The sequence below is a fragment of the Galleria mellonella genome, unplaced genomic scaffold, assembly GCF_026898425.1.
Source record: "Galleria mellonella isolate WM207_F2 unplaced genomic scaffold, CSIRO_AGI_GalMel_v1 utg377, whole genome shotgun sequence".
In the NCBI taxonomy this organism is placed as follows: domain Eukaryota; kingdom Metazoa; phylum Arthropoda; class Insecta; order Lepidoptera; family Pyralidae; genus Galleria; species Galleria mellonella.
In genome coordinates this window covers 1017655-1130000 of record NW_026442089.1, presented here as the reverse complement: position 1 = coordinate 1130000, position 112346 = coordinate 1017655, and the positions used below count along the sequence as shown (strand labels likewise).

General features: G+C 36.0%; 2 protein-coding genes across 13 annotated transcripts; one reads left to right on the top strand and one right to left on the bottom strand.

Moving 5' to 3' along the window:
* Positions 1–3482: 3482 nt before the first annotated feature.
* On the bottom strand, positions 3483–95180 carry LOC113521059 (muscle calcium channel subunit alpha-1). 12 transcript variants are annotated; one of them, XM_052897620.1, is made up of 47 exons: positions 94576–95180; positions 58753–59037; positions 41611–41903; positions 35600–35705; positions 33860–33999; positions 32981–33087; positions 32153–32305; positions 31312–31508; positions 30721–30824; positions 29678–29856; positions 29135–29238; positions 28403–28518; positions 27909–28011; positions 27275–27426; positions 26622–26832; positions 25929–26049; positions 25633–25718; positions 25445–25548; positions 25189–25364; positions 24765–24915; positions 23109–23244; positions 22519–22685; positions 21904–21991; positions 21645–21752; positions 19800–19852; positions 19574–19711; positions 19094–19208; positions 18279–18409; positions 17314–17539; positions 16698–16796; positions 16368–16400; positions 15314–15499; positions 14848–14950; positions 13676–13833; positions 13301–13398; positions 13120–13208; positions 12383–12523; positions 11698–11863; positions 10244–10412; positions 9707–9806; positions 9518–9593; positions 9347–9430; positions 9155–9192; positions 7126–7229; positions 6343–6449; positions 6139–6205; positions 3483–4981 (listed from the first exon to the last, which is right to left on the bottom strand). In XM_052897620.1, the coding sequence occupies exons 3-47, from the start codon at positions 41895–41897 to the stop codon at positions 4775–4777; spliced, it is 5784 nt and encodes a 1927-aa protein (XP_052753580.1). In that variant the 5' UTR covers positions 41898–41903; positions 58753–59037; positions 94576–95180; the 3' UTR covers positions 3483–4774. The 12 variants fall into 12 exon arrangements, 11 of the variants coding, with proteins under 11 accessions (XP_052753580.1, XP_052753579.1, XP_052753571.1 ...); XM_052897619.1 differs by having other exon boundaries at positions 3483–4959; XM_052897611.1 differs by lacking the exon at positions 9155–9192 and adding an exon at positions 8479–8954.
* A 13547-nt stretch (positions 95181–108727) lies between these two features.
* Positions 108728–111010, top strand: LOC128201240 (uncharacterized). Its single transcript, XM_052897621.1, has 2 exons — positions 108728–108862; positions 109061–111010. The coding sequence occupies exon 2, from the start codon at positions 109544–109546 to the stop codon at positions 110783–110785; it is 1242 nt and encodes a 413-aa protein (XP_052753581.1). The 5' UTR covers positions 108728–108862; positions 109061–109543; the 3' UTR covers positions 110786–111010.
* Positions 111011–112346: the final 1336 nt, after the last annotated feature.

Below are 112346 nucleotides of genomic sequence, written 5' to 3'. Positions count from 1 at the left end.
CAACTTCCAGGCTGGAAGACTCGGCGTCCTGGCGCCTCTGCTCCGCACGCCGCTCATAGACCGACGCACAGGCATTGGTCTCCAACTCCTAGGGCGGCAAGCCCGCCCATCGTACACGCCGCCTCCGTGGAGATAGTGCGGTATCCGCGTATAATGCGGATCGCCATGGCCCTATGTGGCCTGTTTAAACAGGCCACATTCTACCTACTCAGAGACCGCAGGGTTCCCTGCTTGAGCCGCTATTGATTGCTATTTTTATAAATTACTAGCTGACCCTGCAGACGTTGTTTTGCCATATACATTATTTTTAGAAAATATTTTTTTTTATTTCAATCAAAAATAGATATAATCGATTATAATTATATCCTAACACTATAGGTGTGTTAGGATGTAATTATAATCGAAAGAGGAATGAAGTGTTGTAGGCAATTAAATTATTTTATTTATGTTAATAAAACTATTCATAATACATAATAAACAAATACATATTAAATTTCAATATTTATAGATTGACAACACCGATAATTTATTATTTTTTTGTATATTTGAAAAATCAACAAAGATTAATCTCTCAGCGAATGGAGACTACAATATTTTTGGTCAGTTCTTTTTAGCCAATACAAATAATCTGAAAGGTTTCCCCACGCGAGAACATGCTACATGTAGTTGTGGGAAAAGCATGGTGTACCCAAATCTAAGTCACAAACAGACAACGTTTGGCCTGGTGTGCCTTGAGACTTATTGATCGTCATTGCGAATGCCAATCTAATTGGGAATTAAATGCATTTGAATTTAATTGGCATATCTGTAGTAATTATAGGGATTGTATTGTAAAAATCTTTATTGTACATAACTCAGATTAAATACTAGTAAATGATTTAATATACAATATATATTCGCAATTCGTGGTAGCAATATATATTCGCTTCTGAATTTCGATAACGTTTTTCATTATCAGCTTTTTTTTTTTTTTTATTATGTATGCAATGAGCCCACTTTGTGATAAACTTAGTCTTTGATTTTGAACGTAGAATTAAATATGCCTTGTTCAAAGTACCAATGATCACTTAATAGCAACTTAAAAAAAAAAAAAAAAAAAAAAAAAAAAAAAAAAAAAAAAAAAAAAAAAAAAAATAATAAATTCACTATGAGAATAAAATTAACATGAAAGTTGCACTGAAAAGTTAAAATGATATGATGACGTATTACAGTCACTGCTATGACAGTGACAGAAAAAAAAAAAAAAAAAAAAAAAAAAAAAAAAAAAAAAAAAAAAAAAAAATAAGGTGTAGGTCACCCTTATCATTGAGGGGTATGAAAAATAGATGTTGGCCGATTCTCAGACCTACCTAATATGCATACAAAATTTCATAGAAAACGGTAAAGCCGTTTCGGAGGAGTTTGGTAACAAACACCGCGACACGAGAATTTTATATATTAGATGTAATGAGAAAGTAGTTGTTTTATTACGACATTTATTAGTAGTTAAGGTAGCACTGTACACGCTGCGTTCATATGTTCCACTATTAACTCGTATTATATATTTTGTTTGTTTGTTTGTTTGTAACTTTGCATGTACAGATCATGCTATACTGTGGCGATGTGTTGTCAGTTGTGAACACATCGGCTCGTCTCTGCAGCCGCCTGGTCCTACCAATTATACATAAAATATATCTAAACGAGGAAATAAAACGACAATATTTTCGCACGTTTTTAATTATATGAAAACAATTTTACAATATTTCTTTTGAAACAATAAATATAGATAATTAGTAATTTATCTCAATGTAATAAGATTGACGGAATAAATACATGTGTCACAATGTTCAATATATTTACATATAATTATATACAGTGACAGTCCGTTGCAGCCACCCGCCGCGCTGTTACATTGTAAAAAAAAAAAAAAAAAAAAAAAAAAAAAAAAAAAAAACAACTTAACCTTTGAGTTGCGAACAATAATAATGCTATTATTATGAGTTTTGAATTCATTTGTACAATATTTACAAATACGATTTTCTTTTTAAATTTAAGAAGTCATAAAATACACACATCACCGTACTGTATTAAAAATTTTGACTATATATATATATATATATATATATATATATATATAATTTATTATTATTCAAATATAATTTTCACCCTTGTCTAGCAATTTACAATATCATTTAAAATAGAAATTATAACAATAAATCAGAACATTAATAGAATATTTCTTTCATTGGGAAAATATAAATAAGTACCTAAGTACCTAATAGAATTACGAATACTATTCCAAGAGGAGTTGTTTTGTAATCCAGTCAGTATGAAAACAAAAAAAAAAAAAAAAAAAAAAAGTTATTTAATTGTTGATTTTGAAAATAAATGCAGAAAGCGACGCACCGCCTTTGCAAATACTTGTAGAAAAAAATTGAGAATACGGCGTTAAACGCCATCCATTAATTTCTTAAAAATTGAAACAGTACAAAATAAAGTAAAAATATATCCAGGTCCAGTACAGTCTCCAGCAACATTAGTGGACAAAAACAAAAATTGAATGAAGTAGTTCACTAAAAAAAAAAAAAAACCACTCGCGATTATTGTTTATTAAGGTACTATAAAATTGATACAAGGTTATAAATTGGCACTTCAAAGAGAGGTTCGTCGGAAGAATGTTCATAGTAAAGCTATTTGACCCCGATTAATTTATAAGAATACTTACTTAAAGAGGCCACAGACAAATAGAAAAAAAAAGTTCTCTTAATTCTAGAGGAATGTGGTACATGGGTAAACGGAGTACATGGTACGGCCGGGACTAGGTCGCGTCGCAACGTCCTGGCGTCCTGATGCCGCGCCGTCGTTTGCAACATTTAAAAGGGCACTTACTTGAAAGTGGTACCTACCTACACGACTACCGACACGTAAATCTTGCAATATAATAATTCTTCATAATTATAATAATACTGCACGTTTGATTCCGATTAACGTTATACAAAAATTTCAATTCTATATCTGTGCTAACGGTAATTAAATAAATTTTAATACGTTACGCTTTCAAATGTAGAAAAATTCATAATAAAAATCCATCGGCGAACAACAAAAGGACAATAATATCCACGTCATTATATTTATTTATACGCAGCAAACAAATGTACTTTTGACATATATTTACACAATTAGGTACCTGCTGTTGACTTTGCGATATAATGGGATGGTACGTCCGGATCTCGTTATTTCTCATGCAGATAGTGACGCAAAAGTATCTACTGATGGATTGGTTTAAAGCTTGCCTGAACGGGCATTCTTTTGGGCAGACAGAGAAAGAAAAAAAAAAGTGACAATAGTACTCGTATATTACTTGGAAACATTACAATGTTGAGTGTGAGATTTCATGTTTCACCTTCTGGTACTTTGGTAGTTCTTAATAATTAAAAATTGCATCCCACAATAAAAAACCGTTCACTTCAATTGCGACAAAATTAGCCATTTTGATTAAAAAAAAAATAAAAAAAAAATCACTGAATTGATTTTAATAAAATTTCTACGAGAACAATCTATAAGTATATTCTTATAGATGAAAAAAAAAGTAGAATTTTTCAAATACATTTAAAACTGACAAAATTAAGAAGTAACAAAAGTAAAAAAAAAAAAAAAAAAAAAATTGAGAAACTCTTTCTTATTTTGAAGTCGGTTAAAAATAGAGGCTATGAAATGTACTCGTATATAAAGGCTCTTAATGTTTACACACTGTACGTATTAGTCCCATAATTTACTTGAAAATCTCCTTATGTTAATGTGTCGGCGAAATGAGTGCGCGCTGTGTGCTGCGAGTACGTAGTACACGTAGTGCCTGATGATGCATTCTACAATAATTAGTAAAGTTACATATGTCTATTGGAGGGCTACACACAATCAGTACGATAGGTCTTCCTATCTGGTATTGTCATGGCGTCGCGATGCTGGAAAGTGTGGTCCACGTACACCTACACGTATGTATGTACGGGTACCTGCACCTATGGTATCTCCTGTGACTACTCGTATTATAATTTAACTTTGACAAATTGCACATTTACAATTTGATAGAAAAACTATGACGGTTATAAAATTGGATGTGTTGAAAATAATTCAAATAAATTGTAATTACGTAGTAGTAATGTGAACTGTGTAAACTTATTGTGACGGGATGCCCACTTGTAATGAGTGGGAAAACTTTTCACAATATACAATAGCAAGTTGTATGAGTATGCTTTAATGAAAGTAATCGATATCGGTCCCCCGTACAGGTATTTATTATATACATATATGCGGAGATAGGGCCAGCTAAAGCTAGAATGACTCACGCAACCACATGTTACTTATTATTAGAATTACCTCTAAATATTATTGTTTTCGAGATAAATACTTTCTCTCTCAGAATTCGAAAAATTACATTAAATTATAAAGAGCCAAAATTATCGAAGTTTCACATGAAAACTCCGCATGAGATCCAAACAGAGCTCCGAGTCGTTTACGCGTGAAATATACGTTATGTAATTACAGTTCAGTTGATACATCACGTAACTTAATTTAATTGGGATTTAATTAATAAATTCTCTTACTCATGTATAAATCTCACTGTACCGTGAACGACGGCTAGTAGTAATTACTTAAGTGGCTAATGTTGTTCCTGGTCGAGTAGATCGTATCGATACGCCGAGCGTCACCGGGCCAGCCCACGAGCACACCAGCTCAGTGTGCGACGTGTCACACGATCAAATATTGCATCCACTGTGTGAACTGTGAACGCGAGCGTCTACACGAGCACAGGCTTCCGTTTCCGCGTCGGCTTGTCGGCGTGGTGTCGGTGGCGGTGGCGGTGGCGATGGCGGTGGCGGTGGCCCTCTGGTTCTGCTGCTGCTATAACCGCTTGTAAGGCGGCGGGGGCATCGTCGCGGGCTGGTGGAACGGGTGGTATTGCCGCCCTACCACTATCTCGCCCTACAACACCACAAACGTTACACTATACATACATTATACACTGCACGGACATACTGTCTCACTGTAGGTCATGCCACCATCGAGTGGCATGGGTCCAACATGCGACTCGAACGACCTGCGAGCGACCTGTGCAGGTCCCGACTTCAGTCATGTATTCCTCGCTAGATGCTGGAATAAAACCACTAGGTACATAGAGAATGTGAATCAAGTTGAATATTCCTTTAATAACACTAATATCTAGAATAATTATTAAGTTAATTATATGATTTATTTTTATTTTATCAGCCGACTTTATAAAGAAGGAAGTTTTCTATTTGGTTGTATTTTTTTATGTTTGTTACCTTATAACTCTGTCAGTTATAAACCGATTTGGAAAGTTCTTTTTTATTTGAAAGTATATACTTACAGGCTGGTCCCATTGAAATTTTATCAAAATCGGTTCAGTACTTTAGTTGTTAGATCAAAATAACTGGATATCTCACAATTAAAGTCGGGTTTTTTTTTCGTAGGACACAATCTTTTATTATGAGTGTTACTATAACTGTCGCGTGGTCTATGTTACACGTTATTCTACATATATAATAAATATTATGTGATATAACATCTATGTTGTAATAACAAACAAGCTGACAGCTCTCCTGACCAAATGTGATAATGCATAACGTCATGCATTGCTCCTGAGGAGTAAGATGCTATAGCTTTGCATCCAGTAATTTCATTGTCATAAAGTTTCAACTCTTTAAAATTGGCACACAGGAAGACAAAAAAAGCCACACCTGGGGATGTGATTAAGGGCGATTAAAAGTATAAAAATATGAGTGACAAAAAAAAGCATTTCCCGCATTAGACGCCACATGCTAGGATTTCTGTCCAATAGGTACAAAATAAAGCTTTTTGGCAGTAAAACAAATAGAAGGGCTAGAGGTATATATGAAGATGATTATATATAGTTTATGGGTAAATATGAGTTTTTAGGAAATTATATCAATTGAAACGGTTAAATATTGAGCCATGAACTGGTAAAGCCGCCAAAGTTTCTTTTAGTTTATGATAAAACACATTCTGAATTTACTTAAGTGTGTTAAATTCTAGCAGTGTATTATAGTGTGAAAACTGCACAGTTGATGTGTGTACCTATAACTTTGTTACCGTCAGCGGCATGTTCTATCAAATACTTACAACTTGCGTTTGTTGGTTTTGAGCTTGTTTGATATTCTTCTCTTGTACCATCAACTGATGCGCCGCCCTGCAACAACCAACAAGAGTACACTCAGTGAATCTCTTACAGCTATCCACAACAAGTGTGTGCAGTTACAGTGCCTAAACACCTCTTGATGGAGCGTGTCCGGGTACTCAAATATTAACTGTCATGATATAACTCACCTATCCATTTGTTCTTGGGTCATTTCAAGCGCCTCCTGCATCTCCCGGGAAGTGTTCTTAACGAACTCCGGGTCGCAGTACGCCCCCAAGCCTTGCTCGGCCAGTACCTACAACAGTATAAGCTCATTTAACATGATACCACTTCATTCATGTCATCATCATCATGATTTCAGCCATCATCTGTCCACTGCTGGACATAGGCCCCCTCCATAGGCTGCATAAAAAACAGTCCTGAGCCACCTGCATCCACTGACTACCTGCAAAGTATTTCAGGTCGTCACTCTATCTAATGGAGGGGGGGGGGGAGTCGTCCTACAATGTGTTTACCCGTACTTCATTCATCTGAATTAATTTGGCACGCACATAAATAAGGTATTATAATAATAATAAAATTAATTATTATTTATTTTTGCATAATAATGAGAATTTATGAGTTTTGTCAACAACGGACCTAATGTAGCTGTGATAATGCTACGAGAAAATAATGACAATTATATAAATAAATACTTATTCATAGTATCTAGTAACTACTAACATATTATTATATATATTAGTAGTGATGTACCCTCGATAGGTGCGGCACCAATCATAAGCTAAATATAAAGTTCAATACAAATAAATTATCACAAATGCATAAAATATTTCTATGAATTTGTGATTCAAAATCAAACATAACAAAGGTCTTTAGTTGCAGGAGTAGCACCGCAAGAACAGTTCCTCATCGCTGGCTACTGATATGTTTGGCGTTAGGTAGTGCATGGCAGTAGAGTGCAAGCGTCGTACCCTGGTGACGAGGCTCTCCGCGGAGCCTACCACGGGTAGCGAGGAGCTGTTGCCGCGCGGGCTGCCCGGCAGCGAGACCACGCTGCGGGTCGAGCTATCGCCGCCTGCAACGCGTGCCCATACACTTGCTTGTTTGTTATCATACATTGCACATTTTACATGCTATCGTCAAAAGTCACAGCCGGCCGAAAGTTATTTAGTTTCCAAAAAAAAAAAAGAAGTTAAGAGATTTGACTGTGACATATAAAATTATTGAGTTTGCATCACTCCACTATACCTAGGTACGAGTACTGTTAAATACAAATTATTAAAATAAAAGTTACCCGACTTGATTTTAAATAGTTTTGCTAATCTATTTAAAGCTGCTACGATATGTAATATTTTAAAAAGCTTATATGATTATAAATTATAAAAGCAATCACTTCTTAAAAAATTTTTGGAATTTCTTATATCTAATAAAGAAAAAAATATAGTTCTCGTGATTTTTTTTTAATTTTCGTGCAAGTTTTAAAAAAAAATTATTTCAAATTAAATAAATGCCCAAAATCTTTCTCTATATAAGCCACTAAATCCTATACTAATGCAAGTCTAGAACTTCTCAATGCGTGTTAAAATTCATGCTATTATTCGATTAGTCGTACAGTGGTCTGTGGTAGCACTGGGCTTTATTAGTTGCAAGTTAGTTTCGCTATAACATGATAAACGTGAATTGAAGCTATATTTAAATAAAATATAGTTAAGTGCACAATTGCGTGTAGTCGTGTCAATACTCTGTATTCGTGTAAAATATTGCATGGAATAGCAGAAGCGATGTGTGAACGTGACAACGTGTGTCCGACTCGTACCGTCCGTCGGCCGCTGCCCTGTGAACGTGTTCCCTGCAAAGTCCGTTACATTACTAGTGATAGGCGGTCGTTTCTCACTACTTCGCAGCTTCCTTCCTTACAGTTTGGAAAATGGGAAATATGCCCGTGAATCGTAATTTAGGATTGAACAAACTATTTTATGGGATCCGACACGATCAGCTGCACTTATCAATTTTATAAAATCGATAATTGCAATTGATCGTTTACTTAATCGATCGAAGCCATCGAGGAACGTAAGTATGGCTTTAAAAGCGCTCGATAACGATTTTAATCGTTATCGAGCATACCGATGTATCGCATAAAATCTCTTGGGTCGCTTGTACTGCGAATCGACGTATAGATTGGAAATTGTATCAGTCGCGCTTCAAGTACAATTGTAACGTCAATAATCGTAATGGATCGCTCGGAAACCGTTTAGGACGCGGAGGGCGCGGAGGGCGCGGAGGGCGCGGAGGAGGCGGAAGGAAGCCGGAAGGGCGGCGCGGACCTGGCTCGAGCGGGCGTTCTACAAGCCGGGCGGCGGGCGCATGCGACGCCGCCGCCCCCGACGAGGCGCTGCGCACCATCCGACCTGAGCCCGGCGGCCGCGCGGCCCGCAGGCTGCGCCGCTCGCCGCCGCCCGCGCGCCGCGCGTGCGAGAACGCGAACGGCAGCCGCGCGGCCGCGTTGTAGCCGTACAGCGTCATGGTGCGCGCCTCGGTGGTGGGCGTGCACGCGTGCGCCAGCAGCGGCGAGATCTTGGGCTGGATGGCGTCGGCGGCGCCGGGCGACGGGCTCTTGTCCTCGGGCGACGCCTTGCGCGGCACGGCCAGCTTCTCGCGCGACGCCGCCGCCTCCTCGGGGTGCACGCGCTGCTTGCTCGCGGCCGCGCGCCCCGCCTCGCTCGGCGTCGTCAGGTAGTTGACGCAGCCGAACGCGAGCCCTATCTGCCCGAGCATCTCCGGGTAGTTCGACTTCTGGTTGCTGTTAGCGGGATACGTTACCGAGATCCACACGTGAGCGGTGAAATAGAACACGGTGTCAGTGTCAGTAGAAGTAGAACGAGTTAGAGATGCGCATGTAGGTTAGTCTACAGTTAGTAACGGGTGCTGGGGTCGCCGAGTTAGTTAGAAAACTACAGACTGTCTAAATTGTAAATTCACTACAAAACCACACTGGACTACCTTCGTAAATAGCGTTCTTTAGATCGTTTGTGGTTTTTCTGTAATATAATAAGCATATTGTATATACATATACAAAATATCTAGGATATTACAAAGTTAACCGACTTTCTGATTATTCGGTTACTTCACTGAGTACTTAGAGTGCGACATTAGTTACTGTGAATAAAGTTGTAAAGATTCAGTTGTACTCACTCGAGAACCTGATATATTTTTTCCGATTCACCGTTGAATATGAGTGGTCTCAGTGGAATTTGTTCCTTCGGTTGACCGTTTGCTCTACAATAAGAAGTTTTTGTTTTATTTGTTAAATATGTAAGGTTCGTGTATAAGATATTATATTAACTATTATTATAAACAACTCACAAATTTGGTGCTAAAGGTATTGGCCCCACTCCGTACTCACGCTGCATCATTGAACTCAAATGATTACCGACTCCATCTGAAAGGAACACGTTTGCGTGTACAGGACATAGGATACACTTGTAGTCAGGTGGCACTGCATACTATACGTATGAAGCGCACTGTCAGTGAGTGTGTGGCTACGACGGTTACCTCCCGGTGCGTCTCCGTGCTTGCGATGCTTATTGAAGTGCCTGTTGGGGCCGTGCCTTCGTATACTTGACCAAACGCCTCCAAACAGCGAGTGATTTCTCTGTTTGAACAAATTGTATTATGATAGTTTTTATCTCATAAAAAAATATATTTCGATGTTTTAAAGTCTTATTGTAATTATTTGCAACAATAAAACACTAAACCGTAACTTTGTATAACGAATAAATGTTGTGTTTATTTTAAATAATTACTGAATATGTACTCGTATTTTTATTAAAAAGACAGTTTTGCATACTCTGTGAGCCGTCTTGTTGTTACCATCTAGAAATACGTGAACTCTATTTAAAAATACAGGGAAAGTAAATTTAATCTTATTTTAAACTTTCACGTTTGTTACAGATATTTTTCAATATCTGTAGGGAAAAAAAATCACAGTAAGTTAAGATGAATGCGTGCAAGAGAAGTGATAATGCCAACTGTTATTACTGAAAGATGAAATCAATTGTTGAAATGAGAGTCAATATGTATTATTGTTACCCTGTGCATTGGCACGTCGCACTCAGTCGATATATCGTCTAAGTTCCCGGATATAGCCCTCTTCAGCTCTGGGCCCGCTTCATGTAACGTTCGCAGTCCCGCCTGCAGCGTCATCTGGTGGGTCTGTTCGTCATTCTGCCGCATTTCTTGCTCTTTTCGCTTTTTGAACCTTAAGTTCCAGATAATCCAATATAAAATCTATTGACATATATATTTGAACCAGTTATTCAAATATTGTGAACTATAATTGTAGTGCAACTATTATAAATCTACGTAATATATCTAAGATATGAATGTAATTCGAAATTCTATAACAGAAGCGCATTTATTATTAAAAATATTGCTTGTATAGTGTCTAAGAAATTAATTTTCAGTTGCAACATACGTGTCATTCGATCGTAAACTACTTCCAATCATTTAAAATGTAAAGCTATTAAAACAATCCTAATTATTATGGAAATTGATTTAATTCTAGTTATATAGTATATAATCGGTTTTATTAAAATTTTACTTGTTCGCTTTAAATTGAACTAATTCTAAAAATATTTCGAGGCAAAAATGTAAAAAAAAACACAATATTAGAAATGTCACAAAGGAAAAAAACTGCTTGTAATAGGAAACAATAAATATATTTTGAGATTAAAATCCAAAACTTTGCATGCTTACTGTAAGCAAATTCAAATGTGAAAGGGTAAAACTTCGTCAAACGCACTAGGTATTACAACACAGAGAGTATAGTTGATTTAGTGTTTCGACAGGGAGGGCCATGCAGGGCGACACGGTTCAACAGCATCCGTCATATACAACTCCGAGACGTGGCTGTAAATACTTCACTATATGTCCACCAAGTTCTATACTTTATAGGGCCACGGTAGCAATTATGAACAGTACTATATAGAGGGTACATTCTGATTCCTAAACAACATACGTCTCCTTGCGTTACTTACGCGTGATTCCTATGAAACAAAAATAAATGTGTCAGTGGGAACCGAACTTGAGAGAGAAACAATTAACGAGACACAAAACAGGAGGGCCAAATGATGATGTCATGTACTGACTTCTAAATAAATATCATTTGTATTCTGTAACATGTAGTCCATTTAAATTAGTACAACTCAAAAAAAGGTATATTTTAAAAATGAAATGGAAGTCTTAATATTTTGTTTTGGTGTCATAATTAAGAAAAATTTAAGATTTTTCTAGATACGAGTATGTCCTGATAAAATATATACATGTATATTTTTAACTTCTTGTAGTAGTTTGTTGTCAACAACGATTTGTTGAGGTCACGTTACAGCCAATCTTACAAAACATCCAATCAGAGAACGTTTTCAAAATATAAATTTTGAAATATAAAAAGAAGCTTCGATAAAGTAAACATTATGCAAAATACTGATAAAAAGTAGCAACATTTAATAAAAATAATGGAATAATAAATGAAGACAAGATGATACCTTCTGAAGTAGTCCTGTATGAGGAAGGTGGCGTAGAACTTGCCGACGGTGATCTCGTTGGGGTCGCCCGGGGGTGGGACTACCTGGTCCAGCAGCTTGGGTGAGGTGCGCTTCCAAATCTTCTTTATAACTGCTCGCAGCTCTGTGTTGCAGTCGTCGATATTACCTGCGACGGGAGTGGGAATGCCCAATATTATCCCATTAATACTACAATACCAGTGTTATTAGTATTTATAATCTTGGTATGTGTTCGTCGAAAAAGTTTATGCAAAATATACAAGTTGCTAGAATAAAAAGGTTCATGTGTTGACACTCAACGTTGTGTTACATATAATTTGTTTGTTTTATATATCAATAAAAAGTTACGACAGGATTATTATAATAAATGAGACAATTTCCTATGATTTCAATGAAGTAGAGGACATTGATATTGTGAGAAATGTACTTAAATTCTTCCACATATTGAATAGAATAGGAGAGGTTTCGAAGATTTCTTCGATTCGTTTATTAACTGACTTTAAAAGAGATTTTCTTTTTTATATTTTACGCAATTTCTGTCATGTTTCTATTTTAATAGAAAGGATAAAAATACGACGTTAATTTTGTCAAGATTGTAATTCATTTTCAACACGTATTATGTTGTATATACACAATTGTTCTAATGAGATATGTAAGCGCAGCGTACCCTCTGTCTTGATCTTGAGCGAGGTGCGGACGACGGCGAACAGCGTGGCGTTGAAGAGCACGGTGCCGTCCGAGTTGAGCGGCATATTCATGGACACGAGCCTCTTGCACGCCACGCGGTGCGGGCACAGCTTGCCGAAACCTAGCGTAAAAGTATATTCAGCACTTTCTTACCAAACCAAATTAAAAAAAATATATAAAAAAAATACAATATGTAGGATCAGGTGCTCTAAGATGAAAGAGCATTCAGCCAAAGTGTGTTACGTACTCGTATTTAGAGCCTACTGAAAATCAATGTCGTAGCTTCAGATATGAAACTGCGACATATGCTAAGTTAAGTTCTTTGCACAAACACTGCTATAAATTGTGCGCTAATTCCTAAGGTTTGAAATTTCTAATCTTTACTATATACATTTTGATTGTATACAACAATAAATTATGAAAAAAAAAACTTTTGATTTTTGGCCACAACAGAATATCAGTGTTTTGCTCTTTTGAGGGCAAAGCAATAAAGTTGTAACCATTTTGTGTTACTGTGGCGCATTCACGAGAAATTGTGTAACCTCTTTTATGTACTTTCTTTTTGTTTTTTTTTTTTTTACATATATATTTTGTTTTATTTCTTTTTTTTTAAGTATGCATCAATATCTAATGTTATTTGTGTGCTGTAAGTGATGCAAATAAATTATATATCTATCTATTTAAAAAACAATGGTTAACAGATTTATTAGTACTTACCTAAAGGTGGACTAATTTTTCTTAGCAAAGTAACTACATCTAAATGTTTTATTCTACCCTTGGCGTCGGGATCGTATTCGCTCCATAACCTGCATACAGTAATCGTAACATTGCAACTTACAATCGCACACTCAATGGAATAGTTTGCTAAATAGAAGTCTAAGCGAATACTAGAGCTTACCTTATGAATTCATCTAAGTGGTGTGGTCCCAGTATTGACCAGTCTCTAGTTAAATAGTCGAAATTATCCATAATGACCGCGACAAACAAATTGATTATCTGAAAACAAACGAAATGCCCTTTTAAACGTAACGTAGAAATATTTCTATGTACACAAAATATGTAATTTCAATGTATTTTCTAGTATGTATTGTAACAACCTACATATAAGCAATTTACACTACTTTTAGCTATAAGCTCAAGAGCTTCGTAGGGATCATGACGCTTCGTAAACTGTAGTTATGAGAATGATTTATTACGACTCATTCAAGACATACGTTATGGTGGTCTACTTCCAATATTAAAAAAAAAAAAAACGTCAGAATGATTGTTATACCAGAAATGAGCAGAGAACGTAAAAAGAGATGAAGTAGGGGAAGGCGAGCACGCTGCCGCAGGAGCCGCCCGCCTCCTCGCCCTCCTCGTCGTAGTTGCGGTCGCACTTCACGTCCGGCTCCGGGGACACACCCATCATTATGTCCTGCCACGCTTCACCTGCACCACAGTTTTACGTATATAATCGATACAGTTGGGTGCTGACCGTACTCATGAGGTGGGTGCTGCGGTCCGTTCCCGCAAACACGCTTCGTTTTCAAGTGTACAGAAAGTTCACTACCTTTACCCTGTTCTATATAGACTCTCGTCTGCTCTACACCAGAGGGAGACTTTGTACAAAAGTCGATTGCTTGGGCACCTCTGTCCCATTCGTGTTTCAACCGTGAAGCAGTTGTGTTTACATGGCTGTGTTTCGGTCTGAAGGGTGGGATATGGCGTGAATTTACTGGGTACAGAGGAATAACACCTGAGTCCTCAGGAATGGTAACGCATGGGGGGTATCATGGGCGAAACAGTATACTCTGTTATGTCCATGGTACTGCTCATGTCTATAGGCGACGGTTACCACTTTCCATCAGGTGGGCCGTCAGCTTGTTTGCCATTCTAAGTTGTATTAAAAAAAAAACAATATCAAACGTACAACTGCACTGCAAGCAACTGTATGGATGATAATGAGCCAGTTCTAAAACGCTACTTCATTAAACGCACACTTCATCAAACATTGTCATACTTTTATTGCTACTTTACGGATGACGTTATTTAACAAAACATTCGTTGCGTCTCTAATTGAGAAACTTTTGATCTACAGTTGAGGTGACATTCATAATGATCGTATCAGCCCTAAACTGTCCACTGCTGAACATAAGCCTTCTCCATTAGGGAAGTTTTGCCAGTAGTTGCCACGCTTGGCAGGTGAGTCGGCAACTGCAGTTAAGCATTGGTGATATTTTAAGAGGGACGCTGCTACTCATCCCTTTACCATTAAGCTTCCATAGTCGCCTCTTACGACACCCACAGGAAAGGAAGAGGTGGCTTATTCTATGCCGGGACCACACGGCCCGTTTGTTTTGCTTTTTATTGCTTAGTAATAATAGAGTAGTTATATATATTATTATTTTTACTCAGTCATTGATATACTTGTAGCAAGTTTCATTGGCACAGTGTTCCCGTTACCTGTTGCCGAGCGAAACAACACGAGTATCGCCTGAGGGAACGTCTGGAAGTGGTTGTTCCTCGTTATGTGCGTGTCGTCGTCTATCGCTATCTTGCCGAACACCTGCGGCCGGACAACAACAATACATTCGTGATGATGCGTAACGGTTATTGTTAGGAAAACTTCAAGTACAATGGATATCACTTATTTTGATATTTATTTGTTATTATGATACTTATATGTGTCTATCACACCACAGCCACAGATCTATCACAACAGTTACCATATTAAGTTACAAAAAATAACAACTTCAATTTTAACCAAATAATTGTGACCATGAACGCAATTCTTTTTAAAGTCGTTTGAAATTACACTATAGATAAACAATAAGAAGAAACTGAACATAAGCTGTAGTTGATATGGCTTAGAACTCGACAATTTATTCAATAGAAACGTAAGTTCAGAGTAATAAATCTAGTATGGTACCTGCATGCCTACAACAGCGTAGATGAAGAAAAGCATCAGGATGAGCAGTGCGACGTAAGGCAGCGCCTGGAATGACTTAATGAAGGTCCAAAGCAGGGTCCTTATGCCTTCCCCCCTGGACAGCAGCTTCACCAACCGCATCACGCGGAACAGTCGGAAGAAGTTAATCGACGGGATTGAGCTTTCCTGCAAACGTTCGTTTTATGTTAGCAAAGTACTTGCATACTCTTATTTCTACAATAGAATTCGTATTTATAATAATTTTTATAAATTGAAATTATTTAGAAATTTGAATAAATCAGAGTCTAAATAATTATCATTTGAATGAATCGCTTCTCGTAGATTATAATTTAAAGTTTGTTATTAATCATACAAAAATCTTCTTATTGTTTTAACTTTGTTGAATGTTAATTATTAATATCTAGAGAGAGTTTTAGTGTTGAATTTCATGTCATATTTTAATGAAACTTTACACGATAATATAATGTCGTGTCCGAGGTAGTTGTCTATCTACAGATAGCGTAAAGTAGAGAAAGAAAAACAAGTAGGTAGACCCTGGCTACTGCCAGCTTATTAACTGGAACTAAAAAATACGTAGAGAAAGAAATATAATAAATACACAATTTACTAATCACAGTCTAAATTCATAAACCTTAATAAATGTCGACAATTAGAATTTCTAGAGTTTCAAAGTAATAATATTGTCCTACATTACATTGATGATTTTTACAGATTGCAGATTTAGGTGCGCAATGTTTAATGGGTGCAATGTGCCTTATAAGTTTCGGCTTCCGGCTAAGTTTTATTATAATTTGCACTATTGCATGGTGTTACTGTCCCATAAAGATGCCTATTATATATACATCAAAAGCTAAGGTATTAATAACATTATTAGAAATATAAAATACAACAAAGAAAGCCGCCAGAATCCTGCTAATTAGGTATTTTTTTAAAATTATAATATATACTTTAATGCGTTTCAATTATGAAGCGAAGTATTATGTTTTGTGGGTATTCTATGTTTTGTATATGTAGCGTGAAAGCTCAGACTTACCTTGACGACATGCGCTCTTGGCATTCCACTGCCCTGAAATCAGCATTAGGTCCTTCAAATGAAATTGTATCTAGAAACAGATCTAAAGTGAGATAGCTTTAGCATTTGCTGTTATTACAACATCAATTTTGTCCATGCCCGGGACAGTAACTAGTCTGTTATCATGACGAAATAGCCAAACTACGAACGCATCACAATCATCTATAAAAAGTTAGAGTGCTTCAGTCGTGTTCGAAGCTTGGCTGTTCCCAAATGAGACAGTATCCAAGTGAAGGTGTGTCTCTAACCTGTGTGTTGTATACAAGTGCACCTTATTGTTGGTTACCTTACCTGGTTCTTAAGTTCGTTTACTTGCGACACCACGATGTCTATGATGCTCCCCAACACGATGATGAAGTCGAACGTGTTCCACGCGTCCCCGAAATAATTCTGAACAAGACATTTACTATTATTGAACTACATATGTCTAATAAGAGAAAGTAATACGTAGTAAAATTTTTATTACTTAATTAAATTTAAGAAAGATCAAGCTCTCTTTGAACTAATACATAACTTTACACTGTACAAACAAGATAATCCTTATAGATTTTGTATCTTCAATTTTTATTGTAATATTGGATTGAATTATGTAAATTTTTTTCGAGAATGCTCTATTAGTATCGGGATCCTTACTCGTGAGGTTATATTACAAAAATTACATTAATTTGCTTAAAAAAATGTTTTTTAGAATTTTTTGCATACCTATTAAAACTAGTATTCTAGATGAGTAAATATGTAGTCGACATATGTATGTATAGGGATTACAAACACATGAGCATGTTTTTTTTTTTTTATTTAGAAACTAAGGTACAGATGTAATACATACATATGTAAATAAAACGTGCTCGTGTGTGCTGCACGCTATGCAGAACACTAGCCTAAGCGAGGTCATTCTTTATCAGCTCACCTTAAACCTAAATGCAGCCAGTTTAAATATAAATTCCAGTGCGAAAATGGCTGTGAATATCATGTTGAGCATATCTAAGGCCTTGCTGTACTCGGCGGGCTGGTTGTGGTACTTCATGGCGAGGGTGATCGTGTTGATCATGATGAGCACGAAGATGGCGTACTCGAACGGCTGCGAGGTCACGAACCACCACACCTTGTATTGGATGCGGTGTTTCGGTATATACCTGCGCAAACAATAATTCCCCTTTAAATAACGCAAATACAAAATATGATTACGTGAAGTTTTCACAAGTTGTTGCAACGTAAATAAATATTTGCAAAGTAGTATGTAGGGTATTGGTGTTGTTACAGTTTAAAATTTTAGAAAAATAGATTCCTACATTTGATTTTTTAGTGAGACTTTTTATACCATTGAGGTGGGAATCAAGCATATGGTCCACCTGATGGTGAGTGGTTACCGTAGCCTATGAACGCTTGCAATACCAGAGGTAATACGCGCGCGTTGCCGGCCCTGAAGAAACTTCTTTACCCCCCTTTTGAAGAATCCCATGCTGTGGTTTCTTGGGAAAACCTTGGTAGGGAGCTCATTCCATAACCTGAGTGTTTGTCTCTGAAACCGCATTGTACGCGACCATTTAGGCTGTAGGATAGTGAGTTTTAAAATATCAAACAAGCCAGCGGCCTAGTTGATAGAAAATGATGTCTGTCGCACTATAGTGTAGTGTAGATATTAATATATAAACACATATATAAATCACAGAATACTCTGAGCACTATGGTGTTATGTCTCCGGATCCTGTAATATGACTGCCCTTCATACCGAAACACAACCTTGCTATTAGATATACTACAATCATTTCACAGATTTAATTATCTACTTTTAACGCAATTTTAGTATATTTTCTTGTTCCTTTTTATACTCTGTACTCGTGTAATGTTGCTGTCAGCGATACTAATGATTACCTTCTGATCGGTTTCGCTTTCAACGCAAATTCTATACAATTCCTTTGGTTTTTGTCTAATTCACAATTCTTGTACTCTTGCTCGCCCTCGTTTTGGAATGTCACTATGACGAAACCGACGAATATATTTACCTAAAACATGTTTATAATGAACCAACCAACTAGAAACAATAAATTAGTAGAAACACGTTCAGTTTAATATTCTTAATAAAATGTAGTCAATCATCTTCATTATAATAAAAAATATATTATTAAAGTCCCACTGCTGGACCCATATTCCCCTAAAACACAATATTAACTTAATGAGTATCATAACTATGCTGATCAGGTGGCGGTCTCATGAATGAGTTATATTTTGACTTATTCTTCTCTTGGACTAACGTACTTGATTTTTTTTATACAGTTCTGAATGGCGAACAAGCTGACGGTCTCTCTTATGAAAAGTGGTAATCTCTATCAATATTATAAATAAATGAAATAAATGCGAAAACGAGTTTGTTAGTCTTACGACTTAACCAATCATCATGAAATTTAGTATACGCATAGGGTGAAGAAGAATATAGGATACTTTTAAGCCAGTAAGTAAACATATGCTGGTCACACGTACCAAGTCGCGGGTTAAAGCTGGATTGAAATAGTTTTAGTATCATAACCCTTAAATTCAAAACCCAGCCATATAAAAGCGTAGCTTCATAGTCGCAGAAACTTCAGTGGATTAACGGCAGATTTTGTGCAATTTTCTTTCGGAAAATATTCTAGTTTAATAATGATAATAAATAATATCTCTTAAACTTAAGTGTAAAAAAGAAGACGTACCATAAAGAAGGCAATAATAATAATATAAATAATGTAATAGGCTGCAACAATTGGACGGAAGTTAGTGATAGGACCGCGGTCCTCTGCATTCGAATCTATAGACACATACAACAACCTGAAACAGATATACGTTTTACGTTTAAAGATGTTCCTGAAAGTAAAAATGGTTTTATCCACAAATCAAATTCACCATCAAATTATTGAGTGCGTTCACAAAACAGACGATTCGACTTCATTATTTCGCTCTTATGCTTGGTGAATAATTTTGACTTTTATTTCTTATGACCATTTAAACATATTATTAAATACAAAGAACTAGTTTCAATTATTTGAAAACTTGTTAATTGCGATTACATAAAGTTTTATACAATAAAAATAAATTAGTGTATTTGACATGTCGGTTAAAATAGATTTTTGTGACTCAGGTATTAGGTTATCAGGTGAATGTACTTCGTAATAAGACCAACATCATCCACTCACCCTGGCCATCCTTCAAACGTAGACACCGTAAAAAGAGTGAGCATTCCCTTCATGACGTTGTCAAAGTGGAAGTCATATCTCTTCCACTCTCTATCTTTTACCACGTAATTACGATTCTCAAATACTAAATAAGTCCCTCTGCAATTATAACGAGTATATCGTAAAGCTACACAAAGTATTTTACTCATGAATAAGTTACACATTAAAAGTTTTAAAATTTACTTACTGACATTCTTCTTTTGTCATTTTCGAAATATCATTACAACTAAAAAATTTACCCTGAAAAAAATTGTATCTCTTGATTATTGTAAGAATATTATTGATGTAAACTGTTAGATGAAAATTAACAAACATGCAACATTTACGCAATGCGAGCAGACGATGAAAACTAAATGTGGTACGATAAATACAAAGTGTCACATCAAAGATCTTCGTGTTATGAACTCATTTCTCATGATGGAAGTTTTCATAACAAGCCTTGCACAGAGACTAAAATGCAGCTCTTCACTTTATTAGAGGATTCCATAAAAATTAAACTTTGTAATAATGATACAACATTTTCGATCACAATATCGCATGCGGCATGTTTTAAGGCAGAAGTACGACAAATATAAATACATTGAAATTAATCGCATTATGTTAACAGCTACAAAATCATGCCAATAAAGACCTTCTAAAATCTTTAATAATAAATCCTATGGTTTCCTAGAGCTACAAACAATAAGCGTCGCTTATAGCATTGGATAATACTGATCAGATGGTTGAACCATAGCATATATTAATAAAACCGAGGCCCGCAAATACATAGAGCAGAGTGGCAGAGAAGGCTCGGCTAGAAGGTCTCGAGTTGCAACAACAGAAGCTCACCTTAAATAACTGTACACCGACGACAGCGAACATAAATTGTAATAAATAAGTAACTAGCATTATATTTCCTATTGTCTTAATCGCTACTATCACACATTTAACCACATACTGCGTTATGGAAGTGCGTTAGTCACGGGTGATACATTACCGGGCAAGGACAGTCCATGATTGTCCGGTGGCACGCAGCGGCGGAACATGAGGGGACAAGCAAACCATTTTAATCACATGGGACTAGTTTACATAGGACGCATTGGGGACAAGATCTACGTTATTAGTGACGTTTGGACAGGGCGAAGATAACCTGTTAGATAACCTAGTGAGAATGTTTAAGTAAACGCCAAGGTAGGGGGATGGTTATACGCATAGGTTTATTTAAGGTTTGCATGTTTACTACACCTTTGGGTTCAACGATCGAGTTAAACATTACATGCTTAACCTAATTTTAACAACATCTAATATAACTTTGGATTAGGAGTGTAACTAGAGGTAGTCTAAACGTAGTAAACCTACATCTACTTGTTTACGATGTATGACATGCCAACAGCGTTTAATGTCTAATGAACGGTGGACAATTACTATTATACAGTCTAACACTTATATATAGACTTTAATGAGATATTATTACAAACTGATGGCTAATTACAACAATCAACAACTGTTATATACGAGTATGGTGGCGACCTATCCTAGCGATGAGCATACTACATTTTTTGTTCAACACGAGTGCGGCTGAGTCGTGAGTGCTTAACTGACTAAAATATTGTTCGATAATAATGGCGAAGCTTTCTAAGTAAATAGTATTATATTATATAACGAAAGCTGAGCATATATAGAGATAAAGATTAGCACAAGTGTTAGTTAAGCTAAACGAATCATAATTGCGAAAGCTTACTTTAAAGACTTTTAAATATATAAATATATAAGGAATAATTTGCAAAATAAATCATGAGAAATGAGTGTAGAGGAGGAAGAAAATAAAATTATTTAGAAGAAGTAAAAAGAAATATAATTATGTATACCCAAAGGTGTAATTAGAACTTTCTGTAATAGATTTATATAGCTGTGATTTGAAAGAGATAGTTTTATAATCACTCCAAGTCGTGTTGTCACACGTGATAGGCCTCGTTGGCTCTCGGCCGAGTAATGTCAAGACTCAACAAGCTTTCGATAAATCTTAGTATGTATTGTAGAAAGCGCCCCCTACCTTGAACATTTGTACTCCCATGACAGCGAACATGAATTGCAGTAAGGACGTTACCAACAAAATGTTGCCGATCGTTTTGATTGCAACGATCACGCACTGAACAACGTGCTACAATCATGGAAAACAGTTGATGTTTTAAACATTAATAAAATAGTCGGCTCATTGAAATAAACCTGACCTATAATTTCATCAGAGAATATTACCTAATTTAATGTAAATAAATTTATTTCAAAGTCAAAAATACAGAAACTTTACGAACCTTAAGGCCCTTGGCCCTATTAATGGCCCTAAGAGGCCTCAGCACCCTGAATACTCGCAAAATTTTCACCACTGATATACTACCAGACCTGAAACAACCAGTTTCAATAGCAAATATTTAGTCAAATATATTGTAAATTTTGTAATGGATTTAAAAATAGTAGGATTCTGTGATTTCAGTGCATGTTATATATAATTATATATATATTCGCTAATTGCAAATCGATTTTGAAGACTCTTAACTGGTAAGTTTTATTTCCATATTGACCCCATCTCGTAATATTTTTGTCAATGTTAAAATTGGTATACTTTTTTAAATCTTTAATCAATTGAAGAAGTATTGCAGATAAAGAAACCTAAGATTAATTAGTAACGAGTAACAGACAATAGGTGGATCTGAGGCCAAAGAACTATATGAGCAAGTCGAATTCAGGCACCTTCATCGCACTGATTACGAGCAAATTAGAGATATTGTAAAGAAAAACTAAATTAGAAACACTTGAATCCAATGAATTTTGTATGAATTCAAAGGAATGTCAAGATTAAAGTAAATAGCGATCTTTGAGTTTTGCCTACTTAAAGGTATAAATGTGTGAGCTAGTATAGGTTTACTCACTTAAAACTCATAGAGATGAGTGAGACGCAAACGACGAGCATATCGAGCACGTTGAATGCGGAGCGCAGGAAGGCACCCTGGTGGAGGATCAGGCCGTACGTCACCAGCTTCAGGAACAGCTCCAGGGTAAATATACCCGTGAAGAATACGTCAAATTGACTCAACAACTGCGAACAAATAACTATTGTTAAAGTATAATGAATGAATCCTTTAGACGCAATACAAAAGTTATTTGCATTAAAAAATTCTTCACTGCTGAACATAGGCCACCTACTTGGGGTACTTCGCATGTAGTTGCCATGCTTGGCAAACGTCTTGGCAACCACAGATAATACCATACCAAACCATAGTAAATTGTAATACTCAGGTATCAGGTGCTTCATAAACTTTTTAAATTATATATGCATATTACAATTAAAATTTCCAATCGAAAGTACTTTTAACAAATTAAGTTTTAGACTTAGAAAGTTTGTCGTGCTCGAAATAGATTCAAATAGTCTTGATATGATTCTCTATAAGGTTTCTATTTGTCTTTGCTTGCTGATACTAATCAGCACTGACAGCAAACTAGTGAACATGCTAATACGAACCCAATTTCGAAACCCCTTTTGTGCTGCATCTAGAGGATCCTCTGCGGCCAACATGGCCGAGGAGAGCATGATGCACACCAGGATAATATTCCCGAACGGCGAGGATGCTGACAACTTGTAGCAAAACACCCGAAACCTGTGGTAGGAAACATTGCTTACGATCTGTTTGTGGGAGTACTTCTTGTTCGTTTAATGTATATATTCATATATTTAATATAAAATATTGTGTTAAATTTAATTTATAGTATATATTAATATTACCACAAAATATTCACGTGCATAAATAAGTATAACAGCAGAAGTATCAATTATAGTGTACTTTTGTATTAATATTTAATTTAAAATATGATTACAATTAATTAAATATAAATATTAAATTTTTAGCCAGTTTCTTTATCAACAAACCAATACAAATATTACCCACACTTACATAAATAAATATATAGAGTATAAGGAGTAATTTAACAATAAAATATCAATTTAGAAACTGGATATAAATTACAGCATATACACAATAAGGCCATGCAAAATGTATAAAGGCAAAAATAATAATTACAATTTCATGCAACATGCTGACCTTGTTAAAATCTATAAAAATGTAAAATAAAATTCACTAACAGCTTCTATGTGGCTTCTATGTACCTATGACTAAAGGATTTCAGGTTTTCATGCTTTAGAGCTAACAAAAACTGAGGTCTAAACAAACCTATCCTCTAGATGGGAAACAATATTCGGTACCCAGTATTCTCATTGCTACAGGTTTCGTATCGTTCACTCCAAACACAGATGTGTTACATTTACAACACACGTGCATATTCAATTCGAACGATGGAAAATGTATACATGTTGATGACAATAATGACGTTGGATAAACAAAACATGGTCAAGATGATGTACGGAATGACAAGCCAATCTGTAAGGCTGTATTGGACAACACACTGCCAATTGTTTTACAATGAGACACGGGTACCACGTGGAGAGATCACCATTCACCAATCACCTGTTCGTTGGTGAGAATATGAAGAAACTACTAGCGTTCGGTATTGGCGGCGTCTGATTTGGCATGTTCAGTTCTGAAACACGCCGTGGTCTGGCTGTTACCAGTGTTCCCTCCTCTTCTGACTGACCGCCATCTTTGTGAGATAGAAACATATGACGATAGACGATTTGTTTACAATGTTGAATTTGCTTGAAAGGCATATAAAATTAATCTACCTAGGCAGTACATAATTATAATTCTACCTATCTAATAGCAACATGCCGAAAACCAGTTGAATGAATGAAAAGAACCTACTCGTATACTTCTGCGTGACCTATCCTATACTACTTCAATACTAATTTTCAACCCTTGTATAATAAATGAGTAATGCAAACATAAGTATAGTGAGATTTGCTAGTAATTGTGTAAAAACAATAAATCATATTAATAAGATAAAAGTAATCTGATGAAAATATTAAATTTGAGAAAGACGAGTGGCGTAAAATATTTACGAGATCTGTTCTTGATTGCTTGATTGATAACATTAATGTCCTTGAGCTCACAAAAACAGATCATTAGTTTATTATAATAAATAAACAAATAAAGAATTATGTAAATAAACATCTAAACAATTCAGTGGAAGCTCAAATATCATCTGCCGCTGCCTATACCCTAACCTGTTGGTTTTGGAAAATATGAAGAATGACGAAGCATCAGGGATGGGTTTCTTTGTGTCGTGTATATCGACCTCCGAGAGGCGGCGCGGCCGAGCTGACGATGTGGTCGGTTTGCGTTTCAGACGAGGCTCCTCATCCAACTCTGTATTCACTGTTTGAGTTGGTTAGCTATCGTGGTCAAACACTCCACTAGGATCATCAGTATAAACGGGATTCATCTAACTAAAGACCTCAATATAGAATTTAAATGGTAAATTAAGTACTATCAAATACACCGAAAATAATAATATACTATAATTATTACCTTTTTTATTGTGATTTTTTAAACAGTTTGTAATTTCAATGTATTTGATTAATATTTCAATCCAAATCGAGTTTAAATTTATGTACTATATAATTAACTTTTCTGAAAGTATATTCATACCAATGTGATTTCTCTGATGCCCCTCCATCATTTCATGGTTTTCTTCTCTTTCCTGTTCTTCTTCAACTCTTTCTCTTCCACCATCTTCTTCTGTACCTTCACCTTCCTCTCCTTCGCCTTCTATTTCTTCATGCTGTTCGCCTTCGGATCCCGTCTCTTCATATTCTCTTTCAGAGCTAAAATTTGTAAGAAATTGCTTATTATTAAAAATACATATTTAAAAATATTGCAGTTCTATGTTAAGGATGATATTTACTTGTCCGTAGTGTATGCATCGTCATCATGGATATATTCATCATCAGTGTCTACGTGTCCGCCTTCAGTTGCTATTATACTACCTCCATCTTTTTCTTCCGCAGCCTAGAAATGAATTCACAGATCTTAATAACTGGCTCTCCTACTACTAGGTACTTGATATTTTACTCTTGTCGTTGATAAACGTACCCCTTCTTCTTTTTCAATATTAGTTAAGGATTCTGCATCTGCTAAATTATCCACAGCAATAGCCAAGAACACATTTAGTAGTATATCTGTATAGATTTGTTAAGAAAAATATAACATATTCAGTCAACTACTTGTTTAAATTGGTAATTATTATAAATGTTAAAGTTAGTCTGTTGGTTTGTTACATATTTAATTTATTATAAAAATATCGAACCTTCATCTTAATGAGAAATTATAATAAATGACCAAAAAGAATTTCAATGTAACAAAGTAAATGATAATCATGAAAAGGATACAGTTGCCACAAATGAAAAGTATGATGAAGTAGATGCATGCAAGTATTCCAAAAGAACCCACTCCACCGTAAGCTTTAATGCCTTCGTACATTACTGCATTCCAGTCTTCGCCCGTCAGTATCTACAACAAAATATTATAAATAAAAAATAAATACCTTAACGTTTATTTATAATAAGAGTATATATAGAGTTCCACTTATAATAGTATTCATTCATTCACCAAAATATAGACTGCACTCAATGTTACATTTCCGATTATTATCAAACACCAAATTAAGCAACCAGATGGTTTACCATGAAATGAAATTCCGAATTTTCGGACACAATTTCGTATTTTTGTACGTACCGAAATCGACCCAGTAAATGGAGCTTCACATTGTGTTCATCATAAATCCTATCCTAATAGTCCAGAGGAACGGTATTTTAATATTTTTAATAATTTAAAACGGCATGTATTATGTAATTTTAAAATCATATCTTTGTTTCGTTCGTCCCCGAAATTTCGGAAAATGTTTCATGATAAGCCCTCAGGTTATGTGTGTAGGTAGTATATAAAAGAAATACGTACGGGTTCTGATTACTACTTTAATGAATTACTATGTAACTGTGGCAAATACTTAATAAATAATAACATTAATATTATCTACTCGAGAAGTATTATTTCTAAAATTAAATCAATGGTATTGTACTTACCTGAAACACGGTCAGGAGCGCTTGCCAAAAACAGTCGAAATTGTGCCTGTCCTTTTCCTCAACAGGGTCGTAGTTGAATTTCCCACCGAACACCTGCATGCCGAGCAGCGCGAAGATCATGATGAAGAGGAACAGAAGTAGCAACAGCGACGCGATCGACTGGATCGAATTAAGCAGCGATGCCACCAGGTTCGACAGGGAACGCCAATATCTGATGTAGATAAAAAATCAATGTTTATAGTACCAGTTTAAGTTATTATTGGATATGTTTATAATGATAACAATAACTAATAAAAAAGTAGGTAATTAAAATTTCATACTGTCATAGTCACAAAATGTAGATCGACACGGTGATTGCGAGACCATACGTGCTTCGTAATTTTAGAGCCAGCGTATTCTGCAGCTCGGTCAATTATTAGTTGCAAGTAGAACTTATGGTTTCAAATTCTGTACTTAGAAATGACTTTTAAAATATAAGAATGTAAGTTCTTTGGCGATAATATTGAGTGAGATATAATAGTGGGGAGTCTTCAGGAATGGCAACAATGTTGAAAGTGATTTTTATCAATTGATTTTTTTGTGTAATTTTTTTTCCATTCAATATCCAATACTCATTTAACAGCAAAATGTTGCTATTCAGTATAATTACTCACTTGGTGACCTTGAACACTCGAAGCAACCGGACGCAGCGCAGCACAGAGATGCCAAGGGGGGGCATCACCTCAGTTTTGGTGAGGACCATCTCGCTGATGGAGCCCACCACGACGAAGCAATCGAACCGATTGAACAGAGATACAAAGTAACCCTGAAACATACAACACCATCACTAAAATCAATATAAAAATATTAAATCAACTTAGTTAAAATTTTGTAAAAGCTGATGAAGAACACATTGAAGAAGAGGCCAGGTACGACGGCTGATCGAGAACTGTGGAAGAGGAACTCACAGTAATGGAATAAATAGATAAAGTTAATAATGAACGACACTTTGCTTACTCTGTAATACTTAATTTACAAATGAAACAGCAATATTATCATTACATTTAACCAATATTATTAAGTACGTGAAGAAAATACCTTAGAATTTACATATTTGTATTTTATATATATAATTTTGTATATAATTAATGTATATGATTAATTAACTATATTATCTTACTAATATACTTTGTAAAATTGATAATTTCTCTTAGAATTTAATAAAAAGCGTCTATTTATTAGAATTCTGTCAGGACGTGAATTAATATCCATATGATATATATGTCGTTACTGACATATATTGCTCACCTGTAAACCCAAGCTGTACATCTTCACTAACATTTCTAAAGTAAATAATGCTACAAAAAATGCATTTCCGTACTCTTGAAAGTGGTCCAGCCACGTCGGCTGCCTGAAACAAAATGTATTACGAGATTATCACGACAAGTTTGAATTACTAAACAAATAGTTTGTTCAAATAGTAGTTTTCACTGTTTACGAAGTAATATTTAGTTTTTCAGCAGTTCTAGAAAAGAAATTAAGAGGGATAAGAGGAGTGTATATTTTTATATGTAATAAAAAATATTTTTTGTATGTAATTAAATTATAAAAGTGAAATAAAGCAATAATAAAGCAATAAACTGTAGAATAAATAAATAAAATATTTCTTAACTAAAAATAGGGGCATACAATACAAAGTGGATTTCAAAATGTTGAAAACGTTGGAGTAGTAAGAATTTTATGAAGTGGTCTCGGAAGAGGAGGACCGTGTGTGGAATAAGTGAACGAGAAGAGACCCTTACTGATAATGTTCGCTGGCGAGCACGACCGTGTTGAGGAACACCAGCACGATGATGAGCCAGTAGAACGTCTGCGACTTGACCGCGCGCCGGCAAGCGCGCTTCATGCGACGGTTCACCTGCAAAAATATAGTAAGATAAAATAACCCCATCACTAGTAATATACCTTATCAGGTTGACCTCCACGCGGTTGCCTCTAGAAATCATCATGGTTAATTCTTCTTTGTTGAGTTCATCCGAATGAACTAACCTATTTGCTTTTCATCCTCGCCTAGCATCTCTCACTGATGCCCCGCTAATGTTTACCGATAACGCAGGCGAGGTTATTATTTCATTATCACCTATTTAAAATGTTCGACTGTATTAATAAGTGGCAAATGAATCTATTTAAAGAAACATTTGTGCTGTCGAATGCATAAGAACAAAGAAGAAGTCCTTGGTTGCTGTCTCTACTATTTAGTTCTCTTCTATTCTGTTCTCTTCTATATACATATTAGTATTGCATATATATTTAGAGGACGTTTAGTACTTGTTTAGAGGAGTCAGGTGGCAGAACTTTTACGGGTTAATTAAGTATTAACGCCCGATGCCAATTAACGGCAGATAATTTGGTCTTGTTGTTAATTTTAACTCGACGAGTTGGGGAGGCGATGTCGGGTATATGTATATGTATCGTCAGTTCATGACATTTTTCTCGGAGGTTTATTCTAAAAATGTTATTAAAATATATCTTACTTTATCAAAATCTTTCTTCCATAATTTCCCGATGGATATCTTCTGTTGTTCATTGTTTTCTATGCCTAAATGATCAGTGGAGTCGTGTTCGTTCGGCGTTGGACCTGTTGAAACATTACAATCATTTAATTAGTTATAAACTGGTAACAATTACCCGAATGCCTTGATGTCACTCATATTTCTGCCACCAAATAGTTGTAATTATACGGTTGTATCAGTTTAAAAAATAATATATCTTTCTAAGCTTTCTTCTATTCTAAGGTGGAACTAGATACGAAGACATGGAAAGATATTGTTTTCCTAGTTCTCAGGTATAAAAATATCTAAAGATACGGGCATCACAGTGTAACCTGTGATGTTCACATACTGTTCATGTTCATAGACGATGGATACACTACTCCACTTTCCATCAATCGTGTCGTCCACTTGTGATTGCCAGTCGTTGAAAAATAATTTTAATAGAAATAAGCTACTCGTACAAGGACTTTACCATACACTTGTAGTGTTGTGTGACTATGAAATTAAGAAACAAATAATACTGACCAATCCCATAGTCCCTTTTCTGGTCGACAGCGTCGTGCTGGTCAGCCAGGGGCTCCAAGTACTCGGCCTGTGTGATCCAGTCGAGATAACCTTTCAGGTCTTCCTCCAGCTGCTGCTTCTCCCGTAGCTTCTGGAAGTCGCCACGGTTCTTCGCTTTTTCTCTCTCTTTGGAGAACTCTCTAGATATATTGGAAACAGTCAGTAGTTCACCAATGTTGAGTATTATCCGCGGCGGTACGAACGTCGTATGTGCGGTACTATGTAGCTATTACATAACATGTTACTTTTTATCATTTCCTCAAAAAGAAAATAGTAGGAAAGCGTAGTTGTAATGTAATTTCAGGATTTAAATATAAATATCAATTTATATTATTTATATCTGTATTTTCTTGTATGAATTTTATAATAGTTTAACTATTTCTATTATTAATCTAAAAGATACTAAAACAATTGAATAGTTTAGTCATGTAGGCGATATTTATGGACAAAAATGAAATTAATTTATTTGAACTTGTTGTTACTACTTATGCACGAAATATAAATTTATTTTAATAGAACTTGAATGAGGATAAGGTAACCAAATTCTGTTGAAATTAACACAAGAACACACTCCAAAAGGCATTAGTAACAAACGGAAACATTCAATCTAATAATTATTTAGTATTTGAATTACTATTGGACATCAGCAGACTATCCCGTAGTTGGGTCAATTATTATTCATTAATTTTTATTAAAATGTTTAATATATACCTGCAGATGCATTTACGAGTACATTGTACAAACATTATTTATTAAAACAATGTTGCAAAATATGTAATTCTATAATACTAATTAAGATCTATTTCAACCATATTTCTGTAAATAAATTATTATTATTATTTACAATGATAATTAAAAAGCTAAACAACAGGACGGCGGTTTCCGTTGATGTCATGTGTTCAATAAAATAAAATGGTACGGTGTCGCATGCACGTTTAATTATAATCCACGGAACTCTTCGGATGGGTATACATCGAGTTTTACGTTTATAGCACCGTACTCACCCAGATAACACACCGAGAATAAGGTTCATAACGAAAAACGCTCCCAAGATGACCATCGACACGAAATATATCCACTCCCAGCTGTTACCCATCGCGTCTTGTATCTGAAATGAAAACGGACACTATGCTATAGTTAAATAATGTATTAGAATGTGGAAAAGAAAGAAGAAGCATCTGGGAAACATATTAACAGTCCGATCATTTTAAGAGTTTAACTTGGTCATTTATATCAACTGCAAATTAAGAACTTTTAGTTTCTATTGAAACTTTGTAGATTTCATCTCGCATCTTACGGATAGATAAACAAAAATGACAGTTATTACGAATTAGCTTTTTAGCTGTGGAATTCTACGGCTGTGGTGCTTCTTCATTGAATATTCTTGAATTATATTCTATACAAACAAAGCCAATTTTTAAATTTTTAAAGGAATCTACTAATTGAATTACTAAATGAACTAAGTGAATTTATGAATAGTTTATTCACTTTTGTGTTAAAAAGGTCTACATATGTTCCCAAAAATTGACAGAAGGAGAGAAGTTATTATTATAACGAATATAATGATAACAATAATTAAGAAGAACGATACTAACATTATACATGACGTCGGTCCAGCCCTCGAGAGTGATGCACTGGAACACCGTGAGCATGGACAGGCCGAAGTTGTCGAAGTTGGTGATGCCAAAATTGGGGCCGATCCAACCTTCTCTGCATTCCATCTCCTCGCCGATACTCGAGCAGTTGAACCCGTTGTCCAGGTCGCACGGGTGTGGCGAGTCCATGATCTCGTCTATAGATAACAGATTTCTTATAGGTGTTTTATTTGTAGTGAGCCGATTTTATTAATTGTGATTCTTCATGTGGTGATGGAGTAAGAGTAGAACATATCATCAATCATTTTTATTATTCGGATGTTATAGGAGCCGACTAGGAAAAATAAAATATAATACACCTGTGTAAGAGAGAAGGAAAACTCGAAATAATAATCATAAGTGATCACAGTTACACCAGTCACCTGGGCCTCCATCTATAATTGCTTGTGTCATAGGAAATCTGGCAGCGAAAATTCAGAGGCACATTGTAGAACATCCAGACCAGAGTCAACTGTGAAAAGTTCATTGCCTAAATTGGCCCGATCGAAAATCGAACCCAGGAACTTCATTTGTGTAAAGCAATATGCCAAAATGAAAAAAAAAACCAACCAGTTCATGAAGACACTTTGATTTAATAAGTTATTTATTATCGTGACATTGTAATTCCAAACAAACAAGTGGATATGTAATAAATGTAATAGTTTTTATTTTGCTGCTGAGTACTCAACTAAAGAAAGCATTCAACGCAATCACTTACTCGATATATACTATTACAGTTTAAAGTATTTTACGACACATATGTCTATGTACAGTCACAGTTTTTAAAATTCTTTCCACGTACTCGTGAACTTATTGTAGCAACTCTTGTGCATCTTCCCGGAGAAGAGCTCGAGGCCGATGATCGCGTAGATGATGATGACGAATATGACGAGCAGCGCTATGTGCAGCAGCGGTACCATCGCCTTCAGTATTGAGTTCAACACGATCTGTAGACCTGTCAAATAATTGTGCTGTTAAAACATACTTACGAGTACATTACAAGCTTTTATTCTACAGAGTAGTTACGAAAGCATACGATTTAAGTTTAGTTTTTAATTATAGAAAGAGACTTGGCTATTTATGGTAGAGACAATAACTTTGCAACTGTAAATAAACTATAATACTATTTAGCTGTCTAGTATTTCACTCTTGTATTTGTATTATACCATAACATGTCCTCTCTTATTTTAAAATATGTTAATAGCAAATTACACGTAAGTTAAACCGGTATTTATTATATCAAAATCGTAGATTTTATGGAGAGAGCATCAAGTTTTAAAAATGGGTCAACTTTTTGTCAGCTAATTACCAAATAAGTTGACTCGTTTTTATAATCAATGTTCTATATACTTATGCATAAAATGTAGCTTGACACAGCTTGCTTGTATTATTTAATAAAGAAAATTAGTGTTTACGCACTAAAAAGATGCAGAAATTATAAGATAAAATAAATATAGAAGTTATAAAGGAATCACTCATAACTACTTATCACGCAAAATTGTATGACAAATTTGACCCATTTTTCTCTAAGCATTTCTATGGAGATATTCTATCTATATAATTTAAGATTAAAATATGATACATATACAAAACAAATACTTACAAAACTTTTAATAAAAAAATTACTTACTAGGTACACCAGAGACGAGCCGCAAGGGGCGCAGCACCCTAAAGGCGCGCAGCGCTTTCACGTCGAAAGCGTCTTTAAATATACTAGACAGCACCGTGCTCACCATGCTGGAAAGTAGACAAAATAGATTTATAATGCCACTAACAATGGACAAGTAAACTAAGAAAAAGTAACAACTTTCAGTTAAAGGCATAAGTTTCACTTGGGTTGCAGGCTGAACCCTTTGAAACTAAAAGGTCATTAAAACTCATTACCATCCTCGTCTACATGTTAAGTACGGTATGCATAATATCTACGCCAAGTTTATAAGATAACTATAAAGTTAAGAAGAGATGCCATGAAACGGAGCGGAAAATCGCCAGTTTGTAAGTGTAATCGGCAAGATAAGAACGGCTCGCTTCAGTGATCAGGAATGCGAACCGATATACGGGGCGATGATGAAATAATGGTGACTAGAAATAACAGTTTGGCATATCACAGTTATCAGAACCTAAACTAATATGCTTTGGGCTCCGTTTGTATAAGTGACATCTGCTAGGGTTGCAGCGCTATGTTTCGATTTGAAAAGTATCAGTAACATTATTTTAGTAGATAAAAGCAGAATATCTTAAACCTCAGAAATGGTATACGTGTTTTGGATCTGGACCTGCATTTAAACTTTAAGTAAGAAAAAAATAGGAATCAAAAATAACAGCTTATTTAAAAAAAAATCATCATTTTTCATTATCTTCTTCAAATTTCCTTATTTCGTACGTCAAGCTAAGATAAGATTTGGCACACGATTGTAGGGATGATGCCAATTAGAAGAGACTTGTCGATTGACCCTATCAATATGCCATTTCATTTCAGACTCATTTGTAGATCATGTAATCATATTACCCAATGACGACGATGGTGAAGTCGAGCAGATTCCACCCGTTCCTCAGGTAGGAGCCGGCGTGCATGATGAAGCCGTAAGCTATGATCTTCATTACACACTCTCCAGTGAAGATTACCAGGAACACGTACTCGATCTTCTCCTGTGAACACACAATAATTGCGATTTTGATATTGTGAAAATCAGAGTTAATCAAACGATGCCCAAAAATGGGGGTTTGCTACAAAATTGAAATGTATTGTGACCAGTTGTGGTACCAGTATCTGGATTAGCTGCTACCGGCACCCTACATACAGTATCTAGAATAATTGTGGAGGATTGTCAGATGAATGTTTCATGAGGATTTCAGATGTTGTTAATTTTACAAAGATGCAATTACAGAAAAAACGCATTTCTGTCAAATGAATTGGCATTTATTAAGAGATATAACATTTGTTAATATTAAAGAAATACATGAAACTATTTAATAGAATGACTAAAAGCACTTACATGGATTTCTTTTTACAAACAACTTGAAAGAAACATTACTAAAAAACATGACTAAAAAGTATATGAGTAGAGTAGATCTTATTTAGGAATTTATGCAATACACACGTTTGGTACAAGACAATAAGCTAGTACTACACGACAGTGTGGATGGCATTCAGTTCGTCGCAGCGCAGGTGTGCTTCGCGCCGTACTCATTCCCTGTGAGAGCTTTTCGTTCTCTTACATTTTGTGTAAGGAAACTTTTGAGTGATAAATATAATAGAATTGCCAACGCTCTCCTGGCCCACACTCAAGTTGATCGTGAATCATAATTTCAGTAAAGTTTCAAGACATTAATTGCATTCAAGTCTTGTTTCGTTAAAGTATGTTTATTGTTTCAAAAACATACAAGAAGAGCTCTCTATATTTTTATAATACATAGTACTATATTATATTTGTATAACTGCCTCCCTATAGTATGTGTACTACTATAATGTTGTTACTCTAAGTTTAATTTAGTTGATGTTAAGTTAATTACCAATGTCATGTGAATTAGTTAAATATTGATTTTATTTGTGAAAATCTGTAATTGGCTTTTTGTCTTTACTGATTTTTTTACGAGATGTAATTTTCTATCTGTTAGTTTTTCTTTAATAAAAAATAAAATATTTTCATTTAATGTATCTACCCATATTCGTGCAACAAATGATTAGAATTTGTAAATAACTACTTACTAAGCAGTCATTACTCAGTCACGAATTATATAAAGTGGCAAACAAGCATGCGGTCTGCCATGTGGTAAATGGTGATTGTAGCCTATGAACGTCAGCCACATCAGAGGCGAAATTACATAATTATCACAGTATCCAGTACTAGTACTACTTTATCTCATCCTTCACATCTGATCACAGCATGCAAACAAGCGTGGCGACTGAAATAAGATTATTGAAATGTATAAAAGAACTTGCACTTGAAGAAAGTAGTTGAGGATACCTTAACCCAACATTGGAACACTTGTACTGTGGATCATGTCAGCCGTTAGCTGTTCACAGCTGAATATAGGTCTCTCTCCTAAGGAGTGTTTTGCCAGTAGTTGGCAGGTGGTTTGCCAAACACAGTTAAGTTTCAGCGATGGTTTAGAAGGGATGCTGTTGTCCATTTCTCGACCATTCGATTCTTTTAGTCGCCTCTTACGACACCCACGGGCAAAGAAGAGGTGGCCCAATCTATGTCGGGACCAGACGGCTATAAATAATAATGATTAAATAACTTACCAATACTGAATTGGTGTAGTTGGAGTCGCTGGCTGGGTAGGGCGTGTACACCGCCAGCGCTATGCAGTTCGCGAATATCGTCGTCAGGATCATCCACTCGAAAGGTCTGATTTGGACTGTTTTAAGGAAATACTCGATACCTTGCACAACATTAAATCTTATATACAAATAGATTTTCCTTAGTAAAAAACAGCTTCTTTATCGACGTAAAGACTTTATTAAATAATACTGTTGCTAAACTAATTAATTTCGTTAAAGAATTTACGACGACCTTAGGTTTGTTAAGAAAGTATTAAATATGGCGTTAGTTTGTACCAAAAAAATGCCTGAATACGCAAAGACATGAGACATAATTCCTTAGAAATAGATAAAGTTAATAATAGTTTATCGATTCGCACACAAACGCATAGTATCTATTTCACTGACCAAAATTATTCTTGTTAGATATATAAATTTATCTATTTTGTAATATATTTATAAAAAAATCCAGATATTTGAATTCTGTGGCAAATATCTTATTTTTAGTCTGGATGTAGATGTACCATGACGCTGTGATCACATCTACACATAAATTAATGCACTAACAGTTATTTACTATTTCTTATACTAACAGTTATGCAAAGAATTCGGATTATAAAAATATAAGATTTAATATAATTCCTCATTATATTGAATTTACAAATGTCTTTCAATTCTATTGCGTAACTCTATTTTTTTTATGCAACTTAGAATGGCAAACAAGCTGACCGACTACCTAATGGAAAGTGTTTTCAGGTCATGATGATTTTCACATGACCTTTTCAAGGATAAGCATTTATATCTTAGATTTTGAGTTAGTCAGGAAGTTACGAGAATAGAATTAAATTGACAAACTAGTGACCACACAAACAAAAATAGAGTCGTGGGAAGAGTGGTTTAGTAGTAAAGTTGTTAGAAATACTACTCGTAGTAGCTTCTTAGGAATATAGGCTGTTAGGACTCTGTGTGGCGCTCTTCACTGTCTATATAACTTCGATATAAATAGTACAGATATGTTCGCAGCGCGTTTAAACATAACTCTACATTTTAATTTCATATTTACATTCCGTTCTGTTTTATATACATTTTATAGCCCGCTGTATTTGTGATACAGTAGTGGTGGAATGACCTGGTTTAAACAGCTGAACTGATTGGAATATTTGGTACACAGGTGGATCACATTCTAGAAATACTTTTATTTATAATTGGTGTGAGTAAAGCTGCGGCTTACAACTAGTGAATAGGCAATGTACTGTGCATCTGTAGTGTTGGTTGTGTGTGGATGCGAGTGCGGGCGGCGGCCACTTGGCAACGCATCAGCCAACATCGTATAACGCACTGCTTATGTACAGATGTCAAGTAGGTATGTATTTAGTACAGAAATATCACACTACCTACGCGTTGTAATGCTAATCTATTTATAAATATTACAAAGGCGGACGATCCAAGTTGGTGACACGAGCGCGCCGCTGCCAGTGAAAGTTGGAAAGTTAATTCTTTCTAATTATATATGCACGTTTCATTTATTGTTTTTGTATGCACTAGCGAGCCGCCCCGGCTGCACACCGCACAGTTATAAAGTCCGAAATGATCATATTTTTCAAGCTAGAAATAATTATGAACATTCACAAAATTGCCATGCATTGTCAGGCGGATCGGCAACAGAAGTTAGGCTTTTGGTGATCTTTTAAAAAGGACGCTGCTGTTCATCCCTCGACTAATTAGTTCCCTTAGTCGCCTCTTATGAGACCCACGGGAAAGGAATGTATATGACCAAAGTAGCACATAATTGTTATATATGAAAAAATAAAATTCGTTCAAAAAATAGAAATGGTTTTGAAGTAAGTTTTAGCTTTTTTATCAGCTTAGTATAGGAAACAGTACTAATATGTGTAAAATTAATTGAGAATAAACTATGAAATAAATATGTAATATCAAATGGGGTAGACAGAGACATTTGTCGCTGTTGGCGTTGTAGTGAGGGTAACGTTTGGAGTCCCCTGAAGTCCTACCATCATCATCATCATTTCAGCCATTATCTACTGGATATAAGCCTCCCCCATAGACTACCATAAAAGACGTCCTGAGCCGCCTGCATCCACTGACTCCCTGCAATGCATTTCTTAAGTCCTATACCTTATTTTATTAAAAAAAAAAAAACTATATGTATAAGAATCCGAAAATTCCTACAGGTAACATAATTAAAAGAAAAAGTGATGAATGTGACGCGATTAAACTTCATTAACGTTTAATTTAAAGTGTTTATAAAGCTCGTTTTATAGCACCTGTAAGATATTATAAATCTCTATGATAACAGACACATGAGTTATTTTAAACACGCCACTTTCATCGGATAAAACGCGTGTAGCGTGTCGTGTACGTAATTATGGTGATAAATGAACTCGCGCGACAACCTGCGACTCATTCTAATAGATTGCGTTCAAAAATTTCACAGTTATGATGAGGTGCTGTTAGGTTAAATATGAAGGCAATAACCAAATATTTTATTGCAACATTTGTCTAATGTCTAATGTTATATACTCGTATATAGGTTTTGTATTTGCAGTTGTCGCAATGCATTGCAACTGAGGCACTATCTTTTTGACATATCCCGGTTGTACTTGAAACGAACTGTTTTTTATTAAATTATTAGGATGACCCTAACATGACATAACACTATACTCTGTTACGTCCATGGTGCTGCTTATGTCTACAGGCGACGGTTACCACTTTCAATCAGGTGGGCTGTCAGCTTGTTTGCCATTCTAAGTTGTATAAAAAAAAACTTTGTTCTTTTTAATATAATTATAATTGTAATTTATAGAAAACGGAATTTACATCACAGAGTTCACGATAAATGTCCAAGAGCTCGCTCGATCTCGACTGTGAACATATTTTTTTGGATATTGTACTTTTGGGTTTTAGGTGGCGTACTGGCGCAAGTAATTTTTTTGTCTTGTCTTAAATATGAAGTTATATTTAAAAAAAAAAAACTGTTTATTAAATAAGTAATATATGTCAGTAATATATACGAGTCTCGGTCTCCGGATACTATCGTTTCGGAACGTCTAAATATCTCGATCTTAAAGAATGTCATAAAGATTTATGTTAAAGAAGATATTGCCAAAAACTGGTATCCGAGAAACGTCATACATTAATTCTCGTCAGAGTCAAAGCATTTCATTAAATTACCGCTTATGTTATGGCACAATGTCATTACCAGCGAAGAATTTCCGCGATCACGCGGCCGTCATTCATTCATAGCGGCCCGCGTGCCTGCTGGCAAGCGACCAAGTTTTTTCTCCATTGTTTACCTACAATTAAATCATTATATACTGTTCGGGCATTGTACCAGAGTACCTTTATAACGGAGTGTAAGCTTTTCAGTCAGTTCTCGACCTAGAAAGTGCGTAATTGTATTTTTATTTATTTTTTCCAATCGACAGGGTTTGCTAATGTATTGGTTAAACAATAATTGTATCAATGAAATTGTCTAAAACTAAACATATGTTTAGAGAAGAGCTAAAAATGTTTTTAATTATTAAACAAAAATTTGGCATACCTAATAGGTATCTAGCGGAAATATTTACCGCTTGATTGCTTGAATGTGACAAAAAGTGACCTCTGACTATCCCTCCTCCAATGCTGTTATTTATTTATTTAATTTTAGAATAAATATTAAATGGTGGCGAATGTAATGAACACATACAATGTATTTTATTTATATTTATTTTTTTATATTGTTTTTAAAAAGAACTAGCTTTTACCCATAACAGATTATTAGGGTTTATCTCTTTTGAGGGCAAAATAACAAACCGACTTATAACCAATTGTGTTACTATGGCAGACGCATGAAAGAAAAAATGTTACGAGCTTTTTATATTTTGCTTTTTTTTATATATGCATACTTTTATCTCTTTTTACTGTGTATATCTGTTGTTATTTGTGTAACTTGCTGTAAGTAATGCAAATAAATTATATATCTATCTTTATGATAATTGCAGGTTTTATTATGGAGCAGTCTTCAATTATGGTTTAACGATTGTCACTTTTTATATTGTACGCTGGCTAAAGAGATTTTTTGCTGAACTGCACGAGAGGGGGTTCTGTTGGAATAGACACGTAAAACAAAGACCTTCTAACTATATCGGGTAAGAAACGTTAAAAGGAAGGTAGACCTCACCATCATATGGAAGTAACTAACACACACACAGTCTCGCACGCACACACAGTGCATGTATTAAAAGAAATGTTTCCAAATACATTAACGGTTGTTAATTTTATTGCAGCCCCAATAGTAACTGCCGGTCCACTTGCTCGTGGTTACCGCAGAATCGGCAGCAGCGCCCCGCCGCGGTACACTTGGCCGCGCGCCAACATGCGTCGCTCGCGATGAGGAACCGCTCGAATTTAAAACACAATATATCCTTCATCGTAATTTATTTATATCGAATGATTTTTATGTCCATAAACTGTTTGCTACATACAAAATATTATTATTAATATGTATCGAGCTAGCTATAAATCGTATTACTCTCGCTCGATTTGTTTGCGTTCTAGCATCGTGGATAGAATTCTGTTAAATATTTTTATTTATTCACCAAATAAACTGGAAGAACAAAATTTGTTGTAAAATTTTTTACTCTTGTATTATACTCATATCTTACGTATTTATTTAACAGATATATACTTTTTTTTAAATGGGTGATAATGGAATGGTAACCCCGCCTGCGCTATCGGTATATACCGGCGGGGCACCAGTGAATGATGAAAGCAGGTCAGTTAACCCATCGTGCCGAATTCCACTAGAATTAACCACGATGGTTTCTAGGGAGAACCACGTGGAGATCGACCTGATAAAGTGTATTGCTGGCAATGTATCAGTTAGACCCTATTACTAACAATCCCTTTCCCCCCACAAATATATACTTGGATCGTTTTATTCTTTACATGTACGTTAACAAAATGAAGAGATTTTATGGTTTTTCTTAGTACAATGACGACAGTCAACAAGTTTTTTTTTTTTTTTTACAACACAGGGGGCAAACGAGCATGCGGCTCACCTGATGGTAAGTGACTACCGCCGCCCATGGTCACCCACAACACCTACGGCATTGCAGGTGTGCTGCCGGCCTTTTAAAAAGGAATATGCTCTTTTCTTGAAGGTTATGTTGTCGTATCGGTTCGGAAATACTGCTGCTGGAAGTTGATTCCAAAGAGTGGTTGTGCGTGGGAGAAAGTGCCTTGAAAAACGCACGGTGGAGGACCGCCACTTGTCCAGATGGTTGCGATGAAATTTTAGTTTATGGCGGGTTGTACGATGGTGAAAATCTGCAGCAGGTATCAATCCGAACAATTCTTCAGAGCACTCCCCATGATAAATTCGGTAGAAAATGCACAGAGATGCAACATCTCTACGCAGTTCCAGTGGGTCGAGCCGGATAGTAAGACGCCGATCGTCAACAATTCGAGCTGCCCGACTTTGAATGCGGTCTAACGGAAGGAGTTGGTACTGTGGCGCTCCTGCCCACAGGTGAGAACAGTATTCCATGTGTGGCCTCACTTGAGCTTTATATAGTTTCAGGCGGTTTTCTGGCGTGAAATACCGTCTCACCCTATTGAGCACCCCCAGTTCAAGTTCAAGTTCAACAAGTTCCTCTGTTTACCCATGTTGACTTTTCTTTCATGAAAAAAAGGAATTACTATTGGATTAACTTGAGGGTTAAACCTTATCGGTTGCAAAAATTATCATCAAAATCAATACAGTGTGGTGCAGGACTCGCATGAGACTGATGACAGAGCTATTAATAACTCACTCAAGAGCAATCCTATCTGATCCCTGAACCATTGAAACGAAGAAGAAAGTGTAAAAGCGGCAAAAAATATTATACAACGTGGGTAGTATGGGTATATTGGAATACACAGAGGACCTCCCTTCTGGAGTTAGTTAAAAACGTTACACAAAAAACCAAAATATTTTTTTAAAAGGATACTTCCATTCAACTATATCTATACACAGCTTCCGTAGAGGGTTCTTCAAGGTCAGACAAAAGAGTGCCCTCTTCGGCCGCTCCTGCTGGACTTTGGGTCCTCTTCTGGGCGGTTTTCTCGGTGCAGGTGGTACTGGTATCAAGGGTCCGGTGCCGTCGATAGTGGCGGCGGCCGTGCCTGTGACGAGGGCGGTAGCGGTGACGGCGGTGGTGGCCGCCCCCGTGGGAGTTGTGGCGGCGGGGGGTGCGGTGGTCGCCGGCTCCTCGCCGCCACTCTCTTGCATGTTCATCTTGTTCTGGAAACAATAAAAAGGTTTATTGATCGATCAACTTTACTATCTATTCAGCGTATGATACCTCTCTTTCCGAGGACGTCAATGGATGTGAACGAAACAGTAGAATAAAAGATATATCATCTTAAAAGTACACCAAAGGAGTAAATTAAGTATAACGATACTGACAGGAATTAGAGGGAAAAGAGAATCACATGTATTATATGATTTGTGAACCTATTTTCTTAATTTATTGTGCAGTACGCCAACACCAAATAAATGAGAAAATGCTATGCACCTATGGGACCCTTGTTCCTAAGAATTTCGTCAATTTCTCTCACTGTATAAAAGGAACCTGCGTTCAAAATGGCATTTTTCTTGCCCTACTGGTATAAACTACATACATACATACATACATATCTGTCACGCTTGTCTCCCATTAGTGTAGGCAGAAATATTGGAACGCCGAATGATTCGATTCAAACAAATCTCTTTCGCCTCTTTCACATTTATCAATCTTTTCATACACGCTGTCCGGTTACGGGTACTTTTAATTTGGCGTGCGTGTATAAACTATGTGTGAAGTATTTGTTTACTAAGTTTCCACATTGGTAAAGAGTAACAAATAAACATTAGTCTGTGAACAACAAATTGAAAGCGATTGACTTCATTTATTCCTTTTCATCTGCGCAAGTTGTGCACGGATTCTAGAAACAAGGTTATGTTCCTTCGTGTAGACTTTACTTAAAAGAATGATGCATAGAAACAGTCATTAATATCGGTCAGTGACACGCAGTCGAAATTACGGAGCCACTTAATGTGGCAGTTAACTCGATATATCTTTAAATCAAGTCGCTAGCGGGTTAGACAGAAAATACTGAGTGCCAGTAACCTCTGTCCCTAAACCATACATACATCTCTTGCTAGCTTCAATCTTTCGTCAGACATTCTTCCTACATCCTCGGACCCACGTAGGATGCCCTTTTTAACAGACTTCCAAAAGAAGAGGATTCTCAATTCGTCTAATTTTTTACTTAGGTCCTAAAATAACGTAGGTGTATGGTAACAAAGTTATTCTGAAATTCCCATGAAATCGCGAGTAAAGGAATTCATATGGACGAAACCGCGTGAAATAACTATTTATAGTATATAACAGAAAGAGAATATTTCCAGAGTTAAAGACAACGTGCTAAAAGTTTTATTGTCCAATGCAATAAAGGATGCCCCACTAGAACAGTTCCATTCAAGTTCTTACTTCCGCGTAATATATTGCTTTACTGAGGCATCCAACATATTCTTAATGTGCACAAAGGCACGTGGAGAAATCAAACAAAAACGTCAAGAGTGAGTCGAATAACGAATAAAAATCGAAGCGAGTTCGACGGCCCAGTATTTATAATAACGGCGCGCTCGTCCTTCATCTGTTCAAACAATGCTTTGATGTTTCCATATGTTTATTAGTTTTAGTGTTTATGGATAAATAATTAGAAAGTAAACTAATTCTCCGACCGCATATTATTATACTAATAATGTATTAGTTCTCAAAATATAAATAGCACATCTACTGATCGTTGGACGATAGCTTCGTTTGTATATGAAGGTAGAAGTTCATTATATGTAGTAATTAACTGACTTCGAAAGGAGGAAGTGCTCATTTTGACTAGATTTTTGTGTAGTTTTATTCTTTCTTCGTCTTTGCCAATTCATGATAGATATACTGACGATCTTGCGGTCGTTAGGGTTTACTCTTGTACTGATCCGATAATTTTGTCACGCTTGAAGTAGACTTTTTTTAAACAGAGATAAGGTATCACATTATACATTTACTCATGAAAAACAAATATAAGCGACTGAGAACCTGGCCATTTTTAAAGTCGCTTAAAAATCGATCAAGTGCGTATAGGATAAGGGGTCAAAGATTTTCGTAGGTGTGCGATCATGTCTCGGTAAGTACTTACGATACGAAGTAACCTAAATAAATAGAATGTATAATTTGTTAATTCATAAAAATAAGACGGTATCCTCGTCTGCACTATCGGTATACACTAATAACACACAATACAGTGATGATAAGAGACGATGAAGTCAGATCAATTTGCTCATCGTGACAAATTGATCAGAAATTAAACACGTTGGTTTCCGGAGACAACTGCGTGGTGTTCACACGTCTAATAGTTTATTGCTAGCAACGGAGCAGAGCGGATATTAACCTGTCCATCACATGTAATTCATTAATAACAGTAACGAACGACTCGAGGCGTGGAGCCAATGAAAATTCGCACAGAGTCATTCACCAGCGACCGAACTAAAAAAAGCGCATTTGTACGAATTGTTTCACTTTGAATCACAATGGATTCCGGGAATGCATTAAAATGCGTTGACGCGCTGACTCATCGACAGCAACGGGCAGTTGATAAAAAGCAAACACGCGGCGAACTTTTAATGAGATCGAGTTCACGTTAACAGCTGTCGTAAAGTACTTTTTAGTGACTTCGAAAACGAAGAGTTTCCCAATTCGTCTCTATGTTCTCAGTAGATGTTACATCGCTAATTCTGAATCGATTTTGGTAATTATTTGTTTAATCAGCACAATCTCCTTCCGTGTTGGTGTCACACTAACTCTTTGACGATTGAAGCCGCTGTTTTCATTGCAAAGTAAAACTCTGCTTGTCGTTAAGAAAATTCTACTGCCCACACTTTTAATTCCAGATTTAAAATTTGAATATTTACAATGTAATGAACGATCTGAATTTGAATCTAACTAAATCCATGAAATACATCATCGGTCATTCGTGTATTTAATTATTTTATCACTTGTAACTTTCTTTTCACCCAAAAATATATAATAAATTTCTGCGTTCTATCATAGAGGCAGAGACATTTTGTATTTTTTTTTAAATAAGTCAATTTTACTGCTCATTGATAAGGTATATTATTAGTATTTGGCTATTTCTGGACAATAAACTATAGATATTTTGCATAAGTGTGACTTCTTCTAACTTATTTCAGTTTGTAATGTTGTCTTTTTTTTATTATAATATAAAATGTCACAATCATTTTACATAATTGTAATCCATGGAATAGATAAATTTCACTCGCAATAATATATTTATAATATTTTTTGTTTTTTATATTATAATAATTGAATTAATATTAGTAAACACACGAATATATTTTCTTTTAAATTTTGCCCACTTTATGGGTAGAACGCGGCATGTGCTTTTATTATTTCTGTATTGTAACATCATAATAACCTGTATTTCTTGCAAATAAAGAATTTGATTAGATTTTTTTTGCGGAGCAAAATATACTTATTATGATCTAGGAGTTATCATATTTAAATAACTTACTGTTTGACTACTCATGATCACTCATCGCTTGGCGTCCCCTATTATACTCGTACACTAAAGGTGGATGCAGGTGGCTCAAGATAGTCGATAGTTTAGTTATTTGAATGACAAGTGTGCATGGTGTTAATTAATTATGCACGGGCTTTTAACCACTATGTAATTTTAAACATAGTATATTTAAATAAATATACATAATGTTAACAGAGATTGGAAAGAGTAACTGTTGAGATTCCTGCAGGCTATTCTCAACAGATAACAAACTTCTTGAACTCTGCAGTAGATTAAAAAATAATGTCAATTTAAAAGTGCTTGTAAACAAGTCTATTTGAATAAAGATGATTTGAATTTAAATATATATTTATGTCTCTCAATTGTCAAATAAATGTCGAGTCGACATAGATCCGTCAAATCAAAAATATTGGACTGTAAGTGTGCTTGGTTGGGGGCTCGATGGTTGTGTATCAATGTTGAGGTTACTTGTTTATGTTTGAATCTAAACTCGCGTACTGCTTATGTTTTGTTCCACAATCTACTTCGAGTGCAGTACGTACTGCTCCAAATACCTGTGAGATGGAACGCATTGCATCACGTTCGCTGTAGTTTCCGCTGCAATCACCTTCCGTTGTATATTGTTTATTATTATATTTAAACATCAGTCTAAGACTAATAACTAGGCAGGTACATCATCATCATCACTTCAGCTATTTACTATCTTGAGCTCATTCCTTGTTACTGACTTTTTTTGATGGATAATAATAGGACCCTGCTGTGCACACGGTACCCACTGGCGGGGCACCAATAAGGGTTCATAAGTGAGAATGGAAAGGCAGGTCAGTTAGCTCATCGTAATGAATACACCTGGAATTCAGCACGAGGCTTTCATGGAGGGACTGTGCAAAGGTTGATCTAGCTACTAATGAGGCTGATAGTAAGCATTAAAAGGAATCCCTTCCCTTCCTTGCTACTGAATGACAGACAAGCTGTGCCCAGGATTCTTGCAATTGGGAACTTACAAATATGTAATCTCGGAGGAAATTACGGGGACCAGTGGACTCATTGCTAATAATATACAGTACATGTTAATTTAACCTACACGCAATTCATCCTTGAAAAAAATGGTGGTTAATTCTTGACGAATTCGTCACGGTGCACCAACTGACACGCTTTCCTCTTCGCTTATCATCCATCACTGATTACACCAATAGCGCAGACGAGATTTATTTAAAAATCACAGTATATGTCGTTCATTAATGCTATTATTTATTAATTTATGAACCTTTAATATATCTAAAAAGTGTAAATGTCGGACTTAACATCACATGGTGTTATCTACTGGCCGACCGTAGACAGTAATAATAGGAAATATAATTGACGATGCAACGTAATGAACAATATTAAATTAAAACAGTAATTTTATTATGTAGTATTATTTTGAATTTCAATAACTTGTATCCAATTTGAATTAAATTATTATATTTATTCTATCGTTCTAGTCGCATTTGGTCTGTCAGGGGATGGACATACCATCAGTAGACAACATTTGAATTAAATTATTTAAGATATTGTACAACTGGCATAATTTGTACTAATACGGTAGTGAACATTATTTATTTTATTTATTTATTTATTTACACTTTATTGCTTCAAGTAAAAAGAGAAATAACAAATACAGTAAATATTAATGAGAAGTGATACAAAAGGCGGCCTTATCGCTAAGCAATCTCTTCCAGACAACCTTTGGGTAGAGGACATTGAGAAAAAGACAAAGAGTAGGTGGCGCACTATTATATAAATATTATCATATACAAACATATATAGATACATACATACATATATACACATACATATATAATATATACACAATTAAATATATACATAACATACACATACTTAACAGCACACATACAACAGAAAAAAAAATTACGAAGGAAAACGAAGAGAGAACACAGGAAAATAGTACTAAAGTGAGAGGTAGTAAGATTTAACAGAGGTTTTGAAGCTAGTAACAGTTTGAGTGCACCGAATAGAGGCAGGTAGTGAGTTCCATAGGCGAACTGCCTGAACAGTAAAGCATTTAGAATAAAAGGAAGAAGAATGAGTGGGAAATTTAAGTCGTCATTATCCATTTAAAATAAAGAATCATCAAAACCAATACAGAATTGGCGACGTATTCACCAAAATACTATGGAATACCTTTCTTAAGTTGGTTGAGAATAACAACACAGTAGCCTCATATACATTCGTGTCACGGTTTTATTTAGCTTTCAACGAACGTTTATTTTTGATACCACTTATTATAATTTATAAAGTTCAAAGGATCCCATATCTATGTATAGACTATAGATAAATAGATAATTATAGGTCACGGCGGTACGCTAACATTGGGAATGTGGGTGGTGACTGCGGAACTTGGTTGTAAAAATATTTAAACAATACAATTATAGAGAGAAATAGTCGCGAATAGAACGGGTTATAGTATTTGTACCATAGCAAATGACGATGCAGGTGGCAATTTTAAATAAAAATTAATGTAAATTTTGTAAAGGTTGTTGAAATTTCTCACGAGCGGCGAGGGAATAAAATAGCTTCTGGGATAAAGTGGTGAGCGCTGATCGATTCATTATCACTGAACCGAAACTATTACAGATAATATTATAAATGTGGAGGAGAGGGATTATTAGTAATGGATTCTATTCATATTCTATGAGGTTGACTTCCTTATTTAAACCATCGTAGTTAACTCCTGTTGAATTCTTTACGTTGGGCCAACTGACGTGCTTTCATTCTCACCTATCATCTGTCACTGGTGCCCCGACAGTGTATATCGATAACGCAGGCGGAGTTCCATTTTCATCCATTCAAAAAATATGATAAATGTCAAAGTTCGTGTGGATGAGTTGATTTTTTTTTTTTTTGTTTCTATTTAAGCACGCTTGGCTCTATACATCTTAATGATATCAGTACACAAATAGACCGTGCACTTAATTGACACAGAATACTTTTATTTGGAGCTGTGGGCAAAGCAGTTGTTTACAGTTAGTAAGAAATAAAATGCGATGTTGTTGAGTAATCAGTAACGTAAATCATATAAGTCATGTTCTACATATTATTCACACTGAAACTAGTGAATATAAATAAATCTTATTGATTTTATAAATTAGTTGTTATCAACTGACTCGTCCACATGATCGGGATATATTGATCGGTTGGGACAAGAAACAGCTTTTTCCATTTCAAACGTTTTATGTTTGATAAATATCATGACGACTGGATAATGAAAAAAAAATTTTTTTAATACCACTGAGCTGGCAAATAAGCATACGGCCCGCCTGATGGTAAGCGGTTACCGTAGCCTATGAACGCCTGCAATACCAGGGGTGTTACGCGCTCTTTGCCGACCGACACTTTATTAAATAGTAGTAAATTTGTGTATAATTTGAAAATAGATCTTTAAGATAATCGAATACATATCTTCTCTTAACATAAATATGCCTATTTATATAATTAATTCGCCGTGTGGTTCCGGCATAGAATGGGGCTCCCCTTCCCTTCTCGTGGGTGTCGTAAGAGGCAACTAAGGGAACTCTTCGAGGAATGGACAGCAGCGTCCCTCGTAAAACATTTCCATGGATTATGGATTAACTAACTTTAATGTGGGTTAACATGGCGGTTGCCAATGCGCGTGCCAAGCATGGCAACTATTGGCAAAACACCCCAATAGAAGGAGGCCTATGCACAGCAATGGATAATTAAAGACTGATATGGTATATAATTAACGTATATTTGTGTAGTAATACTTTTTGAATGCCATTAAAAACTATTTTAAATATATTAATAGCTGTAGTATTACTTTCACGTAATAAAATGTTATTTTAGTAACGATCGCCACCGCTACGCGTGTCTCGAACTTAGTGCACTTTTAATTGGTGCCTTCATTCTACTGGCGCTGACGGAGCGATGGAGTCGTAAACATAAACTATAAATACTTAAATAAAGTGCTGGAGAGAAGGGACTGTTGGTTACAGATATACCCCGTCAAGTATTGGTAAACAAGCTGACGGCCAACCTGATGGAAAGTGGTAACCGTCACCTATAGACATGAGCAGTACCATGGACATAACAGAGTTCACTGTTTCGCCCATGATACCTCCCAGGCGTTGCCATTCCTGAGGACTCAGGTGTTATTCCTCTGTACCCAGTAAATTCACGCCATATGCCACCCTTCAGACAGAAACACAGCCATGCAAACTCAACTGCTTTATGATCGAAACATGAATGGGACAGAAGTACCCAAGCAAACGACTTTTGCACAAAGTCTCCCTCTGGTCTGGATGATAATGGTATGGTAACCCCTATCGGTATACACTGGCGGGGCACCAGTGAGAGATGATAGGTGAGCATGAAAGCAGGTCAGTTAGCCCATCGTGACGAATGCAACAAGTATTAATCACGATGGTTTCAAGAGGGAACCGCGTGGAGATCGACCTGACAGGATTTGTTAGAAATGGGGCAATTACTAACAATCCCTTTCCCTCACCCTGTCAGGTTGCCAATGTAAGTGTAAATCGTGTGTAATCGGAATCAAATGTTAAAGTATAAATTAGACAAGGTGAATCTATTGTGCAAAAAAAAAACTAGCAACTATAATAGTGACAAAATCTATTTTAAACCACTGTAAGAATGAACAAAAAAAAATGCAAAACGATAAACAGTAATGCGAACTGATAACTGAATTCAGAATTTATTCCATTATAAAAATCTACAAATACTACCTCGGTGAAATGTATAGATTAACTTTTAAATAAACATTAGGTACATTTACAGATCACTTCCTCAATTTCAAGTTTATTCTAGAAAAGTTCTAATAAAATTTACAAATGTTGTCGTTATTCAGAACAGTCGGCTATACGTTATTTATCTTTGTGACAAATGGCGCGTAATGTTGCTTTTGGCGGGAACGGCATGTCATAAACGTCACCAGTAGCGTGCCGCATGCCGGCCGCGGCCGTGGTCGTGATCATGGAATTAGTCGCCAGTGAACCAGCGCGATATGTTCCGCGACGCCTCTCTAATCTCGTCTAATTCAACTACAGTCAATTATTGTTTACTGTAATTGGTGTTAATTTAACGTTGGCTGGCAGACTGAATCAAAATCATTAGCATTGATCTAGGAGTGAAATTGAATGATTTATAGACAGGATTTAAAAATAAAATGTAGTATATTTAGTATGTAAAGCTTAAAATGTGATTTATGAATTTTTGATTCACGAAATGTTATTCGTGATGACATTTTTTTTAATGGCTATTAATGGAATGGTAACCCCACCCGCGCTATCGGTATACACCAGCGGGGCACCAATAAGGGATAATAGATGAGGATGAAGCAAGTCAGTTAGCCCATCGTGACGAATTCAACAAGAATTGTTCACGATGGTTTCCAGGGGGAACCACCTGGAGGTCGACCTAATAGGGCATATTACTAGTAACGGGGCTGTCAAACTCCATTGCTAACAATCCCTTTCCCACCTGTGATGACATATTAGGCTATGTAATGGGTATAGTCTTAGTTTTCCGTACGACTAACGACATCAATGTAATCATCAAGCGATTTGTGCTATTGTGTAGCACTGAATCTATAATATAATCAATTGCCGAATGTAAGAGCACCATTTCAAAATGGCTTATTTTGTCAATTCATTTTGCTAAATTTGTAATTGCCAGGATAAGGGTTGTATGACATATAAAGTTTACAAAAACATATGGAAAAGTGGAAAATTTTGGTTAACAAATAACCACATAAAAAAGTGAGTGAGTAAGGCAGAAGACATCAAGCATAAAGAAAAAAATTCGTCTCATTTTATTAATCACTACATCCGTGTTAACCGCAGTGGGCAACCAATATTGTTATTTTAACTCTACGCACATATTTAATTCTATATCCTTTAAGCTTCACGTGAAATTCTCGACATACCTAAACTTGATAATAAGATCTAAAGATCATGTAATTCACGTTAAATGTTAGTACTTTTACGTGTCTACAATGTCTACGGTAAAATGGAGCGTGGTACATTTTTCAATTAACAATATTCGTCCTGGATTATGTATGTCATAGCCGTCAGTCTGAGAAGTAACATCCGACATTCTCCATTAACGTTATATTCAGTGTGAGAGATGATTTAAACTGATTACATGATTCAAATGTAAGCTTGATATATACATTAGTATGATAAACGACTCCCTGAAAGCTGTAGACTCCGACTAAAGCGCAAATTATCGTGGATTGAAGGCAATTATGGGCCAATTATAAAAGATGACTCTTCAGAAAGGTAATAAACTGCAGAAGTGCACGGACTGTTGAGCAGAGGACTAGATTAAAATTATAGAAATTGAATAATAAGCTCAATATTGGCGGTTGGTGAATTGACAGACGATTGGAGAAAATGGACTTATGTAACCCACATGAGAGTCTTGATATTAAATTTTCAATAATCACTCTCTCGATGCTATTAATAATATGACATGAAAATTTCAACATTTTTCTACGACAGTTTCAATCAGAGGGAACAAAGTTAATGTAATGAGTAGTTCGCTTTATTTATTTATTTGTTTATTTATTTATTTAAGGAACACCAACAGCATATTGCATTATAACATATAGGTATAACAAACATTAAATACAATACAATATTAATGCACATGCCTATTATAGGTATTCACAGCATTCACTTTAACATAATTATACAGTGTAAGAAAATTAAGTAAATAACAAAAATAAACATGTAATCTAAGTTGTGAGCAACTCACAAGCAAGCAAGTTCACTTAATTATAAATATCAAACCATAGGTTATGTTGTAACTTTATTAAACAGTAGTTAAATATAGTCAATAGCTACTGACTGAGAATCTTTTTTGGACTCAGCATTCAAGACTTTCATATTACAGGAGCCAGCAGTGGCCGGTGCTACACAGCTATCTCATATTTCAGGCCGCATGTAAAAATCTGCTTGCCAGTGAAATTTGTGGGCGCGAAAGAGGTAGGTACTTATATGAACGTGTTTGAGCAAAGTCTCCTTTTAGTATCTCATTTATCAGTTCCAAGTTACACAGGCACATCTGACAATCGCTTACTTAACAAGTTTGTGATTTGAGAACTCAAGTCAAAGTCGCGACGCTAAGTAGGCCGTAATTTGATTGTAACAGTTAGTAAAGTTTAAGGCAGCGGGAATTGTAAGCCGCGCGGTGGCTTCGCAAAATGTTCATACGCTGAAATTCCAGTCAATTCCAGTGCATGGAAATTTATATTTTTATAGCACTATATCATAACAAATTGTCAAATAAACTTTAGACTTTTGCATTGCATGATTTGTGGTTCGTAAGAGACAAGAATGAACGCGAAATATACGAGTATGCCTATCACGGGAGCGGAAGCCTGATATCGCTACACCATACTCGTGGTTACGACCGATGTAACCTGTCCAAATGTCGAGATGATAACTCTAGGTAATTATTATATTTCATCTAAATGAGCGTGTTAATTACCGTCTCGTCCAATCTTTATTTGCGGTCATTGGGACGTCGTCATTTTGACCAAGAACAGTAAGCTAAGGTCGGACATGGACAAATTATTAAACAAGTAACAATTCAGCATCAGCAAAAAATCAGTCTCTTCCTCTAATATATATTCATATTATATCTATTAGTGGTCGGGATCGTTACTCGGGACACTTCACTCTTAACCCTACAATGCATTCTGTACCATATCTGGTCAAATAAAATAATTAAGTCTACTGTTCGTTTAAAGACACCTAGCGTCATTTGTCGACCGACAGAATAATCTTTATACATTTAGCAACGGTTTAGTAACGGCAATTGTCACCAGTACGTGTTAGCTATCGATTGATATTGTATTTCGTACACAATTTCAAAGATTGACGCGAACTCGTGGTTTACGTAAATAGAAAATACTTAAAAAAATAACTTTTTGAATATTTGGAAGCGGAAAAAATACATTTACATTGGAAATAGTGTATATTAAATGAAGGTAAGTTATTTTTTGAAATATTACTGTTTTATGTTCTAACATATCAACTTATTTAAGAGTACCAGATATGGCACATCATGCATTAGTTCACTTCTAACATTTTGTTTCGGTTGGATTTTATTACAGATTATGGTGAAAAAGGTATTATCTAACGAGTTGATTGAGCAGTATTTAGGTATACCGTCAGGGAATGCAGACGGTCAAGGCTTTTTGGGTGTGGAAAATGATGATAACATGGCGAGAATCAGAGAAAACTTGCACCAAATGAATAAAGATAGTGACTCTTAAAATTATATTGAGCCTACCAGGTATGCATCATTTTGTTCTACTAATTGTGGTACTACCTTCGCTGAAAATGAGAATGAAAAATCAAAAAATTCTCAAGCTAGCATTTCAGGGCCAAGTACGTCATGACACCAAAGTAGAAGTTTTTTCACTATGCCAGTTTTGGAGTTCTTTCTTGGAAAGTATAAAATAAAAATACATACTAAAAGATGGTATCTGCGTTTATTTTAACATTTTCTAGACATTGTCACCATAAATTGCTGGCTGCTGCACAAAAGGGTAAGAGAATAGAAGAATGACCTAACTCAGATTAAATTAAAACATTTTAAACTGGAAATCGCTAAAAGACTTTGTATGAGTGGTCCATCGTTACAAAGAAAAAGAGTAAGATCGCCTTCTACCACAGATGACATGATCGAGAAGAAGAAAAAAAGAGTAATCCTTCCCCTTCGAGATGTAAGATTTGATAAATTTGATCATCTTCCTATATGGAATGAGAAGAGACAATGCTATAAGTATCCACAATGTAAAGGAAATACATATATATTTTGCGAAAAGTGTTGTGTTAAGTTGTATTTAAACAAAGACAATAATTATTTTAATAAATTTCATTCATAAATAATGTAAAACTAAATATATGATTATGTTCATTGTTCCTAATTAAAATCCAAATATTAGTGTTAATGCATACAGTACCACATATGGAACAGAATTGAAAAACTAAATATCTACAAAATCAATGAATTTTAATTGTTATTATTATCATTTACTATGTCTAGACACTATATAGAACCACATATATTTTTTTGACACGATTTAAAAAAATCATGCATTGTAGGGTTAAATGAACTAATGAAGTATTAAAAGACAAGTGAATTCAAATATAAATGAAAAAGTTTACTCTCTAAGCGATAACTCAGCTCACACGAGCGTAAGGGTTAAATTTAACGGAGGCAGCGCTTGTGACCGAATGTACAACAGGCGAACTAATTTCGTTTAAAACAAGCTAAGGTTCAGTACGCGGCAATTTCACGCGAGCATGTAGCTCGACAAAATTTGTTGTTTGTTAGGGAGCATATGCCTGATGGATATATACAGAGTATACTGTTCCGCCCATGATACCCCCATTGCCATTCCTGAGGACTCAGGTGTTATTCCTCTGTACCCTGTAAATTCACTGTCATATCCCGCCGTTCAAACTGAAACACAATCATGCAAACACAACTGCTTCACGGTAGAAGACTACATATACATACATGTTACACGTTCCACATAACAGTGTAACATGTAACATGACGACTGCGATTACAACGCGCAACAAGCTCTTTAAAGCCAATACAAAGAGTTTCTTAGTGATTCTGTATTTTTGTATGTATGTTATTGTCAATTCGGAACCAATGTCCTTAAATATTTTGCAATCGATATGGCTTATTTCCATCTCGGCCGCATTTTAATTTTATGACATTGCAAATTGAAGCAAAATCTATATGTACCTACATGAATATACGGTATCTATGAAGTGCGATAACATAAATAATTGTTACACGTATGTTACACGATTACAACACCAGTTTATGAACTTATTAACCGATTTTTATAATTTTTTTTTTTATTGATAGGCTTTACTTTCATCTTTGTTCCCACATTTATTTTCTCATGATTGAAGCCACTGCTTTTCTTTCCGAAGCTAAATGTGTTTTTTTAATAGATGATAATGCAATGGTAACCCCATCCACGCTATCGGTATACACCGGCGGGGCACCAGTGAAGGATGATAGGTCAGTTAGCCCAAGATGAAGCAGGTCAGTTAGCCCATCGTGACGAATTCAACAAGAATTTTTTACGATAGTTTCTAGGGGGAACCACGTGGAGGTCGACCTAATAAGGCATATTGCTAGCAACGGGGCTGTCAAACTCCATTGCTAACAATCCCTTTCTCCCTGACTTGATAGGGTATATTGCACTAAGTGAGCTAAATGTGTTAACTTGTGTTAACAAAGCAAGATTCATTAGTGTCATCATTGAACATGTAATGCAACATGTTGCACAACATATGTTTAGTACGTCTAGTGAACACGTGGCTTTATGCAAATAAGGAAGTGTAGTGTAATGGAAAGCAGCCTTACAAATCGCCGGGTCGCGGTGGCTGGGTCGGGTCGCCGCGCCGCGCCGCGCCGCGCCGGGCCGCTCGCGGTGACGGTCGGCTGACTGAGGGACCGTGATTGATACGAGTGGCTCACAGACGTATGCCGCGTCCTCAGCGCACATTAGCCGGTTGGATGGGACTGAACAGGATTTGAATCTTGGATCGCTATTGTGAATATTACTTGGACCGTGGAGGGAGGGACACGCTCGCTTTCGCTTATTATAAACGGTGACGTTCTATGAATGGGCCATGAAAATTAAATTATTTAATATAAATTCCGTTTATAATTTAGGTTACTTGTATTATAATATTTATTAAATATTTTGGATTTTACTGTTCAAAATTTTGCAAAGATTTTATAGCAGCTTTACCAGATGCGATTTTAATATTTTTACCAAAATTTCAAATATTTCTTCTCATTGATACAGTTTCTTTTCTTTTATCCAATTATATACTTTTGTACGTTTACACTATATTTTACCATATAACCATTACGTAAAAGACGATTACCCAAAATTCCCAAATTTATTCCACTTTTCTGTTTCTTTTTAAATTTGTAGCATAAAATTTTTAAATTGACATAATTAAATACAGGTCGTACAGTAGTAGTGTTATTACATTTTATTAAATATAAACATCTTACGTCTAGTATTGTTTTATTTCTCCTCTATTCAATAATGCACCGCCTACATATTTCTCGGTTCGCCTAATGGTTGACTGGTAGAGAACACAATCCGGTGTTAAGTCCACACAATGCACATAGAATTCACTGTGTAGTAAAGTTTAAATAAATAAATAGCGTCTGCGTTAATTAATTATCCGTCATTAAGAACATTTTATGAGAATCGACTAATTTGATTTTAGCAAGGATTTTATTATATATGTAATAATATGTGTTATATAACTGGAGTGGAGGTGAGGAAGAGCTTCACGTTTTCTGACAAGTATAATATAGTCATAGTATACATTTCTAAAACAAGCAGATACCAATTCGCTTGTTTTTTTAGAAGCTGTATTATATGATTGTGTTACTAATTAGTTATTGGATTACATTGCTAACGGTAAATTATTAATGACAGTGTCACAAAATAGAGATTCGGTGGACGTTTATTCCCATATAGATGAAAATCATGAATATACCTACAAATAACTGTGATTTATCTTAAAAATAAACCGTTTAAAGATTCCGTAACATTTAAAATATAAGACAATAGCTTCGTTCGTAGTCACTTTGATTTTGTTTGCACTGCTTGACATCCTCATTACAATACACACACAGATAGGATAGAAAGGATTCAGAAAAAGTTTATTAAAACACTTGATTATAGAACTGGTCATCATTATGTAGATTATGATATCTCCTTTATTATATAATGTTCTTAGAGAAGCGTCGTCATTATTTTGATGCAACTTTTTTGTTTAAAATATTAAATAACATCGTAGATGTTTCTGCTTTGTTCAGCGATGTTCATTTTACGAGTGCCTCGTAGATATGAGCGAGATTGTGTCTAAAAGGACTTATTTGTAATAGTTGATTACAGAACTTGTTATGTCAGTTTCCTAAGGCGAGCCTTTAAACTGTATAATGACAGACTTAATATTATAGAAGTGGATTTATTCAATAGATGTTCATTGGCAACCTTAAAAAATATCTTGATCAAAGAACTGAGTTAGTTCACAGTGCTGAGTTATTTAAGAGGGTATTTTCTGTATTTTGATACTGTAATTGTATTTTTATATATTGTACATTAATTATGACAATAGCATTAAGTTAATTTTAAATAAATATAAATATTATTAACTGAGATTCAAAAGAGTGACTGTTGAGTTTCTTGCGGATTCTTCTCAGCGGTTAACTACATTCTAAATACAGCAGCAGATTTATAAAAGGTAACGATTTCAAAGAGCTTGTAAACAAGTCTATTTGAATAAAGTTTGCGGAGCTAAAGTCTGTTTATATGGATACAATTCCGAATTCTAATTTACAATATTTATAATATTTTAAATCTAATGTATTGCCGAAACATGTGATCGTTTCAAGTAAGTCCACTAGTCGATATTTTCGATATTTTATAACAACTGAAGTCACAGATTTTTTAAAAAATGGAAATCTACTTGTTTAGAATTCTGCCTTTCAATTCAGAAAGCAATTTCATTGCAGACGAATGAATAGAAAATAAGAAACTCACCTGTTGTTCTTTTCAAACAAAAGTGGAATTCTACATATTATGTTTATTTTCCCAATACGTGTGCAATCTAAAATGATAACAATAGATTTCATCAGTAGGGTTTTTGTCGGCAGTGAACAAAATTTCGGGCACTGTAAACATTGGTAGGATGTGAGAGAAGCGACGCATTTGGAGCATGTGTTCGTTGCGAATGGCGCTCATCAAAGCATTCGTATAAATATTATGACTGGCCGGACAGGAAGCTGGAATTATACGTTTATTGGGCCGTTGCTACTGAACAACGTTGGAATTTGGGATTTGCGGGAATTTTATGCGACTGCTCAGGTACGGGAAGTAAGGCCAATGGTTTATATATAGACTGTGTTCCCATGATTGCACGCAACATAGATATTAAATTATATTCCAGACTGCGTAAGTGTAACCACATTTGTTTGAACGCTTTAGGGGGTACCATGTGTGTCACAGTATTTGCTGTGACACCAATGGCGCCGTTCATTTCACTTGTCAGTTACATAGTTTTATTTTTTAACGCCATCTATCATCATCATATCAGCTTTTAACTGTCTACTGCTGAACATAGGCCTCAGCTTAAAAGGGGTTTTACCAGTAGTTGCCACGCTTGGCAGGGAAGATGGTTTTTGATGATGTTTTAAGAGGGATGCTGCTGTCTATCCCTCGACCATAAATTTCCCTTAGTCGCTTCTTACGACACCCACGGGAAAAGAAGGGATGACCCATTTTATGCTAGGGCTAGGACTATTACTACTATACCCCAAAACTACATTTCTAACAATTTTTATGTACAGTATTAGCTCCGTTACGATATTATTTTACGTAAAGATAAAAATAAATATATACTCACTTGCTAAGGAGCACTGCGCTCAGCCGAAGATCCCAACTACTGTACGATGCCAATAGTTCCATGCGCTGTCACTTGCTTGTCTCCACCCAATCACCAACACTTATAAGAGATTATGTACAAAAGGGAAGTGCTTGGCAGCTCGCAATGTTAATATTTAAGGAGATATTAACTAAATCTACCGTGTATATCTAATTTTTGGTTTCAGGACTAAATTATAAAATAGGTTTTGTTTGTTGGAATTATTGTATAAGTCGTCGCTGTCTTTATTCTGTGAAGGTTGGTCCCCTGCAACAAAGGAAACAAGATATTAACACACATATAAGAGTACTATTTGTTTAAAGCAACTTGGAAAGACGGTTCGTCTGATGGAACATAACAGTCGCTTAAATATATGAATACGACCCCATGGTTACAGTCCGTACTCACAGAATAAATGTGACGCCCATGGCGCCCCTCGTGCGTTACCATTTCAAATTCAGTATTATGTCTCCGTCTAATTTTATCTGTAATTTTTAAAGATTCTGGCTTTTGAAATGAAAATAATTGTATTAACAGATCTAAAATTAGAATTTAAAGCAACTTACTATATTTGGACATTTGGGTGATAATGTAAATTGGCCAAGCGTTGTGATATTAAGGTCTTAAGTCCCAATTCTAAGTACCAAGTGACTTCACTAGAACCAAGTAAAAACTACACTAGAATACTGTTTGTCGGCAGAACTAATAGTAGCTATGTGCTTTGATTATAATCATTGTAATAATCAATCCATCTTGTTTCATCGTACGATAGTATCCGGAGACAAAGGACTAGGTATAGTGGCGTCTGTTTCCGTGTATTGTTGTAGCGCCGCGCCGCGTACAATAAACCGTGGTAATGTGCGCAGTAGGCGTCCTCATAGCCTCCTGTAGGGCGGGCGGCGCGGCGAGCGAAGGCATTCACATTCATTATCATTACGAGCAGAATGGAGGAAATACGTTATCGCATCTTATCATATTTCATCCGCCTTCAATAAGAAGCTCCTCAATGCAGTGAAATATTTTGTGTGTGCACGACGCGCGTATCGGCGTCGATCCCCTTGTTGCTCCTATATTAATTCTGTCAAGACAGAAGTCGGTTTTTAAAAAATATCATGATTGTAACTGACGTTATTTTTAACATATTATATTTATCACTATCATCGTATCAGCTTTCAACTGTCTATTGCTGAACATAAACCTCCCCTTTTGCTAGTAGTTGCCATGCTTGGCAAGCGGATTGGCAACCGCAATTAGGTTTTAGAGATGTTTGAAGTGGGACGCTGCTGCCTATCTTTCGCTGTCCCTTAATTATCTCTTACGACACACACGGCAATGGAAGGGGTGATCTATTCTATACCGGGACTACACGAAGAACATATTATATTGTATATTTTTTTTGTTATTTTACAGAGATTGCAGGTGTACTGCCGGCCTTTTTAAAAATTAACATGCTCTTTTCTTGAAGGTTATGATGTCGTATCGGTTCGGAAATACTGCTGCTTGAAATTAACATGAAGAAGTAATTGTACGTGGAAGGAAGTCCGCTAAAAACACACGGTGGAGTACCGCCACTCATCCAGATGGTTGGGATGGAACTATAGTTTGTCGCAAGTTGTACGGTGGTGAAAATCAGCAGCAAGTATCAATCCGAACATTTCCTCAGAGCACTCCCCATGATAACTTCAATAGAAGTTGCACAGCAACATCTACATAACAAAAATGTTTTGTTGAAATATGTATAAAGTGTTACCAGATTAAGTATTTATTCTCAATTTAGATTAAAGTGTTATTCCTCTGTACCCTATAATTTCACTGGCATATCCCACTCTTCAAACTGAAACACAGCTATGCAAACACAACTGCTCCACGGTAGAAAATCAAGAGGACTGAAAAAAATACCTGTGTGTAGTTGATTGGTTGCATTGATGCTACTGCTTAGCAATCAATGTGTATTTCCCACTACATTCTCTATTTGTCTTTACGCCAGGTTCGTACAGGAGCGACATAGAAAATCCAATGTTAACCATTATATTAATTGGCTATGATAACCATTTAACATTATGCAAAACCTGAGCTTCTGAGCTACAAATGAGCTAAAAATTTCTATAATACAATCATTTCTGTGATACAAATTATCCTAAAAACCTTTAATTCATATTGTATTTAATATTTTACGATGAGGCCAGGGAAACACAATGTATTAATGCAAAAAAAAAATCCCTAAACTCGGTAAATAAAAAATCAGATCAGAAATATAATCCTATACGAGTATGTACTGAAAATACCAATAATACTACGCTGGCTTTGTTTGCGAGGTCACTCGACCGACTGCTATATTATAATAATCACAATAAATTGTAACATGTTAATATCTAATAGAAACCAATTAGAAATAAAAGGAATTCATTATGTCAACAATATCGCAGTGTTACGAGTAGCGATATTGTTACTTGTTTATTTATGAACTCATTATTAACGAGTTAATGACATTAAGTTGTGAGTTCGCTCGAACACGATCTACAAAGACTATAAACAACAATGTACGTGTATGTACCGGCGCCGGTGAGCCACTCTCTACACGCTCGTCGAGGAAGTAATTAACCAAGTTTGAAATAGGGTTTTGATAAAGAACCGGCATTCGATATGCTCCACGGCTAATGAGCTGAGTTATCCGTTACATTATACATTGGAAGTATTATATTACCTAATACGTCGATACTTTACATGTACATATAAGTACGTACCTAGTTGTATCAATAATGTTGGCAGAAACTTTCTAATGGCTACAGAGGAATAACACCTGAGTTCTCAGGAATGGCAACGCATGGGGGGTATCATGGGCGAAACAGTATACTCTGTTATGTCCATGGTACTGCTCATGTGTATAGGCGACGGTTGCCACTTTCCATCAGGTGGGCCGTCAGCTTGTTTGCCATTCTAAGTTGTATAAAAAAAAATTCTAATCAAAATATGTTTAAGCAAATTTAATACTTTTTTTATGCAACTTAGAATGACAAATAAGCTGACGGCTTACCTGATTGAAAGTAGTAACTGTCGCCTATAGACATGAGCAGTACCATGGACATAACAGACAGTATACTGTTTAGCCCATGATACCCCCCATGAGTTGCCATTCCTGAGGACTAAAGGTGTTGTTTCTCTGTACCTTGTAAATTCACTGCCATATCGCACTCTTCAGCCATGCAAACACAACTGCTTCACGGTAGAAACACGAATGGAACAGCAGTGGCCAAGCAAACGACTTTTGTACAAAATCTCCCTCTGGTGATGAATACTGACTGAAATTAATATGAAATTGAATAACAACCCTTGTTTCGGTAACTAACCATGGATTTACGTTTTTTTTTAAGGATCTGATTCACAGGTGGAACACTGTGCTTGAAGCAATGATTTTCATTTCATAAGTTACATACCGTGTGTGATAGGTACATATTAGAAAAAATTATCTCAAAAAAAGAATAACCACACATGGTCGTGTTAAAATGAGTATATTTATCTCTACATTTTTTTATCTTAATTTACGACTGATTTAGACAACATTTACTTGTTAAATAGGAAGCTAAAAGCCTAAGCATATGAACTTGAACAAAATTCGCGTTAAGTGTATTAGGTATAATGAAATCCACAAATCAGGAATGAAGGCTGAAGCGGCTGTTATCGACGACGTCGAGCATCCTATAATCTGCACTTTGGTCTTAAACGCGCGTACAAGTAGTCTATCTGAAGGAGATTATCCACATTTAACCTAGATACCCTGCGATATTACGTATTGGATGATGTCATTGTGTCCGCGACACACGGACCGCTCGTATGACGAACCGAGTTCGAGGACTAGCGAATGCTGAACTAAATGACAACAAAACTATAATGTCTGAACAACAACTATCGAAACTATGTATTATTTATGTCGACTTACGTTTTAAAGTCGAGCATGTCTAACTAGTTTTGAACTCGATAGGAGCTTTTGCTCATGAACACAGTTCACTATCGGTCAGATCTACTCGGGAATCAAACCCGTCACTTGGCGATGCGAGAACATGACTGCATAGTGATATATAATCAGCCCCATCACCACCACCACCGCCGCCGAACGCACGCGCTGCTCGCTCTTTTCGCGATACAGCCGTGAACCGTGCTCATGAATAAAAACTCTTTTGTTTTTTCTAATATATAAGGACATTTGAAAATTCCAATGCTCTAGTGATTTGTATCCGGTTTTCTCCTTATATTTTGCGTATAAAGAATTGTATTTTAACGTATATAAAGTTTGAGCGCATTTTATTAGAGGCACTGTGTGTTATAGTTCAATATATATAAATATATACTTATATAATAAGCCGAAGCCATAATGATTACACAACGATAACTAATAATCCTGTAATAAGCTTCGGTACTTCCTATTAACTCAAACTAATATAAAATTATAAAACTGTAATACAAAACAAACTTTCCAAAAAAAAAACTACAAATATTTCTATTTCACTCGTGTGCCAACAAGCAGCTATGTTTTTACTCTAAGGGTGATATTTTGCTATGAAATTACTGTTTAATACCACCCTGGTTGAGGACCAGGACAGGAGGTGTTGGTACAAACTCTGATTTTGCATAAATCATTTATAATATCCTGCGGACATTAATTGCGCCGCATATAGCATCTAACACAGTAGTATAGCAGTTAACACATTGTTGAGGTAGACAGTCAGCTTGTTTGCTATTCTGTGCCGTGCAAAAAATGATGTATTCATTATCGCGTAGCCACGTGATCATTTAGATGTAATCAAGTTTGTGTAACTCTCCGCCAACCGTGTGGGTTTTTTTGCACACCGTCAACCGTCCCGGACGATATCGTCTCAGACGATAATTTGACCTACTTAAAGATAGGGAAAATTTCCAAAAAAATTCGAGAAATGCTTTCTAGATTTCTTTTTTCTATTTCCATACTTTTTGACTTGAATACTTTACTCGCTGGTGAAATAAAATTTTGTAAACTCTACAAAAACCGTAATTTCTAAGATTTCACTAAAAAATCGACATCTTGGATACAAATTAGTTTTAAGAAGAAATGTTTTGGAGATTTATTCTTCATATAAGCACCTTTCAAAACCTCGCCTGTGTAAGTTTTTTTACAGAGGGGTTCGTGGCTCCGTCCTTTTTTTCTTACAAAGATATGCATCAGGTCCAAACTCGGCGCGGACGATATTGTCCTATACGGTTGGCGGAGGGTTAATTCGATTCTAAATTACTAGTAGATGTGTAATGTAGACGTTGATATTACTGGAAGCGACTTCTTAACATAAATGCTCTCGCGTTTGTGTGGCCTTGTCACTACACAGTGTTCCTGCCAGTACAAATGGGTTGCGTAGGTGGAGAATTGATTCCATTATCATGCAAAACCTTTGATGTATGTGTTGATGATAACATTATTACACTATATTTATTTATACCTGCTGTGAAGGTTTCCAATCTACACCTTTGTAAAGTCACATGACAAGAGTGGTGCTTTGTTATACAGAATAAAAGTGGAAGAATGCAGGGAAAATGAGAAATAAGAGAAACCATACTATGTTACATAGGGTGTTAAAAATTCCCATAGTTGGTAATATGTACATTTTTATGCAACTCTGAATAGCAAACAAACAGACGACCCACCTCATGGGGAGTGGCAAATGTCTCTTATGGACGATATGAATAACACCATAGATAATAAAGTTAATGGAATACCCTGTGATATACACTGTACCCCTCATAGGTTGTTATATGTAAGGACTACGGATAAACCCTGACGACTAAGATGTTGCCTTCGTACCCTGCAGTTTCAATGCCATCATTTATATTTCATTTATTTGTTACAAGGCATGGATTTGGCCGCCCCCTTCCTTTCCCATAGCTGTTGTATGAGACGACTTAGGAAATTTAACTGTCGAGGAATAGGCAGTAGGGTCTCTCTTAAAACATCACCTGTAACCTGCCAAATGTGGCAACTATTGGCAAAACTCTTTCAAGAGAGGGAGGAACACAACACTGAGCAGGTTACGGCTGATATGATGAGTTCACATTTCAAACCGAAATACAATCATGCAAACATAGCAACTTTTTTTTTTGTTTTTTAATCTACGTTTTATTTGGGATTTTTTTTTAATACATAGCTGCTTAATAGTGAAAACAATAGTAGGGCAAAGGTTAGCCTTAGCAGACGAGTTTTGTACTATGTTTTTTACCAGAGGAAGATTTTTTTTATTCAGCTTAGAATGGCAAACAAGCTGACGGCCCACCTGATGGAAAGTGGTAACCGTCGCCTGTAGACATGAGCAGTACCATGGACATAACAGAGTATAATGTTTCGCCCATGATACCCCCCATGCGTTGCCATTCCTGAGGACTCAGATGTTATTGATGATTTAGCAGTGAATTTATAGGGTACGGAGGAATAACACCTGAGGCTTCAGGAATGGCAACGCATGGGGAGTAACATGGGCGAAACAATATATTCTGTTAGTCCATGGTATGTCTATAGGCGACAGTTACCACTTTCCATCAGGTGGGTCGTCAGCTTGTTTGCCATTCTAAGTTGTATAAAAAAGTCTACCTCTGATAAATATGTATCATACAAGATAAAGTAAAAGTATTGAAAGATACAGATGGTCCTGAAACTATACGAATATTCTCGACAAAAATACGAATAGTAAATTTTAAATTTTCACGTTGTTTACACATATTTTAAATACACAATCGGTGTGTGGGGTGGCTACAGATAATAATGGTGACAGTGTTAGAGTACCCTAAGAAACGGCGCGAGCTGCCAGACAAAGACGCCGCTCACTTCAATCCCGTCGTGACCACGACGTGATGCAATCTACAGCGAAACGTCGGCAATAAAGAAGCAGGTATGTAGGTACTAAACCGCTAAGGTTTTTTTCAACGCGTTAAGTCCCGATTGTGTATTTAAAAAATACGAATAAGCATAAGTCCGGCTTTTTTTAGTTAAAATAGAGATATCTGGCACTCGCAGAGAGAACTGCGTGTCTGAAGATATATAGAAATAAAGGCATGACAACATAATAAAGGTTAGTTTTGCATTGTTCAGAACAAAGGTCTGCGAACTGGCCGCCATTGTGTGTTTAATTCGAAAGGCGAGTGAGTGGGAGGGAGTGGAAAGGAGACAACCCCTCCTCCTTTTATTGAGACGGCTTAAAGATTGTCGCCAAACCACACCAAAGAACATCACTATACTCTTACGTAGATTGTTCCAGAAGAAATTTGGTTTTCCTTTATATACATATATAATTACAAACATAATGCAGGTAACTAATACAAGTTCTTATTTTGTTTCCTTTTATATAACTATATCAAACAAGCATATGGCCTATCTGATGGTAAAATGGGATTACCATAGTTCATTTTTTTTCAACAGGGAAGTCGCGACCCTTGAGGGAGTCGCGTTTGTTATTAAAGGGGGTTCCAGACTGTTGAAAATAATAAGAACTCGAAAGATTCGTTTAACGTAGCGAAGCTCGACTTCACTAATTCGACTACTAATTATTCGAAAGAGTTGGTTGCTTCAAATCTCCTGGTTGCTTGTTTGTTGTTCTAATACTCGCAGATATGCAACTCTAAGTTCTAAATTCAAACAAACAATGTGTATCTATACAATCATATACACCTTTTAACAGGAGTGTCCTATCAGTAATATTGAACAGGTTTCCTGAAAACGTGCATCGAAAAATAGGAAGAGGGAGACTTTGTACAAAAGTCGATTGCTGAGAGGTACCCACCTCTGTTCCATTCGTGTTTCTACCGTGAAGCAGTTGTGTTTGCATGTCTGTGTTTCGGTTTGAAGAGTGGGATATGGCGTGAATTTACAGGGTACAGAGGAATAACACCTGAGTTCTAAGGAATGCAACGCATGGGAGGTATCATGGGCGAAACAGTATACTCTGTTATGTCCATGCTACTGCTACATGTCTATAGGCGACGGTTACCACTTTCCATCAGGTGGGCCGTCAGCTCGTTTAGTTGTATAAAAAAAAAGGGAAGCCTCCCAAACCAACACGGTGCGACCCATTGTCAAGTTAAAAGTCCTTTAAAAGAATTATAGGGATTTCGGTGTCAACCTGTATAAACTAATGGTTAAAAAAAATTTAAACCTCATAAGAAATTAAATACAAACAATGTGTTTTTGATTGGTAATTAGAAGTGAAAGAGTGATGTAATGTATTATTTTTTATTTATAATTGCTAAATCGCATTCACCAAAAATATTTTTTTTAAGTTACTACAATTTTAAAACTATACCTACTATAAAATAGGTACAAGAGAGCTTATTAAACTTCCCATTTATAAATTTGGTAAATGTTCACAGCGGGATGAATACTAGCAATTAGCAAATTTCAAGCTTCAAAGATACTCGTATAATATGCGGCTGCGAATTTTGTCGGATCGAGTTATTGAGAGGTCATTCAACTCAGTATTTAAAATCCCCAACTGTAGTATTCACTTTGAAACATTTTCGTATATAAATGCCGAATCTAAACTAACTAGGTACGTAATAAGTAGATTTGTGAAAGGGATTGAAAATTTAATTGTTAATTAACCGATTAATAGTTAATATATTCTCACTAATATTATAAATGTAAAAGTAAATTTGTTTGTTTGTTTGTTGCCTTATAGCGCTTTAACAATTTATTCAATTATGGGAATTTAGATGGGATAGAATCTATATGGGATGAATAAGATCATAGACTACTTTTTTATCCTGGTTGGTAAACATATTCCAGTTACGTGGGCGAAGTCACGTGTAAAATTTAGCAAACACATAAAACTGGTGTAACTGGAAATAGACAGCCCGGATAGAGAGAAACTTGGGTTCGGATTGTATTAAGTCCAATTGTCCGGAAGGTATTTTTTTAACCTATTTTTAATAATTTAAATAGAATTAGGTGAGATGAGACTTAGGGAACGCCAATGGGGTATGAGATGTTTCGTAGATATGAAAGAATGTCTGTAGTAAACTTTGTCACACAGAAATACATATTTTGTATCACAAAAAAATGGAAGTTTCAGTTGTAACAAAATTGACATAGAACTTGCACGGAATGATTGCAAAAAGCATTATCATAAACTGATTAAAATTGACGACGATGAGTTTTTAATAATATTTTTACAGTACACCTAAAAATGTGATTCCTTATTTACTGGTATTATGTTTATATATATATATATATATATATATATATATATATATATATATATATATATATATATATATATATAAGAAACATTGTAGATATATAGATGTTAATTATAAACATAAGTCCACATATTTCGCCTACGCAGACAAGGCATGCAAAGTTTAAAAACTCAAAAAGTATAAATATTGATCGGACTGAGAATTAAAACAATTAGTAATAACAATTCTTATAAAAAATATACTAATGCAAATTTATAATCATATTATACCAACCTTTATAACTTTAGAGTTCATAAAAAAGCTAAGACACTCAAATTGCTGGAACTGAAAGCGACAGCATTATCACGAGTGAGACAAACTCAATATTATCAGAAGTATTCTATGAAGTAATAATTCTTTAGCAAAGAAAAGGAAAACTTTTTCGTTCAATAAACATAGCCAGTGAATGGTTTGAGCGACTTCCTATTGTTGTTTGATAATTTTAAGAACGAAAACTTGCTCGCTTTTTCTTACAATGTGTCTTAGTTATTGCGTTTATGACAAAATCTTTTTCCTTAATGCATAAGAAGGAAATTACAATAAATATTACTACTAGTTTAATTACTTTACTCGAGAGAAGCATTAATTTTAATACGATATACACGACACCTTATTTATTCAAATAAACGTCCCGAGTACTCAAATTTACACGAAAACTAACCAAACTAGGCACTACTAAAGCAGTATGTGCTTAAAACAGTTATTATTACCAGATAGAAACTTTGTACGAAAGTCGTTTGTTTGGGTAGCTCTGTCCCATTCGTGTTTCAACCGTGAAGCAGTTGTGTATGCATGGCTGTGTTTCGGTTTGAAGGAATATGGCGTGAATTTACAGGGTTTAGAGGAATAACACCTGATTCCTCAGGAATGGCAACGCATGGGGGGTATCATGGGCGGAACAGTATACTCTACTGTGTTCATGGTACTGCTCATGTCTATAGGCGACGGTTACCATTTTACATAAGGTAGGCCGCCAGCTTGTTTGCCATTCTAAATTGTATAAAAAAAAAAAACAGTTATTGTTAATTTTCTTTTTTTTTTTATTAAAACTGTAAAAATATATATAAAACTGAAATTAAAATGTCTTGATCCTATTGGCTTTCATTTGGAGCTAAAAAATTAGATACATAGTTGCATCACAGTATAAAATATTGTTTTTACAAAGACTCCTTATAATATAGTTGCAATATCGATGCAGATATACTCGTATGTCCGGTAGTATCAACCTCAAGATCCGGAAGCGTCATAAGCATAAAGCAAAATAAAGTATTTCATTATTTTTTCGAACTTCGATAACATTTTCTATATTTATTTAATAAATTGCAACATTTTTTGTTTATTAAAAATTTCTTAAATCTATATAAGACAATTTATTACGTATAGTATGGTAGCCTGACCTTCATAGATCAGAGACACTTACTGTGAAGCATTATGTAATGATATACATCTTCTAATTGCATATATATATATATATATATATATATATATATATATATATATATATATATATATATATATATATATATATATATATATATTTGTTCATTAAATTATTATTATTTACCATATAGAAAAGGTATAAATGTTTTCGAAACAAGATTTATTTAAATATAGTTACATGGCTCTAGATTGCTGAATCAGGTAATCAACTTAATATATGGGTACTCTAATAGATTAAGAAGTCTAATATAAAAGGGCGACATAAATGAACAAAAGCCCCTATTATTTGTCAGCATACATTATTCAGAATATTAAACAAGTAATATATCTTTTATATTAGTAGTGCCTACTACCTCAGTAAGCGTCCAGTAATTAAATTTTATTATGTTTTTTATCGTGTGATTCCTAAGCGAGCGAATTGAAAATCTATCAGGCTCTCTTAAATAGTAATTATAACAAATAAATATATAATTTAAACGTTGTCTTCCAGAAGAATCTTTTCAATTTGCAAGTTATACATTTGTTTCAGACTCGTCTGTATTTTTGTGACCATCTTGAATTAAAAATATTGAATTAAAATAAATACAAAATAAAGAAACAAATGAGATATTTTTTTTTTGTAAGGTAACATAAAATAGTGTGTTATTCATAAACATAAACTCAACATAATTAAAGATTGTGTCCTACAAAAAAGGCGGCTTCAATTGTAACGAAACTAATTATTTTGGTATAAAAATTAAACTACTAAACTGATTTTTATAATATTTCTATGGGACTAATCTGTAAGTATATCTATTCAGATAAAAAAAAGAATTTTCGAAATCGGTTTAAAAACTGACGGAGTTATGAGGTAACACATATGAAATAAATACAACCGGATTGAAAACTTTCTTCTTCTTGAAGATGTTGACAATTAAAAAAGAGACAAGACAATAAGATAGAGTAAATGATGAAATGCCATAACTCAAAATAATTTCAGAAACACAGAAATGAGATGGTCCATAAATACAGCCAACAGAAAAGAAAATGTTCCACTCTGAATCATTGACCACACGATACTGGCTCACTAATTGTTTTTACACGTTACGTTTGAAGGACCCTAGATTATAGGACTAAAAAAACACGTTACGGGCAAGGCAATTCCCAACAAGGCAAGGTTGCAAACTGTTTGCAATATATGTAATATTTAATGTATTTAATGTATAATATTATATATATATATATATATATATATATATATATATATATATATATATATATATATATATATATATATATATAGATGTGCTTTTAAGATGGTTACTTTAGCAACAATTACATTTTGTTCCACAAAATTTCTATTACGCGGAACGACCTCACACGCCGATTAGCGATTCTCAGTTATTTACCATTCAACATGATCACATTTGCCGTTCACTAATCACTGCTGAAAATAGGCCTCCCCCATAAAGGGGAGTTTTTCCAATAGTTGTCACGTTCAGTAGGCGGGTTCGCGACCGCAATTAGGCTTTGGTGATTTCCCATTCCTCTACCATTAAGTTCCCTTAGTCAGCTGTTATGGGATCTAGGGGAAAGGAAAGGATGGCTCATCCTATGTCGGGACTGCATGGCAATATATTACGTATATATATATATATATATATATATATATATATATATATATATATATATATATATATATATATATATATATATATATATATATATATATATATATATATATATATATATATACACCTGATGGAAAGTTGTAACCGTCGCCTATAGACATGAGCAGTACCATGGACATAACAGAGTATACTGTTTCGCCCATGATATCCCCTATGCGTTGCCATTTCTGAAGACTCAGGTGTTATTCCTCTGTACCCAGTAAATTCACGCCATATCCCACCCTTCAAACCGAAACACAGCCATGCAAACACAACTGCTTCACGGTTGATACACGAATGGGACAGAGGTACCCAAGCAATCGACTTTTGTACAAAGTCTCCCTCTGGTATATATATATATTTAAATGTAGAATGCGTTTTTGACACAGGAAAAATTTCTATCATCTACAAAAAGATTTGTGAAAATCAGTTCAGACAACGTAGGACGTAGTCGTAAAACACAAACGAACTCGGATACCCTTCTTTCGAAAGCCTATTAAATTATTTCACCCGTAGAAAAATAACAAGGATTTGCTGGCTGGTAGAAACCCATGTTAAGATTAACCGAGTGCAGCCATGCTGTCAATAAGTCCTATCTTACTCTGGCTTATTGAACTCTACACTGATGTGAGCGGTGTGATAGTTCGTTGTCTGGCGATAAATCTTATTTGGCGACATCTACAGCCCCATTACGGAAGGCGAGCCAATAACCTCCAGTTCAGACGGCGAGGGGTCAACTGCCTGTCGCTACAGGACTACGTACCTACAGGGATCGTAGAAGCGGCCATTACATGTCAAGGATCCTTGGAGTCGCAATTACAAAAATAACAGTAACAATATATATAAAATAAAAAGAAAAAAAAACGAAAACTTTTGATATAAACTAATATTATAAAAAGGAAAGATTTTATTTAGAATGGAATAGAAAATATTTATTGTCAGAAAAACACAATTATAAAAGAATATACATAAATATTACATATATAAGAAGTGTCTCATTTTTTTTTATGGGTGAAAATGGTATAGTAACCCCGCCTGCGCTAACTGGATACGCTGGCGGAGCACCGGTGAAGGGTGATAGATGACAATAAAAACAGGCCAGTTAGCCCATCATGATGAATTCATCAGGAATTAACCATGATAGTTTCCAGGCGGAACCGCGAGGAGGTCGACCTGATTGCTAGCTATATTGCTAGCAATGGGATTCCAGTCTCCATTACTAACAATCCCTTTCTCCCCGAGTGTGTCATATTAGGCAAAAGGAACTGGCTCAGCAGATGCTGTGAGTGTCTCAGTGCAGTGTGTACAGCTGCACAGCGCTGGTTTCCAGCCAGGCCCTCTCTTAACAACAATACAACATAAATGCAAATGGGTACAACTGTAATTGCGTGTTACAATTTTTGATTGGTAATAGATAAACTCAGAAAATATTTAACCAATTTTAAAAATCATTTTGCATATAGATAACTATATTATCAGCGAATAACATGGATTATATTTTACTTTTTAAAAATAAAATAGTTATCTACCTACCTACCTGCACGAAACAGAGGCCAATGCTCTACAATAAGCAAAAATTTGCTTAGATTTCGAGCTACTTACATAAATTACACGTGAAATGAGACCCTCCTTCTTTTGAAAACGCTTATAAATCAATTTTCATTAAAAAGAAAGAAGTAAACTGAAAAAGTATAGAATAAAAAATGCAAAAATGTTGCTTGTTATTTAATGTCATTGTTGCGCACAGCGCTCTTTGTATAGGAAGACCAGCGTTGGTGAGCCGTAAGGACTCCCGACACATGCTGAGTAAGAGCCTTTTCAGTGGCTCGAATTTATTTATTGTTAGCATTTTGTAATATCTAAGTTTGTTAGTAAATAAATAGTTTTTCTTTCTTTCATTTCAGACTAAAATTAATAGTTAAAAAAATAATTTATTAAAAGTGAAAAAACTAAAATGAATGAATACTATTTGTTTACAAAAACAAAAACAAAAATATACAGTTTACAGGCGCTTATAGAGTTAAAACCAAACTATTGTTTGTAGACAGAACTGATGCTTATTTAAAATACACAATCGGGACTTAACGCGATGACTTTTACAGGTAAATAGTACATAACTAGTTCTTTATTGCCGACGTTTCGACATGGATTGCACCACGTCGTGGTTACGACAGAACTAAAATTAACTAGAACTGATGCTGTCTAAAGAACCAACGAGTTGTGCGACCTCGTCGTAGTACACAAATTTGTATAATTAGTGTAAGCAAGAGGTTAAAAGAAAATCCCAAATGGCAAATCGGCGGTCAAGAGACTGAAAAACATATGGGAGAAGAGAGGCATCACAATCTTAAGATGACCCTTATTATTATGAGGACCCTTGTCTTCTAAATATTCCTGTAAGTCTCGGAAACATGGATATTAGAAGCTCATATACTCGTAATTTTGAAAATAGAACCTTGCAAAATATGGTGCTGACGTAGAACGCTCCGAATTTCCTAAACAGAATGCCGAACAAATGATTCTATTCTCGAACAGCTTCAAATACGGACATGGTTGTCTACAGTTAGTAATAGAGTCCAGAAGTCCTCGGACATATTGTCAAACGAAATCCGGTTAGTCTAGAAGGAGTAATCTTAGGCGGTTGTGTGGAGGGAAAGAGGAATAGAGATTAAGCACAAATAAAATGAATGTATATAATTCAGCAGGCAATTGGAATAACTTGCAAGAGTCCATCCAAAAAGTACAAAATCATGCAGCTTGAAAAAGGGTAGTGGCACAGGTTACACGTCATAATTACATTCCTTAGCCATAAGGATACGAAGAAAAACATATATTATTATAATACATATAATATCAGAAAATGATTAATTAATTAACCTACTTTTTATAACAGTTGGGTAATAAAATAGTACCTAATGCTAATAAAAGACATGTTTTATATTTCAAAGAACTTTTAGACATATCTCATTTCTTATTATAATTCATTTTTTATTATCAGCGACTATGAACACGAAATGATTAATTAATTTTATGAAACGTACCGTGTTTGCGACGATAAGAGACTGGAGCGGTCGTGAAAGAATTGTATTGCTTGTCAGTAGATATTCGTAAGATCCTATCTATATTGCTGATGAAAAGAAATTTGTTTATGCAGATAAATGGTCTGTGGGAGCGTGCAGGTGGAGACGCCTCAGATTACCTGCCATAAATTTTACTTCGACGGTCTTTGACGCAACAATGTAATTTGAGCAACAACGACTCATAATAGAGGAAAGATACGACAAACGACGCCGATAGCGGCGCTAGTGGTGGTAAACATTGGTAACAAATATGTCCACCTCGTTCGCTGCGATTCTATTTATTCTACTAATATAATATGCAATGAAAAAACACTAAGTAGAAAAAATAATAGGGGTGCCATGGCCACTACGATATAAATATGCTGGATGAATACCACAAAATTATGGTGTCCATGGTACTGTTTTTGTTCATACGTGACCGTTATCAGTAAATATAAATGAAAAGAGATATCAGTTTACCTATCTACTTGTTTGTCTTTTTTTTATATAAAAAAGAGAAAACTTTTCTTTATTTTTTTGGCATAATTTCTCGGGGCATGTTCAAATTATAAAACTTCTTAAATGTGCCCGGATGTCTTTACGCGTAGTGACATGAGTTTCCTGTCGCGATAACTTTCGAATGAGTTCCGGCACTTTTGTCCTTGATGAAAATAAATAAAGAATGTTGTTCCTCTATAAACACAGGTTTGCTCTTATGTCATACCCGTATTTCATCAGCTGCATTGAGACCATGACTCAATAGTACATTTAAAATACTGCTTTATTCAAATAAATTAATTTATATATTAGTGGTAAGAACCCGAGCTGTGTGGTAACAGAGCAAGAATACAATCTGTCATCACTCAGGATGTCGTAAGAGGCAGCTCGAGGAACTCGGTACAATATTCCAACGCCAAGAAAGAAACTCGTAATTAAAGTCTATAGGTACCAATCAACCTGGCCAGTGTGGTAATAGTAGGCATCCTCCCCTTATGGGGAGAATCTCATATCCAGTAATGGGACATTAACAGATCGTTACAGTACAGCTTTTATTGACGCACTATGGCTATGGCAAATCGTTTCCTATTCACCTGATTGAAGGTAATACTGATCATGCATTTGGTATAATCTTTTGTACCCTCTTATCTAGTGCACATGGTGATAACAATTCTTAAACAGCTATTTATAGATCCACAACCAAATTGCAATTGCTCTTGCAATGTGACCTATATGTGGTACAAAAATAGTGTCCGCAGAGCGTCCAATTGATGCGTCTGTTCTAGGTATGTAAGCATAAGTATATATTGTGAAGAGAGTGGCATGCTTTGTATGCGAAGCACCACTGGTATGGAATGTTTTGGCTTTCCCGAGGCATTTTTGTATCTATTCACGTCCAACATTTTTAAGCATACAAAAAAACTTAGCACATGTATGGATATCGTAGGCATATACAGATATAAAGGTCATCCCAGTTATAGAGAAGTTAGTCCACTAACCTTTGGTATGTTATTCGGAGGAATCAAAGGTACATTTTACAGAGGTTTTATATGATCTCCGTATGGAGATGAAGCAAAAGTATACTGCGTCAATTCATCGTTTCATCCCCGGGTAAGGGAATGTAAAACGAGGACACGAAAAAAAATATAGATATTAGTACAGTATTAAAGATTATTTTGCGTAAAAATAGTCTGAACCGTGGTAAGGTGGCTGTACAAAAAATAATGCTGCACCGTTCCCAAATAATAAGATTATAAAGTTACTATTGTTTAGTTAAAGTTTTAAATGTGACAAAGGCAAGACGATAATGATCGTATGCTGAGTTTCACGATTTTAAACAAACTTGCCCAACACAAGCTAACTAAAACCGAATTATATATGTTAATATAGTTACGAACAATATCCTTGCAGTGATTAATGGCCGCAAAACGATATCACATGTGAGTAGACACCGCCTACGCCCCACTTAGTGAGTTTGCCATCAAAACTAAAGATTCCACTAATTACGAAGAGAGGAGATATTTAAAAAATGGCAAAAAGCTTATCATGTTTAGATGTAACAATGATTTAACCTCAATACCATTATTTTAAAACACAGACTGTTTTATTTCAACAATGCTATTTTTTATAAAGCGCAGAGTATCATCGGACGGTGTTGTCATTCTATTGTCATCCTATAGAAACCCTTCGGTTAATTTATCTTCATCAAAAGTCTCGCGCCGATCCAATGCTATTTCATCAACCCCTGGCCGATTATCGCCGCCTACATGGTCGTTAACTGTAAAACTTCCATGTACATTGGATCTAGGTATACATTATATATTTAACAACTAGATATTAAGCGTACAGCGTTTATGTTTGTCTGTAAGGTCGTGCTTTATGACATCATTTACATTATCGACCGGAGAGCCTTCGCGACAGACATCTTACGATACTTGCGCCCCACGACCTCCGCGACGAAACTGTACATCATTATTTGCTAAACGAATATTCCATTGCTCACCACATTCATAAATGTATCGGACCTTACGTTCCACTGCGGATAATTAATGTCTGAAATAATGACGAAATAGTAAATATTTTAGAGATAAGTTCTGATTATACATAATACATACATAATAGATACATAATAATATGAATAATGTACGTATATATCTGAATCTTAATGTATGTTTATGTATTTTATATATTTATTTGTAAACTAGATATTATTATAAGTTTAGGTGTATGCATGGTATTTATATGATTAGTATGCATATGTTTTTTTTTTAACACGAGCGTTTTTTTTATTAGATAAACTTATTGCGCCAAATAGCTACCACCTTTTTCTTTTCTTCTCTACTCAAAGGTTGTCTGGAAGTAATTGTTTTAGCGATAAGACCGTCTTTTGTGCTTCATATGTGTATATATGTTTTGTATCATTATTTAAGTGGTGCAATAAAGAGTAAATATATAAATAAAAAATTACCTTTGGTTAATTTCTATAATGTAAAAATAAAATTTATTGTGTTCAATTTTTTTCATTACTTTGAGTAAATAAGGACTCAAGTTTGATTTTGGAAATGAACTTTTTTAAATTAACTCAAGTTTTTTTTTTATATTTGTTTTTTACAGGCATCGATACCCTTCCAAATAATGTAATTAGGTGACACATATTATCTTTTTAGGTCACAATAGTAAATATAAGATTAGCAATATTTTTATTATAATAATTACCTAATACAACTACAGATATAAGAGAATAGTTGAATTTAAAAATGCAAACTGAATTTTAAATACATTCAAGATATGTGATACGATACGTATATACTGATTAGACGCATACATTCATTGTATTAAATTCTTGCGTTGCACTAGTTAAACAGAATGTAAAATCCCCTATTTCTTACATATGTACATCTATGTATAGCACAAACATTTTGTGACATATTAAAATATAATTTAAATTGAAAGTTTACGGTTAAGAAAATGCGAGTCGTGACGAAATATGTTATCAAACGTCAACAGCCCGCAGCGACGGCGCCCTCACTCGCCGAGGCCACAAAATTTGTTCTACCAAATGAAAACGTTATTCCATTCTCAGAGTTGATTTAATCCATGTTCATAACGAGGCTGAGGTAGCTGGCGTTACATTTATTAGTTTTCATGTGAAAGAAATATTTCATTATGCTATTAAATGGCGTCGAGCCGAGGGGACTGTGCATGGTAACCGCTCCGCGAGCGGCGCTGGGCAGGTTTTGCGAAAATCGTTTTCGCATACACATCGAATGTATTGAAATAAGTATATATTATTCATTGCATATTCATTCCATAATGTGGTTGGTAGATAACATTTCAATTTCAATTATGAACCCTATTGGGCACAGCAAGTAGGAGAGAGGACGACTTGTTTTTTTGGGGGCCTTCCCCCAATCTCATTGTTAGTAATGGAAACTAAGAATCCCATTGCTAGCAATATACCCAACCAAGTCGACCTCCTCGCGGTTCCTCCTGGAAACTATCGTGATTAATTTCTGATGAATTCATCATGATAGGCTAACTGGCCTGTTTTCATTCTCATCTATCACCCTTCACTGGTGCTCCGCCAGCGTATCCCGTTAGCGCAGGCGGGGTTACCATTACCCTTGTTTTTTTACTTTAGAAATAGTTTATGAGTTTGTTATTACTTGACACACACTAACAATGCCACCGTTGCTAGAAATATGATCTGATATATAAAGCTCCATGTGATTCCTCTGGTTTGTCCCGATAAACCAACTGTCATGAATCCTACATGACATCCTCTCCTATCACCCGTCACTAGTACTAGAATGTACAGATATCGCGGGCAGGGTTGCCATTCCATTTTCACTTCATAAACATAAAATGAAACAAGGCTGTAGGTCTACGTAAAATTAATTATCGTCGATTGTACACGAAATACAAATAGCGTACGATCAATTGAGAATTGAACAGGACAATACGATAATACGAGTGTATTCAAAAGAGATTATAACGAAAACATGTTTGTTTGTTGATCAGTGGCGGGCACAAAGCAAACACAATGGAACACGAGTCGGTGGAGCGCCGCAAACAAGTGATGTTACCTTATTAAATTATATAATAGCTACTCACACAGCCGCTCTCTGGGGGCTATAAATTCCAGATGCTGCTTCGGGTTTCATTCCAGGGTCGGTATATAAAAATTGAAAAAATTATGCTATGAAATATCAGGGGTGGTTTCTCTCTCTACTATTGGTATTATGATTAATTGCACTTGATATTTATCTATATTATTATTATAAACAGGAAAAAAATTTATTGTTTGTTTGTTCATTTCGTAGATCAGGTAAAAAGAGTGTCTGCATACAAATGTTTTGAGAAAAGCGGGTCAACGTTTTCATACAATTTTGCGTGATAAATAGTTACGAGTGATTCTTTTATAACTTCTATATTTATTTTGTCCTGTAATTTCTGCATTTTTTTAATGCGTAATTAGTTATTTTATTTATTAAATAATACAGTAAAAACATATATATTCGTAAGTATATAGAACACTGATAAAAAAAAATTTAATCAGCTAATTTGACAATTAGCTAGGGCTGATTTTGGTATGAGTACAAACACGAAATTAACTCCAAAAATTCGGAATTTGATTTCATGTTAGACCCGCAGGTTTCTTGTAAATTTTAAACGATGACCGAATATTGGTACAATGTAATCATGAGATCGGTCGGCTGGCGTGTGCCGTCTCTCCGTTAACTTTACGAGCCACTCGTTCAATTGCACGCAGATTCTAAACTACACGTTATGTATTTTTGTCATTTCGCGTATTCCATAAAGATTTTATTGTATACAACGAATTCAGTACATTCTATGTACACGTGTATATGTGCAGTGATATTACAATGTAATGTTTATGATATAAACAGTCATGTTTTAAAAATATTCTTAATTTCCAACGGACTTCAGAATGAAGGCGATTCTCAAGGCGTTTTTTTTTTTCAATGTATGATAATGGAATGGTAACACCGCCTGCGCTAACGGTATACGCTGGCGGGGCACCAGTGAGGGGTGATAAGTGAGGATGTAAGGGCAGGTCAGTTAGCCCATCGCGATGAATACACCTGGAATTAAGCGCGACGGTTTTCAGGGAGAATCACGTGGAGGTCGACCTGATAGGGTATATTGCTAGTAATAGGACTGATAGTCCACATTACTAACAATCCCTTTCCCCCCTGCTAACAATGGACTGGCAGATCCTCCTCTTAAGAGGAGAGACTCACGCCCAACAGTGGGATATTAATGAGCTATTTTGATGATTACAAATGGGATATTATTGAAGAGATATACTCAAATGCTATTAGAAAATATTAGAGACTAGCGACCCGTCCCGGCGTCGCACGGGTGGACATTTTTAACATTTCCCTTCACTGCTCTGCTCCTACTGATCGTAGCGTGATGAAAAGTATATTCTATTAAGTGTATTCTATAACCTGTCCAGGAGTATGAAGAATAATTGTACCAAATTTCGTTAAAATCTGTCGAGTAGTCTTTTCTATAACAAACAGACAGACAGACAGATAGACAATTATACTGATTGCATTTTTGGCATCAGTATCGATCACTAATCACCCTCTGATAGTTATTTTGGAAATATATTTCATGTACAGAATTGACCTCTCTACAGATTTATTATAAGTATAGATTATCAAATCTCTAATATTTTCTTTATGATATAATATTTCCGTTTCGTAAGGTTACAAAGTTGTCTTCGTGGCTAAGTGAATTTCACAACCAAATTTTTAGCATGCAATATGGCGGCGAAATTGCTCAGCACGGAAGCATAATATCTTAGTCGGTATAAAGTGTAGCTATTTTTAAGAATGATTGTACATTGCACACTGCACAGTGTATGCTATATTGTGCATGATACTAGAAATTGCTTTAGGTACAGGTTACAATTTTTCACGTAGTGAGCCGTCAGCATGTTATTATGTTTTTAGGGTTCCGTATCACCAAAGGAATAAACGAAACCCTTATACGATCACTTCGTTGTCCGTCCGTCCGTCTGTCAAGACCCTTTTTCTTAGGGACGCGTGGAGGTATCAAATTGAAATTAATATTATATACTCAGGTCCATAGATTTATAATATTTGGCAAGAAGCAATATCATGTAACACAAGAAAAACTCCGAAAACTTGTATTTATTCACAAAACAGATATTTTAAACTTGACAATTTTGTACGGAACCCTCGTTGCGCGAATCGAACTCGCACTTCAACGATTTTTTTATAATATTTACAATAACTCAACAAGCTGATGGCTGATAGAAAGTGGTAACCGTCACCTATAGACATGAACAGTACCGTATACGTCGCATAATATACTGTGATGCCCACGGTACCCTTGATGCGTTGCTTATCCTGAGGACTATACTGTTATGCTTTTGTATCCTGCAATTTTACTGCCATATTTCAAACCAAAATACAACCGAATGCTTCTGTCAAGAAACATGAATAGAATAAAATAGAAAATATTTATTGCCAGAAAAACACAATTATAACAAAAAATACATACGAGTATATAAGAAGTATCTCATATTACGCAAAAGGAACTGACTCAGCTGATGCTGTGACTGTCCCAGTGCAATGTGTACAGCTGCACAGCGCTGGTTAACAGCCGGTCCCTCTCTTAACACGAACGGTACTTCTGTCCCATTCATGTGTCTTCACAGCAGAAATATGAATGGGACAGAGATACGACTTTTGTACAAAACCTCCCTCTTTTTTTTATACAACTTAGAATGGCAAACAAGCTGACGGTCCACCTGATGGAAAGTGTAACCGTCGCCTACAGACATGAGCAGTACCATGTACATAACAGAGTATACTGTTTCGCCCATAATACCCCCCATGCGTTGCCATTCCTGAGGACTCAGATGTTATTCCTCTGTACCCAGTAAATTCACGCCATATCCCACCCTTCAAAACGAAACACAGTCATACAAACACAGCTGCTTCACTGTTGAAACACGAATGGAACAGAGGTACCCAAGCAATCGACTTTTGTACAAAGTCTCTGCTGAGCTTGTTATTTCAAACCATAATAGGTTGAGAGCTTGTAGAGTTTTAAATGTTTTCTTTAAACGTTAAGCAGAAAAATAAAGATAAAGTCTCAGTGAACAAACTCGTCGTCAATTGTCTAAAGTGTCCTGCCGTTATTAACGTGGATGCTAATCTACGTAGTAATTAGTAATTAGCGGGACGAGGCTCCCCCGGCCTTTACTAACAAACGGGCCGCCACCGGAGGAATTTTAATGTGATAGGATAGTTGGAAGCTAGTTGACACCGAGGCTGTAATGGCCTGATAGACAGATGATACGTCAAACAATATAATAATTAACTAACTTAATAAGCCTTGATAGGAGTTTGTATTTAGAAGCTGTAAAAATAGGTCATCGCTTTCTTTCTCGTGGATATCGTAAGACTTGACTAGGAATCTAATGATCGAGGGATGGGCAGCAGCGTCCCTCTTAAGTAATAATAATAATTTATTTGCCAGAAACATAGATGGGGTTCTTCAAAAGGGGGGTAAAGAGGTTTCTTCAAGGTAGGCAACGCGCGCGTACGGTACGGTAACCACTTACCATCAGGTGGGCCGTATGCTTGTTTGCCACCTCAGTGGTATAAAAAAAATTGATAATATGATGTTATAATTTTTTTTTCTAATGTTCGGTATGTAAAATATCTCCAAAGCCTAACTGCGGTTGCCAATCCGCCTGTCGAGTGTGGCAACTTCTGGCAAACCCTGCCAAGGGGGAGGCTCACACATATATCATATATCACATCATATCAGGCATGTGTCCACTGCTGAACACAGTTCAGCAGTGGACACATGCCTGATATGATGATGATAACTGTATGTGCTATATAAGTCTATAGAACTGTTTCCTTCCAGTCGTCTAACGTATACATTAGACAAAACGACGTGTCCGAGATTGACATGTAATCGTTCGGAACGTGCTAAATGTATCAGTTATAAGTTGAACATCTCATCTAGTTAACTAAAGTTAACTAGATAAGATAGTAAACTTAACGCACTCATATCATATTATATATATAATATATATATATATATATATATATATATATATATATATATATATATATATATATATATATATATATATATATATATATATATATATAAAACATACAGTAACAACAATAAGTTGATAACAATGTTAGCAAAGGCGAACTTATCTCTAAAAGAGATTTCTTCCAGTCAACCTAACGCAGTGGCATAGGAAGTAGTGAGTGGGCAGTAGTAGTGCTAAACAGAAATTAAAATAAATATTTACATAAATAATAAATGTAATATATTTGAAAGATACAATATTAATACATACATATGTGTATATAATAATAAATACATATTATGTACCACACATAATACACACATATAATATTACAATATTGTCTGTGATTATACACAGTGTAAGCGACTTCGAGATATGTGTTCTCCCCGTTCCTATTAAATATAATGGCGGGCATTAGGAACGGTTATCTGTAAATTTTGTATTATATACTACTGAGGAGGCTAATAAGCATACGGCCCTCCTGATGGTACCAGTAAGTGGTTACCGTAACCTATGAACGCCTGCAATACCAGAAGCATTACGCGCGCGTTGCCGACCCTGAGGAAACCTCTTTACCCCTTTTTTTGAAGAACCCCATGTATGGAGCAGTCTTTTGGAAAAACCTCGACAGGGACCTCATTCCATAGCCCGAGCGCTCGTTCATTCCTTTGAATTACTTAAATTGTTTTATTACCACTTGAGGATGATACACCAAATGTGTTCGACCACTGGTTGTTCCTTATACTGTGGGAATACTTTAAGTAAGACTTAGTCACTGGGTCCAATTCTTGAATTATTGACCAGTTGGTATAGAAGTTCGTCCATATTCTTAAGATTTATTAATTTAATTAATAAAAATTCATAAAAATATTTGTAAATATGTGTGTGGTGTGTATTTGATAGATAGAGAGAGAGATTGTGTAAAATAAATCATTGAAATGCATAATCATATGTACTCGTGCGATGAACGCTATATAATGAAATGCCACCATGAAACGTGTAAATTAATAATGTCCATTAAATTAATACATTGTTCACACAATTTATGTGTTTGCACATAAAATGCCGAGTAGGCACCGCTAGCTCTGAGAGACATTAAAATCGTTAGCGTGCAAACACTTTGTATGATAATTTGAACGTAGCTGAAACGATGTCGGGATTACTGTTTATTCATTTTAATTGCTGTTAAGACGAGCGGGATCAGACGCCCAGTTTAATGTTTCATACAGTCGTTACACTGATATGTATATAATGTGATAGAACAATCAACTGACGACGCCTTCGGTTCACTTATTGAAATCTCGTCTCTCCTATTAATATTGTAAATGTGGATGTATGTGAAGATGGATGAACGTGGATGGATGAAAAGAGATCCTTTTCAGTAAAACTAACTGAACGGATTTAAATTGAAATTATTACATGGGTAAGTTATATCCATTATTACATTGTGTGCGTAAGTATATTTTTTTTTTACAACACAGGAGGCAAACGAGCATGCGGCTCACCTGATGGTAAGTAACTACCGCCGCCCATGATCACCCACAACCATGTTTTTTATGAATGATAATGAAATGGTAGCCCCGCCTGCGTTAACGGTATACGCTGGGATGCTCTATCAGTGTGAAAGGCAGGTCAGTTAGAGAACACAATAGTTACCAGAGGGAACCGCGAGGACGTCGACCTGACAGGGTGTATTGCTAGCAATGGGGCTACTGATCCCCATTATTAACAATCCCTTCTCCCCCGCAGTAAAAGCGGTTTGGAAAAATTTAATTAATCGCCAATCAATGGTTACTTGGTAAAATATAGCGAAATGCAACAAAAGTTTATGATTGGGTAAGAATAAAGAAAATCATATTAATAAGGACAAAAAATATTTGAAATTTGAATAGAAATAAAAGAAAATAGCATCTGGCAATCGTCATTATATCAGCCGTTAACTGAACAATGCTGAACATAGGCTTCACTCTTAGGAAGTCTTGCCAGTAGTTGGCGCAGTTGGTAGGTGGATTGGAAGCCGCAATTAAGTCGTAGTGACTTTTTAAGAGGGATTCATTCATCTCTCGACGATAAAATTCACTTAGTTGCATCTAGCAATGCTGGAAGTATATTAGTTCATCATTACTAAGTTGGTACCATTACAACTTGGTAATGGTAAAGTAATATTCCCCATTGCTATAAAGTTTTACCAGAGGGAGACTTTGTACAAAAGTCGATTGCTTGGGTACCTCTGTCCCATTCGTGTTTCAACCGTGAAGCAGTTGTGTTTGCATGGCTGTGTTTCGGTTTGAAGGGTGAGATATGGCGTGAATTTACGGGGTACAGAGGAGTAACATCTGGGTCCTCAGAAATGGCAACGCATGGGGGGTATCATAGCCGAAACAGTATACTCTGTTATGTCCATGGTACTACTCATGTCTATAGGCGACGGTTGCTGCTTTCCATCGGGTGGGCCGTCAGCTTGTTTGCCATTCTAAGTTGTATAAAAAAAAAAAGGTTTTAATTCCAGTACTTTTCTCTTGCCCTATTATACTGTGTTTCCGTAGTCGTCACAGTAAATATTAGCATATATTTTTAAATATTTTCAAACAGGCTGCCTTACTTTGGACGGTGGTGTGAACACACACACACAGTGCGAATGATAACATGACAATGGCGGAAGTTTGCTGCTACGACCCGCAGTGGGCCTGACCGCATTTTTCGTATAAATAAAGTACACGTTGAAAAAAGCAATAAATACAGCTGTATATACACTTCACGACTAAATGTTATGAAAAAAATTATTCGTGTGTTAACACGAATAATTTTCATTACAATATGACGATAAGGCTGCCTGGAAGAGATCGCTCTTAGCGATAAGGTCGCCCATTGTTTTCTCACTGTGATTATTTCTTGTAATTGTTTATATTTATAATAAGTTTTCTATTGTAATCTTTTGGAGGAAACAATAAAGGATATCTATCTATCTATCTATCTACATACATACATAGTAGATTACTATAATATGTTTTTTAATATATATTTACTTTTATGCAAACCTGTCCAGCTGTTTCAGCATGATTGAGCAATGAACAGCCCGTTATCTTTCATACAGCGCTTATAATATGTATGATTAACTCGTTCTTGATGAAAATTATAAAATCCATTTTAAGATTCAGTTTCATAATAGACTTATAGTAATAATAATAATCTTTATTATTACGGGCTACACTGGCCTAATTTGTTAGTAACATAATCTTAGCCTATTGTTAACACATCTTATAATAAAATAAAGCTTCAGCATGCCATTTGAGATACGACAACAGTGACCTATGAATGTGAGAATAAATAAGAGAAAAAATATGAAACTAACAAAAGAATTATAAAATGGAACTCCTCTATGTCGCTCATAAATAATCATCGAAATCAACACATATCATGTACAGAATTGCCAAAGATATCGAGTGAAATACATTCAAATTAAATACTTCTTTCTCTTTGAAGCAAATTAAAAAAATATTTGAAATTTCACGCGGACACAGCGCGCGACAGACGGTTTGTACATAGGTGTAAATATATGTATGAGATAGTTCTGTAACTCACAGCGCGAAAAGGAATATTTTTCATTTCAATTGTGAGTTTGAAAAGTTCATAACTATTCGTTTGGGATTTATGAAAGTCCGCCGCTCGCCGCCACTCCAGCCCCCCGCCCCCGCCCCGGCCCTCTGTCCACCCCACCCCCCCTCCGCCCTCCGCGCTCAGCGCAATTATTTTTTTACATTCCAAACAAAAAGTCGGTGATAGCATCCTCAAAGTTTCACTGACTGACAGCGAGTAACAGCTCTGCTGAAATATCAACTCTCGTCAACCAAATATACCCGTAACTATCCGTGTTGTCATCTGACTCGCCGTACTAATATTGTTGTAGCTATTTATGATATTTTGTTTCGCCCATAATACCCTCCATACGTTGCCATTCCTGAGGACTCAGGTGTTATTCCTCTATAACTTGTAAATTTAGGCCATATTCCACCCTTCAAACCGAAATACAGCTATGCAAACAACTGCTTCACGGTTAAAACACGAATGGTACAGAGGTACCTAAGCAATCGACTTTTGTACAGTCTCCCTCTGGTGAGCTCTTGCCGCTTTGGCTCGACTTATTGTCATAGAATTTGTTGTACACCTACTATTTGAGATGCAGAAGAACATAGGCAACATATGACAATATAGGTCATATATGAAATAACAAACAAAAAATTTACAACCGAATTGAGAACCTGCTTTTTTTTAAATCCATTGAAAATAATATAAAATCGCATTTCTAAAATATTATTTCAAATTTGTTATAACGAATTACATGAGCTGGTCCTCGTCGTCCTGCTCCCCCCCCCCCCCCCCCCCCCCCCGCCGACCCGTCTCACGCCTGCCACCTCGCGTCCCTCTGCGATGGTACCGCGCGTTATGACCCCGCGACCTACATGCTCGCGGATACATGCAATGACCCGGGGTGGGTTTTTATTTGTTTATACACTTACAGGTTATCAGTTTGAATAATGTAAAAACAAGTACATACATTTAGAGTTAGAAAAAGGCAGCGTCCAGAAATGCAGTAGTGAAAATATTTTTTAATTGAACATTTTTTAGTAAACAGTCTAGAAATATTAAAATAAATTTTAACTTGGATAGTTCATTTGGTTCACCTATATATTTTATTTTGAATAATCCATAACCATAAGAATCGTAAGAATAAAATAGCATTATAATACCATGACTTTAATCTTATCACGTTGACTTTTTTTTTACGTATTTTTCTCTTACACTGGTATTATCCTTGGCTCTTTTAGTTCTGTCTTATGACATTACGTCTTTATTTGAAATTACATTTGGTATACACGAACAGACGCTGCCATGGGGAACGTAATAAGTATTACTGAGGCCTGCTTTAACGTACTTGATGCACCTAGGCAAGGTTACGTCAACGCCCTCTAATGTCAAAAAGTCATCATCCATTTTCGATGTTGACCCACACTAGACTCTATTGCGCCCAAATTGAGTTCAACAGGTCAAATACTTTACGTCTCATAACTTTTACTCAGCATCCTCTTAAATTGGTATCCCGTTCTATTATTTAATTCGACGCCATTTTATGGTAAATAGAGTTTTAAAGTGTAGCGTAGTGGCGTCGTAACGCCGAAAGCGCTAGAAACATTAAGAGAACCGAAAACTGTAACTTCTTAGTAAAATGTGGTGGACAAACGAGGGTACGTGTGGGCAAGTTTATTAATTGTTCTCATTTGTTTCGGCGGACGTTTGTTGTTCAGTCTCTCGGGAGCCAGGATTTAGGGAGAGCTGTGTGGCGCGACTGAAGCGCAGGTCGCACTGAGAGCTAAACAAACGGAACTGACTTTAGTTCAGCGCATATAATTATGATGTTTTATTAAAAGACTTGATTGATTGATTCTCAAATCATTTGAATTTTTTGACGTCGTAATTACTCAACTATTTTCCTACTCATACAAATAAATAACGATCAAACAATTTATAATTACTCCTCTCCATCCAAAATGTTGCCTGCAAGAGATCGCTTTTAGCGATATGGCTGCCCATTGTTTTCTCATTGTGATTATTTCTTGTAATTGTTTGTATTTATAATAAGTTTACTATTGTAATCTTTTGAAGGAAACAATAAAGAGTATCTATCTATCTGTTTTCCTTGCATTCATTACAATTGTTTCTCTTTTCAGAACAAAAAATTACTTATTGTGAAGCCAAATGTACATAATGTAATGTGTTATGAAACATGTCGTTGTCCATGGATTTGTAAAGATAGGTAACCCGATAAGACCGCGCTCTTCGTGCAGCGATAAGGAGAGGTCCTTGCTTGTAACACACATTAGTTTATCTTTAGTTTTTATTTATATATGTATGTTTATATACATCTTATATATAAAATTCTCGTGTCGCGGTGTTTGTTACCAAACTCCTCCGAAACGGCTTTACCGATTTTTATGAAATTTTGTGTGCATATTAGGTAGATCTAAGAATTGGCCAGCATCTATTTTTCTTATCCCTCAATGATAAGGGTGACCCACACCTAAATATTTTTTTAACTTTTTTGACAATTTTTTTTATTTTTATTTTATTACGATTTAGCATTGAAATATACATACAAATTAAAATTTTCACGCTTTTACGATTAACCTCTGTTGTTTAATCGTAATTTTTATACGCCGCACTAGGTTTGCAAGATAACAATCGAATATTCAATAATTGTAGTACGATATATTTTCATGAATAGTTCTAGAAATAATGTATATGGTAAAACAACGTCTGCCGAGTCAGCTAATTATCATATAAAATTATGGTGTATATGTTAAGTAAGCTTTAATACATTACATCTTTTATATAATACATATATTAACTTTGTTGAATATAAAAAAGTTGCAGTGATGTTTTTCTTTTTAAGCTCATATATAAACAATGTCAGCCAGTATGAGGGCGGGTGGGGCGAGCTTCGTATCTGATTATCTGTCGGTTGCATCGCATGGTTGAGCACGGCTGCAACTCCGAGTGCGCTACTCGTGACTGTATGCTATCACGTACGAGTATACGGCACATTGTAACGTCTTGCCGCGGGCGGTTTGTCTTTTATCATTCAAGCGAGATAGTTTTATATTATACGTACAAATTAAGCATTGTTCAATTAATAACTGGTATATAAACTCTTTGTTTGGATCTTTATACAAAAAAAATAAGAATAATAGTTTTTTAATCTGACACTTTCAATTGTGACGTTCTTGTATAAAATATAATAAACACATTCAAGAGCAAGATTCGACTTTATTTTTGTTAATTTTTCGAGTTCTCCATATTCTGATTAGTAATGGATAAATAAAAAAGTATTTAATCAATTTTAAAAATAATTTTCACTAATAAAAAGCTACATCATTGGTGAAGAAAATGGACTGTTTTTTTTTTATATTTATAACATTATTATAATTCTAAATACGTGATGCCACGTATGCCATTTTTTATTGTCATTCACCTTTGCACAATTTTAAGTGACTCACAAAAGGGAGAGTGTCTCCATCCGCCTGTATTATTTCTTTCTTGTAAGTGTAAAATACGACTGATTTTAGTGATTATTTCACAGTCAATAAGATCTACTTTACATTAATTTTGTCACGATTGCTGTCGCTGTTCTTCTTTACAGAGCAAATTATGGAGCAATTTAGAGCCTAGGAACACTATTGCTGGCTTTTTAGCCTAGCAGATTGATCTCCACTCTTATTTCTCCTCAAAATACATCAAATAATGGTAAATTCGTCATAAGGGGCCGACTACTAGAGGGAAATATTGTACAAATGTCGATTGCTTGAGTACCTCTGTCCCATTCGTGTTTCTACCGTGAAGCAGTTGTGTTTGCATGACTGTGTTTCGGTTTGAAGTATGGGATATGATGTCCCATATGTCCTGAGTCCTCAGGAATGGCAACGAATGGACGGCATCATGGCCGAAACAATATACTCTGTTATGTCCATGGTACTGCTCCTTACCTCACGCAGTAAACCATTCACGTTTGCAGGGTGCCATTCTATTTTCACAAATAAAACCGCGGCCGCGGACATAATCCGGTCCCGTATGTAGTGGCGACCAGGTGACACGGCAGCGCCACTGTGGTGTCGTGTGTAGCGCGCTTTATTGCACTTTTTATGCATTCGCGGAGTGCAGATGAAACGTGCACCGGTCATGTTGCATACAAGTTTTGTATTCTCGTATTTATACTGCATTATCTTTACCAATACTAATATAATATATGTACCACTACTTCGCTATGGAGATAACGGTTCCTGAAACTAATTTGCCTATACTATAGAATGTGTTATGACATGAATTTTGAAAACGACAAAAAATTTTGAGTTTCTCAAACTAATTTCGCAGCTGTTCGTGCCATGTTAGCAATAGCTACTAGTCCTATTGCTAGCAATATATCTTATCAGGTCGACCTTCACATGGTCCTCCCTGGAAACGATCGTACTGAATCCTAGGTGTATTCATCACGATGGGTTAACTGACCTGCCTTTCTCACTGATAGAGCATCCCAGCGTATACCGTTAACGCAGGCAGGATTACCATTCCATTATCATCCATTAAAAAAACCTTTAATGGATGCTAACGATTTCAATTTTACTGTGTAGATATAAGAGAATTAATTAACTTTGCAAATTAAAAATCGTTATTCTCTCTTTCAAGGGTACAAGGTTCAGAATTGGATTGTATGGCAATCGAACTTAATAAGGAAATTCTCATTTCCTTATTAAATATGGATGCATGGGGGGTATCACGAAACAGTACACTCTGTTATGTCCATGGTACTGCTCATGTCTATAACTTCGAATCGTAAACAAAAACTTCTTTTTAATAAAATTAAAAAAGAAACTAAAAAGGTGCGTTGTGCACATTTTTTTATACAACTTAGAATAGCAAACAAGCTGACGGCCCACCTGATGGAAAGTGGTATACCGTCGCCTATAGACATGAGCAGTACCATGGACATAACAGAGTATACTGTTTCGCCCATGATACCCCCATGCGTTGCCATTCCTGAGGACTCAGGTGTTATTCCTCTGTACCCTGTAAATTCACGCCATATCCCACCCTTCAAACCGAACCACAGCCATGCAGACAACTGCTTCACGGCAGAAACACGAATGGGACAGAGGTACCCAAGCAATCGACTTTTGTACAAAGTCTCCGTCTGGTTATATATGCACATATGTTATTTGCTAATAATCATCATCATCATTCTCTTAGCCATCACCTGCCCACTGCTAAACATAGGCCTCCCCCATAGACTGCCATATGGAACGGTCCTGAGCCACCCGCATCCACTGAATCCCTGCAATACATTTGAAGTCGTTATTTCATCTAGCGGGGGATCGTCCTACACTGCGTTTGTCTGTACGGGGTCGCCACTCAAAAACTTTCCCTATTAATTGTCAGTTCTTCGAACTATGTGACCAGCTCATTGCATTTCAGCCTACTTTCTGAAAATATAACTTTCTATTCACGCATTTCTGTCACGCATGGGCACCATAGAATATCAGCGCTGTAGCAATTAAATTGCTGCAGCACATGCTGAGTGGCGGCCACGTTGGCAATAACAAATGTAAAGTTTTTTTTTTTAATTCATAATTTATGTAACTTTTTGTTGTTGTCAATAAATGTTTTCTTTCTTTCTTTCTATTTATTGGTTTTTGAGTTTATTTATTACAAACGAACAGACAAATCTTTCCTCTTTATAGTATTAGTGTAGGTGTGCGCGCTTCTTAAAAGACTAAAGTGATCACAAGTTGGATTTTAATGAAACTAATTCGGAGTTACATTGGAGGGCAGGTGCTCGCACGCGGCTAGAATATATTACCGGGCTGGATTTATGGCGAATCATTGCAATGGTGATCATTGATTGCTCCCAGGCCAGTTGTATATATTGTTGTAAGGGTATCACGGGCGACACAGTATACTCTATTATGTCCATAGCACTGTTCGTGTCTATAGACGACGGTTATCATTTTCAATCAGATGGATCATTAGCTTGTTTAAAATTTTAAGTTGCATAAGAAAATTGTATTTTGTTTTAATAATAAATGGCATTTGAAGTAAAACAATATAAAAGGTATCATTTAAATAATTATAAATCTGAAATTCAGCATTACAGTTCTTGTAATTAAAATTAAACACCTATCATTTAATCTATTAAAATAAATAAATATATTAATAAAATTTCGTACACACATATAAACATACAGGCGCTCGCGCATTCATGCACCACACACACGCACGCACGCACAAAATTCAAGTATAGAATTAAGGGAGACTAGTTTAACAAACAAACAATATTACAAGCGAATTCGGAACCTTCTTCTACAATTGCTTAAAAAGAAGTAATAGTAGTTTCTGTACTGCTGGTTTCTGTAATATTATAAAATCTAAAATTTTTAATGAAAGTGAATACAAGATGAAGGATTAAAAATAATATTGTACATAAAGGAGTCGTAACCTGAACGTTTCAAGTAAGATTGACGGGCGGCCGTTTGAGGCGACAGCGACCAATAGAGATTTGTACTCCACTACAGGAGCTTGGTACGAGCGTACAAGTGTGGTAGCCGTGTCCGCGTGTCACGAAATGAGCTACCTCACTAATGAGAAGACTCTTATTTGCATTCATATAGACAACAGTTTACATATTTATAATAAATTGTTGTACATAAAATAATCTTTAATTTACTTCAACCGATTTTGATTATTCTTTTGCAACCGATATTTTATCATCATTGTTGTAGTTACTCTTTATGGATAAAATAAGTTGATGCGAGATATGTATATGTATATGTGTATGTATATGTATATGTATATGTATATGTATATGTATATGTGTATGTGTATGTGTATGTGTATGTGTATGTGTATGTGTATGTGTATGTATATGTATATGTATATGTATATGTATATGTATATGTCTTTTCATTTAAGTGTATCCTCTTGTCAGTGCAATTAATTCATGCATTCTCTGTTAGTCAGCTCTATCCCAGACCATATCTTTGGCCTCTCTACATAGCGTGACACCTAGTGTTTCTTTTATCTGTCCCATGTAGTTATTCCTCAGTCTTCCCTTCCTCTTTTGCTCTCCATTTTTCTTTCTACTATGCTCTTTAAAAAATCGTCATGTCGTATAAGGTGGCCCAGCATTTTGCCTATTCTATTCTCTATTGTTTTTATTAAATCTCTTTTCTTATACACCCATTTATATATATAAATATATAAATGTAAACACCAACAAAAATCTTTTTAAAGAAATAAATAATGACATCGTCCATACGTCCATTTGTATTAAAATATAAATTACAATATAATAATAATAATATTGACTAAAAGTCTCAAATTATAATAAAATATATATATATATATATATATATATATATATATATATATATATATATATATATATATATATATATATGCCACGATTTAACTTATTTTTACGGCGTGAAATCGACTCTCCTGCAGATACGAGTATCAAATATCAACGCACACTTGTAGTGTGCCGCGTAAATAATAACATAATAACCGAAGAGAGCAACGTGCAAAGACCAGGCTACTGGCAACTTGATCGACAGGCACTACACACTGCGAAGCATGGAGATAAGGGACGAATTAATTTAATGATGGATCATAGACCGAGTCCAAAACGAGGCGCTGACACCGTATTTTAACAATTGTTAACTCACTTTCACAATAATATTAATAATAATTGTATTAAACCAGTATTTTTATTGCACTTCTAAAAGAAGAATACTTCTTTTTTTATTAAAAAATCATAATTAAAAAAAATATCAAATTTGGCTTACAATTGCTGAAAATATCATATAAAATACATATATAAAAATACGGTCAAATTCCGATTAATTCTTGACATTTAAAAATCTATTAAAAATTATTCACATAATTAAAAATTTTGTTTCAAAATTCATGTAAGAAAAATTATTCAAATGCTATTTAATTTTTAATTGTTTGTATAACACATTACATGTATAAAGTGCGAACAGTGTCAAAAACAAATACTCGGCATGTTAATTACTATATAGGGTGAGAAATGTCATCTTTACTCTCGACACTTAATATTGTTATAATTTTTACTTTATCAAATAAAGTATTAATATTTTTAATGCATAAATATATAGAAAACAATGTTTCAAAAAAATGGCCAGTCCTAAAAAAAAATTTAAAATGATCTCAGAGCGAAAATACTTACATAGGGTCGTGTGCAGGCTGAGTAAAATCAATTAGGTATATAATACGTCACGCACAACACTCCAATAATACAATATTACATATACACAGCACAATAGATAAGAGTTAACTACACTATGTCGAATTAAGTCTCATCAGAGAGTAGCATATTGTTCACCATCACTTGTTGTCGGGGCGCCGCGACGGTGGTGCACTGCGTGCCATCATGCGGTTTGTATTAGACACAGCGCGTTTCCAATTTGGAACACGCCTTAGATTTTGATTTTTTTTTGTATTTTTTTTAATGAGGCGAAGGTTTTGATGGCCAGTGTCGACTAGGGCGGTCGGTTAGGATCCGGCGCGCGCAGTGTTGCCGCCGCACTTCAGGGCGATGCGCCGCGCAGTCGGCTCACTTCACTCGCTACTGTGACCTCATTTCGAGACGCAATGAATTATTTTCGAAATGGCAACGCACTGTGGATGCACGCACCGCTTTCTTTATCATTAGCCACAAATAAGGCATGCTCATATCAATTATAATAGTTTTAAATTCGGAACATTTCACTGTGGAAAAAAATATATCAAGAATGACCAACAATTGAATCCTATTAGGATACTACTAGTAATCCTAAATATAATATAAATGTAATATATTTCAAAACACTAACACAACTTAAATAATTATATATAATGGATAAATACTAAAATGCACATACACAATACCAATTGATTTAAAACATTATTTTTCTCTCCAGACTACAAAATCATTCCATACTACAATTTCTTTATATTTAATTATTAAAAGAACGTACAAAATTATTTTTAATCTATTCTATTAATTCATTACATTAAGAAACGCTCCTATAATTTCTTAAATTAGCGGAAAAATCTAATTTTCAATCTCTCTGGCGATCCACTGTGGAATTGTTGGGGGTCTACCATGAAATGCAATTCTGAATTGTCGGACTCAATTTCGTGTTTTAAGTAAATGAGATGTTTTTTGTTTTAAGATGTTTTGAGTAAATGAAGCTTAACATTTTGTTCGTCACAACCTACCACAAGTCTAAAAGAATGATATTTTAAGATATTTAGACAGTATCTATTGTGTAATTTTAACCTTAAATCTGTGTTTCGTTCAGCCTCGAAATTTCTGAAAACATTTTATGATGTATTCCATGGTAGACCCTCTGTAAGCATTATAGGGACCTTTGGATCAAGTACGGAACGTGAAGATAATTTTGACTAGCTGTTAATTTAGTTAATTCTTTTTCTTGTTCAAGTAATATTATCACTTACTTTTCATTAAGTACTATTTCATTAATTTATTTTAAACATTATTTACTTGACATGAGAAATAGAGTTACTATAAATCATTTGGACGAGTGGCGGTCCTCCACCGTGCGTTTTTAAGGCACTTTCTCCCACGCACAACCACTCTTTGGAATCAACTTCCAGCAGCAGTATTTCCGAACCGATACGACAACATAACCTTCAAGAAAAGAGCATATTCCTTTTTAAAAGGCCGGCAGCACACCTGCAATGCCGTAGGTGTTGTGGGTGACCATGAGCGGCGGTAGTCACTTACCATCAGGTGAGCCGCATGCTCGTTTGCCCCGTGTTGTAAAAAAAAATCAGCCTTTAACTCTCCACCACTGAACATAAGCCTCCCGCTTGTTGAGTTGCCAGTAGTTGCCACGCTTGGCAGGCGGATTGGCAACCGCAGTTAGGTTTTAGAGATGTTTTAAGAGGGACGCTACTGTTTATCCCTCGCCCACCCTTAGTCACCGCTTAAGACACGGGGAAGGAAGGGGTGGCCTATTCTATGCCGGGACCACACGGCCAATTTACTATAATATCTATTTATATAGTGTGATTGTAATTAGTTATATTATTATTTTTAAATAATTTAATAATATAATTCCGTATGTGTGGTTTCCATTCGCAGAAGCCTACGCGTGCTACAAGGCGTCTACGCCGCTGCGTCCGTAGCGCCGTAGAGGTCGTAGCGCTACGAGACCCCCGAGTGTAGCGGCCGCGTTTTGATTATACGTATACAAATATTAAATGAACTCTTGTCCTTTGTCTACAGTACAGTTAACGTGTTCCTTAAATGAAAAGAAGCGGCCAAGGACGTATCGGATAGCATTTGTAGTGTTCCGTATAGCTTATTTTTTAACGTTTGAACGGTCGGTAGTAAGGGATTCTGTTGCATTGTATATAATATTTTAGAAATGCACAACCCAAAAGTGAGACTTTCTACACTTGTTATTAAACACAACTGTTTTTTTTTTTAAATTTGATGAAATTTTAGTTCGAACATTACTTATTCTTCGAATTACATTGTATATGTTATCAAAGTGATTTCTCTCTAGAACAGAATGATCACACACAGTTCGGTTTTCTTCCGCTAACAGTGAGATTGTGAAATAATCCTCCTGTCGTGGCTTTCTCTTAAGATTATGGCTATGAGTTTCTTTAAAATTTATACGTGTTAAGAGGTTTCCCAGTTGTTACAGGCGTCCGTCATCATATCGTCATATGAGCCGTTAATTAAGTCCACTGTTGAATAAACCTTCCGCTATCGGACAGATTTGCCAGTAGTTGCCACATTTGGCAGATGAGTTGGCAACTGCAGTTATTGATGTTTTAAGAAGGAAGCCACCCATCCCCTGACCATTAAGTTCTCTCAGTCGCCTCTTACGACACCCACGGGAAAGTAACGGGTGGCCTATTCTATGTCAGGACCACATGGGTATAGCATGGTACATACGTTAGTGCCGTATTAATTTTATGACAAAATTTCCTTGTCTATGCTGCATTCTAAATTCAAATACATACAATCCAAATTACGTTAACATCAATTCACTCAGCGGCGTATTTTTTTTTTAATGAAGTCGCTGTTCTCTGCTAAGAAAGTGGTATTTATATAATTTTTTTCTCGCGCCTCTTAACGTGTGAGGGAAACGGTAATACAGGCGTCTTTGTCCTAAACACCGGTGCATTATTAAACGGGAAAGCCGTACAGCGAGACAACAGCGTGACATGAGCAGATAACGTCACGCGAGCACTGCACGGGAACACTTTTGTCACTCATTGTACACACATTACCTTGATTGTTGAGGAGTACGCTTATCTAGTGGCACACGAGCACATACTTACGCACATACTTGCAGCATATATACCTTAGATTATATAAATAAACAGATACGCTTTATTATTTCCCCAAAAAATTACAATAATAAACTTATTCTAAATATAAACAATTACAAGAAATAATCACAATGAGAAAACAATGGGCGACCTTATCGCTAAGAGCGATCTCTTCCAGGCAACCTTTGGATGGAGAGGAGTAATGATAAACTGTTTGATTGGAGGCACGATGAAAATCCTATTATTTCTAAATATGGTTATGAGTGTTTCCTTTATAACTTCTATATTTATTTTGTTTCAGAATTTCTGCATCTTTTTAATGCGTAAAAACTCATTTTATTTATTAAATAATTATTTAATAGATACGTCGAGATACATTATGTGCGTAAGTATGTATATAGAACATTGACAAAAAATGAGTCAGCTAATTTGACAATTAGCTGACAAAAAGTTGACCCGTTTTTGAGATTCCATGCTCTATCTATATAATCTATGATGTTACTACATAGACACGGGCGGCGTGAGGATTCCGTACGGCAATCACCAAAATTAAGATTTTATTTCACAAATACCTTTACATAAATTGGAAACGATTTGCTTCCGCCTTTACGCCAAATGTTTACTTCATTGAAATTTAAAAATTTTATAAAATCCTTAACAAACAGAGAGCCATCGGATCGTGAAGTCCGCTCTCGTCATAGAATATACTTGTACTTATAAATCTACATCCGAACATGTAACGTCTTTTTTTTATTTGCCTGTATGCTAATTCTTTTCACTGTTGACACGTACCTACCGATAAATTTTATCCAAACATATTCATAACCTCTTAATTTTCCTACTTATGTATACTGTGCATATTTAAATAAATTATTGTAATAAATAATTTGTAAATCAACGATGCTCCCGCACAGATGCAGACTGAAAATCAGCGCTGAACGCGCATGGATCCAGATCTCAGCAGAAGCTGAATTTGTACCTACTGCCAGCTTTATATCCTAGGGGGGGAAGGGATTATTAGTATTGCAGACTAAGGACCCTATTATTAGCAATATGCCCAACCAAGTCGACCTCCCTGTGGTCCCCTCTAGAAACCATCGTGATGAGTGCGCCTGGAATTCATAACTAACTGACTAACGGGCTAACTGACCTGCCTTTTCGTTCTCACCTATCATCCCTCACTGGTGCTCCGCCAGCGTATACCGTTAGCGCGGGCGGGGTTACCATTCCATTATCACCATTAAAAAAAAAATATATGTCCTCATAATGTATTGTGTAACATAACTGTATCGTGTTCTACTATCCCTGTAACGATTGTATTATAATAGTAAAATGTTGGCATTAAACAAATTTATTGTTATTATTAAATAAAAATCGGTAAAAAACTTTTAAGTTAAACGGTTTTATTTTATGTGCACTGAAAACTACAAAATAAATAAATAGTTACTTACCTATCAACCTACGTAGGTGATCTCGGTCATTAATATCTCTGATGGTAGTGGTTGTCATAACATGAACCATGTCAGCGGCCGAAAGGCAGTTCATGAGAGAACACTAACACCAGGGTTTGCTTGGTAGGTAAACTAAGCAGCCCGCATTATAACAAGTAGGTATTTTGACCTTCTAGTTCAGAAATATTTTAGTACTAGGCAGAATAGCTTTTAGGCATATTAGACTAAAATAAAAACGTGGGGCCCATTAACTATTTCTGTATTACTTTCTACTATACTAAGTGTGGATTGCATCGACTTATTATAATCGTCATCATCATCATCCTAGCGGTTTATCCCGGTCGCATCCGAAACCTCATAGCTCCGGAGTCCAGGGTCCGCTGAATCGACTTACTATAATCGTAACTGGAGGTTTTGACCATCAATAACCAGCCGTTACGGCTTCACCAGCGAACGCCGAGCTCATGATCTACCAAAGTATAAGATATGCTCTGCTATAGGTATGATTTCAGAGGGGCCCGAACACGTTTTTATTTTAGTCTAATATGCCTAAAAGCTATTCTGCCTAGTACTAAAATATTTCTGAACTAGAAGGTCAAAATACCTACTTGTTATAGTGCGGGCTGCTTAGTTTACCTACCAAGCAAACCCTGGTGTTAGTGTTCTCTCATGAACAGCCTTTCGGCCGCTGACATGGTTCATGTTATGACAACCACTACCATCAGAGATATTAATGACCGAGATCACCTACATAGGTTGATAGGTAAGTAACTATTTATTTATTTTGTAGTTTTCAGTGCACATAAAATAAAACCGTTTAACTTAAAAGTTTTTTACCGATTTTTATTTTCTTGTTTTTAGTATTTAGTGAAATTGTTTACCGAATATTCCTCATTCTATTTAATTCATTCAGTGCATCATTATTATATGGTTTCTTACCTGATAATTTAGTACAATCTAATTCCTCAATACATAGCCCTTCCAGAGACTTGACTCGACTTAGAGCCACGTATGCTTGTCCTTCCTCAAACCATTTTGAGCCCAAATATACTACTGCATGGTCGACGGTGCTGCCCTGCATTTTATGGACGGTGAATGCTCATGACAAAACTAAGGGCAACATCCTTTTTTCAGCCGTACCATAATTGAATTTTGCTGGAAACTGTATGGCTTTAGGGTAAATAACGTGCATGCCGTCTGTGCCAAAGTCAATTAAAACTGATGATATATCTGTTTCGTACATTTGGGTTCGACGGAACTGAGGCCAAAAAGGTGTCTGAGTGTCAAGTGTCTGAGAGTCTAGTGTCTGAGTGTCTTGTATCCGAGTGTCCAGTGTCTAAGTGTCTAGTGTCTAGTGTTTAGTATCTGAGTGTCGAGTGTCTAGTGTCTGAGTGTCGAGTGTCTGAGTGTCTAGTGTCTAGTGTCTAGTGTTTAGTGTCTGAGTGTCGAGTGTCGAGTGTCGAGTGTCGAGTGTCGAGTGTCGAGTGTCGAGTGTCGAGTGTCGAGTGTCGAGTGTCGAGTGTCGAGTGTCTAGTGTCTAGTGTCTAGTGTCTAGTGTCTGAGTGTCTAGTGTCTGAGTCTCTAGTGTCTGAGTGTCTAGTGTCTGAGTGTCTGAGTGTCTTGTATCCGAGGGTCTAGTGTCTGAGTGTCTAGTGTCTGGGTGTCTGAGTGTCTAGTGTCTAAGTGTCGAGTGTCGAGTGTCGAGTGTCGAGTGTCGAGTGTCAAGTGTCGAGTGTTGAGTGTCGAGTGTCTAACGTCTGGGTGTCTGAGTGTCAAGTGTCTGAGAGTCTAGTGTCTGAGTGTCTTGTATCCGAGTGTCTAGTGTCTGAGTGTCTAGTGTCTGGGTGTCTGAGTGTCTAGTGTCTAAGTGTCGAGTGTCGAGTGTCGAGTGTCGAGTGTCGAGTGTCGAGTGTCGAGTGTCGAGTGTCAAGTGTCGAGTGTCGAGTTTCGAGTGTCTAGTGTCTGAGTGTCTAGTGTCTGAGTGTCTAGTGTCTGGGTGTCTGAGTGTCTAGTGTCTAAGTGTCGAGTGTCGAGTGTCGAGTGTCAAGTGTCGAGTGTCGAGTGTCGAGTGTCAAGTGTCGAGTGTCGAGTTTCGAGTGTCTAGTGTCTGAGTGTCTAGTGTCTGAGTGTCTAGTGTCTGGGTGTCTGAGTGTCAAGTGTCTGAGAGTCTAGTGTCTGAGTGTCAAGTGTCGAGTGTCGAGTGTCTAGTGACGAGTGTCTAGTGTCTAGTGTCTGAGTGTCGAATGTCTGAGTGTCTTATGTCTGGTGTTTAGTGTCTGAGTGTCGAGTGTCGAGTGTCGAGTGTCTAGTGTTTAGTATTTGAGTGTCGAGTGTCGAGTGTCTAGTGTCTGAGTGTCGAGTGTCTGAGTGTCTAGTGTCTAGTGTCTAGTATTTAGTGTCTGATTGTCGAGTGTCGAGTGTCGAGTGACGTCGAGTGTCGAGTGTCTGAGTGTCTAGTGTCTGGGTGTCTGAGTGTCAAGTGTCTGAGAGTCTAGTGTCTAGTGTCTAGTGTCTAGTGTCTGAGTGTCTAGTGTCTGAGTCTCTAGTGTCTGAGTGTCTAGTGTCTGAGTGTCTGAGTGTCTAGTGTCTGGGTGTCTGAGTGTCTAGTGTCTAAGTGTTGAGTGTCGAGTGTCGAGTGTCGAGTGTCAAGTGTCGAGTGTTGAGTGTCGAGTGTCTAGTGTCTGAGTGTCTAACGTCTGGGTGTCTGAGTGTCAAGTGTCTGAGAGTCTAGTGTCTGAGTGTCTTGTATCCGAGTGTCTAGTGTCTGAGTGTCTAGTGTCTGGGTGTCTGAGTGTCTAGTGTCTAAGTGTCGAGTGTCGAGTGTCGAGTGTCGAGTGTCGAGTGTCGAGTGTCTGGGTGTCTGAGTGTCTAGTGTCTAAGTGTCGAGTGTCTGAGAGTCTAGTGTCTGAGTGTCTTGTATCCGAGTGTCAAGTGTCTGAGAGTCTAGTGTCTGAGTGTCTTGTATCCGAGTGTCTAGTGTCTGAGTGTCTAGTGTCTGGGTGTCTGAGTGTCTAGTGTCTAAGTGTCGAGTGTCGAGTGTCGAGTGTCGAGTGTCGAGTGTCGAGTGTCAAGTGTCGAGTGTCGAGTTTCGAGTGTCTAGTGTCTGAGTGTCTAGTGTCTGAGTGTCTAGTGTCTGGGTGTCTGAGTGTCTAGTGTCTAAGTGTCGAGTGTCGAGTGTCGAGTGTCGAGTGTCGAGTGTCGAGTGTCGAGTGTCAAGTGTCGAGTGTCGAGTTTCGAGTGTCTAGTGTCTGAGTGTCTAGTGTCTGAGTGTCTAGTGTCTGGGTGTCTGAGTGTCAAGTGTCTGAGAGTCTAGTGTCTGAGTGTCAAGTGTCGAGTGTCGAGTGTCTAGTGACGAGTGTCTAGTGTCTAGTGTCTGAGTGTCGAATGTCTGAGTGTCTTATGTCTGGTGTTTAGTGTCTGAGTGTCGAGTGTCGAGTGTCGAGTGTCTAGTGTTTAGTATTTGAGTGTCGAGTGTCGAGTGTCTAGTGTCTGAGTGTCGAGTGTCTGAGTGTCTAGTGTCTAGTGTCTAGTATTTAGTGTCTGATTGTCGAGTGTCGAGTGTCGAGTGACGTCGAGTGTCGAGTGTCTGAGTGTCTAGTGTCTGGGTGTCTGAGTGTCAAGTGTCTGAGAGTCTAGTGTCTAGTGTCTAGTGTCTAGTGTCTAGTGTCTGAGTGTCTAGTGTCTGAGTCTCTAGTGTCTGAGTGTCTAGTGTCTGAGTGTCTGAGTGTCTTGTATCCGAGGGTCTAGTGTCTGAGTGTCTAGTGTCTGGGTGTCTGAGTGTCTAGTGTCTAAGTGTCGAGTGTCGAGTGTCGAGTGTCGAGTGTCAAGTGTCGAGTGTTGAGTGTCGAGTGTCTAGTGTCTGAGTGTCTAACGTCTGGGTGTCTGAGTGTCAAGTGTCTGAGAGTCTAGTGTCTGAGTGTCTTGTATCCGAGTGTCTAGTGTCTGAGTGTCTAGTGTCTGGGTGTCTGAGTGTCTAGTGTCTAAGTGTCGAGTGTCGAGTGTCGAGTGTGGAGTGTCGAGTGTCGAGTGTCGAGTGTCGAGTGTCGAGTGTCAAGTGTCGAGTGTCAAGTGTCGAGTGTCGAGTTTCGAGTGTCTAGTGTCTGAGTGTCTAGTGTCTGGGTGTCTGAGTGTCAAGTGTCTGAGAGTCTAGTGTCTGAGTGTCAAGTGTCGAGTGTCGAGTGTCTAGTGACGAGTGTCTAGTGTCTAGTGTCTGAGTGTCGAATGTCTGAGTGTCTTATGTCTGGTGTTTAGTGTCTGAGTGTCGAGTGTCGAGTGTCGAGTGTCTAGTGTTTAGTATTTGAGTGTCGAGTGTCGAGTGTCTAGTGTCTGAGTGTCGAGTGTCTGAGTGTCTAGTGTCTAGTGTCTAGTATTTAGTGTCTGATTGTCGAGTGTCGAGTGTCGAGTGACGTCGAGTGTCGAGTGTCTGAGTGTCTAGTGTCTGGGTGTCTGAGTGTCAAGTGTCTGAGAGTCTAGTGTCGAGTGTCGAGTGTCTAGTGTCTGAGTGTCGAGTGTCTGAGTGTCTAGTGTCTAGTGTTTAGTGTCTGAGTGTCAAGTGTCGAGTGTCGAGTGTCTAGTGACGAGTGTCTAGTGTCTAGTGTCTGAGTGTCGAATGTCTGAGTGTCTTATGTCTGGTGTTTAGTGTCTGAGTGTCGAGTGTCGAGTGTCGAGTGTCTAGTGTCTGAGTGTCTAGTGTCCGAGTGTCTAGTGTCTGAGTGTCTTGTATCCGAGTGTCTAGTGTCTGTGTGTCTAGGGTCTGAGTGTCTGAGTGTCTAGTGTCTGAGGGTCTAGTGTCTGGGTGTCTGAGTGTCAAGTGTCTGAGAATCTAGTGTCTGAGTGTCTTATATCCGAGAGTCGGAGTGTCTAGTGTCTAGTGTTTAGTATTTGAGTATCGAGTGTCGAGTGTCGAGTGTCTAGTGTCTGAGTGTCGAGTGTCTGAGTGTCTAGTGTCTACTGTCTAGTGTTTAGTGTCGAGTGTCGAGTGTCGAGTGTCGAGTGTCGAGTGTCGGGTGTCGAGTGTCGAGTGTCGAGTGTCGAGTGTCGAGTGTCGAGTGTCGAGTGTCGAGTGTCGAGTTTCGAGTGTCTAGTGTCTGAGTATCTAGTGTCTGAGTGTTTAGTGTCTGGGTGTCTGAGTGTCAAGTGTCTGAGAGTCTAGTGTCTGAGTGTCTTGTATCCGAGTGTCCAGTGTCTGAGTGTCTAGTGTCTGGATGTCTGAGTGTCTAGTGTCTAGTGTTTAGTATCTGAGTGTCGAGTGTCGAGTGTCTAGTGTCTGAGTGTCGAGTGTCTGAGTGTCTAGTGTCTAGTGTCTAGTGTTTAGTGTCTGAGTGTCGAGTGTCGAGTGTCGAGTGTCGAGTGTCGAGTGTCTAGTGACGAGTGTCTAGTGTCTAGTGTCTGAGTGTCGAATGTCTGAGTGTCTTATGTCTGGTGTTTAGTGTCTGAGTGTCGAGTGTCGAGTGTCTAGTGTCTGAGTGTCTAGTGTCCGAGTGTCTAGTGTCTGAGTGTCTTGTATCCGAGTGTCTAGTGTCTGTGTGTCTAGGGTCTGAGTGTCTGAGTGTCTAGTGTCTGAGGGTCTAGCGTCTGAGTGTCTAGTGTCCGAGTGTCTAGTGTCTGGGTGTCTCAGTGTGTCCTATTATTTGATACCCATATTGTGGTGGTTGTGGAAAAATATGTACCTAGTCCGCCATATTGGAACGGCGTCCATCTTGAATTTTAAATTTTGACATAATCATCGTGTTTTACTAGTGTAGCCCTTTCATTTGATACCCATATTGCGGGGGTTAAGGAAAAATATGTAATCCGCCATTTTGTATCGGCGGCCATCTTAGATTTATAATGTTATTGATTTTATTATATTGTATTGTCATCTAAATTAAATGTGTGTACCAAATTTCAGATCAATCTGACAACGGGAAGGTGCTTAAATTCCAATTTCTAATTTTGACCCAAATAAATAAATACCGTACAGGTCGAGCTAAATAAAACCGTTTAACTAGCAGCCTGCTCCAGCTTCACATGGATATATATGGGGCCTATATGCTAAGCTAACATAAAAAATAGTCCTATGCTATTGCCGAATTTTTTGTAAACCTATTAAAGATAAACAATCCCACCATACATTGTTTTGTTATATCTTAAACGGATTAGAAAGATATTTTGAATAATTATTGTTAAATGCCAACAAATGAATACAAAACAATATTAAACTCTATTCTCATAGTTTTTTCTCTTGAATCACTCTGTCTGTTCATGAAAACCACAATAAAATCCGTTGCGCAGTTTAAAAGATCTAAATATACAGACGGTGGGATTCGATCTTGTTTTATACTATGTAGACATCACTACACTTGAATCTTAACAAAATAAGTAGATAACCGGCGCGGGAATAAATTGATCGAAAGAAAGAAAGAAATAAAATATGTTTGGTACATATTCACATTTGCACCCATGTAGATAGAGTCATAATATTATTATATTACGAATTATTTTATTATAATAATAATATATTGACTGAGGATAAAAGCAGGTCAGTTGGCCCATAGTGATGAATTCATAAAAAAACACAAGATGGTTTCCAGGGGTAACCGCGTGGAGATCGACCTGATAAGGTATATTGTTAGCAATGAGGCCTCTAGTTCCATTACTAACAATCCCTTTCCCCCCAGATAGATGAATTACATCTATCTGGGTATCTGGTAAGTACAAAGTTAACATATAATGATACTTTTTTATTTTAATATACGCGACTAAAGAAAAGAATAATATTTATTAATGCGAATAGTAAAATTCATCCGGAAATAAAAAATTTTCAATTTCGAGAGAGCGCCGATGTGTCCGTCATCGAGCGCGACACTGGATGGTACATTTTATCCGCTGACACTGTTGCAGCGCTAATAAAATTATTAATCAACAAACATTCGACGTAAATGCGAGTATAAAGCCGTCTGCATTGACACAGAGTCGTTTATTTTTAATAAAATATTAGAAAATTCTCTTGTAATCTCAATTTTAGGTGATAAACTGTTTCTGTCGATAAATATACAGTAAAGAAATAAATTTTTTGGATGGTAAAAATCAAACCTAGCACGCTTCATTTTGTTTTAATACTAAATTATAATAAATACAACAAATCTCGTATTTTAATGTATCGTTTTTAATTATTTTTAACTAACTTTTTGCCCGCTACTTCGCACGCGTGGATTTCAGAATTAGGCAAATCAATAAAATAATATCCAGCCATAGATGTTGGCACCGAACCTGAGGACCGTCGCTCTGAACTCGCTTACACCACTCAACGACAACGTAACAAGGTGTCGATGCGTATCATCACCGATTATGTTGTTTATAGTGCTGTCAAATCATCGTTGTTTATCGAATTATTAATCGATTTATAATCGATAATACATTATAATCGACTAATAAACAATATAGATTATATTGACTACTTAAAATAAATTAAATGACATAAATCCATGGACTAGAACATTGTATTATTGTGAAGTGTACTGCAATTGTAACTATTGTAATTATTTTACCTTTTTATTTTATTTCGTATACAAATTATCTTTGTTATTAATTAATGATATATATTAATTATATACAAAATTTTATATATATATATATATATATATATATATATATATATATATATATATATATATATATATATATATATATATATATATTATATACAAGTATGTGAAAAATATAATTATTCTCCTGTTCTATTCTACTTTTAATGACTATTTATTAATTTAAATCAATATTGTTTTATGAAGTTATTATATATATATATATATATATATATATATATATATATATATATATATATATATCTGTGTGTGTGTATGTATATATATGTATATGTGTATTTGTACGATTAAATATAATGTAATTAATTACTGTAATTAATACCCTGTCAGGTCGACCTCCACGTGTTCCTCTTGGAAACCATCACGCTGAATTCCAAGTGTATTCATCACAATGGACTAACTGACCTACCTAGGGGGAAAGGAATTGTTAGTAATGGGGTCTAACTAACCCATTACTAACAATACACCCTATTAAGTCCACGTTTGTCAAAGTTTTTTATCATCCATTAAAAAAACCTGCTTTTTCATTCTCACCTATCATCCCTCACTGGTGCCCCGCCAGTGTATATTATAGCCTATTCCATTATCATCCATTTAAAAAAAAAACAAAATTGGGTAAACCATAGTTCATACCGATACAATAGATAAGATCGACAGTAGCGGCAGACCTGTCAAAGTATTATACAACAAGAATTGTTACTACATGACCGTTAAAATATATAATAAATTACCGACAGAATACAGAGATATGACAGACGAAAAACTCAATGAAAAACTTTACAATTGCCTTATTGAGGAATGTTTTTATTCACTTGAAGACTAATTGCAAAATTTTAGGAACTAATTCCAAATCCATTAATTCTTCTCTTTCCGCGTCTAGGGAAAGTAGATAAAGTTTTGTTTGAGAAATCAGTTCAGGGTACAATAGGACTGTTATACCTGAAGAAGGTAAAATCTCTTAAAATAATATTAAAAAAAAAAAGAAATATTTGCACGCCACACGGTTGAATGCAGAGTCTTCTAATGTATTCGAGCAAATAAAGTAAGTTATCATTCAAAATATTGCACGTGCTCAGTATCGATTAATTTAAGATCGATAAATCGAATTATTAGCCAACATTACTTGTTCCGCTTTACACGAGTCGATTTATTTTTAGTTTCTTTTTTGTCTAGTGTGCATACAAATATGTATTCTATTTTCTACTTTACGAACTAGAGATAAAGTTTATTTTGCCATATCTGAACCTTCAATCGGACGCAAGTTAATAATGGAGATTGCAGCGTTGACAGCGAGCGGACTGCTGAGTGATTGTTATTCCGAGGTGATAACTTCTCTTATCTCTTAGGGGGATATTAGACTAGAGTAGGGTTTCTCCAAGTGAGGTACGTATATCATTTGGGGTACATTACGTAATTAGTAGAGAATACGTAGAGGATACGCTATAAAATTATTTATTTATTTAGGTTCACCAACAATTGTCTCCACAAAATAATGTAAATATATATACAATTATGGAGCTTAGAACAAAGTGTAACAATTTTTTATAGGTAAACAGCATATATTGATACATGTATAACAATAAGTACGTATGTATATATATATATATATATATATATATATATATATATATATATATATATATATATATATATATATATATATATATATATACAGCTTGCAACTATTATTAAATGCTTAACAACTAACAAATAAAGCCACCATATCCGTAAGCATTATCATAATGACTTACCTATGTGAGAGTGAATTTTCTTAAAGACTACAGAATACAGGTATCGATTACAGTAGGTTAAAAAAAATGACGATTTAAAAGTGCTTGTAAAAAAGTCTATTTGAATATGAATTTGATTAAATGCTTAATAAAAGAAAGAAAGAAGAAAGAATCTGAAATATTAACCCGCCACTGGTGACGTATATGTCTGTGAGACCGGGTAGTTAGTCATATGATAATAACGTTTACAACCGCCATTGAATTTTGTCGTGATTTTGAGTAGCTGCTTTATTGCACGCCCTCTGCTGTCAGTTCGCCCCGCGACGTTGTAGCGGGCATACGTCTCGAGTTTTCATACTATCCCGGTCCGTGAGACCGGCGTCACCGAACATGTAAGTTAAAACGACATATTTGAATATTTGATTTTACACATTTTGATGACGCTCTGTGCTTACTTTCACTGTATATTTGATGAATGTGTAGTACATTTTGTACTGTTATAGTATTATACTATAATTAGTAAGTTTTTAAAACGGTTTTTTTTTGTAGCAAAAATACATATGCATTTGTTTATCAAATCATAAATTTAGTTTCAGAATGAATTACGAACGCGAACAGAGACGTCTCGAGGCTCTATTACAGGAAGAATTGTTAGGTGAAGATGATGGATCACCATCGTCGTCAGACAGCGAAGCTGGAAATGATGGCGCATCGGAATATTCCGCACCAGATCAAATACAAAACTCGGAGAGCGAAGAGGATCTAAGCGATCGAGAATCTTCAAGTAACGACAACTCATATTATTTGGGAAAAGACAAATCTACTAGGTGGAATAAAGAACCCTATCGTCAATCAGTCCGTACTAGAAAATACAATATTATATCTCAGTTACCAGAACCCAAACGGGTTATTGCAGGTAAAATGAACCTCTGAGTATTTGGAGGCACTTCTTTGACGACACCATAATTGATATCATTGTCAAGTATACGAACCAGTACATTGACACCATTCGACATAAATATACCAGAGAAACGTATGCTAGGCAGACTAATCTCAACGAGATACAGTGCTTGATGGGATTGATACTATTAGCTGGAGTACAAAAATCTAATCATCTGAATGTTGAAGAGTTGTTTCGGACGGATGGTGGTTCGGTTGAAATATTTCGGCTTTCTATATCTGCCCAGAGATTTCAATTTCTGCTGCGAGTATTGAGATTTGATGATGGTAGTACGAGGCAACAAAGAAAAGCAATAGACAAAATTTGTCATATTAGAGAAGTATTTGAAAAATTTGTCCAAAATTGCAAAAATAATTACACCTTATCTGCATTTGTGACGGTCGATGAAAAAATGGAATCGTTTCGTGGGAAGTGTTCGTTTAGGCAGTACATCCCGAATAAACCCAATCCCTACGGAATCAAAATTCAAGCTCTCTGCGACTCTAAAGTGTTTTACACATTTAACATGGAAATTTATCCGGGAAAACAGCCCAATGAAGGTTTAGTTTGTGACAATAGTGGCTTAGCAGTTGTTCAAAGATTAAGCGAACCGATTTTCAATACTGGTCGCAACGTCATAACTGAAAATTGGTACACTAGTGTACCTTTGGCTGAAATGTTGCTTCAGAGAGGTCTTACGACAGTAGGAACAATTAGAAAGAACAAAAAGGAGATTCCCCCTGACTTCAATGTATTGCGTGGTAGAAGTGTGAAGTCCAATATGTTTGGCTTTCGCGACAATATGGTGTTGGTTTCACACATTCCAAAGAAAGGCAAAAATGTTTTACTGATTAGCACTATGCACAATGATGCCAAAACTGATGTCGAAACAGGAAAACCCGATATAATTTTAAGCTACAATGACACCAAGGGCGGGGTCGATGTCGTAGATCGTTTATGTGCAAATTACGATTGTGCCCGTGCCACAAGACGTTGGTCTATGGTAGTATTTTACGCTATGTTGAATGTCAGTACCATAAATAGTCAGGTTATATATATAGCTAATAACTCAAATTCAAAATCTCTACGCCGGCATTTTATAGAAAATTTGGCCATGAAACTAATTGAGCCTCATATAAGAGAAAGACAGACACAGTTGAATTTGCCGCGTTCGTTGAGACAACGACTCTCCGAAATTTTGAAGATCGACGAGGTTACCGAGACGGCAGGTCGTTCAAGAAATGGTCGGTGTTATAAGTGTGGATGGCAGAAAAACAGAAAAACCAAGTACACTTGTCATAAATGTAAAAAATATTTGTGTCTCGAGCACGTGGTGCCTTCTTGTAGTAATTGTTTGACTGGTGACGAAGAGTGAATTTGTAAAGATATTTCTTTTATTTTTTATTAAAAAATTAACTTTTTTATTCAATTTTATAATAGTTCAAAATGTCATAAGACTGGCTGAGGCTGCTACATAATTTTAAAACTATAAGATTGTTTATGTTTTTGTATTTTAGAAAAGTAATATTAAAACTTGATAATTTTAAGTGTTCCAAGTACCAATGAATAATTTCTAATAAATGATCTGTGATTTAAGATATACCTGTGTTTTATTGTCCAAAGTATACCTACTTTTAACACTAAGTCAACTACGAGTACAGTTAATAGTTAATTCTTGAAAAAAATTAAGTTGAGAATCCCGGTGCGTGAGACCGGCGTCACTAATGACGTAACTCGAACGGACGTCACCAGTGGCGGGTTAATTATGATTGGAATTGAGCAAAATTACTCTAAGAACCGATGTTATTTGCACTAAAAACAAGCACATCTATCACACTGCATTGAATAAACAAATAACTTATTTATTTACCTATTATATTACTTTTTTAATAATACAAAAAAGCAACAGTAGAGTTTTTTTTTGCAGCTGCACCTGCATACTGGACAGGACGGTAGAGGGAAAATTGTTAAGTGCATTAATAATAAAAATGTACCGTATGTACAATAAGTTATTTTAGTTTTATTCTAAAATAATCATAGCCCAAAACCCCCACCCCTTTTACGTCAAAAGAAAAAGTATTTGAGTATATTTAGAGATAGAGAAAGTGACCAAAAAGACAACCGCGTGCCAACGACCTGTTCGATTATATATGTATTATGAAAGCATTAAATATATCCGTGGCTTTCCACTCGGCTACGTGTATGTACTCGTATGTACGTATGTATGTATGTATACACTGCGTCACCGCAATTAATTAAGGAAGAGTAATAAATCTATTCCGGTCAGTGTTTGCTTTCATAACGACCCCGACATATATAATAATACGAGTATATATTATAGACGATAAATGATCAGTTTAAACTAAATATATGAAGACTATTTCGAAGTGTGGTCCCGGCATGGAATGGGCCACCCTTTCCCACGAGTGTCGTAAGAGGCGACTCAAACGACAGAGGAAATTTAAAAGTTCGAGGTATGGGCAGCAGCGCCCCTCTTTAAACACTACCATCAGGTGGGCGGTCAGCTTGTTTGCCATTCTAAGTTGTATAATATATATACGAGTATATATATATATATATATATATATATACCAGCTCACTGGTATCCCGCTAGTGTATGCCGATAGAATGGATGAAAATGGCATGGTAACCCCGTCTATGTTATTGGTATACACTGGCGGGACACCACTGAAAGTTGATAAGTGAGGATATAAAAGCAGGTCAGTCAGCCCATTGTGACGAATGCAACGATAAATTAGTCATGATAGTTTCCAGGGGGAACTACGCGGAGGTCGACCCGATAGGGTATATTGACAGCAATGGGACCAACCGCCCCATCACTAACAATCCCTTCCCCTCCGCGCTATAGGGGTTATCCACACAATGTCAAATTAATGAAGTAATTTCATTGATTAAAATAAAATATTTTTTAAAAG

What these genes read in the sequence shown, in the direction of transcription:
- LOC113521059 (XM_052897611.1), bottom strand. Translation starts at nt 41,897, where the DNA reads ATGAACATGCAAGAGAGTGGCGGCGAGGAGCCGGCGACCACCGCACCC. An exon ending in ATTCTCGGTGTGTTATCTGG is followed by an intron (nt 29,857 to 30,720) that starts GTGAGTACGGTG and finishes CAATATATCTAG; the next exon opens with AGAGTTCTCCAAAGAGAGAG. An exon ending in AAAAGGGGTTTCGAAATTGG is followed by an intron (nt 22,686 to 23,108) that starts GTTCGTATTAGC and finishes ATTTGTTCGCAG; the next exon opens with TTGTTGAGTCAATTTGACGT.
- LOC128201240 (XM_052897621.1), top strand. Translation starts at nt 109,544, where the DNA reads ATGGGATTGATACTATTAGCTGGAGTACAAAAATCTAATCATCTGAAT.